Source organism: Grus americana, chromosome 1 (assembly GCF_028858705.1).
Source record: "Grus americana isolate bGruAme1 chromosome 1, bGruAme1.mat, whole genome shotgun sequence".
NCBI classification, from domain to species: Eukaryota; Metazoa; Chordata; class Aves; order Gruiformes; family Gruidae; genus Grus; species Grus americana.
The window spans coordinates 59103702-59225597 of NC_072852.1; the positions used below are offsets into that span (position 1 = coordinate 59103702).

General features: G+C 44.9%; 3 protein-coding genes and 1 long non-coding RNA gene across 7 annotated transcripts in view; 3 read left to right on the forward strand and 1 right to left on the reverse strand.

The window, feature by feature from the left end:
- FOXRED2 (FAD dependent oxidoreductase domain containing 2) overlaps positions 1-7135 on the forward strand; it is a 9269-nt gene extending 2134 nt beyond the window's left edge. For 2 of the 3 annotated variants that reach the window (XM_054813164.1, XM_054813165.1), the window contains exons 3-9: positions 780-1031; positions 1552-1821; positions 2554-2720; positions 3378-3543; positions 4057-4298; positions 5154-5324; positions 6055-7135. In XM_054813164.1, coding sequence (XP_054669139.1) covers positions 780-1031; positions 1552-1821; positions 2554-2720; positions 3378-3543; positions 4057-4298; positions 5154-5324; positions 6055-6320 — 1534 coding nt within the window. In that variant the 3' untranslated portion in view covers positions 6321-7135. The remainder of the gene's footprint in view (positions 1-779; positions 1032-1551; positions 1822-2553; positions 2721-3377; positions 3544-4056; positions 4299-5153; positions 5325-6054) is intronic. The other variant, XR_008575454.1, reaches the window with a different exon arrangement.
- A 1015-nt stretch (positions 7136-8150) lies between these two features.
- Positions 8151-16627, forward strand: TXN2 (thioredoxin 2). Of its 2 annotated transcripts, none has more exons than XM_054805723.1 (4): positions 8151-8307; positions 9024-9259; positions 10868-10991; positions 15880-16627. In XM_054805723.1, the coding sequence occupies exons 2-4, from the start codon at positions 9024-9026 to the stop codon at positions 15994-15996; spliced, it is 477 nt and encodes a 158-aa protein (XP_054661698.1). In that variant the 5' UTR covers positions 8151-8307; the 3' UTR covers positions 15997-16627. The 2 variants fall into 2 exon arrangements, with proteins under 2 accessions (XP_054661698.1, XP_054661689.1); XM_054805714.1 differs by lacking the exon at positions 8151-8307 and adding an exon at positions 8524-8652.
- Positions 16628-35455: 18828 nt separating this feature from the next.
- On the reverse strand, positions 35456-39132 carry LOC129201900 (uncharacterized). The gene is made up of 3 exons (XR_008575528.1): positions 39088-39132; positions 38123-38341; positions 35456-36742 (listed from the first exon to the last, which is right to left on the reverse strand). It is a non-coding gene; the product is annotated as an uncharacterized LOC129201900 (long non-coding RNA).
- A 91-nt stretch (positions 39133-39223) lies between these two features.
- MYH9 (myosin heavy chain 9) lies at positions 39224-110866 on the forward strand. The gene is made up of 41 exons (XM_054813829.1): positions 39224-39413; positions 55208-55560; positions 60610-60766; positions 71069-71096; positions 71900-71993; positions 77108-77200; positions 77894-77957; positions 78522-78620; positions 79479-79622; positions 81834-81929; positions 83028-83146; positions 84252-84404; positions 86092-86265; positions 87076-87249; positions 87814-87928; positions 90305-90498; positions 90838-90959; positions 91337-91406; positions 92361-92521; positions 93245-93353; positions 94319-94450; positions 95124-95330; positions 95816-95953; positions 96455-96578; positions 97400-97571; positions 98135-98347; positions 98776-98920; positions 99443-99649; positions 100599-100703; positions 101908-102060; positions 102435-102683; positions 103180-103392; positions 104613-104825; positions 105177-105338; positions 105994-106122; positions 106467-106555; positions 106758-106881; positions 107965-108173; positions 108587-108695; positions 109012-109184; positions 109357-110866. Exons 2-41 carry the CDS (start codon positions 55228-55230, stop codon positions 109472-109474), a joined length of 5883 nt encoding a protein of 1960 aa, XP_054669804.1. The 5' UTR covers positions 39224-39413; positions 55208-55227; the 3' UTR covers positions 109475-110866.
- Positions 110867-121896: the final 11030 nt, after the last annotated feature.

The following is a 121896-nucleotide window of genomic DNA, read 5'->3' on the forward strand; positions in this document are numbered from 1 at the left end:
AGGTCACGCTGGCTGTCACTTGGAGGTGTGCTGGCTGGCAAGCTTGGAGGGGACAGAAGGCAATCCTGGACACCCACGCACTGCGAGCAAGTTGCTCTCGGGAGCTGTATGAGCAAGGCTGGGACAGCAGACAGTGCTGCGAGTCTCAGCTGCCTGGTGTTTCCATCTATGTGGCAAAAATTTCCCTAAGATTCAAGTAAAGGCTCTTAGGGAGAGATATAAAAAGATTACTGTACTTACAGTAATTCTTAACACTAAAAGTATTTGCTAACATGTTTTTATGACTAGGAGTTACATTTTAAAATATTGAAAACATTTTCTATCCCTTTTAAAATGACTCTTTTCCTGCTGTATTAAAAGGCAACACAAATTTTAAATCAAAGTAATTTTTATATGCAGGATATAATCAACTTGTGAAACACTTTGGTATTATAATATGCGAGTACATATGAGCAGCACTCGCACACTCACAAAAAACTGAGGGAGACTTAGGAAATAAGCGGAGCTTATGTGTACAGCACCCGCATTGACCTTTTGCTATATATGACGATGTTCCTAGTCTTCGTTGGCCTGAGGATAGGGAGGAGAGGAGCAGGTCATTAGATGAAGCTGGGGAGAGTTTTCTCTTGAAACCATGACCTGTGCAGCTGCTCCAGCATGGCTGGAGGGAGCACGTCACAGCTGTCTTCCACAGCAGGAGGAGGGAGGAGTGATGAGATGGAGCAATATCCTCATACCCATAATTCCTGTATTCCCTAGCGCTATCCTTGTTTTTGCAGCTCTTTGTTGGTCGCTACTGGCACATGGGTCCCCAATGTGGTAAACTTTCCTGGCTCAGAATACGTTGAGGGTTACGAGACTGTGTCCATCAACCCAGAGGATTTTGCTGGCCAAACTGTGTTGATCTTGGGCCGAGGGAACTCGGCCTTTGAGACGGCGGAGAACATTCTGGGTGTCACGAATTTCATTCACATGGTGAGCCGGTCCCGTGTGCGCCTCTCGTGGGCCACCCACTACGTCGGGGATCTGAGGTAGGAAACTCCTCTTCTTCCTCTTCCTAACACAGCCAGAGTACAAACAAGGAGAAGCGCTTCTTGCCCAGGCGACGAACTGGGCTGGCACAGGAGGTGCTGTGGTTCTGGGGGTCGCAGAGGAAACATGGGGCCTTCCGTCTTGAGGTCCTTGGTTTAAAGCTGTCCAGGTTGAAGTTGCTGAAGGCAGGAGCTTGATGAGAACTCTTCAGGGCTTGTGTGAAATAGGAAAATGTCCCCTTGGAAACTGTATCATTAAAAAAGGCTGACTCCCAAGCTGTTCCCTTGCTTGCAGTCAAGGAGGAGAGCTGAGAGGTTGATTACATCCTGCAAGGGCAGCGAGGCTGTGCTACCTGTGCTGTTCCTGTGAACCCTGAGGCTCTGGGGATAACCTTTGCACTGAAGGGGAGTGTGGGATGCCTGGTAAAAGCATCCCATTTGCAGAAGCTGAGACTGAACTGTGGATCCTACCTCTCCTCCCTTCTTTTAGCCCTTCTTACGTTTCCCTTTTTTTTTGTAGAGCAATTAACAACGGTCTGCTGGACACCTACCAGCTGAAATCTCTGGATGGGCTTCTGGAGGGTGACCTGGAAGATCTGGCTATCGTCAAGGACGAGAAGGGGAAGCTGCACATCACGCTGCGGTTCTACCTGGAGAACAGAAACACCAGTGCAGGCATCAACTCTATCACCCTCCCGCAGGATGAACTGGATAACTTTGCCACCCGTGCACCTTATGACCGTGTCATCCGCTGCCTGGGCTGGAAGTTTGACTTCTCTATCTACAACAGGTGAGGGGGAACCAGGATCTCCAGGGAAGCAGGTATTTAGAGTGAGAGACTGTGATGGGCCTGACTAGGGAGGAAAGGGAAGGGCAGGTCCTCTCCTGGCAGCATTGCCCGGACCTCCACGTGCTTTGAGCTACCTGGTTCTGCACAGTCCTTTGTTTATCCTGCAGCTATAGCCGCATCCCAGTGGGAACGTGTGTGCCACAAGCTGCAGGGCTGAGCAAATGGAAATGTTGGGACTTGGGTGACAGGAAAAGCTTGTGCCTTTAGAACTTAACATCCTGACCTGCTAGATCACGTGGAAAAGGCTAGCAATGTTTTTTTGTTTAGGAGGGTTTTTTTGAATGAGGATGGTACAGGTACAGATCACTACAGAAAGGTTTTGTCTGCTTTTTTTTCTCTGAGGATGCAACCTTCACTCCACCTTAGTTTGTCTCCTAGTACATCCTGCAGTTGAAAATGATACTGCTAACTTCACTGTCTTCCAAAATTTGCTGTTAGTGGCTCAGGCTGGAATTTGATCTTGAGCAGAGCTACCTTGAGATGAGCACCTTTGTCTTCTGGAAGATCCTCGTTGACTTCATGCTCTTGGGAAAGTAGTAAATCCCACTGAAGGCAGTGGGGGCATGAAGCAGTGTCTTGCAGTGGCTGCAATATAATGTGTGCCTTATCAGAAACACTTTATTTTCCACCCCTGCCCTTCCTGACAGCCTGCTCTTCTCTTTTGCACATCAGATCCCTTAGAATGATGCCAGGAAAAGGGAATAAAAAGAAGTATCCTCAGATCAAACCTAGTTACGAGTCCAGAGGCACTCGGGGGCTTTTTGTTCTCGGCACTGCTAGCCACTCTGTTGACTTCAGGAAATCTGCTGGGGGCTTTATCCATGGATTCCGGTATACAAGTGAGTACTGGGGTGTACAGAAAGGGCAGAGGTGAGAATTGTTCCTCCCTTTGAAGGAACAATTTATAGCTTACTGCTGGAATGAGATCGCCCTTAGTCTTGTGCCGGCAGTAAGAATGACAAAACACAGCCGAGCTGCAGCTGTGTCGTCTGAAGTGGAGGAGAAGTGACTTGGGGTCATATCTGAAGTTTTTGGTTGTCTGTCTTTGTTTTGTCTTCTGTTTCTCTTGCCCATTGTCTCTTATTTATGTAACACAATAGATTTCTGCCTGCCAGATGCTCTGCCTCGTGACAGGCTGTGGGTGAGAGGTCTGTGCTGTGGAGTTAAAACCCAGCGGCTTTGGGCAGCAGAGAGAATTTCCGTCTTTGTGTGTGTGTGCCCATCCTTATCATTAAAGGACTGCTCAGAAGTAATGAAATATCCCTGAGGACCCCCTGCCCCCTCACCAACCACTTAGCATCACATCAGCTTTCAGAGGGCATCTCCACTGCAGTTACCAGTGATTGGGGTGGGAGATCCTGAGCATGGATGAGCCGTAAAGCTTATTTATTGTGTCCTGCCAATATCTGTGTGTGCCGCAGCACAGCAACAGGATTTCTTAAAAGGGTAAGCTTGGGTTTTTAAATAAGCTGTCTTTGTTTCTCTTGATGCCTTAGCTCGTGCAGTCCACCGCCTATTGGAAAACCGTCACCATGGTGTCCCCTGGCCATTCACAGTCTACCCTATTACACAGCTGACCAATTCCATCATCAAGCGGGTGAATGAGGCCTCGGGCCTCTACCAGATGTTCAGTGTCCTGGCTGACATCATACTGCTGAGAGAGTGAGTGAGTAATTATTCCCAGCACTGCACTCCATCCTTTCATTCCTTTTTCTTTACCACTGCTTTCCGTGGTGCCACCTCACAAATTGCTCCTCTGCTGCCTAAGGACATCACCGTCATGTAGGCAGTCACCTCGAAACCTGTACCACTGCCGCGAATGGTGCCACTACGCCCAATTCTGCCGATTACCTCTCTCTTAAAGGGCTGAAATGGTCCAAACCTTCCCTCTAGGCTCAGAGGTGTAGTACCCTTGTGCTGTCCCCAGGGAAAAGCTTTCCTTGAGCAGTGCTCTTGTAGAGAGGACTCCCACAATCTGGGAGAATAACGGAGTCTTGTATCAGTATCTGCAGCCTTCATAAGCTCTGCATCAAGTCCAGCTCAGATCTGTAATGACCAAAAATAATTACTATCTGATGGCTCTTTAGCCTTAGCCTTGACCAGCCGAGAGCGTGTTGAATGCCAGCTGGCTTTTATCTGGTGGAAGAGTCTGACGGTTGTGGTTGCAATTCACAGGAATGCCACAGCATTTGAATACCTGGAAGAGTACCCGGTTGGAGTCCTGGCTGAGCTGGAAGTGCACACAGGGAGAAAGGCTCCCAGTGGGCTGTTTGTCATCATCATGGAGTATGGGAGGAATTTCTCTGGGGCTGACAAGGATGTCTTCTACTACAACCGAGCCGTGGGAGAGGCGCAGCATGCTTGGCAGTCCAACTTTTTGCACCCTGTTATTTACTATTACAAACGCCTCCCAACAGGTAAGCTTTCTTGTCTCTCCCTGCTAATTATCTGATATGAGCAAAATGGAGAGGGATGAAGATAGTGAAGGCATTGCGCAGCCTTCTCCATTTCCTTCGTGTCCGTCTTCTGGGGGGCCTGCCACCACTGTGAGCTGAAGAGAAAGCTGGGAGTTGGCAAGAATTTTCCATTGGTCAGACCGATACAGCATGGGGAGGGTGGTACCAGAGACCTTGCATTTGAGAATAAGAACAAACAGGTGTGCTGAGAACTTCACCATTCCTAAAAAGAGCAGCATTGCTTCCCTTTGGCTGGCACCCTGCGTGTATTTTGCAGAGTCCCTGCAGATGAGGCTGGCCTGTTCAGTGTTACTGCCAAAAGAAAGCTGCGCTCTGTGGCCGGCCCAGGTCCGAGGGGTCATTCAGTGATAGAAGCAGCCAAAGGCAAGAGTTTGAAGATGAGTGCTACATGCAACAAACAAACACGCTCAGAATAGATTTCCTTGGGAAATGAGTGCGCTGAATCTTCATCTCTAGAAACCTAAGGTCAGGGTCCGGCCTGCCTTGCACGGAAAGAAGCGTGATGGGTAGCAGCATTAAAGCTTGGAATGCAGCTCAGCCTGTCTGGCAGTCCCTGCCCAGGGGGAATGGGAGTGAAATGACACGGAAATACTGCGGGCAGGGAGAAGGGGCAGCTGTGCAGTGGCAGGGCTGTTTGAGGACAGAGGTAGCATAGGGGATTGCAAATGAAAGTAAGGTAGAGATTAAAAAGGTCAGGACAAAAGCTGGAACAGCTGTCGTAGCTGCTTTCCACTCCCCAAGCTCTTTTTAATGCCATTTTGATTCTGAGAGATTCCCTTAATGTTCTCTTTGCAGAGCATGAGATGAGACTTCGGCCCCCAGATTGGCCTCTCCCCCGCCCAGATGCCATCCATCACATTGTGGAGGACTTTCTGACAGACTGGACAGCCCCAAACGCTCACATCCTGCCGCTGAGGAGGTTTTTGGAGAACTGCCTCAGCACTGACCTGCGCAACTTCTTTGCTGGTAACTTCAGCACAGGGTGGAGGTGGCAGGAGGAGGAGGGATGTGAGGGACACGTGACAGGAGCGATCTCTTCTGCAAATAGCTGAGATCTCCCTGTGGCCAGCTGGTGGTCTCACCGTCAGTCACACCTCTTCCATGCATTACCCCAGAGGGTAAAAAGTGCCAGTGCTGAGTGTATGTTCCCAAATAGCCTTTGCTCTTGCTCACTGCCAGACAGAGACTGCCCCAGGCATGCACGGATTTAGGGAAGGGTGTATGAGGTTTGGTTCGATCCTTTTTCTAGCTGCAGCTTTCCTTCCTCCTCCATTATCTAAATGTTTCTTTGTGAAGAGATCTCTTTTCATGTACTGATGATGGGATTGCTTTCCCATGGGAAATGGGAGTGCTGGGATATGAGAGTTGATCTCTGACTGGTCTGGGAACCTCCTGCAGGAACCCCACGTGGCACACAGAGGGAAGCAATCCTGTGGTAGGAAGAAGATGCCAGAGGACTGCAAGCTGAAATCCAGCTCCTTTTCCTCTCAGAGTGCAGACTGGAGATGCCACCCTGCATCTCCTCAGCTCTGCAGTATTGAGTCGATTACTCTGCTGCCATCCAGGGCAGGGTGCTGGGTGGGAAACTCCAGTCATCTTCCCTCATCCTCTCTACATTTCATTCCAAATGAGTCCTCAAGAGTTTATGGGAGTTATTCTCTGCAGAGTCTGATTTTTTCGATCCTTTCCCCCGCAGAGTCGTGTTTCCTGTTTGCCTTCACCCGTCAGAAGCTGCCTCCGTTCTGTCAGCAGGGCTACGCCAGAATGCAAGGGCTCGTGGGGAGCGAGGGGCTCCGGCGTCACGCAGCAGAAGCTGGCCTGCTAGAGGATTACGCTCTCACAGACTTTTCGGGCAACGGACCCCCTGACAGTCATGACGGGTCACAGGACCAGCTGCTGACAGATCATGCAATACCGGTTCGTCCGCTACAGCATCTTGTTAATGCCAAGGATGAACTTTAACCTTTCTCGCTCCACACTGAAATCCATAGGTGCTGTTGTGACAATACTGTAACAGAGATCCACAGCAGGATTCTGCCCTTTCCCGTGCACCTGTTCCATCCCCACGCCTTCCACTGATTGTGAGTTGCCAAAGACCTGCTCAGATCTTGCTGTTACAAAGAGGACCAACGTGCTCTGAAGGATAAGCGAGAGGCGAAAACCCAGTGAGGCTCCTGCGTTGTCCTTGCAGAGTTCAAAGTTGCCTGAAGATGATGTTTGTGTTTATCTTGCAGACCAATATCCGCGGTGACATCCGGGGTCAAAGAAGAGAGAGCACAGGAATGCCTGGGGAACTTAAAATGTCACATCCCTCTTCTGAGGTGACCTGCTTGCACCCTGTGGCAGCCCAGTGCAGGCTCTCTGGTCCCTGGACACTGTACGCTGCGTATACTCACAGATTTGTTTGTGTGCTGAATCCCAACGCGGTACTCCAGGCAAACATCGTGGTATTTCTCCTGCACTTGACTTAGCGCAGTTGTGAAGCCTGAGTGGAGAGGGGTGGTCTTTTGGTTTGGTTTGGTTTGGTTTGTTACCATGTAGGTTGGATAACTTGTTTCCCAGAGGGCACTACAAGAGACCCTTCCCTCTAGGGAAGATGAGTAGCTTGCCTGGAATGCCTGGGACATGGACACTTACCCTTTGAGTTCGGCTCTGCTGTCCTCAACGTTTCTCTTGTCCTGCACCAAGCAGCCTGAAAGGTTAGCCCCGTCTTTTATAAAGCATGACCAATGTTTCTCCTATTTGCACTATGTCCCATCAAGAAAGTTTTGGGTGGACTTTGATGTTGTTAAAATGCTTGTCCTCTATTTCTTTTATTCCCCTCCGGTCACCTTGAGATCTTACTGGCATTGACCGGGAGGCTGTCTGCACTTTATTGCTCCTTCTGTCACCCACCCCGTGTTTGTCACCCCTCCCCGTGGGTGCCTTCCACAGCTCCGGAGTTGCAAAGCAAGAGCAGTTTTGAGCTCGACCTTTCGATGTCCCTGTGATTTCTAGGAAATAGAGAAGGGGGGGAACTGGCTTTTCCCTCCACGCACGTTCTCCAACCCCTTAGCGTCTGAAAGAATGTATACCCTGTTCCTTCAGTCCCTGTACGCGCTGCCATCGCAGGTGTTTCCCCTTCCATCCGTGGATGCCCACAAGAGAGCCGCAGACTGTACGTTCACAGCATACGTGTTGCCTGGAAGTGTGATTCCCCTTAGAAAAGCAACGATCTAAAAAACCGGCACCCCCTGACCCTTCTCGGCTGGATCCCGTGACGTGCCGCTGGCCTCCAGCGGGTGCCGGGGATCCCCGTCCCCACACTTCGTGTCCAGCCTCGCTCCTGCTGGCAGGGGCGGGGAACGCCGGCTCCGAATCATTTTCTGTCGGGCGTCGCGGTTACAAACGCCGCGGGGGGAAGCGATGAGCCCCGCTGGTTCGTAGTCACCCGTGGGCGCAGGGTGGCAGGTTGGACCCGGTGCCCTGCCCCGTTGCGTTGCGTGGAAGGGAGTTAACTGCTGGCCGCAGGGCCGGGGGGTGGCCGGGCTGCGTCCCTCCGGCACAGCTCACGGAGGCGGCAGCGGCAGCGCCCCGATCCGATCCGATCCGGGGGAGCCGCCGGCTGCGGCCGGGCGGGACGGGACGCGGCCCACGCCCCGTGCGGAAGGTGCGCCACGCCCCTGGCAGCGCTCGCAGCGCCCATTGGAGGGCGCCGCTGCCAATCAGCACCCAGGGCTCGCCCCCGCGTGACACAGCCGGCCCGCCCCTACAGGGCGGTGGGAAGGGGCTTAAAGGACGGCCGCGACGGCCAGTCAGAGATCGAAGCTTGGGGCGGCGGCCAATCGTCTGGGAGAGTGCCCGTTCCGTTGTTCGCGGCCTTCCTGCGGCGGTGACCAATCAGCGCGCGAGTGGGCGGGGCGCTAAGCGGAAGTTTGGTTGGGCGTGGGTCACCTCCGGGCCCGGGAAGGTGCGGGGTGGGGGCTGCGGTTTGGGGCGGGGGGAGGAAAGTGCGGTGTGTGTGTCCCCCCGTGGGTTTGGGGGGAACCTTCCCCGTGGCGCCGGGGGAGTGGGAGCCCCATGTCTGGGGGGCTCTGCCCTGTGGGGCCCCTATGGCTGGGGGGTCCTGACCTGTGGGGCCCCTATGGCTGGGGGGTCCTGGCCTGTGGGGCTGGAGGAGCAGTAGTGGGGCCCCCGTGGGCTGTGGGGCGGTGTCCTTCCCCGCGGGGTTGGGAGGGGGCTGACGGGGCTGTGGGGCCCTGTCCCACTGGTGGGGCCTGCTGGGATCCTGTGGCTGAAGGAGCCGTGCGCCATGGTATGAGGGAAGCGTGGCTGGGGGGGCCTGCCCCGTGGGTGGGAAGGAGCGGGCCGAGGCGGGGCGGGGCGGGCTGTGCTCCGTAGAGCCGGAGAAAACGGGCACCCTGCGCTTGGGGCGGGGGCACTGCCCCGCGGAGATGGGGAGAAGGCTGGGGTCTGTAGCTGGGGGGGTGGAGCCCCATGGCTGTGGGGCTGGAGCTGCAGTGGCATGGCAAGGGCTGGGCGTAGGGGTGGTAAGCGCTCCAGTGCGGTGCCCCATACGTTTCTGTCTGGGGCACCTGCTGGCTTGGGGGCTGCCCTGCTGAGGAGGCTTTGAGCAGAGAGCACTGTGGATGCACCCATCCCAAATACTTTCTCCTCTCCCCACAGATGGCCCAGAGGCTGGTGCTCCAGCGGCTGCTGTCCCTTACCCCCAGGACATTGCCCCCACAGGGGCAACGGATGCTCCCTGGCCCCCTGACACTGCGTGTCCCCCCGGCACCCCACAGCAGGGCCTTCGGCACCTCAGCAGGCTGCGGGAGCACCTTCAACGTGCAAGACGGCAGTGACTTTCAGGACCGAGTGGTGAACAACCCAAAACCAGTTGTGGTGGACTTCCATGCACAGTAAGTTGCCCCCCATGGCTCTTGCGCCCCTCACTGCAGTCAGATACGCAGGTGTGTCCCTGCTGCTCTCCTGATGCAGCGGCACTCTGGGCGCACCGGGGATGTGAGTGTGCCTGAGGGCTTCCTGAGCTGCGGAGCTGCTGACCGCCCAGTGCTCCTATGGTGCAATCCATAGAGGTTTCACCCACTGGGCTGAACCGCTGTGGATGTAGCTACACCCTGCAGGAGCATAAAACTAAAATGCCAGGAAGGCATTCCCTGGGGGAACTGCACCTCCCAAGTGCTTGGGTGTCACCCTGGCCCTGGTGTTGCATCATCCTGTAAAAGACACGTTAAGAAAAAGCTCTGATATCGCCCTTTCTTTAGCTTCATGGATTAAATGTCCTCTTAAAAACACTAAATTATATTAACAGCCATATAAGAACGCTGCGCTTGGTATACTCCTGCACCATCATGTTCTGTCTTTCCAATTTTCTTATGCTGCATGCTCTTAAGGCAGGGCTTTTGACAACAAATGCCTTTATGTATTAATAACAGCCACATGATACCAACAGCAGCATTTGTCATCGTTAAAAGTGTTGTCATCCTCTTGCCAGTAAAAATATTCCTAGATGTTATCTATCTGCTGGATTAATGATACTGATTATTTTTGTTTTCTCAAGTATTTTCATAGTCCTGCAGTGCTGTCATGTGAGCCTGTTGTGGCTGATTCTGGGCAAACAGAGTATGAAACAGCCTGAAAACTTCTGCTCTAAATAGACCAAAGTGACAGCCCAAAATGAATGCTAATTGGGATCATCCAGGGAGGAGAAGACAAATAATTGCAAGTCTGAAACTTGATATGGAGGGAGGCTGACGAGGAACAAAGTTTACTAGAGCTTCGATTTTAAAACAAAAGGGCACGTAGAGCTTTAACTCCTGTTTTTCTTGAACCGAGTTAACAGCATCCTAACTGGTGCAGACAGAGGATGCAGGGAGTGGTTTCTGTGTACAGGACCTCACAAACTCTGCTGCTGCTGCACTTGGGTTTGGAATAGGTGGTCTCTTTTTGAAGAGATGCGACATCTCTGGGAGTTCTGCAGCTAAAGGGGGATTTCTGTAAACCCCACGGTGAGTGCGGAGGGGAAGTCTATGGTCTGATAATTGTCATAAACCAATTTGAGTTTGGGCTGTGACCCCCTGCACCTGGCAGCAACGCCTGCTTTAGGGCAGCTTTGTCTCAGCAGGGTCACAGCTCTGCACATATGCACCAGCGAGGCAGGGTAGGGATGAACAGCTGTGAAGAGGGGGCAGGAAGACCACCAAGGCTGGCAGAGCAGACTGTGGTGTGAGAGAAATGATGTCAAAAGCACCATGAATGCTGAATGGTGACTTCTTCTTTCCCCACTCCCCGCAACACACACACCCCCAAACCCACCCAACCTCCCTCCTTTGACAGCTCCTTTGTGAGAGAAATGTTTTTCTAAGCCGTGGTTTGGGAATGGTGTTTCCAGGCTGGCTCTTGAATGGAATGGCAATGGTGGTAAAGGCACTAGCGTACCAGCAAGCCTTCCACAGCCACTGCTGCGCTTGCCTCCTCTAATGTCTCCTCTCCCCTTTCTCCATCAGGTGGTGCGGCCCCTGCAAGATCCTAGGCCCCAGGTTAGAGAAGGTGGTGGCCAAGCAGGAGGGGAAGGTGCTGATGGCCAAAGTGGACATTGACGATCACACAGACCTTGCTATTGAGTATGAGGTAGGAGCTGGAAGAGCATGGGCTTTCCTTTGCTGTTGGTGCCAAGAAGGTCCCTCCCTGGGGAGAGGCGTGCCTGCATGGCGGTGGTGTTGGCGGGGAGGGGAAACCCAGTGCCTACAGGTTCCTGATCCTTTGGTGGATTTTGCTGCTTGATTCCCCTCCAGCTCTTCTGCTTATGCTCAGCATCCCCACCTCTAACTCTGCAGAAGTGTGTCCTCTAAGCCTTGCAGGCGTTTGTCAATGTAAATGCTTGCCTGCCCTTGAGGAGCCTCGCAGCATATGCGGTGTTTTACTGCATGCATGCTCAGGTGCAGGGCAGGAACGTGAAGTAACAAGCCCAAGTCCGTTCCGGTCTTGAACACGGTTCTTTGTGCAGCCAGCCTGTCCTCTTTCCCTTCCTTGTTCAGGATTTCTTGCTGGGTGATAATGTCCCTCCCTCAAGCTGCAGCACAAGGAGAAACCGTGAGTTTTGTTTGGACAGGTGGAAGCCAGGTCGGAGAACACACAGAGGCAACAGGAGCGTGCATCCCACTCTGGAGAAGCACAGACCTTGGTGCTTACACTTGTGTTTCACGTGCCTGTTGTGTATGTTCCCTGAGCTGCCTTGCTCCCAGCAAGGAGCAGAGTGACTGGAGAAAGCCATGGCCTTGGCTTATGTGATTTATTTATCTTTTCCCTTTGTCAGTGATTAGGTAGCTTAAGAAATGCAGAAATCCCTCTGACAACTGTGCTCGCCCCCCCGTTGTCTCTCCTTGTAAACAACAACACAGTCTGCGGAGACAGGGCATCTTGCTGCTGTGTTTTACAAGGAAGAAAGTGCTTAATTTTCACTTGCATATCACGAAATGCAGCTGCTCCCCCTCCGCAGGTGAAGTCCCGCTCCCAGGGCCAAGGCTAGCACAGGAAGCTCCTCAAGTTGCCCAGCAAAGTGTGAACCATCTCCTGAGCAAGCTGTCATCTCGTTGCGCCCGGAGGAGACACTCTGTGCTGTTCCCACACCCTGCTGAGTCGGAAGGAGAAGGAAGTGGAAGCAGCTTGTTCCCTCCCACTCTTTCCCAAGGAGACCTTTCTGCATGTGCTGTGGTGGCGCGTCCGCCCAGCTGGTGCCCACAAATGTGACTTGCAGCTTCCACAAGCTGAGCACGAGAGCCTCCAGTGCTCTCCTCTGCGCTGATGGGCTGGCAGATAGGCTCCGGGCCAAGGAGGGTGCCTGCTGGCTCGTGAGCAGGGCTGTGTGTCACAAGGCTGAAGGCTGCATGGCTCGAGGGTGCTGGTGAGAAGTTGAAGAGGGCGAGGTTGTTTCAGCGGTGGTCAGAAAGTGCATAAATCCTAATCAATGCAGACAAGGCTCTGGTAGTAACCACCCTAAGGAGAAAAGGAGAATAGAGATTATTAGCTTAACTCTTGTATTGTTCCAAGCCTTCCAGTAGATGAAATTAGGTGGGATTACAAGAGGATAATCTCAGATGACTGGAAAATGGCAAACAGAGTGTGTGCGTGTGAAGAAAGGTCTGTAAAAAGAGGCTGAAAATTCCTGAGTTGTGCAGGTTTGATGACACGCTGCCTGTGCTCTCCCACCGGATGGTGAGTGAGCAGCTGCACAGCCCACGGCGTACACGCATTTGTCTGCAGGGTCTGCCTGTCTTGCAGCCGTGGTGGCATAGGTGCAGGCAGGATTTGGGCTGCAGGCAAGGGCTGGCTGCCAGCAATTCCTTCTGGAGCCTTTATATATAAACACAATGAAGTTTTTGTTTTGCAGGAGGGCCTGTGGGTTGTTGCTGCGTCCTCTAATCTGAGTGATGCATGTTATGTGGCCATTATCCCTGTGGCTGAGACCCCCATGCCTAGGCAGTGTCTATGAGTAGGATAGCTGCAGACAGGTAGGGGTAAAGGAGATGTTTTTGCTTTGGTCTTCATAGTTTGGGGCATCCTCTTCAAGGCAGAAGTTTTGTTCATGTGCTGAGCACATGCTTGGTTAAGGTGATGTGAGCATCAGGGCTGATGAGAAGACACCAAGTTGAGATTAAAGAGGGACCAAAGGTAGTGTTTGGGAGAGATCAGGAGAACCAGAGGTGGAATGTGGGAGGGATCAGGAAAGATTTACTTGTTTTAAAGCCATTACATTGGGGATCAGATGTCTGCAGGCTGAGAGAGTTCTTGTTTCAGGGTCTCTGCTACCCCCACAACTCATCCAGTAGCTGCCAGGAAGTCTCCATCCATGTTTATTCCCGTGCCCACGCGTGCAGCCCCCAGCTTGCCACCCGATTGCACAACATCCTCTTCAGCAGCCCCTTTGGCGTGGGGGGAGGCAGGGCGAGGGGGAGAGACCCCCTGGAAGACCTGAGGAATGCTGGCGCATTCCTTCACACGCGCTGCTGTCTGCCCTTGGCTCCCAGCCGTCCTGGCTTAGCACGAAGCAGGGACACATTTCCTGTGACTAGAGACATCCTCGATGCCCTTCCTCGCCTGGTTATGCCCAGCACAAAAGTTCTTTCTCTAGGGATTCCTCCTTTTATCTTACACCTTTCATGTCTGGTTGTGGCCTTTCTCTGCTCCTCCAGCCTGCTCCTGACCTCTCACCCTGAGAGCAGAAAGGGAGAAGGAATACTTTTGTTTAATCTGCCGTCTCTTAAAATTCTTTAGATTCATCTCTTGCCTTGGCCCGTTGCCCGCGCATGTGGCCACTGGGAAAGGGCAGCCCCTTCTCCGGCTGCTGCGGGTGGGCAGCCCTGGAGAGCTGCTGGATACAGGGATGGTCGTTCATCAGCGGAGCTCGGTCCTGTGTTACACCTCATTCTGAAGCCTGGGTGAAATCCTTCCCCCTGCTCATTGCGTGGCACCTGAGCTTGTATAAAAGCTCCAGTTTCAGATGGGAGAGAATTCCCTTGGTATGGATGCTGCCAGGAATAGCCTGGATGGCTGTGCTTATTTATTTATCTGTTTGGTCAGTGCTGATCAAAAGCAGCCTGACTTTTCCTCTAGAAATGCTTTTGAGGGAGGAGGAGGGGGTTTTTTAGGGTCAGTGTGGATGAGACCCAAAAGAAAGAAGAAAAAAGGGAAGAGGGAAAAAAAAAAAGCCCCAACTTTCCCTTCTAGAAATTCCCATGGCTTCTCAAGCAGCAAAACAAAGTACATGCTCCATTACTGGGCCGCCCTTGCTGCAGCTAGCAGGAAGGAAGCTGTTAAAAGCCTCATGTTTTCTGGGCAGAGACAAGTTCCTCGGTGCCCCTGGTTCTCACCCAGCTCTGCAGCACTAGCCCTGGACCTGCCAGCCATTCTTTGAGGTTTGCTGAGTGCCATGAAAAGGGAGGAGATGAAAGGATTGAGGCTGCATGAAGCTAGTGGGTGTGCTGGTCAGCATGTGGAGCCCTGGAATTTGGTTTTATCTGCTCCTCTGTAGTGCTTCGAAGAGTCACCCGGCCCCTAATGGCCTGACATTCGTTGTTGCTGGTTGGGCACACTGGGTTTTTTGGATTGAGCTGGGGTAACTGTGCTTGTTATTAACACACTTTGCAAACCAGAGGGAGGCTCAGCAGAGCTTTGCCCTTCTCGAAGGGCAGAGAGGGAAAGACCAGTTGAGTGCAGTGCTGGTACCTCCTTTCTTGCCCCAAAATCACAGGGGAGCACGTTGGTAGCACTGTTGCCAGTGCTGAGGCCCTAGCCCTCCGGATCAGCTCCTGCCAGTCACTAGGAGGAGCTGAAGATCGCACGTTGCAGCAGCCCTTCAGATGAGGCTGTTCAAGCCCTGGGAGACAGACAGACTGCTGGGAGCCGTGCTGGACCGGCCGGCTGGGTGGGAAGGAAGGGAAGCACAAGATGTCCCTTTCATCTCAGGCTCCCGATGGGAGAAAAGCCAGCCCTCTGGCATGTTTCCTGAAGAAGGATTTGCAGATCCTTGCTGGCAGTGGGGCTGGCAGCGCACGTGGGAAGGCCCCACAGGCGGGGAGGCAGCAGGCGAGATAAGGACAGGACGTGTTTTGGGGGGGAGGCTTTGCAGAGATAAGGGCACCAAAGAAACATGACTGGATCTCTCCGTTGCCGCAGCTCTCCGAGCTCTGGTTGCTCCTTCTCCGAATCGTGTCCCCAGGGTCTCTTCTGTCGCTGGTCAGCTGGCAAGTCCCTGGGGAGTGTTGTGATTTCCACTGCTGTTCTCTTGGATAATTCTCAGAAAACTTTGTTCTGGGCTAAAAAAGCGGTGCCTGGAGCAGTGCAGCTGCCTGCTGGCTCTGGTCAGAGGGACATTTTCACTTCTTACCTAATCGTCAGAGATCCGCAGTGGACAGCCACTAATGTGTGACCAGCTAAAGCACTGAAAACAGGAGCAGAAAAGGAAGGATGGGTTGGAGGGGGTTGTCATTACCAGGGTAGGATGGAGCAGGAAATCTGCCTGTGCAGTGATGGGTGGGGAACCCTCAACCAGCTCCAGTCCTGTCTGGAGAACACAGGTTCAGTCTGATACCACCCTGGCCCTACACTGGCCAAAGGTCATCATGTCTGAGAGGTGTCCTGGTAAAAGACCGGGTTTGTTTGCTTATGGTAGGACAAGAGGGAAGGAGAAGAGGAATTTGTACTGGGTGGGGGGGAAAGCTTTACCTGTTTGTTTTTATATGAGCTTTGGGTTTGTCTTTAAAATTTTGGGTCTTATTTAAACTCAAAAAGCTGCTCAGCCTTGACTTAACCAGTGCAATGTAAGTCAGTGCAGAGATGAGGCCACAGGGAGAGGAGGAACTTGGCTGGCCTGTATTTTGCGAGCGGACGTGTTACCCTTGAGCAGTGTACACTCAGCTCCCTTGTAGCCATTTCTGCAGAGCTCCATTTGGGGCCTGGGTGCAGCTGGGCTCCCTGCAGCCTCTGCTCACCTCTGTCTCCCCATTTCTGTTGCCCCCAGGTGTCAGCAGTGCCAACTGTGCTGGCTATGAAGAACGGAGACGTGGTGGATAAGTTTGTGGGGATAAAGGATGAGGATCAGCTGGAGGCATTCCTCAAGAAACTCATCGGAGCCTGAAGTAAAAGGGTGGCTGTACCTCTGCCTCTGGACACATCCATGTTGTGCATTCCTTGCCAGGGAGAGCTGAGGGGCACATGAACTGCCTGCCTTCTACCACCTGGGGTTTTCTTCTGGTTTGGGGTTTTTTGGAGATGCACCATGTTGTAACCCTTCCCTCCCACTCCCCCTTCTCTTGCGCAGCAGTAGTTGTAAAAGATGCTGAGGAGTGGAGCTGCTTATTCTCAAAATGGGGAATGCGGCTGGAATTAGGAGCCTGTGTTTATCAGCAAAGAGCTGACGTGCAGAGCTGCTGCTGAGTTAAGAGGAGGAATGTTTTTCTCTTTGCCTAGCATTTAATAGCCCAGAGCAGAGGGCAGCTGCTCCCTGCAAAATGTGGGTACATACCTGTCCTGGGTGGGTTTGTTTAAAGCTGAGGACGCCTCTGCTTTGTCTGTGAAACCTGTCTGTCTGTCCCTGTGTCCTCATGTCTTTGGGACAGGTACAACTCCTCAACAAACCCATCGGCTCCCGTCATAATTTTATAAGATAAAATAGAAGTATTTTATGGATCTTCTTTTGTAGGTCTGTAATAAAGAGAACTTTATTGGTCACTGCTGTCTAGCTGGAGAATAAAACTTGATTTTCAGAAGTCACAGGGAAGTCCCTTGTCTGTCCAGAGAGATGACAGGGAGCATCAGCAGCACAGTGGCTGGTTCCTAACAATGAGTTGAGAAAGCGCAGGTTACAACTTGATCCCTACTGAAAGGTAATGTGCTGAAAAACAAACAAGTGGATTAGTTTCACAGGGCTTTCAGTGCTGCTTCTAGGACCCCCTGTGGGTGCTGCTGGGTCTGGGATGCCAGAAGGAGGACTCACCTCCTGCACGCAGAGGAGCAGCAGCTTGTTGTGCACAAGGAATCAGCTGTGCTTGCTCCCCCGCCCCCCGCCACCATGCTTTTCTCCTTTCCTGCCCGAGGAGCCTGAGAGTGTCCCTCTCCCTTGCGTGAATGATTAAATCTGTTCATGCAGGTGAGCCTTGCCAGAAGGCAGTCTTTTGTCTTTAATTGCCCTGACCTTTAGACTAAGGGAGGCAGTTGTGCGTTCCTATCGCAAGCAGCCTTCAGCCCTTCCCATCTCTTCCTCCTCCTCCTCCTCCCCACAGACACCTGTTCCCAGCTAACCTGGCTTCCAAGTGCTGCCAGTCTCCCTCTGTAGCGCCCGCTCCCAGCCTCCTCATGTGCTTGTCGGCAGAGTACAGCACCAGGGCTGATGCCCATGTAATGCTTAATTCCTGTTTGCTTATCTAAGCTGCATGAGAACATTGTAAGTGCTTAATAACCATGTACAAGCTGCTTTTTTTTTTTTTTGTTGCCTTCCCAGCTTCTGTTTCCTTCAATCACTCTTAACTCTGCTTTGGCTCTGCTCCATTTTGCCTCCCTGGCATAGGTTGTTATGAGCAGCGGGGCAATTTTCTTCTGCACGTGTGCAATAACGATTTATGACCTTTTGAAGCAGGGGAGTGGAGAACAAAGTCCTGCACATCCTGTTGCAACTGCAGCGCTGCAGGCATCGCTGCTGCTACCTGCTTCCATCAATCACCCCAGGGCAACAGCGTGAGGTGGTGCTGGTCCCCTGAGATGGGTACCTCCCCATCCATGCTGGGCTGATCTCACCCCCGGCGTGCTGCTAGAGGTGATGTCACTTGGATGTAATTTGGTAAAGAGCTGTTGGTCAGTTACAATGAGTAAAAACTTATATTTTATTTTATTTGGGAGACCACAGAAGCTATGCTGCTTGTGTCCTGCTCATGTTTCAGGCCGGGCAATTTGCCCTCCAGTTTCAGTGTTCCTGCTCTGTAAACACTTCTAGTAACGACCATCTCCATTTTCCTGCATGAGCAGGAAAAATAGGGGAACAGCGTCATGTACCCGACAATAGTCAATGTTCATGCTTCACCGTCCTACAGAACAGGAAAAAACACAGTGACTTTGCATTGTGTAATTAAGGGGCAGTATAAATTAGCTATTTTATCACTTCCTTCTAAGGAAAAGTGGAGCTAAGGTGCCATTCAGCTGTTAAAGTGCCAGCACGCTTTAGGGCGCATTATGTGAAAGCCACAACTGTTTCTTTTAGATAAATGCTGAAGGCCCGCATGCAGGGTGCCCTGTGGAAATCCTTCAGAAACAGCATCGCGGGCAGAGAGGAGGAGGGGTTTGGGGGCACCTTGAGATTCCCCCAGCACTTTGCACAGTTTTTGCCACAGGACAGGACTTGAAGCACTTGAAGCACAAGGATGTTTTCTGTGGCAGGAACTTAATTCAGCTCCCCGTTTGCTGACTGCTGGGGGAGGCTTCAGGGATTCCCACAGCTGCTGCTGTTAATAACGGAGGTGCAAGCGGGAAGCACTACCAGCAGTGTATTTATGTAGCGGTTAAAAGAGGGGTTGCACAGAAAATTTTCATGCCACCCAAAAGTGATGTTGGTCTTTCGCTGAGAAGAGAGCCGAAGTAATAGGTGATTCCTCAGCAGCAGGTGCTTTTTCCATGTCAGCTGGGAAGAGGATGCAGTCGGTCTTCCCTTTTGGAGTTAAATACATCAAATGCTCCTCTGATCTGTTGAGCATTTTGCTCTCTTCTGCCCCAGCCTGCCCACATTACAGCAGCTTTCTCAGCTTCTAATGTTCCTGGTGGTTGTTTTAAGAGGACATGGTGGTTGCTGCCTTCTCAATGGGAGCAAAGCCAAGCTAAACCTGCTTCTGCCTCTCCAGGTACATTCTGAACCCAGCACTGAGATCCCTCCTCAAAAGTGAGGCGCCGTGCTTCTTGTCCTCGTGGTCCTGTCCAAGGCAAGCAGAGGTTTTGCATTCATTTCTGTTGGCTTTACGCTTGCATCAAGCCCTAACACAGCTGCTCCTTTCCCTGAGATGTTTGTGTCTGCCTGCTAAACTCCATGTTAACCTCCACCTGCTCCGGGCCATGGAGAATGCCTGCGAGGAGGGAGGGCTGTGTAACCTACTCTGCTAAGGGTGCTACACTGAGAGCAGCTTGAAGCACTTGTAGAAGATGGAAAATTCAGGTTGCTGGTTTGCAGCAGGCAGGGGGCTGTGTATGTGGGGTCCCTTGCAGCTCTGAGGGGGACAGTTTTGGCCACGTTTGGCTCCAATGAGGTCTGGCCTCAGCAGGCCAGCCACCCAGCATTGACAGTACATCCTTTGCTTTATCAACATTTTATGATTCCTCCTGCACAAAGAACAAAACAAAGACCAGCTCCATGTCAACAGGGAAACAGCCGCCACTAACGCTGCCCCAGGCAGGGCCTTTCACTAGCCTGGCCGGGCTCTTTGCCCTAACTGTTTGTTCATCACTTTGAGCTTTTACTCCCCCCCCCCCCCCAGTTTTTTTCAACTAAGTACTCACAGGATTCAGACAGAATTGGCAATTAAAATCTCCAGCCCTGCAAGGCTGTTAGCAGCAATGTTTTAAACTCAGTGTTGTTCAAAACTGTTGCTGAACCATGTCAAGCGCTTGCAGTGAGTTTCTGCTTCCTGCAAGTTAAAGAGTAACAATTGCACAGCTGCAATATCCTAAGCAATAAAAAGATAAGATAGAACTAATCAAAGTCTTGACTTCCAGACCAAAACCAAACTAGATCACCTGTTACACAGTCCTGCCCCTGTATCCCACCCAGGCTCAAGTCCATCGTGGCACAGGACTCATTCCTGCCCCTCTTCTCAAGGACACGGGGCGCGCCTGTGAGCTTGGTGGTTTCTCTGCCTCTGCAGCTTTTAATTTCAGCAACACTTTCCCTCTTAAAACCTTTCTCAGGCAAAAACCAGATGCTGCAACTCACGGTGAGAGTGGTAACTGTGGGCTGGGCGTGAAGCTGGAGGGGGCTGCTGTGCTGAGCCATGCCTGGTTGCTTTTTTCCCCTGAGGTACGTCCTACCATCGAGGGAAGGGTGGAGGCAGGAGCAGCAGAGGAAATCCGTGCAATGGCAAAGGGTAGGAGGGAAATTTCTTACACCCAGAGGAGCCAAATGGGAGGAAACTGGAGACCTCCAGGGAGAGCTTGAAAATGTGGCACCCCACATCCTCATGGGGGTGGAGCGAGGATGAACCCTGTGTCTCCCTTCCTGGTGGCAACAGGTCCCCACTGGCAGTGAAACAGGGAGACCAGTCCTGTGAGGAGAGGCCAGAGGGGGACGCCAGGGCTGCTCATCCCCTGTGGGCAGAGGAGAGCTGGCAGCTGCGGGCAGCAGGGCAGCACCCAACCTCCTTCCAGCCCACATTGACTTCCTAGGCACTTGTAATCCAAACAGTTGTGGTAAAAGTGCACTAAAATCGACTGTTTTTTCCCCATGGCCTGCAGCTACTGTGGAGTAGCGTCGCTGTACATATATGTAGGTGTTTATCCACTCACACACTCTTGTTCTCTGTTGTGGAGGCTGCCAGGAGCTTCTGGGGCTCACAGATGTCTCCAGGAGCTGTAGCTGCTGACAGAAGAGGACAGGAGCCAGCCTGCTTGCTCTCCCGCTTAGGAGAAGGCTGAGCTCCTGGTACCCTTCTTGGCACACACCACTCATCCCTCTGCTGCTGAAGGCACCCCGGCTCCATCTCTCCCATGAGCAGAGTAGTGGTTGAGCAATAGTGAAAAACAGGAAATTTTTGCAGTGAGAGTCCTCAGAAACATACACTTCAAGCTGTCCAGAGGGTACAAAATGCACCAGAGATTTCGGTGTTTTCCAGAGACGATGGTGACCTCCAGCCACCCGCGCGGCTGCAGCTCCTCCATGCCGGTCCCACACAGCTGGCAGCGAGAGGGTGTTTGTCCCAGCCGGCTCTGCACGCGTAGCTTCACAGCCTCGGGACACAGAGGAGCTGCATCCCCTGAGGTTGCTTTCTTGCTCCATCATGAGGCAATAACGCTTTGCCGCAGGGCCCGTAGCTGCGGGCGCAGGGACTGCAGGGCTCCTTTCCTTGCGGGTGGCTTTAACCACAGGGCCATGCCACACTGCAGCAGGTAACAAACGCCCTGGGCCTGGCTAGCACAGCAGCTGCGATGGAGACGGAGCGCCGCACTGCATGCAAGCTCCGGCACGCCCGCCAGTATTTATATAACCTCGTTTTGCTTTAATCTGGCTTTTTAAGTAAATTGTCAAAGCCCTTTCTGTTCACTAGGAGCCTTTTTTTTCTTTTTCTTTTTTTTTTTTTTTTTTGACTGCAAGTTTCATGTTTCAAAGCTTGGCTAGTTTTGAGTGATGCTGAAAAAGCCCATTTGCAGTGGCTTTTTGTTCCGTGCCTGTATTGTTCAGGCAAAAGTGGTTGTTTTCTTTTCGTCCTGGCATAGCTCAGGAGTGACTGCAAAGTCTGAGCTCAAACTTTCTAAAAATATTCACCCGTGAAGAGAGATCCAGCATGGCAGCGTTCAGACCCAGAGATTAACGCCTTAGAAAGGCACGGTGGTCTGAAAAGAAGCCGGTGGCAGCACCGTGCCAACTCTTTGGGCACCGTAAGCCCTGGAGCTGCGATGCGTGGCAGGCAGAGAGGACCTGCGGAGTGCTGCGGGTCTCTCTAGGCCACACAGACCCAGGTACGGGGGAAATCCATGCAGTGCCTGCAGAACCAGCCCAGGGGAAAATCTGTCTGTGGGAAGGCTATCGGGTGACTCAGAAGGCATAAAGAAAAGCACTTCTTGCTGCTTGGAAAAGCAAGGCTGAACGATGAGCTTGCTCCTCACCAGAAGTTGGTCTTCGTAACCACATCCTCTTCTCAGAGCATGAGACAGGCGGCTCTGGGGGAAGGGAGGATGGTAGGGACTGAACAGAGCAGAGATCTGGCATATGACAAATTGCAGGAAAGCATGGGGGAGCTCCTTTTTGTCCTTCCACTGGCTGGCTGCAGGAAGCTCCCCAGGTGACAGCTTTAGCAGCTGCTGGGACAGGAGATCTTATTGTTCTGCGCTCGTGTTTACAGCCGTGCCAGTTTTTGGCAGGAAGCTACAAGACAAAACCCTCATGTTCTTCTTTCTCGCTCGCCGGGTTTGCTCTCAAGGGGCTGATCCTTCAGCTTAGCTCTTTCAGCTTAGCTCGCCACCTGAGGAGTGCAGCTTCCCCTTCCCAGCCAGGTCGGGTCCCATGCGCTTTGCCCTAAGATCCTGGCAGGAGCATGGAGACTTTTCATAGAGCTCGGGCAATATTAAAGGTTGCTGCTGTCATGCCTGCCACTGCATTTCTAATGCTAAACTATGCGGTCACCCAGCACACCAACCCCCTTGTACCTGTGTGGGCCCTGTATAGTTCCCGTTCCCCTTTCCCTGGCCTTGGGCTCAAGTTCTGTTCTCAGTTTGGGTTTTCTTGGTGACATTCAGAGGAAGCATGTTTGGGGTTTTCTTAAGCTGTCTGGCATTGCACAGGAAGGCAGAAGCTGGCAGCACCCTTGAGATTAAGGGATGCAGGAACATGAGTGACCCGTCACTGCTGGTCTCACTGGAGCCTGCAGCACAGAAACTGGCAGCATGTGGCTGTGTCCACAAGCAAACTCCTTAGGTTGCTGTCATCTCCCTGTTCTGCTGCTCCCCTCAATGCTGTGCCTCCCCGTGACGCCGTGCCCGGCCTGTGGCAGCTGGTGGTACGTGGCTGACCCAAGGACACGATTTCCAGCCTCGTCCTCTGCAGCCAGGGCACGGTGTGGCTGAGCTCTGCTGGTGTTAAATCCCAGGCCTTGTTCCTCTGCCTCCTCTTTCCTTCCCTCTGTGGGGCTTTATTCCAAGACCAGCAATGAAGGTGACGTCCCCTCCAAGTAATCAATGGGCTGCGGCATTTCTGGCGAGGATGGCTGTGCGCTGGAGGCTGCTGGCAGCAAATCCCCCCGCCACGGGGCTGACAGGGCAGGCAGGTTGGTGTGTCACCCGCTCTGCTAAGGGGTGTCAGCTGGGGTTTTGCATGGAGCGGATGTGCCCGGTGTTGTAATCTCACCTGGAGAACACCTGGCTGCGGTTCAGCTCCCGCCATGCTTGCCTTCGCCCGTGATCTCATGGGGTTTTGCAAGTGCTGGCTGGGCACAGCCAGCCCACGGTGGGGGAGCTGCAGGGAAGGCGCAGAGCACAGGGTGATTCAGCCAGGGAGCTTCTCTCCCAGCTGAGTCAGGCTTTATTCCAGTGTCTCTGTGCCCTGCTGCGGGGAGGATATGTCTACAAATTGCAGGACCCCCCACAAACTGTGTCTCCCCCAGCCCAGCATCCTGGCCAAAGCCAGCTCCTGCCATGGCTGCTTCCTCTTTGTGGTGCTGCTGCTCTCGTGTTGGCCCGGCGGGTTGCGCCGCCCTGATAAATCACTCGATTCCTGAGAGCGGGGACAGAGCTGCCAACGTACGGCTCCCTAGACTGAGGGGAGGGCAGCGGATGGACCAGCCACACCGGGGGGGACCCCACCGCGCATCTCATCTGTCTCCCACCAGCTTCATGTGTCCCGGTGTTTTCTCCTGCCACGCATACAGCAGTATGGGTAGCGCCCAGGGTGTTTAAATCCCTAACGTCTGCATCGCAGAAAGGGTGAATGGGCTGTCCCCTGGCAATAGGATCCGGTGGTGACTGGCAGCACTGTCGGCACTTCGGAAAGCTGTGGCCAAACACCTGGAAAAAGGGGTCATAGAGGCCGGGCGACTGCACAACAGTGTCCACGCGGAGATGAAGGAGGGGCAGCTTCTGGCCATCACCCGTGGGCGCCTCTCGGCAGCCCCTCAAGCTTGGTCTGGGGGCACTGGGAAACAAAATGCCGACTAATGGGGCTGTTCTCCTGCCCGGTTTGTGTCCTGGCCTCCGGTGGCTCTGCCCTCTCCCGCGCCAGGACAGGGGGATGGGACAGGAAGGCCCTCGTTATTCAGGACTTGCTAATTAGACGGGAATGTTATCTCCAGCCCAGATGTCAGCTCTGACCTCCCTCTAACCTTCTTCTGGAAATCAAAACAGATGCAACTCTGTTTGTTTTAAAATAATAAAAATAAGCATTTGGGATGAAGCAGGAAAACCTGGCCCTGGGGGTACGGCTGGGAAGGGAGGAGGGCACGCGACCAGATAAGCCTGGTGAGACACGCCAGGCTGCAGAGCTGAGAGGGACGGGCCACCCTGGGCAGCGAACAAAGTCCCATGGCTTATGGTGGCATTTTGGGCCCTCTGACATATATCCAGCGGTGGTGGTGGCACAGCCATGACTTCCCAGCCCAGCCCAGCTGAGCCCCATTGGTCCAGAGGTGGAACTGATGGGGAAGGTGAGCGGAGTATGTATTTTACCTCCTTGCCTTGCTTTGGGATTGACCAAAAGGTCTCAAAAGGAGATGTTGATCCCTGGAATGAGCTCTGCGTTTCAAACCTGCTCATGCCACCTAAGGCAGTCCTCAAATTGTATCAGACTAAAGGGAGCTGGGTGACATGAACAGCTGGTGATTCCTGTCCTTGGTTTGTAGTAAAAACTTGTTTTATTGCATTTCTGTAATAATTTATTATAGCTGGGGAGCAAACTTTGCCCAGCTCAGAACTAGGCCAGACCTTTGGGTGCCTCAACCTACGTTAACCCAGGTTTACGTCTCCCCCTTGTAAGCCCACAGCTCCAGCCTGGAGCTGAACACCATGGAGGTCTTTACCCAACACCCCTTGCCCTTCTGTGTCAGACATCCAGGCGCCCTGGGCTGCAGCACCAAAGCTCCTTATGAGAGAGGCCTGATGGCAGTTCTTGCTGCAAAATGAGGAGTGGATGTGACCAGCTGAGAACCAGCGCTCTCAGGCTTTCTCATTCTGCTGCAGCCTCTGTATCTTGCAGCAGCCGCTAGTCCAGCCTTGTCCACCCACATACCCTGAACTGCCCCAAGCCCCCTCTCCAGGGACTCCTCCTGATGAGGCTTCCAGCTGTGTAAGGTGGCCTGGGGAGAGCTCAGCTGCACACGCAGCTGGCAGTGCAGAGATGTCCTGTCCCTGCCTCCCTCTTCCCTCCCTGCCTGCAGATCATGTCCATGACCTATTTGTCAGCCTCATACCTGACATCTCATATCCTCATAGTGCATTTCCCCCATCCACAGCCTGGAACTCATCTCAGCTTTCCCCATTTCCCACCTTTTATGAAGACTTCAGAGGGATCGCTCATCACGCCACAATCCTGATATTGCAAAAGGCACTGCTGATTTGCAGTTACGCATCATTTTTGCCTACCATTATCCCCAAGACAGCAAAAAGGTAAAAGTTTTGAGGTCTTCCTGCTTGCTTGCCTCCTTTCATATCACCAGCTGGCCCACTGAGTAATGGGTGCTCTTTTTTACACTCTGAAGGTTGTGCCTCACAGTTATGACATCATGGCAGTGATGCATCGCCCTCAGGCAACATCACCAGGGCAGAACATGATTTCTGTTGTCTTCCAGTCCCGGCTACTGCCTGGTACACCCTGTCTCCCCAAGCTCCAGGGTTACTGAAGCAGAGTAATGACTGAGATGTGAGTAATCGAGAAGCTACCTGACCAGATTTAGATATGACTGTAAACATCTTCTCCGATAACAACAGGAAGGAGGATCCGTGCCTGCTAAGGTGCAGCGCCACTGAAGGAGAAGGGCAGTGCACAGACATCCCTGGGTACGCATATGGACACAGCATATGTGCAGTACAGCTCTGCTCACAGAAACCAGCAGAGCTTCCCGGACTTGAGTGAATTTGCACCCATTTTTATGACCTAAACTTGTGAGCCAATATTTACATGATAGGTGGATGCACTGACTCCCTGTGTGACACAGTGTACGTGCCCTAACACAGACTGGTACTGTGCATGCACACCCCAACAAACACACTCGCAGACTCGTCCTTTTACAAGTAGGCGGAGACACCTGTTCTTCTCCAGGAGGTGAGACGGACAACTCCTCAGGATGCTTCAGGATAGTCCTTTGCATTTGGCAAGAGGGACATTAACAAATGGGAGTGACTCCACTGGAGGAGCATGAAGCTGGCCATGGAGCTGGAGCATCTGACACATAAGCAGGGGCTGAAGGAGCTGGGTTGTTTTGCAAAGAGAGGAGATGGCTTCTAAGGGGGGTTATCTAACTGCTGTCTTCTACTACTCAAATGGAGGTTATGCAGAAGGTAGAGTCAAATTGTCAGATGACAAGAAGCAAGAATGGAGATTGTGGATTTGCCACCCTCAGAGGTTTTCAAACCCCATCTGGATATGGCCCTGAGCACCTTGATCTAACCTTAAGGCTGGTCCTACTCCAAGCAGGTGGTTGGACTGGAGACCTCCAAAGTTACCTCCTGCGCTACATGATGCTGTGATTTGGGTAATCCTACATGTTTGGCAATAGATGTTCCTTAATTCAGATGCTGATTGCAACCACTTGCATGTGGGATGCTATAACAACCCCTGTGACTAGCCACGCAGCTGCAGTAAATTCATTCACAGTACCACTGGAAAGGAGGCTTTCTGGCCTCTCCCGGGCTGCAATTCCCTCATAGTTTCTGACCAGCTTATGTCTGGCTGCCCACGACCGTGCATTTCCAGTGCCTCTCTAGCACCCAGGTAGTCAAATGAACCAAGAAAATTATCAAACTGGAAACATCTTTCTTTTGGTTCAGGTTTGTTTCCAGTTGGATCAGCCGGCTGTGTCATCTGGGACTGGCAGTGTGTGATGATCAGAGGAGAGAGGGGAACAGGACTTCTTCCTTTGGGGGCTGCTCAGACTTGGGTTGGCTTTGTGCAGTCGTCAAGACCCAACCCTGACCCTTGTGAGGCTGAGGAGGAACCTAATGTTCCACCCTTGCAGGTTAACATAACCCACGTCACTCATCCCAGGGCAAAGGGTGCACAGCTATTCTTTCTTGAGCCACGGATAGTCTGCAAGCAGTTAAGGGGTGATTGTTGTGGTAAGCTCAGGAGAGGGGGGGATCACCTGAAATCACTCCTACCTGTGAACCACTCCCACCCCCATCTCTTAAAATATGTGGCTTGAGAACTATAAAAACTCAGTACGTGGTAGAGAAGGTAATTACATCTGGCAGCTCAGGTGCCTCTGCAAACCTAGGTGTCAGAACTGGTAAGCCCGTGTGGTAGCGCCTCCCCCACTCAACCCTGCACTTCTGCAACTTGAACATCGCCACAGCTACAAGAAGTGTATTACAGAGGAAGCTCTTGGTGCCTGTTTCCTCCCTTATAAAACAGACATAACTGCCTCCTGGAGTGCTAAACATGACTGGTTTTGGTAAAGATGGCAGAGGGCTGGTGGTCAGCATGTGCTTTGTCCTCCGAAAAGCCATCCTTCCGCAGCTCACAAGTGGTGTGGCTAATCCCTGCCTCCTGCCTGTTGCTCCTTCCCAAAACATATCGGTATTCGCAAAAGGAAGTGGGTGCTGTAAGGTTTGGGTTTTTTTCTTTTTTTTTTTTTTCCCCATGGGGAGAAATTGAGTCATACCGGGGTGATGTCCTGCAGGCTGGCAGCAGGCCCAAAACCAGAGTTACAGCCTGAATACCTGCCCACCATACCCCTCTCCCCATCCCAGCCACTATATGCATGTTGCTTAACTTTTCATGTCCTTGGTTTAATGAACTTGTGTCAGGAATTTTATGTGCATAGCAACCTTATCTGATGACAGTGACATTTTTAGCATGTTTATGTTCGGTTTTATTTGTAACCAGTTTCCAGTGTAGTTCAGCTGGGTGGACTGGACAGGGTTGAAATGTGTAGGAACACTGTGCACACTGGCAGCTCAGCCAGAGGTACTGGGGGGCTCTGAAGCACATCCAGAGGCAAAAGGTTCTGCAACGGAGTTTGTGCATCAGATTTGCCGGCTGCAGCCTTTCACACACTCGCTAGTGTCTGACAAGCCACGCTGGGGGAGGGGGGGGGAGCGAGGGGAGGGTTGTTTGTTTTTCCTCTTTTTTTTCTTCCGGTTCTCAGTACTATCACAACCAGATGGGAATAGGTTTCCCACGTCGGTTGCAGGGGACTCTCCAACCTAGTGCTCCCAGATACTCACAACATTAGAAATGCAGACGCTTCTGCTTCACCACAGCTCTGGCTAGTAGGAGGTGTGGGGGAGAAAGGGAGGGGAGCCGGGTCATTTTGTAGTTTGAAATTTAAATTCAGCGAGGGTTCCCAGGGTTTTTCCCGGGAAGGAGGTCAGCTTGCTTGTGCAAGCAGATAGCCTGGGAGAAGCATGAGGAGTGCCCCTTGAGGCTCCACCTCCGCAGCTCTGCTGCGAGTGGAGTGCTCTTGCCCATATATGGCTGTAGTTGTCCCAACGAAAGAGCCATAAATAGTTGTATGATCATTACCTGCCTTGCTCTGTGCAAGATTGGGCATCTTCCCAAGTCACTCTTCCTGCCTGAGGCTTCCCGGGCTCCCCCCGCCAACTCCAGCTCCGGGAAGGCAGCATTTCTCATGTCTCTGCTCACAGATGTGCAAGCCCAGGCCACGAGGTCCAGTTTCTTCAGGTGCTTTGCCCTGCACAACTCCTTGCCTTGGACTGTTCTGTGTGTAGAAAGCCTCTTGCCTGAGACTACTCACTTGCTTTACAAAGTGCTGCAGGAGGGGGGCTGCGGCTCACGTGTCTATGCGCCTTTCTTCAGCTGCTCATGGGCCAAAAGTTTCCTTAGTTTGAAGGGTGACACTTTCATTCTTCAACTGAGAGCGTATATGCAGAGGAAGGTGTAGGCGGAGAAAGAAAAACAGTACAGCAGAGCAAAACAAGGCACTAGCAGAGAGCGTAAGCAGCCCTATGCGAGATGTATCTGCTTGCTTCTTTTCCAGGGTGTGAGATCCCACAGGAGAGGACGCTCACAGGCGAGGGGCTGCATGACAGGGAAGGTGCTCTGGTGACCAGCATGTAGGCAGGGATTGCACCAGCTTGCTGAGCTTGGCATCGCGTGGCTGTGGCACTTCTCTTGTGGGGTCCCCTGCACCCTGCGCAGCCACTGAGGATCTGGGGCACATGGGGGCATGCAGTGGGGGAGGCTTAGCTGTGCCGTGCAGCCCCTGCTGCTGGTCTTGAGGGAGGAGGCTGTCCTCAGGGTCTTAGGCTCAGCATGTGAGCCTTCAAATGGCCACTCTCCCCCCCATCTTTTCTCTCTAGGAAAATCTTCTGAGAGCACACTGCCCTTTCTGAGATGCAGTGTGTTCCCATGGGGAATATCTAAATGCAGAGAAGACCTTGCTGTCTCCTGGAAGGAGAAGCTTATCATGATGAGGAAGACGCTGTGGGCTGAGCAGCAGTCTTAGACCAGCAATCAGCAGACCTGGTTTATCCGTCAGACAATTATTTGCCTGTTTCCTGATGTGGCTGAGTTTTACTCCTCCCCTCCTTCTCAATTTTTCTCTAAGTAATGAAGCAATTCATTGTCAGTGCATATTTTAAACACTGACTCTCTTGGTTCCTGTCTTAGACCCAGCACACACTTCCCAAAAGTTTCCTGTGGGCCCCATCTACAGCAGTTTAAACATTTTCCATCATACGTGAAGCAGCTCTGCGCTGGCATGGGATCCTCAGTTCCCTGACTTGCCTGGTCAGTCAGGATAGGATCCTGTACCCAGTCCCTGCCTGGGACCTGCTGCAGGCATTGGGGCCATTCTCAGCCTTTCCTTACTTCTGATTGCTCTCTCACGCTGAGTTTGTCTGGTTCGTTTGAACTTGAAGGCTCTTTGGGGAAAGCAACAGGAGCTGATCTTGGCTTGAGAATCAGTCTGTGCTACTGCAATGCAGTGAGAAAGGAGGACTGTGGTTTGAGATGCAGCAATAAAGGGGGGAATGCCTATCATCACCAGATACCTTCACTAGACTATCCTCAGTCTGTTCCAGAGAGGAGAGGCAAGGTTGTTCCCAATGAGAACTACTGTTCTTGGGAAGCTGCCACCAAGAATTATGAGTTTTCCTCTAAATGGTCTTTTCCAGGTCTGCTGGCAGGCCAGGAGACACAGACCCTGTTGGGAACATAGCTTGAGCTACTCTCTTCCGCAGTCTGACATAAATGCTGCTCACCTGCCTTCTGGGCAGCTCCTTGGATACGAAGGCAACCTTCAGGGAACACAGATGATGCCCCTCATCTACGCTTGAATATCTGGGTGTCTTCTACATTATAAAGGTCTTTGCTAAACAGCACTATCCCAGGCAGCAAAAGGAGTGTGACGCTGGAGACTGAATCATAACGTGCTTCTCCTGATACTGTGGGTTAAAGTGCCTCACTCGACCTTTCTCCAGAAACAGAGAACAAGATTAGAGAGCAGTGCCGTGAAAGGTTTCATGCCAATGCAGGGTGTAAAACATTTAGCATTAAGATGGCAGTTGTCCTTACAGTACACTTTTCCATCGTTGGGATTGCCTCTTTTTGAGGCAGAAGTTCTGCCCCAAGCTCCTGGGTTTCTTCCTTCCCTTGCTGGGAGGCGGGGGGGGGGGGAGCAGACATACCAGTGCCAGGGTGGCTGGTGCTCCCCTGCAAGACAGCTGGGTGCCAAGAGGTGAGGTCATTGCCATCAGGAGGAAGCAGTGTTGGCAGGGAGGAGGGCAGAGGCCTCTCCCTTCCCAGCTGTTGTATTTCTGGGTCTGAGCACATGCTGAGCAGCTAGCCAGGACACTGGCAGGCAGAAAGATGTCCAAGGCCAAGCAGAGCCCTCTTTTTAAAGCAATCTTTGCTTTGCAGATGGAATGGATGGAGAGGGACTGGAGGAATTGCAGCTCACAGCTTCTCTGGCTTTCCTACATTTCCTCCTCCTGCAGGGGTGAGGGTAGCACTTATTTCAGGGCACACAAACCCAGATCACATTCTTTCCCATCCCCAGGCATTTATACCCAGAGTCATTTCCAGGAGACCATAATCTAGATTTTCAGTTTTAAAGGAGACTTTACAGTGATCTGAAAAGACCTTGGACTCCTGTATCCTGAAGAAGCACAAAAAAGGCATCTTTAAGTACTTCTACTTATACCTTTTTTTTTTTCCTCCTCCTGCTTTACATATTTTCCTGCTTGGTTTTGGTTTTTTTTTTTCTTTTCTTTGCTAATTAGAAGACTAATTTTAGAAATTAGTCTTGTCCACTCTGGAAAACTAATAGAAAATTAGTAAAAATGCGGTAGCATGAAAATGGAAGTAAGCCTGGGGAAAGGTAATTGTTTATAACTGAGGGGTTTTGTTAACTCCTGTGCCTAATTAACACACTACAAAGGGGAGCTTTTGTTGAAACTTCCACACCCTGCTTTCTCAATTAAGGTACAAGAGAGATCATAATAAAACGAGCTTGGAGACAGCTGGTATGTCCCCTAGCAAAGCCAAACCTGATTTAGCATTCCTTAAGTAAAAAAAACCCTACATGCACAACCTTCTTTTCCTGTATATGATTCTTTTTTCTCCATGTAATGCAAAGGTCTTTCTCATGGATTCCTAGTGGGAACAAAAACCTTAAAATTACGATCCTCATTGCTGATGTGTTTTTAGCCCACAGGAAAAAGGGGCTGGGATGATTATTTTCAGAGTTATGATGGCTGCTAGAAGAAACTTTGCAGGAAAGCTGAATCATGGGGTGAGCATCTTGTTTTCATTTTTCTGTGTTTTGTTATGCCACATCTAAGGGGCAGCTTATGAAAATTCAAAAGGCTTTTATACATGTACATTCCTCTGTAAAGAGTCAAAGAATTATAGGCTTCTATGCTGTCTCGCAATTAGCCACAAACTTATGTACAGGTGTGTATTTCAAGCTCAGTGTTAGATGCTGCTGTAATCAGGAGAATGATAGAGTAGCAAGAGGTTTAAGGATGCTTTTACTCCATGTGTAAACAGAAAAGACAAGGAAGGAGCGGACAGGATTTACCATGGGTTGAATGCCTTGACCCACTAGGTAGACGAGAGCAGAGCTATCTTCTTCTTTCATGCTTTAGATTTGTATCATGCTTGGATCTGTGAAAAGTTCAAATGTTCTCTTCCACAAAAAAAAACTTTTAACTTTTTTTTTTTTCTCTGAGCTGGTGCAGAAGGCAGCAGTGCCTACAGGACTCCTTCCACCCCAGCCTAACACAAGCTGCTACCTCACGTAAGGAATTTCACAAGAAGCCCCCGAGCACCTCTGTCCTGTGGGTTTGGTTCCTCTAACACTTTCCTGTCTTGAGGTAGCTAAGAAATATTGCAGAGCAGGTGCTAGCCTGCAATTGGACAGCCCAGTAGCCTGCTACTCCTCAGTGAGGTACTGATTTTTGACAAGAATTGTGTGTTATGCAAACACACAGGATGCCCAGTGAGTTGCTTTCTTTGTTCCAGACTAATCCCAGGAAACGATGCTCTGATAAATGGGAAAGAAGATGGCTGTGTTAAATGGAGCTCTTGTCTGCACCTCTGCTAACAGCTGGTTTCCCACAGTGATGGCACCTCATGTATCTGTTGGTATTTTCTCACATCCTACAAAGCTAACGCCTCAGTAAGTCCCAGCTAGTTTTCTGCCTTCTGTGCCAGTGCTCAGTTCAGTTTTCTGATCCATCCACCTGACCCAAACAGGGGGCTGAGAGTAAGGGCAACGCACAGATCTTCTTTGTGCCCAGCTTCCTGCACTGGCCCATATGTTTCCGAAGGCAGAGCAGACCGGCAAAGCCATACAGAACAGTCCACGCTGACAGTGGGAGGCCAGAGGAGCTGGGAGAATTGAGGAGGCTCTCAAGGGAGCAGGAAAAAAGTCCCAAATGTGGGAGGGAATCTTGGCAGAAATGAAAGGGGGGTTGTTGAGCAAAGTATGCACTGGCTCCAGACGCACAGAGCTTGCAATATGTTACACTGAGAATCCGTGGGTGTGTTTATAAGACCTGCTGCTGACTTGCAAGCACAAAGGATGTAGCCTCCTCTTATCAGAAAAATGTGGGCTTCATTCTTGCAGAAGAGGGAGAACGAATGCTTGTGTAATTTCACATTGAGTCTTCTTTCTGGCTGTAGCCTGAAAGAATGGTCTCAAAGTTTGGCTTTCACCGGACTGTCTTTGGTTTCTGGCAGACAAAAGTGGTGTCTTTAATTGTGGCAGGCTATAAACGAGTTAGTTCCCCTGCAGTTCCCACAACAAAGCTACAGTGAGAATCTGGATGACTTTCTACAACACTGGAAAAATCCCTTGTTCCTAGTATCTCTTGGGCATACTAGAATATTTCAAGCTAGTTTCACTTTGTCCTCAGCCAGCTCCCTGGAATGAGAACCACAGAACCACTTCATTTGAGCAAATATTTGGCCTTGATTACAATTGCAGGCTGAGCCCAAAACCAAACAGCAAACATGAAGTAAGCTGAGAGGCACCATTGGTGGAGCAAAAGCTCACACAGTAACCTCAGGAAAGGAAGCAAGCTGAAAGTAGGGGCGCTCTCATGTTTTTGTAGGGAGGAAAAAAATAAGGGGAGACTAAATTCCTGCTATAGGAAGATGTTTGGGGAGAGGAAGAGGGAAGTGAACATCCAGTTAGATGCGTTTTGTTTAGAGGTCCATAAAGGTGACTGATGCTGAAAAGCAATTTAAATCCATGGGGGAAAAAAAAAAAAGTGAAGTAAACACCATCACCTTTATGTATTCTCTGAACTTAGTCCTGTTTTCCACATAACGTAGTCACCTTGCTACTGAATTCTTGGTTCTGTGAAAACATGGCCCAGCCTGAGATGTAGGGAAGGGAGAGAGAAGCAAAGGTGGCGTAAAGCTCTCCGCAGCCCTACCTTATCAGGACAAATTAAACAGTGTTTAGATGGATTTGTCAACCTCTTTAAAGTATTTTTTCCTTATCAATATCTGACCCAAACCTGGCAAGTATGTTTGCTACCTGAGCATTATACACATGATAGCTGCAGGGTGACAGAGGGGCTAGGGAGGGATGTTACTCTCCTGTGGGCTTATCCTCTGCTGAGTAAGAAGAATGCCCCCAAGCCCTTCTAAACTCAGGAATCTGAAGCATTTCTTACCCTCTTTGAGAAAGGGAGAAGGAAAAGGAGGTATTTGAGATGTTAATAAAGGATCCTTGGCAACTGTTGAACCAAAGGAGCTGTGAGGCCAGGACAGACAAGCCTAAAATTACATGCATCGTACTTGCTGAATTATCACTGAAGGAGCTAAGCCGTAACAGATTGCGTGAAAATGCTCAGTTTGTTTTCTGCAGCAAAAACTTGCTGTGCTTATTTAAGGCAGGTAACAGGATGTGTTCTGCTGGCATTTTGGACAAGTCTGGGTAGGTCCAAGGCAGAAAATTCAGATTCTAAATGTCGGTTTTGGGGCAAAGATACTTTTTCTGGATGGTTGTGTTACTGTTGGCTCTTTTGTATAATGCTGAATGCCAGCTTTCTCCAAATTTAAAGCTGAATAGAAAATAGTGAGCACCAAGAGAACAAGGCCAGAAGAAACAAGGTTAGGAAGGGGATATACTGAACTAAAAAATGCCTGTTGCTTAGCATTGTGCTTATATCCAGATGGCAGAGATGATTATATTGGAATTCCTTGGAGGTAAAGAGCTCTGGGCCATTATTCTTAGTATGTCAGATCAGGAATATGGTGTCTCTAACCATGCATAATGGAGTTGTAATCTCATATCAGGGTTTGGAGGAACTCACAAGCTCCAAGAATGGAGTTTTCCTCTGCCTAAGACACAAGTTTTCATTTAGGTGTGTTTCTGAGGACACTTCCATGACTTCAGTCACAGCACAACTGTTTGATAACCTACTTCCCCAACAAAGGTCCCTTCTACAAGATGGTGTCACTCCCATTTTATTGAAAGGAGGGACTCTGGCACAAGATAAATATACTTACTGCTCTACGTAAGTGATGGGTAGAGACTTATGCCTCTGAACGGTATGCCAAATGAACAGAGATGCTGTGTGTAAGCACTGTTTTTCAGCCGCAGATCTTGTCACTAATGTGTTAAGAAAGTAAAAACATATTCCTTTTTTTACTAAAGCTGAAGCAAGAACCACAATGAGGGAGCAGGAGTTCAGCAGGTTGTTCACACGGGACTGTGTGGGTGGAGGGTTGTGGAGAGGTGAAAAGTAGAATAACTGTTTTAAATGCTAGAGTATGCCAGGTACGGCTCCTCCCCAGTCTTGGGGTGCAGGTATAGTTCCCTCTTAAATTTTCTCCATCAGCAAAGTCAATTTGAAACACTCCTGTCACGGTGCCTCAGTTTAATCCTGTCAGTTGTGCTGATGCATCTCTCTGTGGGCCTGTAAACTAGATCAGTGAACTGATCTTTTTTCTTAACCTTCTTTTTCAGCTCTATTTCAGTGATCCAGTTTACAATATGGCTTTTGAAACATCTGCATCAGCACCGCTGGAGCAGTGGTAAACTATGACACAGCACTAGGAATGACTGACTAGTGGGAGGACAGACAACATCTTAAACCAGCTTTGCTGATGAAGAGGGCATGATGGAATCACACCCTGACATATGAAAATGAGCCAATTAAGCTGTACCTTTTCCACAGCCATGCCAGAAGTTGGGTAGTCTTGCTAAGGGTAACATCATTCTGTAAGAAAAGGGATACCCTCCTCCTAACATCTGCTACTGGCTGCTTCTGAGACAGGTTACTGGGCCACGTTTCCCTTAGTGTGGTGCAGTGCAGCTCCTTTATGTCAGCTGTTCCTGGTAGAATTTGGATGAACGGAGCTAGAACTTGGGCTTAAATGGTTAGTTGCTAAATTTGGAAGCTCTGACCCCCCAGTGGAAACATCACTTGCTTTCACTCCTTCCATATCTTAAGTTCATGGTTTTCCACCTTCTGCACTCTCACAATTTGGATTTGGCATTTGTTATGGGAGCAGAACAATAAAGAATTGATGTAAGGGGAAAAAGAAGTTATGTGCTAAGACATGGTGCCTAAATTGCAGACAAATTTCAGGCTGTTAAGAAGATGTAGGCGTGAAGTCCAGAGACATGTGTGTGTGTGGCTTTCTTCTTCTACAGACCCACCTCAAAAAAGCCATTTCCTTTTGTTATGGTACATGAAAACCCTTCAAGTTCTCACCTGCATTTATAGCTGCTGCTTTGTATGATTGTACATATTAAAGCTACTCCATAACTGCCTTTTTTGAGAAATTCTAATTATGAATCTGCAGTGAAACTACTGGTGTTTCAGGTTTTTGCAAAAACAGAGCTCAGGGTTCTTAGCAATACCAGATTGTGACATTCTCCAGATCCGTACACATGCGGTTTCTGTCTACAGCCACTGTGGTTAGCATTTAGCAATGTGACTTCTGTGATAAAGTAAACACCTTTTGTCTCTGTTACTCTTCTTGTTTCACTCTCCTGAGCTCATCAGTAAGCAACTAGTTTTGGAAGGGATTTCTTCTGCCTCGCAAAGCATTGGAAATTATTCACCAAAATGAATTTAGCCACTTTACCTGTTTGTCAGATATAGAAAACAAATGTCCCTCCATTTATTGTTGATCACAGAACTGCAGGCTTCTCCCAGGGATTGTTGTTTGCCAACAAACCTCAGCCCAATTGTCTTGGATTAGACCAGTGTAGGGGAAAACACTGTAGTTCAAAGCAGGCATTTGTTTGGTCTGCAGTTAAGGCTGGCAAATTCAAGAGGCATCTCTGGTTGCTCACTGCTTAATACATTTTTTTTTCCCCTCTAGAAATAGTACAGTACCATTGATTTACTCCCACCAAACTGGTAAATCTGTCTGCTGTTGAGATGATGTTTTCCAGAATTCAATGACCATTATACCTTTGCTCTTCCAAAGGATGCTGGCTTGCAAACATCGATGGAAAATGTGAGTGAAGTTGATCAGAAGGATCCAAATTAACATCCTGTAAATCTGTAGAAAGTAACAGATGTATAAAATTAACAATAGCTTTTTTAGTCATACTTGTTTCTCTGTGAGGTGTGTCTCCTTTCCTGGGTAACTTCCTGCAACCAGATCAACACAAAAACCTGTTGCACTTATTTTCAAAGTAATCAAGCTATGGAAAACAGACATTCTGAATCTGACTTGCCTCAACTACCACGCATCTACAAATCTGACCACTATGGAAATAGAGAGTGCTCAAAAGAGGTGGGATGATACACTTTTTGTTAAGGGGAAGGATGATGTAAACCTGCAGCAGTCTTTGTTCTGAGCTCAGTTTTGATGCTTTACTGCTGAAGTCTTCAAGAAAGTTTTGATATTGATTAAACAGGAGTGGGATCAAGTTCTCAAATTTAAAAAAAAAAAAAAGGCAAAAAAAAGTGCCAAACCTTAAGAAGACAGTCCAGACTGACCTTAGACTTAAATCTTAGCATCAGGAAGAGCAGAGTACATATGAAACGTATGAGAGTCAGAAAAGAATAAAAACATTTAAAATGCCCAGTATCATATGCTCTTCAAAAATAACTTTGTGGCAGCCTCTTTATGCCTGTGTTTCATGCTTGCAGTCATTATTTTTTATTTCCCACATTACTACTGCTGTCAGTTTGTTCTGCCTCTTGTTATTTGTTTTTGCAGCTAAGACCTGCTATTTTTCTCCTTTAAAAGCTTTATTTAGACTCGATACTGACTTCTTTCCTTTGCTTACCTCTCCTTTCTCAGCCCCTTGGCTGTAGAGGTCGCCTCTCCTGTTCTTAAAAAGCTTTTGATATATGTAGTCACCTCCACTATTTTCATTCTGCTTCATTTTCATGGCAGAATGTAAAACTCTGTTGTTCAACCAGTAAATATCCTTTCCATCTGTTGGTCACTTTTTTTCATGGATCAAAATGAGTCACTGGATACTGAAGACTTTCACCATCTAAAGTATCTGGTTATGTAGGTACCTGTGGTTGTCACAATTCCAGCTTCCTTTCATTTTCTACTTTGATGTACTAGTGAAGACCTATCCTGTATGTTCCCTCCTCACTGCCAAATTAAATTCTCTTTTTGTACCTGCATTTACATTTCTCATCTCTGCCTTCAACAATGACACCTCTGTATGTCTGGTACTCATGTGCACAAACCTTTCAGTGATTTCTCCCACTGCCTTTTGTGTCTTAAGATACAAAGGTCTAGCATTGTTTCCAAACTGCTGCAGTGAATCCTTCTAAGCCTGAAGTGTTTCACTTAGACAAGAGATGCTTACTCGAGACACTTCTCTGCTAACTTCCCTCTTTATTCCTCTTTCACTTGGTTTGACTCTTCCACATGTAACTTTGATATTGTCAGCAGTAAACTTCACCTTGTGTTTTCGGTCCTCTGCCCTCCTCGCAGAAAGCAGGAAGCCCCAAAGGAAGGGAGCCTTGTATCTCTGCATGCTTGTTAAAATGCACAATAAATCTCATCTGCAGAGCTGGATCTGATATAGGGACTTGTATATGCTGTACTCTTTTCAGGACGTTTGTCTTGCATCTTGGCTACTGCTTCCTTTACTTGTCCTGAAGTTCAGCCTTGAAGAGTGCTGTAGTAAACGCAAAGAGGCAGAATTACATCAATTCTACCTTTTCACACCTCTACTCTTTTGGCATGCCTTTTTTAATACACTGTGAGCCTCCTCTGACACACAGACTGCCTGTTCGAACCCCTCAGCAGCATCAGGGGCTGCTTATGCCGATGCTTCTGCTTCAGTTCTGTTCCTTTATCGGATGAAACGAAATTCTGACTTGCATGTCCTTATCGCGGTTATCTTACACTGTAAGACAACAGGGTTGGGTGGGGACTTTTTGACCGGGTGGAGATCCCCCCTCGTCCCATTTCCGAGTGCTTCTGGCACGGCCTCCGGAGGACGGGGCTGCAGCCCATCGCCCTGCTACGGGAGGCTGACCCCGAGTTCCCTTCTCCCAGGCCTGGGGGCACGCTGGGGCCGGCGCACCCGAGGCCCTCCGGAGTGCCAGCGAGGCAGCGCTTCCGGAAGGGCAGAGGCTGGCGCGGGCCGCCGGTGCCCGCCCGGCGCGGGGCATTGTGGGGCCGGCGGGGCTGGCCTGGCACGGGGGGTTGTGGGAGCAGCTTGGCACGGCTCAACCTCGTGGGGGGAAGGGGAGCGGGGAGCTTGGGCAGGGCCCCGTAGCCGGCGGCGGGGGGGAGGCCGGGGCGCGCCGCCTACCCCTCCCGAGCCCCTCGGCGGCCGCTGCCGGCCTGCGCTGCGCCAGAGGGGTTGCGCTGGCGCGCCAAGGGGCAGGGCTCCGCGCGCGCCCGAGCGTTGCTAACCTCCCCCTTCCTCAACGGCTCGCCGCTTCCTTAACGGCTCGCCTCCGCTCTGCCCCCGGCTCCTATTGGCGGCAGCGTCCGTCAGCTCTAGGCAGCCAGCTATGTCATTGGCTGCCGGGGCCGCGGGGAGGGGGGTGGCGGGGGTGGGGCGGCGGCGTTGCTGGGCCGCGGCGGCTCCTCCCGGCCGGCGCTTCTCAGTGCCGGTGAGCGAGAGGCGGTCGCGGTGCCTGCGGGAGGAGCCGGCAGCGTGAGGATACCACTGTCTCGCTGCGAGGAGCGCAGCCGCCGTCGCGGCGTTTCCCTCCCTCCGCCGTAGCCGGGCTCAGGTGAAGCCGATCGGGTGGGGCGGTGGGCGCGGGTGGTCCTGGTTTGTCCCCCCTGGCGCCGCGCTTCTCCTCTCGCGGGTTTCGCGCCTCTTTGTCCGACCGGGCGAGAGGGTGCCGCTTTCCCGCTGCTCTCCTCCTCCTTCTCCGCGGAGTCGGGTGGGAGGCAGCCCGGCTGGGCGCCCATCTACCGTGCCCGGGGTGCTACCCCTTTCATTTGGGGGCGTGTGTGCCGCCGCGTCGTGCGCTGCACGGTTGCATTATGCCCAGGGAGTTGCCTCTCCTCCCTCCACGCCCTGCTAACTGGCCTTCACCGAGGTGGGGTGGCGTTATTCGCGCTCTTTTTCACCGGATCGTCCTCTCTCCCCTCCCTCCGGTGCGTGTCCCTGCTTCCCCCCCACCTCGCGTTTTAAGTGTCCGTCCTTTGGAAGTAACGGGCAGGAGAAAATAGGACCGTTTGGCAGCTGTCAGGGCTGTAGCCTGAGTCACAGGCTGACAGTCCTCCTGCAGACATTGCAATGGGCTTGGCTTCCGCCCTCAGATCTCGACTTCCTCGTTCGGTTTGGTCTGTACAGTGAAGCCAGGAAAGAGGGAGTGACAGGACAAGATGAAGCTTGCAGTAAAAACTCTTGCAGATAGCTTGTGCTTTCAGGCATCATCTCTAACCGAGTAGGAAAAGTTTTCCGGCTTTTAGTGATATCGTTACCGACCTGTCTCCAGTAGGTGTGAAAAGTAACAAGTATCATAGCCCCCGAGGGTGGCGTGTACCCAGTGGGTTTAATAAGGGTTGCTCCTAATTTGCCTAAACACAGGGTGAAATGAGTTTTAAAGCAATATCATGCTTCTGGTAATAAAGTGGAATTCTTCAGAAGTAAACTGCATTGGTTGGGAAGCTCTTCATACAGTGGCTGTTAAATTCCTTTTTCTTTCTTACAGTTCCTTTCCTTCCTCCTTTTTTTCTCTTGGAACACCATTTGTGCTCTTCATTTTTCTTTTTCCATAGGTTTTTCTTCTGTATGCTATGTTATGGTGTCCTGAGCCACACTCTATCAGAGTGGACTAGGAACCTAAGCTTTTTTCTAAGTGAGCAGCTCTGCCCTAAACAGGGTAATCTCTTAAGTACTGTATAAGAAATTTGTGCTTCACGCTTGCAGAGATACTGTAGTAGATGGACTTCCTGCAGACTATGATATCTGTGCCTCTGCCCTACACTATAAAGAAATATAGGTTAATTTGCATGGACACTGTTGAACCGTGGCTTGAAAGATTAAATTACACATCCTCAACATCCTTACATCTCCTCTCTGTAAGCCTAGATATGGTAAAGTTTTAACTCCAGAGTAACAGTGCTCTAATCAGTTATTGCTTGTGTAAAGATGCTTTTGACATTAGTCACTAGGTAACAATGTGACTAAGTTCACTTATCCGTAGCATTCCAGTAAAAATGGCAAATCGTGGTGCAGATATGTATTGACTCATAGATGCACTGTCTGCAACTGTAGCGCTCTCTCCCAAAGTTTAAATGAGATAAGCAAATATTTTTGTTAACTGGAAAGTTGTAATGAGGGGGAAGCAATTGATAAATGTAAGTGGAGCTGCCTTTAGCACAAAAGAGTTTAGAAGTTGCTAATCACAATTGCCAAAACTGTATAAACACAAGATTGTGCTGCTAATCTGACCTTGTAAAAATAACTAGAGTGAAATCACACAACAGTTCTGTGAAGCTCCATGTCAGGTGGAACTGTTTAAATTGACGTGTTCTCCTTCTTGATAGCTTTATTTGTTCCACTTATTCATAGTGTGTGCACTGTCTTTCTGGAGGTGAACAGGCAAATTTTTCATTAACTCTAAGCTAGCTGCAAAATTGCTACTAGTGGATAGAAACGGGGATCTGAACTTCTACTGTTTACTGACCTGGAACCTCAGAGTGAGTAAGTATGACCAGCACCAAGCTGGTGAGTTATGAGATTCTTTTTGTAATATGGTGTAATCTCTTAGATACTTGACTTGTATAGCCAAGATCTGATTTTGGAAGTTCTCTGGAGAACGGACTTTGACCTCAAAGTTTGCTCTGCCAGGTAACATGTGGCTGCTTCTGTATAAACAGGAAGACTAAATAGTCAGGTTCTGGCTGTCCAAGAATGAGTGTAGAAGCTGAAGGCCTTCTATTGGACTTTGTTTGCATAGATTGTTAGGATATTCCTACCATGATTCTGAAATTATTTCTTTTTCTTTCAAGTTATTCTCCTAAGAAGAAAAAATGCTAGGGTGATATTTTCATCTGAAGAGAAAAAGAAAGAATAAGCTTTTTTTCTTTTCATTATTTCCTCTAGGTGGATTTTTATATGCTTCAGAACGTTTTAAGAAGACAAATAGGTTGTGAGAGCTACACCATAATCTTTTAAGTGAATCAGTAACGAATGAGTAGTAGTAATAATAAAAGAATAAAATTACTTGTCCAGTAAAATTGTAAGAAAGGGATTAGAAGACTTTCTCACTTAGGAGGCTGAAATAATTTGTGTTGTCCAGCACATTAGTTTGGTATTATGAAAAATGTTGGAGAGTGTTTAAACTGTGTAGTGGATGGTAGCTCTAATACTCATGTTTGAGTTGAAAACTGTCTGGTGGTCAGATGCCACAGGTGCTTAAATCTTTTTGCAATGCTACTTGGCACCGCAAATATTTCTACTACAAATGCTGAGACTGACATTTACCACTGCAACAAGCTATCTTGAACACTTGAAACATTATTACCTCCCTAGATCTTTAAACATTCAGTATATTATTTTAAAATAACTAATAATTCACAGGCTAGTCCTCTGTCAGAGTATTCACATGCAGGTACAAGGCAGTGTGTGTGTATGTATAGTGGCGTGGCTGCTAACTACATGAAAATATACTTCATTTGTACTGGGAGCTTAAAGTAGTCTGACTATACCAAAAAATTCAGGTTTTGTTCTGTTAATCTCCAGGATACTGAACAGATGGGACAGGATGCATGTTATAAGTATTGTGACTTCTGAGCTGATTCTACTGAATCTTCTGCTTCTACCCCCATCCCTAGGCCCATGTCTTTCCCAGATTTATGTCACTTATGAATTGGTCTGACTCTAATAGGGTAAGATTATAAGTGGAACCACTGGACGTACAGGAACCCATCTTGTTAATGCAAGGTTTACCAAAAGGGGAATTCAAAGTTAAGGTTGTCTTATCCCCCACCCCTGTGTACTACATCTGCTTTTTTGCATGGCAACTTCAAGTTATTGGGTAACGTGCTGAACCTAACCGATGACTAAAGTATATTTTAGAGGCCCAGAGTTAGTGTGCACGTCTACTAAAAGGTGTCCAGAACTTTAATCCTGAGTGTATGATGTAATAAGGTTTTGATTGTTTGAGTCAATAATGCACTCAGTGCCCTCTAACATCCATTTTTATCATTGATTTTTCATGTAAATGTCTTATTAGTCTTTGTTTTCTTAGTTTATAATTGAGGCGCAGCTGTTTGCATGTTAAGCAGAGAAATTGTGTGCCTGATGTTAAGTCTTCTGTGGGTTGGAACAAAACTGTAATAGCTTAGGATTGCCTACAGCAGCATTGTTTTTGCTGGCAATTGCTCTAGCCTAATGGTGGCTTGGTGACCTTGTACCTTAAATTTCTTTTCAGTTTAAGCACACCATGGTTCTAATTGAGTTTCCTAGTGTAGAAAGAGATGGAAACTAGCAACCTGATTTAAATAGAGTATGACGAGACAAAAACACAAATGCAGCTTCTGCCCTGGAAGCTAATGCAAATGGGTGTTGTCCAACTAAATGAAATGCATCAGTTTACAAGTTCATCTTAATTATGGTTTATCCGCTTCACTTTTTCCTTTAGCGGCTGTGAGAACTTGTTCTGAGTGCTTGAAGTAATAATCTCAACGCTGATTTGTCTTGCAATCCTAGGCTACTGCAGTGGCTTAACATCTCCTGACCTCACTCCAGCCCAGTCATGTTCAGCATAATGGACTAGTCCCTCTTTTCAGTTAATGGCCCCTTGGCCTGTTACTGTTCTTCACAATATGTTACCTTTCTGAGCATCCTAAAAAGTCTGAAGAAATATTAGTGTCTACAATTTTCCAGTGATGGAACTGGGATTGATTTCATTGTATGATACTTCGGGAGCTAGTACTGCTATGTCATGTCCTTTTTAAACACGGCAAAGTGGTAACTGTAAAATTGATCTAGCATACTTGTCTACTGCAAATTATTTCTTAGAGAAGTATTACAAATGTATTGCTGTTGGATGCAGAGAAGTATAATGAAATATAACTCTGCGTACTGTGGTTTGACTCCATGACCTCTTAATGAAATTTATTCCTCTGGAGTTTTATACATAGAGTTTGGATTCTGCTTGTCTTCACAACTAGAAATTTAAATTTCTCCTAATGCATGTATGCTGACTTTACTGAGATTAGTAAATAAAACCACATGGATGAGTGATTTCAGTAAACTCAAGCTAATAATTAATATATGTTGAGGGAAACTTAACTTGGAAATCTGTATCATAAAGCCTCTTTAATTGATGAATGCTTGTATTCATCAAAAACTACCATTTTAATGAGTCTTGGCAGGAAATCCATTGTGATATATGCCTCAACACAGAACTGGAGTTTTGATTTGAATGAAAGTAAAGTGGGCATTCAAACTTGTAAGAAAAGAGGTTTAGAGAAATTTTACAGTTCAACTTTGACAGTCCTGTGCAGTCAGATAGGTTTTTTGGTTTTTTGGTTTGTTTTTTTTTCCTGTTGAGCAGCTTCCTGTTTAAAATCTAATATTTCAAGTGTGGTCTTGTAATAGTTTACTTCCCTTTTTATTGTTTGTAGTGATGAGAGTACATTCATCTGGGTTTTTTTTTTTTAAGGTAGAGACTTAACCAGTTCCCTTGAATTTAGGCTCTTTTAATCGAACTTGGAGGTGCAGTAGATTTGACTTTGGTTGGTTGTGGCCAGCACTCAATCCAGCTAGTTTTGCCAACGTACTCAGAGTTGATTTAAATACCCAAGGGGAAAAAAAATAAATAAAAAAGGAAACACTTAATTGAGCCTACAGCAAAATTTCAATAAATAAGTTTAATTTTGATTGCTTCTTTTTTTTCAAATGTGACTTACCTACAAACTGATAGAAGAGATGTTTTAAATTTTTAGTCAGTAAGCTCTTTTTGGCAGTAACTGTTAAACTGTAGGTCTGCTTGCCATTTAGTGCAAGATATTCCAGTCTTGCTGTGCTCTGAATCAGTAAAATCAATTATTTTGAGAAAAGTTGAGTGTACAAATTAATTTTCATTCATGGACTATCAATTTAAGAAAAAGAAACACTATCTTAGGACTTAGGCATATATGAACAAATGTAAGATGCTTAAGAAGTTGACAACAAATACTGAATGTAAATCTGAAGTCAAACCAGTGAACTGGATGAGAAAGCTCCTGGCTAAACACTTGGAACTAGTTGGTTGTTGAGGTAAGTTGACTTTTGACAGTTTTTTTTTTTTTATGTTGACAAAGAAAACTACTGTCTGGCTTCTGTTTTGGTCATGTCATTCATAGTTTAAAATGTAGAGGAAGGTATTACCATTTTTCTTTGGTCTTTTTTTCTTATACCCCCTTCACCCACCAAAAAAACGAGTGGCTGTGTTTTTCACTGTGTTCAATTAGTGGAACAGATCAGAAGGGGTGGATTTGAGATTAAGGTATCCAGAAGCAGGCAATTTAATTCATAAATTGCTGACTGCAGATAACTATCTGGAAAACAATTTTAGTTACTTTTTTTCTTGTAAATGCATCTGAAGTAGTCCAAGAAAAACTTTTTTTTTTATTAATGGGATTTTTGGTTTTTTTAGCAGAATCCCACTTAATATATTTTATTATTCATAGATGTTGTTCAGATGTCTTTATTTTTGTTGTTCAGAGATAGAGATGCTTTTATCTCTTTTTGACATCAAGTAAAATGTATTCAGACTTTAGAGAATTGTTTAAATAAATGGATATGGGGATATGGATACAGGTATATTGTAGACTATTTGCAATAATTAAGTAATTAGATACTTGAAACTCTTGTGTCTGCTTACTGACAAAGAATTTTCTTTCTTAGAGGAGTGTAAGTAGAAAATAAGATTTCTCCACAGGCACAAAAACGCTTTAAACTGTGACTTAAGATTTGTGACTTAAACCAGTTCACTTAGCTTTTATCGTCTGGGTTACATTGCAGTATGAATGTTTATAGCAGACACTAAAGTCTTTGACCTTTCCTTATGCAGTAAATTAGTCTGAATTGTTTTAATGGCCCTCCCCAAGTCAAAGTTTTGTGTAGATGAACTTGAGTTTGCAGTTTAATGCAGTATATGATGGGAAATGTAAAATGAGAATACACAAATGTGATGAGGAAGATGTATTAGTCATAATTTTGATTTAAAAAAAGGGATTGCCAATTCATTAGACAAACTGGTGTAACTCTAAAAAATAAGTATCTACGTATATGCCAGTGCTATGCAGACAATATGTGTGCATAGCCAATGTATCTTCTTCCTCCACATAGTGGGAGTTAGAACTTGCCATGTAAAAAGATTAAGTTTTTTCCTAATGGGCAGGAATTAGGATTAATTAGATTTTAGGAGATTTTAGTTCTTTAATGCTCTAAAAACTTAATGTAGATTTAACTGATGAATATTACCACACTGTATTATACCAATTCTGTCAGGAAAAAGTACAACTGCAGTAATGGTTCAGCTCTTGCTCGTGTGGATAAGGAGAAGCATATCATAGAATCATAGAATGGTTTGGGTTGGAAGGGACCTTAAAGATCATCTAGTTCCAACCCCCCTGCTACGGGCAGGGACACCCTCCACTAGACCACGTTGCCCAAAGTCTCATCCAACCTGGTCTTAAACGCTTCCAGGGAGGGGGCCTCCACAACCTCTCTGGGCAACCTGTTCCAGTGCCTCACCACCACAGCACTGTAGTGTATATGGTTTTGGATAATGTTGTTAACTGTGGTGGAAACACATGGAACAGTTCTGCTACTCTATGGTCAGTATTTCCTCATGTTGTTTTTTATCCTGCTGTGTCAGAAAGCAAAACTTTGTTGGAAACTTTCAAATTGTATTTGCCTTCTCTTACTGGGACAATGGAATGTCATGCTACAGCAGTCTCCTGTCAGAAGGGGATAATTTTCTCTTTTTTTTTTTTTTCCAAAAAGGTATTTTCCTGTAATGCCAGAACAGAGAAAATTTTATATGCTATATAGCCATGACTGTAACAGTTCAGACTTGGTTCCTACTTCAAGTGCCCTTGATTTTACTCATTTCAGATGGACAGATGAGTCCTTTCTTCTCCTTTAATATAAAAATCAGTGCTTCCAGATCCAGACAGGAGGGCATGGTTGGGTGAATTCTAAAATAAGAGATGCTTAATGCTGTTCCTTTTTAAAGATTGATATATTTGACATTTAGGGGAGAAAGCATAGGTCAGAAAAGGAACAAGCTAACCAGAAAAGGAGGTGAGGCTGAGGTATACAGACCAGGCAAGTGTTCCTTGTGTGCTCTGCTGCACCAGGGGCATTCTCTCGAACATTGGTTATAATGGATAGCTAAGTAAGGACCCACGAAACTGTGCAAGACCTTGAATGCAATAGGGAAATGTTGCAATCGGAATGTTTCAAAGGTTTTCAGACCATCTTGAGCTTGATATTTATGCTCTGTGAGGTGGTTTTCAACCTGGCCTCCTTGTACATCCTGGAGCTTAAGGCTATGTAGCTTTTCTTTCAGTTCATGAGTTGCTGTTGTTCTCATGTCCAGAAAGAGTCACTCTCCTCCTGCCCTCCACCTCCGAGATCACCTTCGTAAACAGACATAGGTCCTCTTAATGAATCCCTATGTATAGCTAGAAGAGTTGAGAATTCAACTTGGACCATGTAAAGGTCTTCTCTGTGCCAGGGTTTTTGCCTGCTGTCCCCATAGCTGCTGTTAATGGTGGAGCAGAACTATTTGAAACAGGAGTAAAAATATGAGATATAGCAGAAGGCTGTTTGTACACAGTCATAGTTTGGCCCAGTAGTTTAGGCTCTAAGTGTCTAGAGAAACTTGGTTCCCTGCTGCAATGTAAAAATAATACTTTTTAAAATGATTTGCCAGACATATTTGCACTGATTCTTGGTTCTTTCCAATATGAGCTGGAAGAAAATTAGTATTACTGATGCTGAGATCAAAGCAAGTTCTCAGTTAATGTGAGCAAGAATAATTGCTCCTGTAAAGATGACTTTATCTTAGCCACATACATGCTAAATATTTGTCTCTAAAAGAGTGAACCAGAACCATATTTTTCTTCTCTGTAGTTGGATATAATTGTTTTATTCCTTGTTCCCTCTTGTGATGAAATGAAACCCGGAGTTGACAAAGATGATACGGAGTGCTAATTGATATAGAAGTGTGTATTGGAAGAGCTGCCTTATGCTTCAGTGCCCCAGAGAGTTCTTGGCAGATATCTTTTTTGCCTTAAATCAGAATATTAAGGAAGAGATGAAAAGTGACCCTGAGATAACAAGGACAGGCTGAAACTTTCCACGCTACTTCCTCCCTCCCTCATGCAATGTCCCTAGGGAATTCTGCATGCCTGATCAGAACTTTTGCAGTCCATTATGCCTCCTGAAAACAAGTATTCCAGCAAAACAGCTTGAACAGCAGGGATGGGCTGCAGTTTTCTGAACTACAGCTGTCTCCTTAAGTGGGATTACTTTGCTGAGTGGTCACGAAGAATGTGTTCTCCCCCTGGAATGTTTTCCTTGTGGGCACACTGTCTCTGGAAGAGGAATTCTCTCCTCTGCTGAGAAGGCATGTACTGTACGTGCGCTAATGAGAAACAACAGTTTCAGAAAGTGTATTATGCAGGATTGTAAACTTTGAATATTTATTCAAAGTGAATGGGGTTGGGTGGCAGCCAGCCTAGCTTTGTCATGCTAAAGACTGGACTTGAAATCAACAGAAGGCTACCCTCCCCCTCCCTAAACCAGTGTTTAGTGTGTTTAAACAATGTGTCCAGGCTTCATAGAACTGATTAACTTTATGGGTGCCATGTACATGGTAATGTGTCTTTGTGTCTCACTGAACTGAGAAGGTTCAATTAAAACAGGGGTAAGCATCCCTTCCCTGGTATTAACTCAGGGAAGCTATGCCTGGCCATATTTGCCCATAACCTACAGTGGTTAATTTCTTTATGGTATGCAGTGCAGTTGCCCAAGAGCGTTTTTGTGCTTGTATAGCCCATGGTGAAGCCTGCACTATCCTGTTTTCACTCTTTGGTACCTAAAAGTAGCCTCTTCAGATTGACATTAATTTATGTTACACCTACATGTGCTGTGCTTGTAGCTTCTGTTCTCCCAGTCTTGCCATTCCTTTGAACCCAGTAGAGAGAAAAGGTGACTGCTAAGTGGCAGGTAAGGACAGTGTCTTACTTGTATGTGGCTTTGTGGCCTTTGCAATTTGCCATAGAAAGTCCTGGCTTCACAGAGCAAACCTCCTGTGTCAGCTCTTACAGTAGAATATGCAAGTGCTGCTTCACACGTACCAGAAATGGGGGCTTGACAGCTGATAAAGGGAGCTGGATGTGCAGAAACTGAGAAACTTACTTCATGTTCATTGTCCTGAGGATACATGCCAGATACTTTTAGGCCACCTGAAAGATACAGAAGTCCCCTCAACTACTTTCTTGTGTCTTTTGTGTAGTCTGGTCAATAGATCACTTTTGTGTAATATAGGTATCTTTTATATATTAGATAATTAGATTCCTCCTTCTTGATTCTTGGAGCCCTGTGCAAAAAGAGAAGGTACTTTAGTACTCTACCTTGAGTTTAACTTAGAGTAATAAACATGATAGCTGGCAAGTCTGGGCAGCACTGCAGTCAAACTGAATATGCAACAATAATTGCCAGCAATCTGCATTCCAGTTGTGAAATAAATCTTTCAACAATGTATTGTGTGCGTCAGACTCTTGACTAGAGAGGAAAGCAGTGAACTACAGCAAGTCTAATAGCCCTAATAGCAATCATTATGAATGCCAAATCTGAACTAGAATAAATGAGTCTGCATGGCAGTACAGTCCCTGAACAAAAAGGTTAAGTGTAGCTGAATGCCTTCAGCTCAGGGGGCTATCTGTGAGGGAGTATTAATTGCAAACTGTGTACTTGCCTGATGTTGTATTCTCTAGTGGGATATAATTCTGGAGTTCAGTCTGAAGCATCAGGCACTGGTGTGTCACAATATACTGAACTTGAGAAACAAGCAGATAAAACCAATCCATCAGTTCAGCTTCCTGCCAGCTTTTCTCCTTCCCTTCCTCTCCCCTTCCCCCCTGTGATATGTTTCTCAGCCTTAGTCATTCAGACTTCAGTTTTTATATAGATGTCACTTACAAATTGGAGCTGTTTGTGCTAACAAACTTTGCAGTTTTCTTTCCCATAAGCATCCTGGCACATGGAGCTGTAAAGTGTCAGCCTAGTATGTCCTAAACAGATGAGATCTGAACAGTTTTTCAGTGAATACAAGGGAATTATAGGGAGGTTTTTTTGATGGATTAGGTTTTGGGTTTTAATATTGTCAGCTCATGGTCACTGTAGACAGCCTGGCTACTAAAGTCTACTTACTGTGCTTTCTAGCTGCACTTAATGCAACTGTTTCTGTTGATTTGATGAACTGTATTCAAGCTGGTTGGGGAAAGTGAAATAGTTGAGTTTGCAAAAATAATGCAAGTATTAGCTGTTCAGATTGTACACTTAACAAGGATTCCCATCACATGAATGTTACTGACCAAACTTAGTTTGGATCATTAGCTTCTTCTCAAAGTCAGATTATTTTTAAATGTTGTGTATTAACAAAGAATCAAGTCTCTTCACTGAGGACAACTTAGTCATAACTGAAATGGGACTCTAAGTGACCAGTAATGCTGTAATTTTCTAGTGTTAAAGTCCTGTCTTGCCTGTAGAAATGGTGCATATTCTTTTTGCTCTGTGAAAAGGCTTTTTGTCTTGTATGCCATTCTCTCACAACCTGCTAAAGGTAAAAGAGTTTTGACAATGGCATGAGAACTGCGTCCCTGAAATAGTTTTAAAATGTGAACTGTATAAACAAAGTGAATTAACTTGTTTTAGTCTAAATGTGTTTGCTATTTGTTGTCACCCTCATCTCTAGGGTAGTTCCTCTTGCACTTCTGGTTTAAAGACCACTAGACAAACCATGTGGGGGGATCATTTAATTTGAAATCACAGAAAGTTTTTATAACAGTGCCTTACTGGTGGATATGAAGCAGAAGAAAACTTCTAGTAATTACCCACATATGTTCCTTTTCATGCAGGCTCAGTCTTATAGCAAAGTTCTCAAATGATGATCTGAATTAGCAAGTATAAGGTACATGTATTGGACTATTTTATGTTCTCTGTAGCTCAGTATTTCACAAACTTCTCATAATTCATTAAAGTAGGGAAATGGTTTGCGATTAAAGCTGTCTATTCCAATGTAGTGATGAATCTTTGCTAATAATGAGGCTGAAGCCTAAAAAGAACAGTGTGGCAATCCCTACTTTAATGGCAGTTCAGATAACTCAAACTGCTCTTCTGAATATATTAATTCTATTTCTACTTCAGCCGTTACCTCGATAGTTTAGCATAGCCCAAGCTCATCTTATTGAGCAGTGGCTCTGTCCCAGAAAGAGATCTGTGGCTGCTGACAGAGTAAACATTGGGGGGGGGGGGGGGCAGGATAATACAAATAGTTCTGGAAAATTAAATTGCAAACAGATAATGTTTTATGCTTTCAGCAGTTGCAAAACACTGTAATCCAAAGGGAGGAAACTTGTAGCAGAGGCAGTTTTTAAATCTTTCCAAGCCAGACAAGGTGTTTGTTTCCAGGGTTTTGGGAAGCACTTGATACTTTGAGTAGGGAGAAGAGTGTGTGAAGTGTCTCATGATTTAAGCCTGAAGGCTATGAAATTGTAGGAGGCTAAGGCTAACTTCTGTCCATATGATTGTATTCAAATGAGGGGTTTGGGTAATTCAGCCTAGTTCAAAGGGAACGCATGGCATCTTAACTTAAAGCCAGCATTTAATTCATCTCAAAAGAATCTGCAGAGGAATATGTATGTAAAGGGTTCTTGATTTTTTTTTTTTTTTTTTTTTTAGGTTGGACTACATATTATTAATATTTTGGCCCCATCCTGTTCATGGTTGTAGAGACTGCCTTCCCTCTATCTGTAACTGTATGGCATCTTTGTGGCAACTATGTAGTTAGTTAAATGGCAAAAGAATGTCTTTTGGCACCTCAAATAATGAAAAACAAGCTACTTCTGACCAGTATGTTCCTCAGACTGCTACGAACCACAGTAAGGGAACATACTGAGTTAACAGGGAAGTGACTGTAGTATTCATTTTTGGAAACAATACTAGGAAGGAGGCATTTAAACTCAAAACAAGGATGGTCTGTCTTCCTTCTGTATTTTTTGGTGGTCTTACTTATAGACTGGTGTTGCATCAAAAATAATATTGTTAACAGTATTCTCATCTGACAGTTGCACAATAGCCATGTAAAGATAAATGTCCTTGCCCCACATAATTATCTACACCCAAAATGCAAACTACTAGGCAAACAAATTGCTTCCTAATTTGTTCCTAAAATGGTAATGACTTGCATTCGTTGTGAGTTGCTGTAAGGCTCCAAGAGCTTACTGAGCTTACTTCCTTGACCACTTTAAGGGGTTTTTAGAAATGCCCAGTGAAATAGAGCAGTTTTGGAGCCCATGAGATGGAACTTGCTGAATTTGATTCCTCTGGTACTGTTCTTGTGGAGAAGGCAAATTAATGGTTGGTTTGTGGTATTGCTACTTTAGAGGCCCTGTGGGTTAGAAGTCAGCCTCGAGAATAGCACTAATACCATGTTATCTTAGTATGGTCCTCCAGTTTTTTAGTTCTAGTACCTGATGATTCTGTCTGGAGGATATGATAACTAGTCTGAGATGGTGATAATAAGACTCTTTGCTGCTGCCATGCAATAGGACAATTTTCAAGTCTGTTTAAAGTTTGAGGTGCAGACCATCTTTGAATCTCCTCACTATTTGGTAGTACTGGCATAAAAACCTTAGTGTTTGGTGAGATTTTAGAATAGCCCTGTTAGGCTATTTCTCTTCTTACTGTGAAAGTTGTTTTCAGTCCTGGCAATAAAAAGGGATAGATGCTGTAGAATGATCCCTTACTGGCTGAAGAATGCAGTCTTACTGTATGCTAGATAATTCGGGGTTCTCCTCCTGTGAGGAATTTGATTAACCTCTCTGTAGCTATCTTCTTTCCTTAGTTCTCTTCAGATCTAGAACTGACTGGGGATACCCCATGAAAGATTTCTTGTGGTCTAATGTATTTCTTATCCAAAAAGAATTAGTCTTTATCCCAGAATAAATCTCCAAGGTGTATTGAATGCATGTACTCTAACAGTAAGGGAGGAATATGTTTCAGTGTAATGTAGGACACTTCAGATGGCTGTTTACTTAGGATTCCTCAGGAAATGATGAAACTGAATTTAGCTGAAGCATACTGCCTCTGTGTCCTGCCTGATTATAGCCAAAAAAGGCAACTGGTTAGATTCTGGGAGTTGCATAGGCAGGAAACTGTGTAATGGAGGGTAGAACACAGCTGTTGCCTTGCCAAACCTGATACAACTCTGAACACAATTGAATATTGCTTTCTTTCCTTTTTCTTTTTCTTTTTTTTCCCTTTTCCCCTCTTCCCTCCACTCCCTTTTCTCAAGCCTTTGACCACAACCTGGAGACGATACCCTGCAGTGTCATGGAGTCTCAATATCCTTTGTTGAATTCTTAGTTTTCTCTATTTCCTATGTACTCTGTCAGGCTAGCTGTTTCAGTGTGTTCTTGTAGTTCTCTTGACAGCTCGAATTTTTCACAGCAGCCTCCTGATTGTTCCATCTTATCTCTGCAACAAATATCTTCATTGTGTGTGCTCATTAAAATCTGGATTTTCAATACAACTATGAAAAGCCAAGAAGGAGGAGTTGCTCTGAGAATCACATTGATTGAGGTGGAAGTGTCACTGACCCTGTGGGGAAGGAAAGATGAAGTAAAGTGTGGGATGGCTGCTTGGCATATCCTGTAAGGCTTAAGACAAAGATTTTTAAACTCAAGCTAAAGGAAATGATTATTTATAGAGTAATTTTCTCTTTGTTTGCTAAAGAATTTTTGACTGTGACTATACAGCTATCCATACAGTCTCTGGCACAAAGTTGCATACCACCTACAGTGACACATTTGTTGAAAGGAATTTCCCTACATGCTTACAAATGACTGGTGTGGGCATTTGTGCCCATCATTATTATAGCTGCTGTTTTTCTGGCTTCATTCACTGCCTGCTAATGCTGGGACTCAACATCTACTGGTGCTGTCATGCATATTTTGGGACTTGAACTGCTTCTGTCCTGCTCTCAATACCTTTTTGTCTGCTGTACCTATAGTTAGACTTCACCTATTTCATTTTCAGGCTAGTTTGTAAATATGGGTATGTTCTGCAGAAACGTTATCCCTGTAGACCCTGACAGCCTTCCATGACATGAATATTGATATTTTCATTTCCTGTTCTTTTGGTGGTAAAGAGCTCTAGCTTCTATCCAAGTTATGAAAAAACATATATTGAGGACACTGGTATCTTTGTGAGGAAGGATCCAAGCGGTAATGTTTATGGGACCTTGTAAAGAGGCTGCTGTTACATGGTTAATGAGCCTTGACGCATGCAGTCCTTTCTTCTGATTGAAAGGATTTCTAAATGGCACCAATAAAATTGCTGCCTTATAAACTGGAAAATCCCTGGCGGTAGTGTTCTAGTTTTGATGAAACATCAAATCTAGGGTGCCATTTTCTGAGCATGCTGCCTAAATCTCCTTCTCGTAGGGATATTACTCTCTCCTCTGCCTGACCACAGCTTCATAGAAGGATCACAGTGAAGGTTTTTTGGTTGTAAAATTTTCCAACCACAGGTTTATTCTGTCATTGTCCTGGAGGTATTTTGCTACTGAATATTATCTAGAAAAAAAGATACAAACTGGTGGGCTGGGTGTTGCTCCTAAGCTGGCGATGGAAAGTATCTAATGTCAGCCTTAAGTGGTGTCCTCAAATTATTGATTATGTCTTTTAGAAGCAAAGTGCATCTCATGTGTTGTATAGACTGGTATATGGAATTTCTAAGAAGTTGTGGTATTTGATTCATAGCTTATCAGAACAAGGAGATAGGAAGTAAAAGTGTTGATTAAACATTTATGGTTATATTTCTGAGCTAATGTCTCTACCAAGTAGAGCAATTAAGGGCTAATCTTGACCTGAACCTTACTGACATAGTATCTGTTGCGATTAGTATTGGCACATCTTACAAATTGTTTGATGCTTGCCACTTTAATGTGCTTTATCTTTTCTGCCAAGGAATGGCTTCCAAATGCTTAATGGTCAGTGTTTTGTTGTAGGGTTTGGTTTTTTTGTTGGTTTTTTTTTTTAGCTGCTTGCTAGTTCGGTTTTTTTTTTTTTTCATCCTCTTGGCAAGCAAAACCTTGACCTTATTGGAAGTTTGACAACTTACCAGTGCTTACTAACATGAAACTAAAGGAGGGGGAGGCATGCTGTGATAACCAGGGATGTGGAGTACTTAGCATGTGCCTGTCTGCCTCTAAGAATTTCCAAAACAACTTGAGGCTTTAAAAATACCTTCTTTCCCCTCTCCCTTCTCTTTTTGCAGGTCCCCAATTCTAAAACACAATGTCGCAAAGAGATGCAGATAAGTACCTTTATGTGGACAAAAACATCATTAATAACCCCCTGACTCAGGCTGACTGGGCAGCTAAGAAGCTGGTATGGGTTCCCTCAGAGAAGAATGGGTTTGAGGCAGCAAGCCTGAAGGAAGAAGTAGGAGATGAGGCCATCGTGGAACTGGCAGAGAATGGGAAGAAAGTGAAAGTAAATAAGGATGACATCCAGAAGATGAACCCCCCCAAATTCTCTAAAGTGGAAGATATGGCAGAGCTGACATGCCTGAACGAGGCTTCTGTGCTTCACAACTTGAAGGAGAGATACTACTCAGGACTGATCTATGTAAGTAATCTTGTCTATTGAGGTAGGAGTTATTGATTACATAGTATGTGAACTTACTGTAATCACTCTGCTTCTAAAATGTGTATGTTAACCTTTCATTGCCCCTATACACAACTCTCATGTGACTTAGCTTCTTCCCTCTACTTAAAATTGTTTCACTAAACTATGCCAATCCCCCTCTAGTTAATGTTGAAGCTTTCAAGGAATGCTGTGGTAAATCTGTCCTTAACATTTTAATGTCTTCATTTGCAGGATGTTTTGAATGCCATTTAACTTTCTTTTAGCAAGAAGTGAGAGCAGTTAGAAAGTGGTAAACAGGGAGTCTGATCTGAACTGAACCAAATAATAATAAAACCACAGTCCTAATATCCCTAACATCTGAATTGCTTTTTTTGCACGTCTGGAGCTTCAGTGGGAAAGAATGCTAATGCCAAGCTTTTTGTGTTACAAAAATTATGGATCTTGGAGTGTCTTACTAGAGAAGGCATATATGTCCCTGCATGTGCTTACAGATAGTAAATATTTCCTTTTCTTTCCACCCCAAAATGGACAAGAATAGAGATTCCTGCTTCTTACTGCCGTGGAAATGACAAAGATACCATTTACGGTACCAATGGTCATATCCAATAAAGCATGCAGTAACTGCTTCACTAAATACCAAAAGCAATAAATAGGAAAAGGTGGAGAAGGAAAATTTGGAACCTTGACCTGGTTCTTCAGTTCCCTTCTGATTTTCCTCTTCATGTGGCCTCTGTTTAGCCAGCAGATGTTGGTCACGATAGCCTCTACTTTATTAACACAAGCTAGAAACTCTGACTCTGACTAGTGCTGTGACCACTGCTCTTCTGGAGTGGCACGAAGGCATATAGACAACTGTTGCAGAAATCATCCTTCAGAGAACATCTGAAGGATGCAAAGCTGATATAAATTTAGTCTGACCCCCACTGTCTGATCTCAAAATTTCGAGAGCTGATGTAGTTCGAGGTTGATGCAGTTATTTATTCTCTGTGGTCCATAACTCACTTCGAGTATTGGTCAAAATCTATTCTCAGAGGGAAGAATCTTTGTATTGAGATGAAATAGGATGTGCAAGATCTTGTGTAACATTTTTAGAACAGGAAACATTGCTAGCGTGTGTAATAAGTTGTTGAAAATAATTCAATAGCATCACAAAGTCTGTTGCACGCTATGCAATGGGCTGTTTCACATATCTTGCAAGATATCCTCTGAAATTTCAGACACAGTCTGTGACTGTAATAAATTGACTTCTTCTAATTGGATTGTAAAAGAAGTACTAAAAAATCCCCACACCCTTCACCCAAGTAAGCATAGCATAGTAATTCTCTATTACAGAATCTTAGTCTTGCCAAAACTGTGTTTCTGTGCACTTGTGAAATGGACTGATCTCACCTGTCAGCAGTTCTCAGCAAGTCAGGAGATTAATGCGAAGGCTTAAAATACTTTCATTGGAGTGGCTGTTAGTTGATCATTAATCCTCTTGAAGAAAGAGAGTACACGCAATGTATCTCTAGCATAAATGTCTCTGGAAAGATCATGAGCATAATTTACTTCTGCTCTTGTCCTTTCTCTCTTCTTTGCCAGCAGGGCTGTGTGGTTTTGTGCCTTTTTTCTTTTGGTTTTTTTTTTCCTTTTCTTTTCCTTTTTTTTTTTAAACTTTATTTTTCTGTCTGCCCATTCTATGGCTGGTACAGACAAATTTTGAGTAGGGACCATCACACATTTCAAGAACTAAGAGCCTGAATCTGAGACCAGTTTACTGTTTCCATGTGCTGATTGGTTCTGCACTGAGGTGACTTGCTAATAGACTGGCTTTCATATTGACCCTTTCTATTTGGAATGCTTTATCAGAAGATCATTTGCAGCTTCTGTGTTGCTTACCTGAACTGCCTTGTTTGTATTCAGTGTGAAACTCAAAACTCAACCTTGCATGTTCCAGTTATTTCATTAAAGTTAACAGTTGCTGGAAAATAAACTTTCTGATGCTGTCAGCTTTGTGCCATGCTGCAGACAGTCCTTTCAGCTCTTCAGAGCAAGTTTAGCAGTTAGAAAAATAAAACTAGTTCCAGTTTGGCCCATGTGTCACTTGAAACAGTTAGCGAAAGGTAATGCCAGAATTCTATTTTGAGATAGTAATGTCTGAAACAAAGTACAGATTTCCAAGCCAGCTATGATTATAATAGATTAGCCTTTCAACTGGAGTGTTGGGTTCAATTCAGGGATTTATGCATATAAATCTTTACTTGTACTTCAATAAGATGAAGATGACTCTTTGTCCTCTCTGTGGTAGGGCTGGCAGCTTCTGTTCACTGTAATTCAACTTGCTTCCTATATAAAACTCTGTCAGCGTGCTTGACCAGCAGTCGTCACATAGTGGTCTTGCTCAGTTGCCTATCCCAGCTGTGATTAGTTGCCTCTTTTCATTAGACAAAAATATCACCTCACACATCTGTCTGAGATCATTATACTGCAAAGAAACTTCCCTTAGGTATTTCTCCTGGGAACCAGAATGCTGGAAGAAGGCGATGACTTCTTCCTGCATACCTACTTCATGGCTTCATCACTCTAATTGAAATTCATGTTTTCTGTTTTCTAAACTGCTGCTGTCATCTGTAAGTGCTTCAGTCCAGCTTCAGACCTTCACACTATTCTTACTTGAAAAACAACAATTCTGATTTGTCATGGCCGTAAAAAGTCACACAAATACAGACAGGAAAACTTTACATTCTTTGTGGAATATTACCATAGTACTTGCTACCATTTTTCTTTTGCTTTCACTTCAAATCCCCCAAAAGCAGCAAACAGGCATTTAGCTTTCTTAAGATCTTCAAAAGAGAAGAAGGTCTGTGGCATGAGTTACAGTTTTGTTGCAGAGGGGAACAGGGACTATATAGGGCATCTTCTTTTCTTTACTATGTGCATGTTGCTGCTGCTGTGGGATTTGAGGCAAGATGGTTGCTAATGCAGACAGCTGGGACTGGCGGCCTAAAGGGTTTTTCTTTACTGGTTTTCCAGAACTCAGATAAAATTACAGCTCTTCTTCTAACAGTTCAGTTGACTCCAATGTCAATTATTTCCATGCCAGTATAAGGAAAAGGTGTATTGCATGTACTGTGAACATGCTGCTCTTGAGTTGACTCCTTTCTACCTGTTGGTCCTACTCTGTCTTTCACTAGTGTAGTCAAAGGTCAGGAAAGCATGACCCAGTCTTTCTGGTGCTGTTCTGTGCTGTACAAGTACTGTCTGATGAGATGGAGAACTAAGGCTGAGGCAAAAGAAACTAGCATTGCCAAGCTGGTTTCTGCAAACTCCTTAAGCTGTTCCTTTCAAGCACTACCTCACACCTAACCTGACTAGAATGTCTTACTGAAACTTAGCTCCCTGGAATTTTAGAAGTGCTACGCTAAAAGGCTTTTAACCAACTTTGGAAAGAGATTTAGTGTTTTCTGTAAGCTATTCAAATATCCCTCAAATATTTAAAAAAAAAAGTTTGTTTTTTTTTGAAAAAAAAGTAGGTCTGGAAACATATCCTGATAGTTTATACTGGGGTATGGAAAAGCAACCATAAATACCTGTAAAATTTTTGTTTTCTGGGGGACATGGGGTGAAAGCTGTATCTGAATCTGCTGCATGTAAGAATGGGCTAATGACTTAATGTTAAGACAGTGTGTAGAAAATTTGGATATAAGAGTGTAAACTGTGTAGTATATGCTATTTTTCACCCCTCTGATCACTGTAGTCTAATCCTTACCTTTATCTAGCTAAGGAGGCTAAATCTGATTTAAGTACTCTCTGTGCTCATTATGGAGAACTCTTTACCACTCCAAAGCACTCTTCATTGAGCAAACAATAGAAGAGATGGTAGCAATAGAAATAAAAAGGTGCCAAATGTACTCTTTTCTGGTAGCACTGCAAGTTGCTGTAGAAAGCTACTCCTCTGCAGATGTTCCAAACAGCTGCCTCTAAAATTGTTCGGGAACTAGGGTAGCTCTAAACCCCAGGAGCAAGGCTTGGAATGCTATTCTTAGAATATCTAGGAAATATCTAAGAAGCCTCTGCTCTTCCTATTCCCTTTGCAAGCAAAATGTTTGTTAGGGGTTTTTTTTAAGTTATTCAGATCTCAGATTTTTTTTTTTTTTAAGAAGCTTAATATTTTCACTGGAAGTACTTTGACAGTTGTCTTCTAATAGAACTGTAGAATTTAAGCCAGAGGAAACCAGTTGAGAAATCGAGGTTTGCTGTCACAAAACAATGAATTACCCATTTGAGATGAATTAGAAGTAAACTTTGGCAAATGTTGCTGACTCTTTGAGCATGAAATACTTTGGAATTGTTTTCTGTATTGACTGGTTCAGAATTATACTACATTAATGACCTTACAGTTTTGAATCTAGTTCTAATTATACTCATTACATTATTTATAATTAGAGTGTTCAGGCTGGAAGGGTCTTTAGGAGGCCATCTGATCCAACTTCCTGTTCAGAGCAGGGTCAACGCTGAATTCAGCCTAGTCAGGTGGTTTTGAAAACCTTAGAGTACACTGGTCTTATTTTTCTTTTAGTAAGTAGTTTGGATTGAAGTTTTATTACGTTGTAGTTGGTCAATTAGTGGATAAATCCCTAGCAAATGTGAGGTGGAACATAGTAAAATGCATGTTTGTAGGATCTAAGCACCTATCTTATATAATGAAATGGACACTTGAATATAGGAACTTTGAAAAGAAGAAAAGCCAGTCCTAGTGGACTGTTAATTAGCCAGGGAGCAGGCCAGTTTGATATCAGTGTGACTAATGTGTCAGGTGATGTTCTGTGCATGCTTGGAAAGGCTGAGTACTAGTCAAGTTGCTATGACTTTAGCTGTTGTTCAGATTCTAATATTGCTTAGTGGGAAGCATCCCACATGGCATCATTGGAAGAAGCACTTAAAAAAGGACTGGTTTGTTTGTTTTTCCAAGTAATATACTGTTAAGATGTGCAAGCATTACAGCATTTTTAATTCCTGTCTTTATTTGCTGGGATGTTTTCTTTCCAGACCTACTCAGGCCTGTTCTGCGTGGTAATCAATCCTTACAAGAATCTGCCCATATACTCGGAAGAAATAGTGGAGATGTACAAAGGCAAAAAAAGACATGAGATGCCTCCTCATATCTATGCCATCACAGACACAGCCTACAGAAGTATGATGCAAGGTGAGTGCTGACTGAGATAATGACTTGTTAAAATCACAAATCAAGGTTGCAGTCAAAACACTGTATGAGAACACCACCTCACTGCTATCAAAAGGCATTGTTGCCCACTCTGTCCTTGCTTACAGACACCTGACACCTACTTGCTACCAGCTTTTGTGTTCAGGTGAATAGCTTCCTCCTGCTCAAGTGGATTGAAGAACTAAGCTAAACTTGACATAAAGAACAGACTGGTGAGAATGCAGGGGGTTCAGAGAAGTAGGCAAGGAGAACTGCCTATGGAATGATAGCTGTAGGTGGGCAAGTATGTGTATTCGTTGATAGAGGCTTTTAACAAAAGTATTTAAAATCCAGTCATACAGTTTGGTTGGGTGAAACAAGCTTAGTATAACCTGTATTTTGAAATGTGATGGTCAGTGGTAGTCTTACTGATCAGGAGTTGTTTGGTTACATTTTTATTATGTTAAGAATAAAACTTACTATCAGACAATATTAAATACATCTGTTGGCTTTTCATAGAATAAAAGAAAGCAAGCAGATTGACCTATTTCCCCCCCTCCCGCCCCATGTATATAAATGAGAAGTAAATAACCATATATATTATCTGCTGCTTGCTTGTCACTTGAGGACTTTTAAATATGGAGCTCTGAATGTCCTGTGCATATCCCCCCTTCTGAGATGAGGTCTTTCACAGAGTCAGTGCTTGTGTTTGGGATGCTTGGAGAGTATTCGAGTATGGAGATATTTTGTGCTTTTCTTCCTGTTTGTAGCTGGGTTATATGAAGAGGCATGCATGTAAGTTTTATAGGATATAATGGACAGTTTGATTTGGCATGGCTTGTATGAATTTGATTACTCCTTTATTTTCTGATGACTAGCAACGATTAAGATGTCTGTGTCTCCTAGGTCTTGTCATTAGCCTCACTTTTTTGAACAAAGGCCAAATATAATAAAATCATGCTTTAAAATTCAAGTTAGACTCAGTTTTAAAGAGTTCTGCTTTTCCCCTGCCCTCACTACCACTTGCACCTCCAAGCATAGGAGGACTACAACAACATGGTTGCCCAGAGTGGAAAGGGAGCAAGAAAAACTCTTTCCACTTACGTGCATTAGTGGCTTTAAACAAACTGTATGTGTGGAGAATGCTGAGAAGGGTTGCTGAAGTGTGGTGCCGAGCAGAGCACATAAGAGAGCTAACATGGTGGATTGATTAAGCTATATTTGTAAAAGCCTTGGGTGGGGAGAGGTGAGCCATACAGACGTGCTGCAGTGGACTGATGGCGGGTTACTGATGGCAATTTGTTGAAGACATGGCAGCTCTTGAAGAAATACAGCTACACTACTGATGTGTTACTCTGAAAGGAATGCTGTATCCAGAGGAAAAAACTTGTTAACCTGGACCTATATAGCACCTCAATTCCCTCAGACAAAGACTGGATCTGCCATGAAGGACAAGGACAGATACACCACCTATACTATACGTGGTAGCATGGTTGTCCACAAACCTCTTATCACTGTTTCGCTTCCTTTATTACTTCTTTGTCTCCCTTGCCCACTCCTTGTCAGCTCAAGTACCAACATACATTTTTCTTAAACAAGCTATTGACTTAACCCTACTGGAGTTACTGTTCCCTAGAAAGAAATTGTTTCTGCGTAGAGCCAAAATAGTTTCTTTGGCATTGTTGTAAGGAAACTGAAGTCCTTTTACCTCTATAGACAACAGTTAAACCGTATGGAACTGCACGTGCATGCATCTTGTCCTTCATCCCTGCCAGATATATCAGTATGTGGCAGTGGATATCCAGACATCTGCAATTCTGCAACAAGAGACAGGTGACATTCCCTGGTCTGATAGCGGTACAGATATTTTCTTTCCTTTTCAAAAGAGAAGGTGTCTCTGTCAAACCACTGCTTTAGCGATGCCTAAAACTCAGAAATTCCAGACTTGAATTGTTAAAGAATGGCAGCCCTGCCTCTTTTCCTAGCACGGCAAAGTTGCTGTGAGCTCTGCTGGAGTGTTTACCTTTCCCAGAACAATTCTAGCTATGCAATATTCTCAGCAGTATTGACAGGTTTACCCCAGCTCTTCTTTGCCTGGTTTGAGATACCTTGTCACTGACTTTTTGGAACGGTTCTTGGATGTGAATATCATTCCCAGTTAGCTTTTGAACTAGCCTGCTTTGACCTTTTTAACTAGGTTTGGAAAGATTTTTGTCTATCTGCTGCTTCACATGCACGTATATTAAGAACTCTAGAGATCATGTTAAGGTTATTTGCTCTCTTATTTCCTTATTGCAAAGGGTAACAGCATTCCGATATCTGCTACTGGGAGTGAGGGCAAGTAGATTGTTGCAGTATCTCTGGTCCTGGCTAGCCTCTAGGGCAATGGAAAGCAACATTCCTATTGCACTTTCTCAGTTTTGCTTAGCGGTGGGGGAGGCTCGGTGCAGCAGGCAGTGGTATGGCAGGAATCTGTACAGAGAATAGAAGATGAAAGGGTCCGGTGCTCTACATGAGCTGGAGGCATTTAGGATTAGGCTGCCTTCCCTAGGCTACTTTCAGAGCCCTGAGGACTGGGAATCCTTCATGGTCTGGAGAAGTATGGCAAGCTGTTGACTCTGACTTCTGTCAGCATGGGGTATGATTATCTCTTAAGCTGACAGAGTGAAAATGCCTTGCATGCTATTTGATTTGGACTCTGATTTTTTTTTGTTGTTTGTTTGTTTTGTTTTCAGTCAATTTATGGTATTCTAATAAGCAGGCCATTCAAAGGCACATTCATCAGGAAAGGAATTGGGAAGGGAGAGGAAAATGAGAGATTTATTCCAACCTCTGCTAAGCCAAAAACTATTTAACCCTTTTCAGGCATCTATGCTGATGCACTATGGGTGAGCTCGGTGCTCTTTTTGTGTCTACCCTGATTACTCCATTCACAAAAGTGTCACGTGGCATTTATAAATTCCAAGAGGTTAAATTGTTTTTTGTTAAATTTCACCAGAAGTACTTCTTTGAAGCAATAATATGATGGAGAACGTGTTCAAAGTGATTTTTTTTTTCTTTCTATTTTCCTCCTTTCTCTGACCCAAGACATTAAGACTCAGAAATGAGACTAAAACATTATTTTGCTGCATGGTACTTGGAGAGACTTCCTGTGCTTCAAGAGCAGAACTCTGAAAAAAGTGTAACATGTTTGTTTTCGGAGAAAACAACCATTTATCTTAATGCTTCTGTTCCCTGGGTAACCTGGATCCCAGAAGCCTCAGATCTGACTGCTTTCAGAAGAATTACTCTTCTGGTGCTGATGATTGAAGAACAGTGCCGGCAAGTGGAGTGGTGTCTTGAGCAAACAAATCATTATTCTAATGCAGCAAACGTACAGTGAAGGAGTACGTTCTTTACCTCAATTCATAGTCTCCAGGGGATCTATTTAGAAAAACATATTTTAAAGCTGTTAAACAGCACCTGCTTGTCTATTTGGAATACATATAGGGAATTTTCTATGTCAAATACTGATAGAAGCTATAAATTTCATTGGTGTCTGGAGCATGATGCTGTTTTAATGCCAGTGTCTGAAACTTCTGTAATAGGTTAGATCAGTATGATTATTCTGGTCTCCAAAGCTCAACCTGCTCAGCTAAGAGATAGGTAGGAGAGGGAATAGACAGCACATTGCTAATGAATGTACTCCATCTCCTTTCTCATCCAGTTTCTCCACATATTAGTGTAGGGCTCCTAATGGTTCACTGAACAAAACTTAAAATAATTGTGCAGTGATTAAACCCTCCTTGACCTTGATGGATTAGCCTGGAAAAGGAGCCTGTGCAGCCAGCACCTTGCTGCTATTCACTTGAGTTCGGTAGTCTCTGGGTTTGGTGTTTAAAAGAAAAAATCTGAAGCATAGTAACTTCATGAATTTTATTGGCCTTGTTAACATTAAGGGAAGAAACTGTTGACTATTGTAGTTATGACAAATCACTTGCTGTTGTAGATCTTCACATGCACCTCAGGCTCAGTTGTCATTTTCACAAGAAACAGTCCCCTAGATCTGCTTCTATAGAACATGACCTTGAAGTATTTTATTTGTAATTCTTAAATGTTTACATATTTCTTAAGTTTCTGAGCTAGTGGAACACTTCTGGTTTAACTTCCTTGGTCTCCAGTTTTCTTTCTCAGCTTGTTTCTTAGCAGTGGTCTGCTATGCTGCACTGTATATTGTACTGTCCCAAAGTGCATCTTTATTTTATATACAATATTCTGCGTGTGCTTACCAATTCAGGGATACTTGATTGACAGAGCTGTTCAGATTATGTAGAGGCACAGATGTCTCTCTCAAGTCGCATGTAAAGGTCAAGTTCTGTTTCCACTAAACCCAAAAGAATATAGCCTGTGGTTTCACTAGTTTGTTTCCAAGATTTGTCCAAATTTCTGATGCAAAGGGCAATGTTAAGTTTGGATGCTAATTATGGAGGATGGTTTTTTTGATGGTGTTTGTATACAAATGGCAAGAAAAGATGTACATAGCTTCTGATTTTCTTAAGAAATGTTTTACATGCTTTGAATTACTTGAGATTTCTAAATGCAGCTCTCAAAATCTGTGTCTCGAAATGTGGTTTTCAGTAGAACAACGAGCTAAAAAAGAGTCCATTGCCCATTTGTTTTTTAGTAGTTACCACACCCTTTTTTCTTCATTCCTGTAAACCAGAGCAGGAGCTGTCTGGCAGTCACTTATGCAATGGTTCAGCCCTTGCTGTCAGTCTCCCTGCAGTTCACTGTTTTAGTATCATGAGCTGCCTGAGCTTTTGCAGGCTGTATACCAGTTTTTCTTTCCTGTCAGAACTTCATAAACATTTGTCTAACCTAAAATTACAGCTTAACTTGTTTTCCTATTTTGCTATCTCCAGATTCAGTTAAGGAATGCCAGAGAAAGGGGTATGGGCTCTAGTCCAAAAATGGCTTGGGGAAATAAATATTTGCATTTGACCCAGTAGGATATATTTCATTTTTTGAAATGAAACTTACTTTTCTCCATGTGACTGTCCTCAAACTTCAGATAATGCTAAGCTGAATCTTGGCACTGCACTGTTCCTGCCAACTCAAGTGATTTTTCTCCTTTGTTACATCTTGAAGTTTTGTTGTTGAAAGCAGTCTTGGATATGCTATGTTTGTCCTTCATTTGATTTCTTTCTCTTTGTTTTTTTGGTACGTGATGATAGATTATTAGCATTTTGAAACTTCTCTGTAGTACATTCCTTAAATGATAATGCAAAAGCAGGCTCTTGGGCTCTGTTCTGGTGTTCCCCTGGAGTGTTTTTGATCTGCTCAACTAGCATGTAGGTTAGAGCACCACAGTGAACATATTTGATTAGACTTTTATGCCAGTGGGGTTGTTCCAAGTAGCAGAGTGTGTCAAGGACCTGGGGCTCCTCCTGTTTAGGGCCCTGAGGGAAGGACATTGGTTGTAAGATTATGTTGAGGTCAGAAGACAAGTTTGAAGAGGGACTGAGGAACTGAAACTACTGCATGGTTGAAACACTTATATGCATTTATTCTTGCTTTAGGTCAACTCTCTAACTTGGTCAGGCAGGCAGTCGGGTTACAGGCATTCACCATGATGTGAGGGGAGAAGTACAGTAACGGAAACATAGAGGGCCAGGCTGCTCAGTTCAGTCAGACACTAGGTGGTTAGGAGGTGGGTGGTACCATCTCGCTATGGTTAAGCTTTTAGCCTTAATGAGTCAGCTATAGGCAGGGGGACTGCAAGCCAAGCCTTTGCCTTTCAGCTACACTTCCTCTTAGCTGGAGAGATGATGTCACCATTGTGTGAATGCTATATTACTTCTCCTTTTATGGAGATGAACAGGCTTGAAACTGGAGTCACTCATGCAGAGGAAGTGGGTGATAAAGGCCTGCTAGGATGTAACTGAGATGTGGAGCTTAAATTGCACATTCTCTTCTAGCTTCCCAAACTTTTTCTTCTCCCATCCCAAAACATCTATCTAAAAACAAAATTCAAGAGTTTAGAGCTCTATTAATTTATCAATTATGCCAATATATTCAACCACAGCAGTTCAGCATTCATTCAGATTTGTTGTTTTGTAGTAGAATATTTGGCTGAGGACTTTCAATGTACAAGATGTCTCTCTTATGAAAACAAATTTTTGTTTAATTAAGTTTTTAATGTATACTGAAGGTCCTGGAAGCAGTCTAAAATGCAGTCTTTTATTTTTGGACTGAAGAAAGTCAAGAATGAATTGGATATTATGGTTTTTTTAATACAGTAAAATTAGTCTACTGATCTTATTATACCATACTGCTGTATAGTTTAAATTTGAAGGATGTTTTACTTCCTGAATTTCTGGATGCTTGAGGCTGCTGCTTCTTATGCTCACTTGAGTACTATGGTGATGAGAACTAAAGAAGAGCCTAGATAAAAAGCTTTCCTTGCCAGCTGCTCTGAAATACAGAACTGTTGCTATAATTAACTAATGAGTTGTTATTCTGGATTGTTTTTAATAAGTGACTCTGTTTAGGATTGAAAAGCAGATGCAGATTTCTTTTAATCAGGCGTTTCTTGATTGCGTTATTATAAGCAACTGAGTTTTTGGTACCCAGCACATTCTCTTTTGCTGAGTAGGTCGCTTGCACAACTGACAACGGAGTAAAGGCAAGTGCTGACTGAAGTTGTACAGTACATCCATGTTGAATGATCCTTTAAAAAAAAAAAAAAAAAAACAAGGGGTGGAGGTGGCCTATTGTCTGGGCAACCAAATTCTGATTCGTGATGGCGCAAGTCAGTATTGTATGGAGAATGAATATTGGCACTCAAAGCAATTCTTAATTAGAAGTGTGTTGAAGAGTTACGCTTTTGTATGCGTTAGCTCTTTGGCCTTCTGGTCGGCTCCAGTTTCCTGTTGCTCAACACATTATTTGAGTTGTCTGTCTGTACACAATTAGAAGAATTCCAGCTATCCCAATGACTGCTGCTTTGCAGTCCTGGGAAAGAATTTCCCCCGGATTGCAAACAGGAATGTTGCCTTTTATGGCAGTGTCTGAACCCCGCCGGTGACTTGCCTGCACTCGCAGGTACGTTCCTGCTGGCTTAAAGCAGAGGTGACTGACACAGCTGCAGCAGGCCACCAGGAAAGTATGTTGGGGGAGGAAAATGTAGTGCCAAGAGGGCTTTGAACGCTGTCTGTGACTTTTCCTGCCTGAGCGCCTTTCAACACCTTGCTTTGCATTAAGGCATGGAAAAATCCTGTGCCTTGCCCCTTTGGGACTTCCTCGGGTCACTCCAGGCTACTGTTGCTACCTTGCCTCGTTGGAATGAGGTTTGAAAAGAGTTTCTCAACTAAGTGCAGCAAAACTTGTCATGATCAAAAGTGTTCAGTGCCAAAGAGCTTCTGAGTATTATCTGATTTTGGTCATCTTTTTTTGTTGGGCAATTGGTTTATCTGTCTGCTTACCAATGTTGGGGGATTTTTCTGGAATAAGGATCCTCTCCCAGAGAAGAGGGAAGGCATACACTTTTCAAGTGCTTAGGGCTCCATTATGAGGAGCTCCAGCTCGTAATTCCAACACTAGAGTTGGCTACTGGGAGTAAGGAGCACCTTCCTTAGGGTTATCTCCCCCTCCTGCCCCCCCCCCCGCTTTTTTTTTTTTTAAACTCTCTCTCAAATTGGTTTCTTAGAAGAGCCTCTGTAACACCTGAATGCGAGTATAACCTTTCCTCGGACAAGTAGGCTGCTTGTTTATAGTCAAGCTTTCAAAAGTTAGATGTTATTCAGAGGCACAATCTTTTCCTTTCACATAGCTGCTTTGTGATTGAGAATTGCACCCAGGTGTCGCACTACTGAAGAATACATTTCCTTAGGCAATCCATAAATGAGTCATTAGTTATTCCCCTGATCCACCCTCAAAGTGCCCAGTCACGCAGAGGGCTGGCGTGTGCCTGCTGAGCTCTTGACCCACTGGGAACCTTGAATGGGTAGTGCCTTCAGAGCTGGCTAACACCTACACTGCCTGTCCCTCAGCAAAAGGGTGCATATCTTTAAGGCGGTGAATAAAATTCAGCACTTGAAAAAATGAATATGCAGTGCTAGTAAAGCCGCAGTATCTGGTTTTGAATGCTTAAGAATTTGCTAGGCCAAAACCGTTTGAGTGATGATTTTCTTCTGCTTGCTTTCTTCCAGTCTTAGGGCTGATCAGCTCTTTTTGAGAATAGTATTAACAAGGATAAAGCAGATATTATTTTCCTCTAAATTTTTGTGCTCATTTGCATACAATCGGTTTCCAGTAAAGAAGCTTAAGAGTAGGAGTTGCCTGTCTGTTGGGTGTGAACCTAATGTTTCCATTATTGGTTTCAGAATAATTTAAAAAGAGATAGAATCTCAAATTCGGTTAGTTTACCTGCTTTCCTTATTCCATGAAAATGTGTCCAAAAACTAGATATACTTCTCTCTTTTTATAAAATGAGTTTATAGGAGCTTTCTCTTGATGAATATGGGATTCATGACGTTAGGACTGAAATGCTAAATTCACTTGCAGTAGCAGTGTTTAAGGGTATAGAAAGTGTTTTCAGGTACTTGAACTCAGTATCTGACTATAAAGCCTTCCCTAATTACAGCTCAATCTGTTTATCTTGCATGAAACAACTCAGCTTGAATGGTGACTCAATTATGTTGTCTAAGTATTCTCTGGTGGGGAGAATACTGAAAGCACTTGGGTTCTCTAAGCTACTGGAGAAAGGAATAGAAAGAACCAGTAACTTAAAATATGGAGACAGTCACATCCATGAACGTACTGATGAAAGTTACCAATTGCTGAAATGAATTATTAGAGCAATCCAGTGAATTTTATACTTGCATGAATGTTTGAGGTTTGCTTTCTTTCTCTTTAGAGATTAGACTTCAGTCTAATACAAAATTGGGGCTCAGCATGGTGGAAAAAGAAAAGAATGATAATAACTGGATGAAATCTAACTGCTGTGTTACTGAGGTTCACAGACTGGCTGATCTGATTGTCCTCTGGTCTTGATCTTAAGAAAAAAAACCAAACACCACAACAAAAATCACACAAACCAAAAAAGAACCCACAGCCAAATGGATAACTTCCAAACTAATGGGGATTTTGAGTTTGGTGGCACAGTCTGTTTTGTGAGTGCCCCGATAGCTCTTGTGGATTGTCTGCAAATGACTTGCTGTGTCTAAGTCTGTTCCATGTCTGAACAGGTCTCGCTGCCCCTGTGATGACTACAACAAGCTACTAAGGCTGTTGTGGTGTAGGCACAGGCACTCTCCAGTCTGCCTAGTGCTCCCAACTGGTTCCTGGTGGCATGGGGGAGGAATGGGATACAGACTGGGCGGAGGGGAAGTGGGGGGGGCCACGCATGACACAGACACGATGCACAGGGTGGAGGAGTGGATGAAAGGTGAAACCAAGGCAGAAGCAGGGGAGTGTGTTCACACAGAAGTGGTAGAGGAGCAGCGGGATGAAGGTGGAAGGACTAGTCGGAAGTGTAATCATAGGTGAAAGCTGAAAGGAGGTTAAAGATGTGGGAGAAGATAGTGGTGGATAGGCTGGGTGAAGTAAGCCCTGTAACTGGAAAGATGTTATCATCCGCAGCTGGGAATTGAACACAGGAATTGGTATGTCCACTAGTATGTCAACATGAAAAAGTTTTCTGTTACCAGCTGCTCTATTAATACAATAGATGATGGTGCCATAAATAAATCAGCTGTAGAGGACTTAGGCTGCTGCTCAGCATTGTAGTTTTCAAGTCCATTCTCTACAAAATAAGTAACAAAAATTTATCACTGAGCTTCCAGTGGTTTTTTTGGAGGTGAAAGCCTCTGTTTGATTTGACCTTTTGGGGACTTTAGGATTTGTAACGGTTTCTGTCCCACTTCCCCTTTCCATTTCCACTGTTCTGCTGATAACTTTTGTAAATCAGTATGAGCCCAGTACAATGGGGGAGAGGCGGCTGAAGAACAAGTAGATGTACATGCAGCTGTTGCTCTGTGGTAAAGAAACATTCAGAGAGAGAGCTCTGTATTGTTTGTAGAAAAATTGTAATGCAAAAAATATTCTTTCTGGATGAAGAAAACTAAATTGCGATGGTGCCATTATACTTTGGCAGGTGGTGGGAGATTGGCATCTATTGCCAAAAAAGGGGTTACCTGGCCGTATTTCTGAAGACGCTTGGCAGAGTTTGCTAGTTCCTTTTTTTGTCTTTGCTGATTTCATTCTGTCACAGAAATTTAATTTTAGAGTCTCAGTCTAACTACTTTTTTTAAAATTTTATTCTAGATCGAGAGGATCAGTCCATCCTTTGCACGTGAGTATTACAGTTGTCAGCTCGTCTGGATGTCAAAGTCTGTGTGAAAAATCTTGTTTGGAGGGCTCTCTTAATTATAAATGCTGGGAGTGGGCTCAATAAATCAGGTAATAGTGGAGAGTCAAGGAAGGTCCCACTACAGTTCTTACAATGTATATCCAGTCCTTTCTGCAGAATAATTTTCTTAAGAATTGGAGGAAGAAGGGAGGTTTTGAAACAGCTCCTGTGCTCAAACTCCTAAAGAAATACAGCTTTGGCAATGGAAAAGGCTTGGAGAAGTCCTTCAGATTTGATGCAGCTGTTGTGTTCAAGTACACTCATACTGATGAGGCTGATACAGTAACAAATACTCTTGATACAGCAGTTTCTCTTCTAGACACAGCAAAATTTGTTGGCCCTCAGTTCTGCTTCAGGAATTGGTATGTTTCTTGCAGTCAGGAGGCTTCTTTTCGAAAGATTCCTTCATTACCTTTCACCCCTAGCTCTACAGCAGCCTCCGGATTATTCCTCAGCCACTTGGCAATCTTCGTATCCAAGTGACTAGAAAGCATAGTTCTTTATTGCCTTCTCTCCTCTGCGCACATGTACAGAACCTGCACCCCGCAGTAAACTGGGTGAGGGCTAGCCTGCAGTCCAGCTACGCTACTACCACTTGCCAGTACAACTTGTTTTTTCTTGGTTTTGAGAGAGGTTTCCTAATAGTTAGAATGCAGTTAAGGAGCTCTGTAGCCCTTTTGGGGTTAGAAATAAGAATATGTCCCTCTGCATCTTCTTTGTGAATAAATTGCAGATTTTCCTTACAGAGGTGAATCAGGAGCTGGTAAGACGGAGAACACCAAGAAGGTCATTCAGTATCTGGCTCATGTCGCTTCCTCACACAAGTCTAAAAAAGACCAGGTAAGTCCTGGGTTTAATGAAGCTTTATTGATGTACTGACTTCGCACAAAAAATACATATCGGCTGATGGTGGTAAAAGCCGTATTGCTCAATAAAAGCCTAGATACTGACACTTACCAGGGGACTGAGGAGGACAGTGAACTACAAAACAATAGAAGTTTGTCAAAAATTGCAAGCCAGGGAACATTGTTCTAAGTCATAACTCCTTTGAATTCAGTGGGGATAAACTCATCCACAACCTTTTGGATTCGTGGGCAAGTGCATGGGCAAGAGACGCTGTAAATGAAGCATCACCCATACTGATCTTTTTACACAGATGTATTGCTTATAACCAGTCCAGGCAGTGTAAAACCTTTGTAGATTAGGTCTGGCTATTATATCTACTATCTCAAAACTGGAGAATACAGTGATAGGCTAGTGGACATCAGCTGAAAACTTTAAAATTGTAGAAAACATTAAAAGGGTGGAAAACAGCCAAATGTTAGCAGCATATGAAAAGAGGGTGGTGGTGATGGTGGGAGGACTTTAAAGATGTCTCACTTATATTTTTTTCCCCCTCCCTCTCCCCCGATGGACTATTGCCGAATTCGTCAGTTGTATCCTCGTAGGTGAGCTGCACGTTTACTGCACGTTCTGCACCAGGAATGCGTTTTCTGTCCCATTGTGTGATTTTTTTGAGCAGCTTTTCACTCCACACCAATATCACTTTCTGCAGCTAAAACAAATCCATAGACAATTCACAATTTTTTTTTTTTTTTTGTGTGGTGCACAGTAATCTTTTTGTGAGGATGTTCAATTGGACACTAAAGTAATATCAAGAATACTTGTGTTCTGTGCTCAATACTAGTTTGCATTTAAGGTTTTTCTTGCAGAATTTTTCCAGATATACCATTCAGGAAGTATTCCTCCAGGGCAATAGGGCTGGACCAGGCTTTCCTAGAACCATAAGCATCTAGTGTGCGTGGTGTTCCTAGTAAGACAAATGTAGTTAGATGTTCAGCTTTCTGTTCCCTGCAGTGAGATGTGGCTGCAGGTTGCAAAGAAATGTTGGATGAAAGGCTGACCTGCAGACAGGGTGTTCCGGGAGTGTGAGCTTGTTAGAACTTAACATGTTGGAAATGTTCATTGGTGAGCTGTGTAATGAAAGCCAGACGCCAAGTGTGTCCACTGTATCTCTGTATAAGAGTTTTCCCATAGTAGCTTAATGTGTAGGCATGTCTTATGTGTGTAGAGTATATAAATAAGAAGGCATCTCTGCACGCAGGCATAGTATGTGTGTGTACACACATAGTAATAAGTAACTTCTGGAATTCAACCCAAAAAATACTTTCTATGTGCCAGACTTTCAGACATACGAAGGCTTTTTCCATGCTCTGTCAGTAGCTGTATTTAGAAACATGCTCCTCGTTTCTTTTTTTAAGTGTGGAAAATGGAATCATGGGGTTGAGTTAAGTATTCTTCCACTGCTTATCCTTGAGCAAAATTTCAACCACCGAAGCAGGACAGGCAGTCTGCTTAGGAGAATAAAACAGTCCTAAGTTGGACTGGTTGGTGATTTGCCCAAGTTTGGTTATTTATTCCCTGGGCCCCCCCCCCCCCCCCCCCCCCAAGTTTTGATTCTTCTGAAAAGTCCTGCAGCTCACCTTTTGCTCCGCTTTTGTGACTAAATGGTGGCACTGGCCTTACCGGGGAGGATTTAGGACTGGAGTCTTTGAATGGTAATTGGTAAGGAGTGCTCTATGCAACAACTCTTTATAAACCTTAAACTTGGAAGCAGATTATAAGGGTTTATGAAGATGAATGCATTAATTTTTTTGAGGATCTCAGGTATACTGGTCACAGCAGATTTATTCCGTAGGGTTCAATATGATAGTGTCAAACCTTTGTACTGCAAGACGAGGCCCGGAACTTAACCAATGGTAATATAGAAAGTAGCGGTGCTTTATCTACCAGAAAGGTTTCTTGACTGTCTCCTATTAGAAGTTTTGGATATAAACCCCTGTTTTTCCAAGTATCAGAGCAAAATCAGTTTTATAAAGCATATTCTTCAACTCTTGCTCTCTTGTTTTGGAGACAGTGGCAGCTTCCACTGATCCCAGTGCATTAGTATATTCAGCTAAATAGCTTCTAGCTGCATGGTGTGACTACTAAGCACATTGAGGCCGCTTTTGGGGTGTACTGAATCTAATTATATAAACACTTTTTTCATTTGATGAAACTTTATTTATGGAAGTTGAGATTTTATGTTTTCCCATGTTTAGTCTCTGCTTCTCTACTGACTTCTTAAATCATTAAATTGGTTTTTCAAGATGAGAATGTTCACAGCTAATCAGAAATTCATGGGTAATAGTTGCTAATGCTTAAATAATTGTAATGAAGTTTAGGTTACTGATGATTTTTCTCCCTTCCCCATCCAACCCACTGTTGTTGGGACTCCGTTATTTGAGAATCTCTCACATGACTGCAGAGAAGAATACAAAAGCAAATCCCTAAAGTGTAAAAACCAAACCAAACAAAAAACCCCAAACACCATCCCCCATATTTTAGTTTTTTTAAACTGCATGCTGTTAAAACCAGCTGTGATTTCTAGATGCCTTTCTCCATACTTCTGAAGAATAAATGGCTGGCAAAACTTCTACTTTGCATAGAAATCATTCCAAAAAGTGTATAAGATGCAAAATATTCAGAGGGCAAGATAGATGTCAAGGATTCTAGTTGCTTTAAATTCGTGTTGTAACTTCAGAGCAGTAGAGAGTGTACTGAAGTGTGTGTGCTGCCCAACCATGGGCTGACAGAGCCAGTTATTGCTTCTGTTTTCATGAGGAGTGATGTACGTCAAATGCATACCAAGTATTAAACAAACTTGTTTCAGCTCAAGCAATGGCAGTTACAGGTGTCAGAAAATTGGCAGCGTCTTAATGATAGGATCCATAGAATTTCTAGAAGGCTTGTGACAGACAGCTCTGTGTTGTACTCTTTTTGCTTTGCAAAATCACCCATTATATAATAAAGTGAAAGGTAACAGTCAAAATTTAAGGTAAAAAAACCCCCAACAAACCCCACCCAAAAACTTGTTTAAAATTTTAAAGATAAAAGGATTGTCTTTTTAAACAAAGCCAGTGTACAGTGCATGCCAGTGAGGAATGGATACATTGCAGTACTTGCAGCCACTTAATCTGACGTGCCATTGCCATGGCATGCTGAGAACTTGCTCTTTCCACTGTATCATGGTACTAAGGCATGTCATGATTGCTAACTGACTTGACCAACTCTAGCGTTTTCCTTTCCCCACAGCTCTATATTGCCACCTTGGTGGTTCAAGAGAGCTAATCACCTCTAAACTACAGTTTACCAACACCTACTTGATGTTAATGACACTTTCTTCCTGAGGTACTAAATAACAGGAGAGTCTGTAGTATGGATTTCTATGAACTTTTGATCTTTGTTTAGCTAAGCATGATCTTAGTTTTATTTTTAGCCAAATACGTAAAATAGATTTGATGTCAAAGCCTAACTTATGTTTAGAGGAAAAAACGGGCTTTCTCTTCCCTCCTTGTTCCATAGTTGGGTTGAAATGCTATGTTGCTGGCATCTCTTACTTGCATATTAACAGATGGCATTTACAAACAAAGGCCTAGGACTTCCCTGCAGGTTGGGGAGGAGGAATGGGGTGACGAAAGAGTGTTCCAACTTCAGTACATGTGCCAGAATAGGAGGGCAAATGTGACTGCCACACAGTTTCAAGGACTGAACCCCAGTTTCAAGGTTTTCTCCTTACAAAGCCGAATGCTGACTCTGTTGTGAAAGAACAGATGTCCCAGCTCAGGTTCCCTTTCCAGGGCTAACTCCCTGTTATATACACTTGACAGTGAATAAAAGTGTTCGCAGCAGCTGGCCCTTCTGTATATGTGTGGTTCTACAGGGACTGAAGGTCCTGTTTGGCCTTGCACTTTGCAAGCATGAAGTGATGTGATTGTGGAAGTAAGAAATAAAGACTTGTAGTTCTTTGTATAGTTTCTCATGTATCTTCCTCTTTTCTTTTTTTTTTCTTTTTTTTTTTTTTAAATTGCATGTATTTTTAGAGGGATTGTGTCAGGACTAATCTGTTTTATAATGCACTTTGAAATGAATGGGAACAATTTTCCTTTAGAAATACCCTTAATTAATTTGCCCATAAATTCCAGTTCTCATGAATCAAACTTCATTTCCATCCGTTATGCACAGGAAGTCTTGAGTACTTATTGATAACTGCTAAAAAGAGAAGCATTCTTCTAAACTGTCATTTTCTGTCTCTAGAAGCTTTTTAGGTAATCTTGAAATAGATAGAACTCCATGCATTTAGCACAGAGGACAAGTAATTTTTAAAAACAGCCAGGGATATATCTAGAGCCTGCAGGGAAAGGTGTATATGCTTCAGTGGTCTAGTACTTGGCAGGGATGAAGGTTCTGAATTTTCTTTTTCTACAGCTCCAGCATTTTGTGTTCCTTGAGGGGAGGAGTGTGTGAATTTGGCAGCAGAATGCAAGCGATCATGCAGTTTGTGGGATACTACTAATTCTCTTTTTTGTGTGTCTCCTTACAAAGGAGGTTTTTGCTTGTTTGTATTTTGGAAGATGTAGACTCCTAGTGCAAGTTTTTTGTATTGTTGCTCTTTTTTTAAAGATCATGAGACCTTTTTAGATTAGCATCTTAAACTACTACTAGCAGAGTTCAAGGCTGTCTTACAGTAGCAAGACAGGACTTTTCTCACTCTTCCAGCCTAGATGCCAAGACACTTCTGGGATGATCTCGGATGGTACGGTGTTTCGCTTTGATCATGGGAAGTCTGTGGGATGTTACAGCAAGTGGCATTCAAGTGCTTCTTGTTAACAGAAAGACAGCACTGGGATGCCCGTGTTGAGGAAGGGAATAAGGCATATTTGTGAATGTTTCTGTTTTACCTAGATAACTAATGAGTCTCCTTTGAAGGTTTAAGGGATCGTCTCCTAAGGTTTAATATGGCTTCTCTACAACAGATGCCAAGCTAGTGTGAATTGAAACTTCAGCGCTGGTTTGACCCAAGGTTTAATGCAGTAAACTGCTACCTACTTTATTAATTTCTGATTTCTCTCTAGGGAGAACTGGAGAGACAGTTGCTCCAGGCTAATCCCATCCTGGAGGCCTTTGGAAATGCCAAGACAGTAAAGAATGACAACTCTTCAAGATTTGTGAGTATCCAGTGTGGATGCCAGTGTTCTATGCTTTCCAGAGGGATGACTTGGTCTGCTTTTGGATCAATTGCTGTCAGGGATAGGACAGGGATAGGCCAACTGTCTGTGAGTGACTTCCCTCAAATTAATCTGGGAAGTGAGTTTAATTCAGTGAATTATCCTGAATAGACCTGATAGGTCTCTGGAATGAAGAAACCTGACCCTGTGCCAGGATGATCCGTGCCCATTTTTATTGTAAGTTTATTATAGTCAGTTTTATCCTGGAGAGCAAATACTGGTCCTTATTTTACTTGCTCTGGAGAGCAGTGGACAGCCTCTGAGAGGCAGATGGGGGAGCTAGAACTGGAACTAAATGAAAATGGTTGAAGCTAACGTTGAGGGAGGTGGAACTGTCCAGATCATATAGCACATGAAACTAAACAGACCCTGGTTGTGGGAAATCTAGGCTGAAACATAATGATTTGAATTGTAGGCTATCTGAATGTCAGAAGTGTCTGAGAGTGTTTGGTGTCTTGTTTGTAGAATTGTAGTTGCAATCAGCAGGAATTGCATATTAGCTGACCTTATGTTTTGCCTAAAACCTGCCTGACCTGTTCTGAATTTCCTTTCCTGGATTAAAAAGGAATTACTGTTTACTGCTGTTTCTAGATAGAATGAATACTAATTTTAATGCTATTATCTTCCTCTTAGGGCAAGTTCATCAGAATCAACTTTGATGTCAATGGCTACATTGTTGGAGCCAACATCGAGACCTGTATCCTTCCTGTAACCACTTAAAAGGAGAAGTTAAAGGCTATAGAGGTGGCAGTAATGGTACCTAGCAATCTCTTCACAACTGGCTTTCTGTTTGTCAGGTCAAGAAAGTGGTAGGAAGCACTTAAATTTATGCTAGCAACATTACTGTTGTAGTCTCCCGTTTCTTCATATAGTATTTTGTGACCTTTGTGATCATGGTGGAAATCTTTTCTGAATGAATGAATTCTCATCTTAGGAGGCTGAAATGGAAGCATAAACTGTGGTAAGATGAATAGCTTTGGAATTTCATAAGCCTTTCCCACTTTAGTCTAAGGCAAGTAGGGATGGATAGCCACTGTATTTCTGGTTTTTATCAGTTAAGTCTCTCATGTCATAGCCATCATTCAGAGGCTGGCAGAACTGAGACCAGAAGCTCAGTGGGTTGTTGACTGATAATGATTGCTAAATCAATACCCTTGTTAATTGGCATGAGGAGGACATCAGGTAGTACGAGGTTTTTTTTCTCTTGCCATAGAATAGGAAGTGATTTGTGTGTCCTGCCATGTGCCTTGACTCTCTGAAGATCTGCTGGAGAAGTCACGTGCAATTCGTCAAGCCAAAGAGGAGAGAACCTTCCACATCTTTTACTACCTGCTCTCTGGGGCAGGCGAGCATTTGAAGAGTAAGTATGATTTTGTTGTAGTTATGGGGTTCCCTCGTCACGATGACAAAGGATCCAAAACACTTGTAGGCTAGGACCTGTTCCTTCATAGTTTCTTGGCTCTGCCTTTTAGGTATGGTCACCCCTCCTCCACTTCTTCCGTACGCTCACCCATCCCTCTGCCCTCCCCCTGCACTTCTCGGTTCCTGAAAACTTGCTTCTCTGGTTCCTTCCTGCACTTGTCTCCTTGCCAGCAATGACTCTACGCCCTTCCTTATCTAAATCACTGTTCCATGTTTAGTCTCGTCTTGCATGATGTAAACCCTTCTAGTGCAGGAATGGTCCTACCACGATGTGCTCAGCGTTTAATTGAATGGAGCAAAGCTGCTGGCACCTAAGCAGCTCTAGAACTGTAGGATTGTAGTTCACCTAGCTCAGCCTAGTAATCAGGGTACATGCTGTGTGAAAGCTGCAAATTGATCTGGGGGAAGGACAAGAGAGGACTTTTCTCATAGTTGCTACTGTTTCAAGACCTATAGATTAACTTTCACCTCACTTGAAACAAATGAGGTGTCTGAAATTAAAGGCAAATTTACTTTCAAGTTAATCCCTGCTTCATATAGACTTAGATCATAATGATGATTGACACTGCTTTGGTGGAGTAGTCCAGGGGAGGGAATAGAAAGAAGTAAGGCAGAAAAACTCTAATTTTATCTAAAATACGTTAAATGTTCAGCCTTCATTAAAACTGGGCTTAATCCCAGATTCATCCAGCACCTGCTAGCATATGCAAGTCAGAAATTTGATCTCAGTGGTAGCTCGTTGTCTATTTAAAAAAAAAAAAAGCCATACTAACTTTTTTCTCAATTCTTTCCTAAGCTGATCTGCTGCTGGAGCCTTACAACAAATATCGCTTCCTTTCCAATGGGCATGTTACGATCCCGGGTCAGCAAGATAAAGATATGTTTCAGGAGACCATGGAGGCAATGAAGATCATGGGCATCCCAGATGAGGAGCAGATAGGTATGAATCCTCTGAAGGGCTTGAAAATGCAAGAAAATGAAAGGGGGAGCAGATCATATCTCTCTAGAGATTCTTTGTTCTGAGGTTCTTTTTTTGTTTGTTTTGGGGGCGGGGTGTTGTTGGTTGGTTTTGTCTGGTGTCCATCTTCCCCCTCCAAGTGAACAGTGTGCAAGTAATAAACTTAGTGGCTTTGCAGTGACCCACCTCAGGACCTACCAGCACAGTTTCAGTTTATACAGTTAACTAATGAAAACATGCTTCTGCTTGCTGTTTTTGTTCCCAATCTGAGAGCTGTATATCCAGTTCATGAATAACGTATCCAAGATATAAGAATCCCCTCACTCTCTTGTGCAGTGCGCAGCTTGTGTGCTCCCCCTATCCCTAAGCAGTGGCTTTAAAGTATCTAATCCAGCCACTGCTGGATTAGTCCTTTGAGAATGGCTTGGTCATAGTGCCTTTCTTTCCAGCTTAACAGTGAACTGCTGATCAGAAATTAATATTGTCTGATTCTGGGAGCACAGTACCATGACAGTGAGGCTAGAATTGCATGCAGCCAGCACAAAGTGCGGTGATACGTATTCACCAGAGCTCTGTGCTATCTCATTCATGATCTGCCTCACTGGTTGGTAACCAGTGTTCTGCAAAATTTCAGTTTCTAAATGTATAAGGTCTTCTAAAACTAGGCGTATTTTTTCTCTACACAGAAGCAAGCATCTGTGGTGGTTTGAGGTCACCACTGCTTCTGCTGGAGGCAGCAGCTCTTGTGCCTTTAGGGAATATTTGCCTGTGCCTTAACTATTGCTCTTCACAGTCCAGCCTGCTATAAATGCACACTGTCGTTATCCACTGTTTAATACACTTCTTAATATCCTGAATCATCGGAGACTGAAAGTGCTGTATGGAGGTGAAGAGAAATTTGCCTAAACAAACAAACAAACAAACAAAGAAAAAGATTTGGCAGCCTAATTTATTGTCAGGATGTCCTGTTATGCTCAGTTTTCTGAGTTGGGTTTTTAATGTACGCTCTAGGGCATCTCTTTGCTGTCACATAGATGAGCTATTGGTTCCAGCCACTACAGCAAAGATAGCTTTAGTGTTTTGCACTTGCTGTTCAAAGAGTGAAGTGCATTAATGTTACTTATCAGCTTAGAAGAGTAATATATATGGTAGCTGGCTGGATGGTACCTTTACTTAGTTTTGATGTAAAGTCTAAGCACTCACTATCTTCATTTATGAGCCAACATCAAAATAAGCTCTCTGTCCAAGTGCCAGGACTACAGATTCAGCTGTCAAACCACTGAATTTCATAACATGCCACTAGGAACATACATGTTCCCTTTCCATTACTCCTGATGTAGCATATATAGAGCCTTTGTTAGCTCTGCTATCAAAAGGATATTGTTTTAAAACAAATGTTCTATTACAGGTAGAAATTAGGGAATGAAAAATCTTTGGTACAAGATCCCCTTTGCAAGTGACTGGCAGTTTATTTTGCTCAAGGCAACTAGAAGCTATTATGCAACAAGCTTTGATTGATACACGGTGAAAACTGAATTGATGCTATGGCATTGAAAAATGTCTTTCCTGTCCTGGCATCTGATGCTGATTTTGTCGTGCACCATTCAAAGAGTAGGAATATATCATTAGCAATGGGTGGGGTGCTTCAGCATGTAATTAGTAATAGTTATGGTACAGGCACTTTGCCCGCATCCTGCTGGCCTTCATACGTTATAATGTATGTCTCTATGGACTGCAGACCTTGGTCAGGGAGCTGAAAGTGATACAGGGTTAAAGGAACAAAATCTTCCATGTCTTAATTGGTTTGTACTCTTAATAACTGTCTCTTTCCTGTGATTAACAGTAGGCATTGAGGAAAATAGTGAATTTTGGCCCTTTAACAGAGATCAAATGTTTTATTAAAAAATATAGATGTTGTAGAGCGGTGCATTACCTTCAATCCTGTCTCCCACTTTACTATAGTGATGTTGAGAACGGGTAAATTTCCAGGCTGTGTAGTCTTGCATAGGAGGGACAGGGAAAGTCCTGTGTCCTGAATGGGAGTCATGTAGAGGAATTACCTGTGGGTTTTTTTCCTAAATTCCAGAAGGATCTTTGAAATGTGGAGAAGGGCATCTTAACCATGTCAGGAAAGGTAACTGGGTCATATCGGGCTTTTTTCCTGATACTAAGTTTCTATTATTATTTTAAAAGGTCTGCTGAAAGTTATCTCAGGTGTTCTTCAACTTGGCAACATAGTCTTCAAGAAGGAGCGTAATACAGACCAAGCCTCTATGCCAGACAATACAGGTAACCAATCTCCTTCCCCCTGCAAAGAAAAAAATGGAGAAAAAAGCCTACAGGAAGTTCTTGCAAGTAAAATAGTATATTATAGTATGTAGGAATGCTGGAGTCTTGTTTTTCTATAAGGTGAATTAATTGTCAAAGGAGCTGACATGCTACTTCATACAAATACACGCTGTTTTGCCAAGGGTGTGTTTGTAGCAACCCATGGGCAGGAATGCGGCACTGTTCTTGTGAGAGGGCTAGGCGGGAAGTGCACATGATGACCAGATGAAAAGGATTACTCTACTGGAATATGTAGTGTGTGTGTGTGTGTGTGTGTGTTTTAACCAAGCTAGGAATGATTGCTCCTACAAACCTATATTATCAGACCTTAAGGAATGTTCTTTGCTGGCCTTGTAGGTAGACTTGTAACTGTATGAGTAAGGTGGGTAGTTTTCTGGTGGGTATAAAGTATGTGTATATATTTTAATTGCACTGCCCATTGTTGCATGTGTAAGTAGTACCATGTTTCACATGACAGAAGGCCATCTGTTGGAAGACTTAGCTCTTAGATCTTCATTATAGATGTACTGCAGAAATACAAGAGGTTGCTGATTTATCTTTCAGTGTTTATATTTTGAGCTATTATTATGGAAAATATGCTTTAAATGGCATTTTGGGGAGGAGAGGAAACCATTTAGGTTTTAGATCTTGAATCTGAAATACAGAGTTGCCTCAAAGACTAAACAGTTAATGAAAACAGAACAATTAGCTAAGAAATATGTTACTTGACGTATCCTTAAATCGATTACAGACTACAAATGTTCTAAAGCTTCCATGCTATGACTTAGTGGTATGAGAGTATTGCTTCAAATTTACTCTTGTGGCTTCTGGAGAAACTCAATAGCCTGTAGTATGGGTTGCAAGAGTTTTGGGGGGATTTTTTTGTTTTTTAAGATACCTTTCTTTGTCTCATCAACGTGTTCTTCACTTAACGTTTTTTATAAACTGTTGCATGACTCTCTTGGGAAGGCAGTTGCAGGGATTTTTTTTCTCTTGCTTTCTGTGAGAAAAGCAAAAGAACATTAATCTCTTTGTTGTTTCCTCTTTTACTGTCTTTAGCTGCTCAGAAAGTGTCTCACCTTTTGGGTATCAATGTGACGGATTTCACTAGAGGTATCCTGACTCCTCGCATCAAAGTTGGGCGAGATTATGTCCAGAAAGCTCAGACCAAAGAGCAGGTATGCATTCTCTAAAAATGAACAAGTACTTTAGTCTTTAATCTTGCCGCCACAAAGCTAACAAATATATTAGAGGTTTCTGTAGTGTTTAATAACCATCTTTATGACTGCAATGTGTGGCAACCACACTTGAATAATGTAGCGTACATATTACTTCTAGTATTTGCTCACTTGATCTGTATAAAGATAGAAATCACTCTGCCCCTGTAGCACTTTTTCTCATCTGGGAAGGAAAAAAAAAAAAAAAACCCAACTCTGCTAATTTTGGTGACTGTCTGTCCCAAGGGAGTAAGTTCCTTCAGTGCTGTATGCAAGGAAGACATTTTCAAGTTGCTGTAATACAGAAAGCACCATTTTTGAGTAGGTCATCTACTAGGGTGGAAGAATTTGCTGCTCACCCTTGAAACTGATTGTAAATTTTGTAACGTTCTTGAATCAGGTTGTGCTGTAAATGAAACCTGACCTAGGAGATAATGGCCTCCTGAACGGAGCAAGGCCCTGTGCTTACTCACTGCATGGCTTCTTTATGAACACAACCTTATTCTCAGTGTAAACAAACATTCCCCCATTACACGGAAGGGATTAAGAAGAGAGTAAAGTCTAGAAAAATTCACAGGCTGTCTTTCTATGCTGCCTTTCCCTTTTGATATTTAATTTCCTACTATACCTAGTGTTTTTGTGTCAATCACAGATAGGGTGCTGGTGTGGGAGGGAGGGATTTGGCTTCACAAATCCTAAATTACAAAAGAATTTAAATGCTTTTCTTTGGGCCTATGAAACACACTACGTTACTATAGTCTTTGGAGATGATTGGGCATAATTTTTCTTTCTTGAATACCAGACATTTGTTTCTCCAACAGGTAGAATCCTGAAATTTGCCTTTGACATGTTAATTTAGTAAGACAAAATCTTTGCTCTTGTTTATAGAGTATCACTGTGCCATCTACTTTTCATTGGGAATAACCTCTGAAATGAGCCTTGTTCAGTGAGTTTGGTGGTTTAGACAAAAATCTCAGACAACAGTTGACCATTAGATGCCGAAACTGTAATGTGTCTTCCTTTGGATTATAATGTAACTCCTGATCTTTGTCTTTTTTTTATTTAGGCTGACTTTGCCATTGAAGCGCTGGCTAAAGCCACTTATGAACGTATGTTCCGGTGGCTGGTTATGCGTATCAACAAGGCGTTGGATAAGACCAAACGACAGGGTGCATCCTTCATTGGAATCCTTGACATTGCTGGCTTTGAGATTTTCGAGGTAAGGAGAGGTCATGTCCCTACATTCAACACAGTTTAGCATGGAGCAAAGACAGCTAAAGGAAATCACTTTAAAACTGGAAAAGAATAGTATAGTTTTGGAAAGGATGTGTATTCCACATTTGTTACTTGAGATCCCTGCAGACATGAACTGTCAGACATAATAACCTAAGTGGTTAATTCTTTAGTATTTTATGTATTCTGAAAATGTTTTATCTTATTGCTCTATATTCTGGTGCTTGCATCTTTTTTGGCATGTGCATCAGAATTATGTTAATTTCACAGTTCCAGGTGTTCTTGATTCTTTATAGCTCACAACTTAAGAGTTTGCTAACCTACAAAAAGGTCTTTAATAATGTCATCTAGAGTTATGGATCACCACTGGACTTAAAATTTTATGTCCCATTAATCTGTCCCAAAACATTTAAAGGATGGTCCACTGAAACCTGTTAGCATCATTAAAAATTGTTAGAAATGGTTTCTTCTTCTTCCTGATGAGTTTTGGAAAAGGCAAAAACAGAGTAGGCCAAATCAGAACCAACATATATTCTGACCTATGTATGCTCCTTTTTTCTAGAAGCATGAAAATCAGGGATCAGAGTGTGGTTTCACATACAGCTAAGCCGATTTAACAGCTCCTTGATACATAAAAGGGGTGAACTTGCTCCTTTTCCCCTCTACTGCTCCTGGCTGCCATTGCTTGTACTGTTCACCTCTAGCCCTGCAGAAAATATTTTCTTAGGGTGTTTTACAATTGAATCAGTCTGCAGTGGGGAATCTGGGCTTAAAAACTGATGCAAGGTAAATGTAGGAGTGGAAGAGCTGAAGGAAAGTTGAGGGAGTGATGGAAAAGAGGGGAAGTGGGAGCTCCCTCTATAGGTGGCAGTGAACTAGTAGGCCAAAGCATTATGTCTATGAAACAACAATTTTAGAATGTGGTTTTGCATTATACTTAGTCTGAAGCAACCACATGCTGCCATCAGAAAAGAACTATCCTGCCATCCCCATTATCCCAGCCAGGCAGCTCCTCTCAACCTGTCTTATGCTGGATCTAGCTCACGTGCAGCTGCAGGGTGAAATGGACCAATTTATTAATGAAATGGAAAACTAAGCCACAGAAAAGTTCTCTTCAGCAGCTGCATTATATTTAGTGTGGTCTAACATGAAAATGTGCCTTTGGTTATTAACCTTGTCCTTACAGTTTGAAGAAATCTAGAGATGTTGAAGAAATTTCCCTCACTTTCCTTGCTCTGATTTTTGTGTATTTTTGAGGATTAAAAAGGGACTTTCCAGTCCATGTGCTTTTAAGAATTTGTCTTCAAGCTTCTGTTGCTTCCTCTTCCTGTGAAGAAGACCTGCCAGCTCTGAGTTTGTGAGAAACATTGAATCTTTTCTGTTCCCAGGTTAAGTAGCTGCAGTAATTCTTCTGTTTACAACTAAAGATTCTTTCGCGAAGTCTGAGAAACAGCATGTATGAACTTCCCTAGGGATTGCAGCAGCAATATAGTGGCACATGACAAGGAAGGCAGTTCATAAGCAAATGGGATTATTGACAAAGGGATGTCCACCCCGCACAGAACAATAACTTAAATTCATGAATGACAGATGTGATCTTTCGTGCTAAGAGAATAGTAGGTGTGTCTTCAAAAACAACTGTTCAAACATATTTCTACTTTTCTCTTCATTAGCTGAACTCATTTGAGCAGTTGTGTATTAACTACACAAATGAAAAGCTGCAGCAGCTCTTTAACCACACCATGTTCATTCTGGAGCAAGAGGAGTACCAGAGGGAGGGCATAGAGTGGAATTTCATTGACTTTGGCCTGGATCTACAGCCCTGCATTGACCTCATAGAGAAGCCGGTAAGCTTGTTCTGCTGTCAAGCAGCAAGAAATGGCTGCATTAATTTTGTCATTGAGCACATAACCTCTACCTTTAGACTGGAAACTAGCTTTCTAGCTTTTGTAATCCTCTGCTGACACTGTGGTATGCTTAGAAGCAGAAGGGAACAATTTCCTCTTTGTCTGAAAGTATGTCACCGATAAATCTGTTGGTATCAGTTCTGTAGGAAATAGTGCATGAAAATAGATCGTCAGCCACTTTTTCCTCTCACAAAATTGTCTTCATTTGTGTAGATTTGCATGGTGTTAGATGTATGTGTGGCTTACCATAAGTAGTGTGAACTTTCTTACTTAACTATAAGTGTGATGAGAAGCTGTGAATCTCTGTTGCTTTCATTCTGCTCTAATGAAACTTGGAAATTTATAAATTTCATAGTACATGTTCCAATAGTAAGGAGTAGTTTGTAAAATATTCTACTATGGTCTTCTGCATTTAGACACCTGGATATTTGCAGAACAGTGTCATAGTGTTCCTTCTATTAAAAAGATATTTTTTTTCCATGTAAAACAACCTAGACAAATGTCATGGAAGAGACCTTTGCATAAAAATGGTAGAATTCAGATGAGAGTTTTGAAGAATTATTAACAATTTCTATTAGTATGGAAGTAGTTGAACTGATGCCCCACAACAGGTGAATGTGATGGGGATCAGGCTTAAGTTTGTTTTGTTTTGGGGTTTTTTTTTGGGGGTGTGGTGTCCTCTAGCCATCTAAAGGTGTTAATTATTGGTGTAGTCATGTATTTAATGATGTTTTGATGTTTCCTCTCAAGGCTGGGCCTCCTGGTATACTGGCTTTGTTGGATGAAGAGTGCTGGTTCCCAAAAGCAACAGACAAAAGCTTTGTGGAAAAAGTTGTACAAGAACAAGGCACCCACCCCAAATTTCAGAAGCCAAAACAGCTAAAAGACAAAGCTGACTTCTGTATCATACATTATGCTGGCAAGGTAAAAAATTAGTAGCTAAAATGTAAACATTGGAATGTCTGCTATATTTTCTAATGCATAACAACTGCTTCTTAAAAATGGCTACTTACCAAAATGGCTGTCTATGGGGAAACCAGTGGAAGATTTCATGAAGTTGTTCCATTCCTGTGGACCTTACAAGGGCCTAAGGGGATTTGCCTGCAAGTTATATATGTATAGTTGATAACACATCAAACTGACACCAGTTTAAATTTTTTTCTTTGTGACTTGGTGAAATTGGAGGTACTGCATTGAGACTTCATCACCAAAAATGATGATGATGATGGTTTTTGTGTCACACTCTGGGTGGTGCAAACTAGCATTGCAAATCCTTTTCCTTTACCGACAGAACAGAACATGCAGCTGTTTATTAGGGTTTGAAATTTGTAGGTATGCTTGCTTAGATGGCAAATCCAAGAATGATTAGGTAATCTGTTGTTGATTGTGCAAACCTTAGTGTTACTTTTATAGACTTTGCAGGATCTTGTTGCATCTTGTGCTGCAGAAAATTCCCCCCAAGTTTCTTGATGTGTTTATCTCCTCCAGGTGGATTATAAAGCAGATGAATGGCTGATGAAGAACATGGATCCACTGAATGACAATATTGCTACTCTTCTCCACCAATCGTCGGATAAGTTTGTGTCTGAGCTGTGGAAAGATGGTATGTAATTAAGTTTAATCTCACTTGTTTTCTCTTGTTTTATGTGGAAGAGTTTGTTTGATCATCAAAAGTTTGTGATGAGTTGTGTTGCTTTTCTCCCAGAAGACTAAGCCACCAAGATGAGCATTATCTGGAACATCCTTTGCTTAGATCACGGTATTGCATTAAAAGTTCACTGTAACTCATGAGAAAGGTTCGCTTGCATCAACTTATGTTAAGCTTGCTGCCTATATAGCAATCGTGTCTTAAAACCAATAATGCCAAGATAAAATATGAATGCACCATTATGTCTCAGCAGCTTGCATAGCTGTAACACTCAAACACAAGATCTGAGGTTGAATCTATGTTTTCAGTCCTGCAACTAGTGTGTTCTTTCTGCAGTGTCGGTCAGTATTTTACACTTATCTTCTCTGGGTTTATCTGCTTTTGAGTCTTACTGTTGCTGTCACTTTCTGTGGTGGGTTTTCTTTGACGTCTCTGTCTGTTGCAGAGATGCAGAACGTTCAGAGAGCCTATTTCTATCAACACTTTCCTATTCTTCATCTAGAACCAGGTGACTGAGAAACCCAGCTGTTGTGTCATGTGTATAATGCATCCTAGAGCCATGCAAGAAATGCTTCCGTTAACTTCTCTTTGTCCCTTTGTCATACCTGCTTGTCTTTCTTGTTCATTTCCTCTGCTTTGTGCTAGTAGCTCCTCACGGATGTTAAAACAAAAGCAAAACTCTCACCTTGCAAGTGGACACAAGAAAAATATGGACGTACTCGGGTGCTGAAGGTTGCTCTTGCATAGGAACAGCTAAAAGCAAATCCCTGTCAACTGTTTGAATGTAGAGCTAGCAAGGCTGTATTTCTTGCAAGATTTGGAAGGAAGATTTCTGAGACTGCATTTAAACTGACATCCAGTTTAACTTTGATCTAGTATTGGGATTTGACTTCAGCTGCTGATCATTTAAAAGACAGTTTGACAAAGGAACTGCATGAAAAATGTCTGTCAGCAACTTGTGCCTAACAAGGCCTTTGCTGTGTGAGACTCCTTTTGGCCTTGAAATGTCAACTGAACTACAGCTAATCAGTTCTCATTTATTGTTCTTAGCTGGATCTTCTGCTGCAAGTGACTGTCCTTTTTGCTATCTTGATGTAGATTGCAAGGCTCAAGATTTTTAAGAGGATTGTTCCAGCCGCAATCTGGGACACTCTTCTGTGGATTTTCCTGTGATGTCATCTAGTAACATAACCTTCTTTTCTTGCTGATAAGACAACCTTGACCCTATTCTAACAGCCGCTCTAGAAGCGAGCAGTTCTAAACTAGTATTAGCTGTAAATCAGAGTTTCCTTTCTTGCTCTTTTGTAGAGGTTTCTCCTAGCAGGTTTGGTTTTTTTTTTTAATCAGAAGCCAGTTGAGCACAAGTTGATGTATTTTCTGAAGTGAAGATTGGGAGCCTGAGTCTAGGCATCAGCCAGCCACTAAAAATAAAAAGTGAAGTAGTTGCCTGAAGCCCTTAATAAAAATGTACTGGGGTGTGGAAATTTATAGTGATACAGTTGGTTTTGGTTGGATGGGTGAATTTTTATCTCCATGTAGAAGAGCAATAGGAAAAAGTAATGCTTTAGTTTCTTCTTGACCCTGCTACTCTCAGATCTATCTGGCTTCTGTTGGGGAAAAAACCAGGGTCTGTGAAGTCCACCCATCAAGGTGATAGCTTCATCAGTGCTTGGATGTCACTATGGCATAGTGGAAAAACTGTTGGGGCAGGGAGTTCTGACTTTCTCCTCGTGATATTGTTCATGTCTCTGTCATAGAATGCTTGTACTCCAAAAATAACTCAAACAGTGGTATCTTGAGGTTTGGTTTCTATCATGCCTTTTACCATGTTTGCACAGTTTACAAGTAGATATGGCTTTTCTGATCACCCGTCATGGCAGGTCTGCCTGTAATGCAAGAGTGAAGCTGGGCTTTTTCTCTAACTGTGGCCCCTTCTGGGTCAGAGTTAACTTACAGTTGACTCTGCTGGGCTAGCAGCTAGAACTCTTGGTTTGGTGTTTTTCATTATAACCTAAGCAAGTAGAAGCATCTGAAACTCACTTCTAGATTGCTCTTCCAGAGCTGCCATCCAGAGCATCAGTAGAATATATGTTTGGGAGTAAGTTTGACTCCATCACTCAAACTTCATGTAGTGAGCTGTTGCTTCTTTTTTCCTTCCTGCTCCTATCCCTGCACAAATTCTGTACAGGAGTCAACATCTGTGTAGAGATGAAGCAAAAAGGATCCTGCAGCTCCTCTCATTTATCCTGTTCTACCCAGATGTTCTTTGTAATTCCAGTGTTTCCTTGGTTTGTGGCAGAATTTTAACACTCTGTCTTGTGTTCTCTCTAGTTGACCGTATTGTTGGGCTGGATCAGGTAGCTGGTATGTCAGACACAGCATTGCCAGGGGCCTTTAAAACCAGGAAGGGTATGTTCCGAACAGTGGGACAGCTCTATAAAGAACAACTGGCTAAACTTATGGCTACCTTGAGGAACACCAACCCCAACTTCGTCCGTTGCATTATTCCTAACCATGAGAAAAAGGTAAAGACAGTTATAACAGTACAGCCCGTGCAGTCTTACATGGGCTTCCTGGGGCATGTGGCTGGGTTGCTATCTTTTGTTGGGTTTTGCAAGAGATCTTAAAGAGGTCCTGTTTTCTCAGGATATCTTTTTAAGGTCATGCTAAATAACTGTATAGTTATGAAAATTTTGAAGACTGATCTTTGTGGTTCTTCTTAAGGTGGCATAAAAGCTTTCAATTGCTTCTAACTGGAAGAGAAAGAACTGCCTGCTTTACAAAAAAGATGGGGAGGCAAGGGAGGGTAAGCCCCTTTTGCAAAAGCTTTGTGGTATTTATAAAATATGCTTTTTCCTCACTAGGCTGGAAAACTAGATCCCCACTTGGTTCTTGACCAGCTTCGCTGTAATGGAGTGCTGGAGGGAATCCGTATTTGTCGTCAAGGTTTCCCCAACAGAGTTGTATTCCAGGAATTCAGACAGAGGTGAGTTCTAGAAAAGAATCTGAAGCAGTCTTTACCCTGGCAAAGTTAAGACATAAGTGCAAAACTTGCAGTATTTTATTGCAACTAGATTGCTGCTGTTTTCAAAGGCAGTGCATCTGTCCCTTGGTATTCCCTGGCACAAAGCCTCCCAAAAACATCTTTGACTTCTGTAGTGTGTGTAGTTAAGGTGAGGCATAGAAGACCCATCTAAGACTGCTGTGTCATACTTTTTGTCTAGAGATGAAATTTTTATCTTCTAACAAGACCATAAACTGTCAAACTCATAATGGCATAGAAATGCATTACTGATTTTTTTTGTTGTTGTTGTTGTTTTCAAATATACTTGTGTAACTAGTCTAATGCTTTCTTCTTTTCAGATATGAAATCTTAACTCCAAATGCAATTCCCAAAGGATTTATGGATGGAAAGCAGGCTTGTGTGCTGATGGTAAGACTTCCCAGAAGCTCTACTTGAATAGAATAAACTTTATGCATGTGGTTTGGAAATCGGAGTCGTGCATGTTAAATATATCTTGTGCTCGCAGACAAAAATTCCAGTCAAATATTTTTTCTGAGAGAAGGGTGAAAAAGCTTTCTCTTGGCTTCGCAGATGAAGGCTTTTGACTAGCATGAGGTTCAATAATCCTAGGCAAAGAGGATCTTTCTGTTCCACAGAAGCATGCACTTTGAGATGCCAGCAGTATTCATGGAATCAAAATGCTTAGAAGCATTAATGTTATCTTTAGCACATGCTTAAAGTATGAGCTTCAACAAACTTTTTGTAATGGCCTGCTGATGACAAATGCTTTTGGTGAAGGCTCCAATTAATTTCTGCAGAATTGCCTGCTTCAAAGGGAAAGCTTTGGTTCTGTAGCTTGAAGACTAGAGGAGATTGAATTGAATTTGGCTGTAAGGGATTCCCTTTTTTCTGTCTTAAAGGAGTATACCTTATTCCTCTTAACTAGTATAAGTGTTGACAGCAAATCCTTTAAAGGACAGGAAAGTTGGTTGGGGTGCCTTTTTCTGACAAAGATTAGGACTGCAAAAAAATAAATGGGGAAGGATCAACAGATGTGTTTCCTTTAGGAAGGGAAGAGGGCTCTTGGGACTAGGCATATGTTCCTCACAGCATCCTTGTAGTTCTGGGTACTTGATGTGGTGTTGTATTAAACAATGCTTTCTATACTATTTTCTGTCTCTAGTTACCTCCATTTCATGCTGTGCTTGGCTGAGCTCCAACTCCTCTGGGACAGGACTTTATTGGGAGCTAGCAACTTTGGTTGGCCTGAGTGGCTCATTGTAGGGAAGGGGTATCTTACAGCCATGAGACACAAACATGTTTTGTGATGTTTCACATGAAGCATTCTTTGCAGGAGATGAATTCTTCTCTCTCTCATTTTAGATCAAAGCATTGGAGCTGGATTCCAACCTTTATCGAATTGGACAGAGTAAAGTTTTTTTTAGAGCTGGAGTCCTTGCTCATCTTGAAGAAGAGAGAGACCTGAAGATCACAGATGTCATTATTGGCTTCCAAGCATGCTGCAGAGGCTACCTGGCCAGAAAGTAAGGACCGTGTTTTGTGAAGTACATTATAAATGTGTATTTCTCCCATTCAGGTACAAGTTTCTCCAAAAGGAGCTGATTAGAAATTATTTTTGTCAGAAAGGCCGTGATTTATTTGTTGTATATAACAGCTGATGGTTGTTTTAGGGTTTTCTGATCTCTGTAATGCCAGACTTCTGGCATCTGCAAGAAACCTAACTCTGTGCTGCTATCCCACATACTACCAGAGCAGTAAAGTTTATTCCTCTCTATAGGAATACCATACAGAGGGCAAAGTTTTTGACAGAAGAGCTGCAGATGTGCAAATGAAAAGGTCTTAGTATAGTACTGATCCAGGAGTTGCAGGATTTCTCTTAAGCTATTAGGTGGGAATGCAAATTGTACAGTTCTAAAAACAAAAGCAGTATCTGTCAGATTGGCAGGGAAACACACTTTTGTTTCAGATCTCCCTTTTTTGAAGTAAAATAGTCAGGCTTTTCAGATTAGAAGACATTAGGGAAAAACTTTATTAAATAGGAAGTTGAATAAAGGAAAGGATAACCACTCTTACCTGAGCAAAAAACCAAACACTTGGAAAGAGAGAGGAAGCTAACTGGAAATTTTGCTGTTTTTTTAGGAGGGAACCTTCTAAAGTAAAATTGTAGAAGTATCTAAGAAAGGGTTTGGTGGAGAAAATTGCATCCTGCTGTGGGTTCCTTTGTCTGACCTCCACTTACCTTGCAGAGCCTTTGCCAAGCGCCAGCAGCAATTGACAGCCATGAAAGTGCTTCAGAGGAACTGTGCTGCTTATTTGAAACTGCGGAACTGGCAGTGGTGGAGGTTGTTCACCAAGGTATTGTTTTTCCCTTTGCAATTTTGACAGTTTGGTTGCAATTTCAGCTTCTCAGGTTGAACCAGAGCACAAAACCCACTTCCTGTACCATTAGGCTGGCTTTCCACTGTACCTTGATTCATTTAGGCAGAGAATATCGTAACATATTTTATAGCTCTGCAGTATGTGGGCATAAACCAAGTGCAAGGCTATATCCAAGTAATGTTGTGGAAAAGCAGAAGTCATCTTTTAATGCCTTATGCCTAAGAAGAGTAAGATCGCTTGCTTTGGTGGTACGGCACATCAGAGAATTACTTACTACATGGCTAGTCGATTTAGCTAGACAAAAATTGTTAATGTGGGGATGGCTTGCCATCTCTTTCCCCAGGGTCGTAAGAGCAAGGGAAAAGCACTGAAGTCTGTTCTTGTTGTTAGACTTATAGATATTTTACCTTTATAAAGACAATGAACATATAAAGAAATGGTCTCTTTTCTAAATGTATGGCATTTCTTGCTTTTTAGCAATGAGACTTTGCAGCAAATGAGAGTTGAGAGCAGATCTTAAACTTTTCCTCTTTTTCGTATGAAATGACTTCTGAGGGTTTTTGATGGGGGAGCACAGAGATGGGTAGTGTTTGGTTTTTGTTTACATTGACCTACCTGTGAACATCCCCACTGTATGGCAATTTTTTTATTCTCCTGCTATTACTTCTTAGCCCTTGAGAGTCTGGAATTTACCCAACCCTTTCCTGATGCATCCCATCCTGAAGGAGAGTTGGGCAGGTAGAAAGTGTGTTATTGGCAGAGTAGATGATGCCTAGTCATCTATGATCCTCCCAGTGTTCACAATGAAACAATTGGTCAGCCCTTCAAATATGACACTTATCTAAAATGTTGTTTTATTCAATGCTTATCAAGTATGAGAGCATTTCTTCATGTTTTCCTTGTTCCTTATAAACATCTCATTCCCTCGGTTTCCCTTTCAGGTGAAGCCCCTTCTGCAAGTAAGCAGGCAGGAAGAGGAGATGATGGCCAAGGAAGAAGAACTAATAAAGGTCAAGGAGAAGCAGTTAGCTGCAGAAAATAGACTGAGTGAGATGGAGACCTTCCAGGCCCAGGTGAGTTTGCAAACCTCATGTGTAAAAGTCCTTCTCTCTCTACCTGGCCTACTACTTGAGAGCTCCTCCTTTGCTTTATTGGTCTGATGTACAAATTGCAGGACTCCAAGTTGTTGAAAAATGTGACTTGGCTGCCATCTTGTTCAAGTTCCTTTGCCCTTCTTCCCCGCTCAGTTCCTCTAGCAGGTCGTTTTGTACAGTGACCACTTATTGCCCTTCTATAGCCATTATGTGAAGAAAAGTCTCCTTTGGCTGAGTATTATAGCAACCTGGTTGAATCCAACCTCGTCATTAATGTAATCCTTTTTTTTTTTGGGGGGGGGGGGGGGGGGGCGGGAACTCAAAAGGTGGCAGCAGGATTGTTTTTCTGTAGGGCTGATAATTACTTGTATTACTTTTGCAGGGGAAAACTAGACAGTCTTATTTCAAATGGATATGGTCTTGAGAAATTTAAGGCAAACGTAATATGTGGTTGCAGTGCATGGTTTCTGAAGGAGAACAAACACTTAAAAACTATGTTTTGATATTTAGCTTTTTCATTAGCAGCAGGAGACTGCTGCAATGAATAAGACTGTAAGCGTGGAACACAGGAGCACATAACTTCACTTAACACAGATTGTTAAGTGCTTTGGTAAACTGGAGCTTCTCTTATTTCTGGCTTTGTCCAATGTAGCTAATGGCAGAGAAGATGCAGCTGCAGGAACAGTTGCAAGCAGAAACTGAACTCTGTGCTGAAGCTGAGGAGATAAGAGCTCGCCTGACAGCCAAGAAACAAGAATTGGAGGAGATATGTCATGACTTGGAAGCAAGGGTGGAGGAAGAGGAAGAACGGTGTCAACATCTGCAGGCTGAAAAGAAGAAAATGCAGCAGAACATTCAGGTAATGCCTTAGGAATGCCGTCTCTTGTCAGTAAAGAAGATGGTAAGGGTTAGAGTGGTTCTTTTGTCTCAGCTTGGGGGGAAACGGGAGAGAGAACAACAAAAAAAAAAGGCATAGAAAAATCTATCTGTGGAAATAGCAATAGAACACAGTGATTCTGGTGCTAAGCCTGAGGCGTTCAGCCAGTCATCTGGAATGAGCTGTTCCATTCTTGAAAATGAAGATGATGGCCACTTGTCAAATAATTAGACAAGCCTTTGCTTAAGCCAGATGTTTTAGGAATGGTAGCATTGTTTATTCTGCTAGAAAACTTGTTCGTTAGAATGCAGTATGTTACATTAAGTCATGACAGAGATGTCACTTCTGGAAAGTACCTTGAAAGAAGGGTAAAGAAACCTTCCAAGTTCTAGTATTGCTGCTATGCTCTTACATTGGTTAGTGAGCAGCACTGACAAATGCCTTGCTTTTCTGTGGGTGTTGTGAAGGAACTAGAGGAGCAGCTTGAAGAAGAAGAAAGCGCAAGGCAGAAGTTGCAGCTAGAAAAAGTGACCACAGAGGCCAAACTGAAGAAACTGGAAGAAGATGTGATAGTTCTGGAAGATCAGAATCTCAAATTGGCTAAGGTAAGATTCCTGCAGCTTCTTACACAGGCTAAAGATGCACAGGTGTTTCTCCTGGAGCCACCAACCAGAGGTTGACCTTTCCCATAATATGGGGAAACTTATAAATTAATTCAGTCTTGTCTTTGACACCTCTGACCTGAATTTTTGAAATTAGCTACCTGCCTGTATTCTTTACAAGTTAGTATTGTATGATATTTAAATAGCCTTGACTAAATAATGATCCATGAGCAAACGTTTTCTGATACATTGTTATGCCAAACAGAATCAAATGATTTCATAGACAGACTTCTCTTCCAGCTTTGAAAGGGCTATCAAATACAAATCTTTAAGGAACCATTTATTTGAATACTATCTGTAATCCTGAAAGGATTTATTTTGTTCCAAGATTCCTTGTAGCAGGAGTAGGCACTTAGGACATGGACATCTTTAAGCACAGTCAACTCTGGAAAAATCTCCTGTAATTCCAGCAACTGCTTTGACACTGCCTTCTCAATTCTGCAGGAAAAGAAACTGTTGGAAGACAGAATGTCTGAATTTACAACGAACCTGACAGAGGAAGAGGAGAAATCTAAGAGTTTAGCCAAACTCAAGAATAAGCATGAGGCCATGATCACAGACCTTGAAGGTGGTTTTGGTTTTGTTTTTTTAAAGGCAGATCCTGCAAAGGACTTGTCTGTTTAGTTTTAGGTGGTTTCTTGTTAAAATTTGTTGAACTTGACAGTTTAGTTTCTAGAGTTTTAGTCCTCCCCAGTTTCTGAGGGGTTAAAAATTAGTCTATAGTGTGTATGCCATTGATCGGTTTGATGGAGCTGTTCAGTGGCTGGTTGAAGGTTATGTGCCTTGTCATCTGAGCCCTTGATCTAAATAAAAATCCTCTCCAAAGCAGCAGGCCAATGGAGAAGAGAGGCTGGTTCTCTTTCTTCTCCTGCTGTGGAAGTGTTTCCACTTTTCTACTTCCAGCAGCATCAATCTGTCAGGGTTAGTCCTGTTTCTGATATCCTGTTTGCACAAGTTCTTCAGAGTTCAAGCTAGAGGCACTTCATCTGGAAACTGCCCAGGTTAACGCAGCAGGAGCCAGCCTATTTCATGTCAGTAAAGGGAGAGCAGACCTTGCGTTCAGCATCACTTAATGAGTGCTTCTGCGTGTGTGGTGTGGGTGTTGGGAGAGACTGGCATTTTGCTGGCATTGTTTATTACAGTGAAAGGGGGAAGGAGGTTTGGCTGTAAGATGAGGGAAAGGGAAATTGCCCAGATATGTTTTGAGGGCAAAATATGGGGGCAGTTACATGTATAGGTCCTGACAGAATAATGCAGTCCAGCTATGGTTTGGACAGTTGTATAATTAGGAAGGAAACTATTGCTTAAATAACTTTATTTTCTGTGCTCATACAATATTCTTTGAGTATGTGTCATCCGTGTAACTTAATGTGTCCCCATCTCCATCAGAACGTCTGCGACGTGAAGAAAAGCAGAGGCAAGAATTGGAAAAGACTCGTCGAAAGCTTGAAGGAGACTCCAGTGATCTGCATGACCAGATTGCTGAGCTGCAGGCTCAGATTGCAGAACTCAAAATGCAGCTGGCCAAAAAGGAAGAGGAACTGCAGGCAGCCTTAGCTAGGTGAGAACCTGGCCTGTGGGGTTCAGGGACCACCAGGTTGGGAAGTATTTCTTGTCTTGTGTCACTTTGGAATAGGGACTAAATAGAATCTGTGGCTGTTGTATTTCAGCCCATGGACTGTTAAGATCCATGTCCTTGGCATCAGAGTTCTTTGGCTGCTGCTCACTGCCACATGCTCTGTACAGAGCTAAACTATGAATGTAATGTGCACTGCACACGTTTTACTGGAGCAGTAAGATTTCAGAGGGGGTTAAATAGTGGCAACACATTGTCTCTCTGGTAGTTGCTATTATTCATCTATTCAGTAAAGTGTCCAATTTCCAATGTAAAATGGTGCTTTCTCTTCTGCTTTCTTCTGTTGTCAGTCTTTCTCTGTCCCCTTCTTTAAGGTAAGTAATCGTGCTCTCTCAAGTATTGGGAAATAGAACTTAGAATTTGTAGATGATATATGGATCAAAGTTTGAATGTAATATTGTAGAGCTGATCATTCTTGGTAGGACAGGTGGTTTTATTTTACATATGGTTTAAATCTGACTCTGATCAGAACCCTATGTTGAACACAGGGTGGAAGAAGAGGCAGCTCAGAAGAACATGGCCCTGAAAAAGATCAGGGAACTCGAATCCCAGATTACTGAACTGCAGGAAGACCTGGAGTCAGAGAGAGCATTCAGGAATAAAGCTGAAAAGCAAAAACGGGATCTGGGAGAAGAGCTGGAAGCATTGAAAACAGAGCTAGAGGACACACTAGATTCTACAGCTGCTCAGCAAGAGCTCAGGTAACTCAAACATGTAGCTATGTTGTCTTACTTGGTTTTGACTTTCTTAATAAATGCTGTCACATCTAGTCTCTGACCAAAGCAAGTCTTTGCCTCAGTGATTACAGAAGGAGGTAGTGTGCAAGCTGTAGTCAAGACTGCATTACCTCACCTGATGTAAGAAGGTTAACTTGCTCCCTTACCATAGTGTATGAAAGTTTCAGGGGTATCGCTAACTTTCAGGCTATTACTTTTTAGGCTGGAAGTAATGCTGCCAACTTGCGCTTAAGAAGGGTGCAATGCTGAGTTCTAACTTTGAAAAGTGTCTTTATAGCTTGTAGGGCTAAACAGACCTTGGCATTTTTCTTGCCTTAGGGATGCTGTCGGTGGATATATCTATCTGTTTGATTCTCTCCTTGGCATCTAAATGGAATTTGTGAATTTCGCAGGTCAAAGAGAGAACAAGAAGTAACGGTTTTGAAGAAGACCCTTGAAGATGAGGCAAAGACTCATGAGGCTCAAATCCAAGAGATGAGACAGAAACATTCTCAAGCTATTGAAGAGCTGGCAGAGCAGTTAGAACAAACCAAACGGGTATGTGGAACAGAAAACACAAGGCCAGAGCAGTCAGCCTCCCTGAAATGATAGCTGCTCTGTGACCGTGTCTTAAAGCTGCAGAAGAACATGAAGTGTTCGTGATACTAGGCTTCTGATACATGTGCTCTTCTTCCCTTGGTAGATAATTTTTCACTATGAAGCATATATGAAGTTGTTTTAAATAGTTGCATTCATTCTTTTTTTCCCATCAGGCATGTTACACTGCATAGCCAAGACATTCTTCTCACTGCTAGCACTTGCTGACTTCTACAACCTTTCATTTGAAAATCTGATGGTGCAAGACTATCTCCTGTATTGTTGTCTTGTCTGATTGTTAGATTGTCTCCTGCTTATCAGTGGCAGGCTGTTAAATTGTTTTTTCTGAGTAAGGAGTCTACAACTTAGCTGCTAAACATGCAACATTAGCTTGCTTGTTAGAAAAAAAAATACTCAGTGGAAGGATCCTGCCATATCTAAAGTCTGAGGGGTTTTTCTGTTGGTTTTTTTTTTTCTCTTCAGGTGAAAGCAAATCTTGAAAAAGCAAAACAAGCTCTGGAAAGTGAGAGGGCTGAACTGTCCAATGAGGTGAAGGTTCTTCTGCAGGGCAAAGGGGATGCTGAGCACAAACGGAAAAAAGTAGATGCTCAGCTCCAGGAATTGCAGGTGAAATTTACAGAAGGTGAAAGAGTGAAGACTGAACTGGCAGAGAGGGTTAACAAATTGCAGGTGAGTGGCATGGGTTTTTCTTAGCTTCTGCTTCAGCTGAGGACTAGAGAGAAAAGGTTGTAGGATGGTACCTCCCCATAGCTAGTTCAAAAATCTTGTTCCTCCTGAGGATAAAGTTCCTACAGAAAGCAAATTCACAGTTTGCTTCTCAAGGACTATGCAAACTCCTTAACTCATTGCCAGGGCAGAACATTTGGATTGATGTTGCATATCATGAGCAGCCCTGAGAAGGTGAAGTAACCAGTTGCCATTTGAATTTTGTAAGCCTTAAAGTATCAGCATGTCTGCTCCCCTTCAGCATGCAGCGGTTTGTACAGTACAGTTCTGTAAACATTCAGCTGCTTCTGAACCTAGAGTGGCACAGACTGATGATTGTGTAACCAATTTGGAACACAGTGTCTTGAAGCTTTGTAATGTGGTTGATGGTGATGAGGGGTGGCTCAAGGGTGATGTGGAAATTTAGGAACAACGAATCCCTTTGATTCACACAGAGCATTGTCTTCTGCCTTCTCCTTTATGGAGGGTTGTTGTTAAAAATTGAGCATTACCAGTGCATGTACTATCTTTTGGAGTGTGAAAATGTAATTTGGAGACTCTAGATACAGTCCTGATGCAGATAATATAAAATAGAAGAGAGTTAGTTTAATAGAAGCTCTTAGAATTCTTGCCAGGCTGCCTAAAATCTCATACAGGCCTTAAAGAAACCAAACCAACCAAAACAGAAGGCGGCTGCAACAGAGTGATCCCAAATAGAAATCTCTTGTTGACTTCTCATATTTCATCCCTGGGACTTTGGAAGTGATGCATTCATTCCCCTGAGAGATCATACACATGCCTTACTGTTGAGAGGTGCCTCAGTTTTCACTTTTGGGTCTTGTAGCTGCTCACCTGTTCCTGGCTTTGTTTTTGCTGATGCATTTAATAACTGATACTCTCATCTCTCCTTCAGGTTGAGTTGGACAATGTCACAGGTCTTTTGAACCAGTCTGACAGCAAATCAATCAAATTAGCAAAGGACTTTTCTGCTTTGGAATCACAGCTTCAGGATACACAGGTGAGAGCTTTGGAAGCCAAGGCATCTATGTGGTGCAGCCAGTGTCTGTTACAAAATCTTGAAGTGAGAAATCACTCTGGGCACCGTTAAATACTGGATATACAACACTTCAGAGGATTGAGTCTGGCTTTTTTTTGCTAAGGGCTTATATGGCATTGTATTGAGAGCATTTCTACAGAAACAAACTCTTTATATTCCTTTGGCTTTCTCAGTATGTGGAACGTATGCAACTTTCCCTGTCTTAGATTTAGAAGTCCTCCTTTATTACCTTTCCACGTGAGAGCTCTTTAATGCTAAAACTGCACTGGAATGCTAGGTTCTTGCTTGAGATGTTCATAGTCAGCATGTGACAGAGGTTTTGTGTGTGTGATTTCTGGTAAATTTGTTAAGCAGAAAGTTTTATTTCCCAGTGGATGTTGGGAAAGTGATAGATTCAAATAATTTGGTACTTTTTCAGGAAAAAAAAAATCATGCTTAGTCTTATACTTTGAGATAAAACCACTATTTACAGTTAATAAAATATGACTCTTTTGGTAAGATACCAAACAGAATGTTGGAAGGGACAGGAAGAGTGCACCAAACCTAAGATAGTACGTAACCTTGAACAGTCATTGAGGTTCTGTCTGCTTATTACTCTTTTTGAAAAACAGACTAGTGCCCAATACAAAAAATTATGCACTAGTTTGAAGACTGGTGTTATTAGTCTCTACAGATCCTTCAGCTCAAGCACTGGCAGCGTAAGTCAATAAATGTTGTTGCTAAATGACCAGTGTCTTACAATTCTAAGACCAACGTTGTTTTTAACCATGCTAAATCACTTCAGCGTGTTGTCTGTTTCTTTGATACTTGAATATGAGAAAGTCGCATAGCAAAGTACAGACACGCTGTTGTTGGGAAAGGTTTTCATGCTTTGTGTGCTACTCTGAGGACTCCAGAAAGGACTGTGGACGGCTCGTGTAATGAAGTAATATCCTTTAATCATTAGCGTGTACAAGAGAGTAGGACCCTTCTGAATATTTTGTTTCTATACAGACTCACTGGAAGACAATTATTAAAATTCCGTCTTTGGTTGTCTTATCTGTGAAACAAGTTGCATACTTAAACTCAGCTTCAGAAGTACTCATTCTGGAGAGAGTGGGTGAGGACTGTGAGCCTTTAAAGCCAAGGAGCAGTGCTGAATTCCACTGGGGTGTTTGCTTTATAGGAGCTGCTGCAGGAGGAGACTCGCCTCAAACTGAGTCTCAGCACTAAGCTGAAGCAAATGGAGGATGAGAAGAACAGTTTCAAAGAGCAGCTGGAAGAAGAAGAGGAGGCAAAGAGAAACCTGGAGAAACAGATCTCTGTTCTTCAGCAACAGGTACAGTCTCAGCATCCCGTAAACCAATGACTTTTGAGAGGAAGCATAAGCGCAGGCCTGTCTTGAAGGAAGTAAAACATAAATGCAGAATTGACTTCTAGTAGCAGAACCTTTCCTGGGAAAGGGTGATCCTGCTGATTTGGGTGAGAGAGGAAATGAAGAGGTCTCCGATGATAATCGTACAAACCGCTTGTAGGTTTCTACCCAGGAATTCCTTTGGGAATTCAGTCATATAGTATTTTTTTTTTTTTGGGGGGTGGGGGGTGTAAAAACTTCAAAATGAGCAGACATATTTCCTCAACTTCTGGTGTCAGTAAACTACATATAGCATTATCTGTAGCGAGGCTTCACATGCGATCTTTTCTGTCCTTCAGGCAATAGATGCAAAGAAGAAGATGGATGATGGTCTGGGCTGCCTTGAGTTAGCAGAGGAAGCCAGGAAGAAGCTGCAGAAGGACTTGGAGGGCTTGAGCCAGCGTTACGAAGAGAAGACAGCTGCGTATGACAAGCTGGAAAAAACAAAGACCCGCCTGCAGCAAGAGCTGGATGACCTCACTGTGGACCTGGATCATCAGCGGCAGATCGTTTCCAACTTAGAGAAGAAGCAGAAGAAGTTTGATCAGGTATGACTTCAGTCACTGGGCATTCAGTAGGTGTGTCTTATTGACAGGTCTGCCTTAAGAATATCTAAGCAATGCTGCTTGGAGAATGTATATTTATTTCTGAACTACAACATAGCATATGGAGTGGAGAAACAAACTTTCGTAGAAGTAAATTAATTCTGTTCCATGCATAAGAAGTGTAGTGATGCTCCTTTTCCCAAAGGGATAACATTTATATCAAGACTAAGATCAAGTTTGAAGTGTTGTTTGCAGATCATCTTTAAGAGAAAGTTGGAAGTAATAGGTTGGAGGCCCAAGGGAATCAGAGGTTTGTTCATTTGGGGTCAGCACAGTTATTAAAGGTGGGATGGCACGCTTCATTCTTGAAGCTGCATTTTCTTGGTTCCTTCTATCCATGGCAGAACATTATTAGGAAGGCACTAATGAAAAGATGCGTGTTTACCTTGTTAGAAAATTGTCAGTAATTTCTCAGAATACTGATGCTGTGCTCTTGTAGCTATTGGCAGAGGAGAAGAACATCTCTGCCAAGTATGCAGAAGAACGGGACCGTGCTGAGGCAGAAGCCCGTGAGAAGGAGACTAAGGCACTCTCCCTGGCCAGAAACCTGGAAGAAGCCATAGAGCAGAAAGCTGAGCTGGAACGAATCAATAAGCAGTTCCGCGCAGAGATGGAAGACCTTATGAGTTCAAAGGATGATGTTGGGAAAAGTGTAAGTATGAAGTTAAAGTATCTGGGCAGGAAATGTCACAGAGGTGATACTCTTAGTTTAATACTGAAAAAAGCTTTACGCTAGTGTGAACACAGAGGAATGTAGTAGGGAATACTGGACACATTGTAAGTTTGTGAATGTTATGTTTCTATTACATTAGTAAGTGAGAAAGATGGAAGAGCCTGGAAATTACCCAAATGAGATAGTCATGAACTGAAAATTAGCTGGTATCATTGTGGCAGAGATGAAGGTATGATGTGAGCCTGATATGTAAAATACCAGGATTAGGTAGGCAATGGAAGACAGTACCCCCAGTATTTCAAGATAAAAAATGTTGTTATAAGCAGGAAGGAAAAGAAAAAATTCAGAGGCTAAAAAGCTGTTGTGGTTTAACTCAGCAGGCAGCTGAAACAACCACACAGCTGTTCGCTTACTCCCCCCACCCAGTGGGATGGGGGAGAGAATAGGAAAAAATTAAACTTGTGGGTTGAGATAAAGACAGTTTAATAGGACAGAAAAGGCAGAAAATAATGATGATGATGATGATGATGATAAAAGAATGTACAAAACAAGTGATGCACAGCACAATTGCTTGCCACTCAGAGCTGATGCTCAGCTTGTTCCTGAGCCGTGCCACCTGCCGGCCCACTCCCCAGTTACATACTGAGCATGACGTCATGTGGTATAGAATATCCCTTTGGCCAGTCTGGGTCAGCTGTCCTGGCTGCGCCCCCTCCCAGCTTCTTGGGCACCCGCTGCCTTCTCATTGGCAGGGCAGTATGAGAAGCTGAAAAGTCCTTGACTGCTTGGAAACAACTAAAACATCAGTGTGTTATCATCAACATTATCCTCTTCCTAAATCCAAATCACAGCACTACACCAGCTGCTAGGAAGAAAATTAACTCCATCCCAGCCAAAACTAGGACAAAATTGTTTTCTTGAATTCTGTCGGAACCAGAGGTGTCCAGCTCTGCTAAGTCTGAGTAGGTCAGGACTGGGCTAACAAATGCTTTTCTGTTTCTCCCCACCACCACACATGCATGACCAGAACTAATAGGTAATGGTGATTCACACTGGCAGCTTACGAGCAGCTGGCTTTGAGGAATGTCTCTGCCCTAATACAAGGGACAGATGCAGTGTTCTTGGACTACTTTGCTGTTAGCATAGGTGAAATTGTCTGCACTCTTTGAGGAAACCTCACATGTGGTACTGTGCTGTAGGTCCATGAGCTGGAGAAGGCTAAGCGAGCCCTGGAGCAGCAGGTGGAGGAGATGAAGACACAGCTGGAAGAGCTGGAGGATGAACTGCAGGCCACAGAGGATGCTAAACTGCGGCTAGAAGTGAACCAACAGGCCATGAAGGCACAGTTTGACCGGGACCTCCAGGGACGTGATGAACAGAATGAAGAGAAGAAGAAACAGCTGATTAGACAAGTAAGAATTGCTCTGTAAATCCTGAAAGTGTTCCATACACAAAGGCACTTGTGTCCAAAGATAGACAGACAGTGCCAATCCACAGATTCTTGTTAATGGTAACTCTCCAGGCAGCGCTGCAAAGCTGTGAAAGACTTTCCCCTTTGCGTGCATGATTGTTCAAACAGCCTTTGTATATCAAAGGAACCCATGTAGCTTTATTAGTGAGGAATGTTAGCCCCATCCCCCTGCCAGGAGGGATGAAAGTAAGTCACATGCTTGCACTTAGGTACAGTTTGAAAGGGGGATGCAAAGAGTAGCTGTGAGGAAATCAAGGACCTGAAACACTGATGCCTGTATTTATCCTAACAGGTGCGGGAGATGGAGGTGGAATTGGAAGATGAACGAAAACAGCGCTCCATTGCTGTGGCTGCCAGGAAGAAGCTAGAGATGGACCTGAAGGATTTGGAAAGCCATATAGACACTGCTAACAAGAATCGGGAAGAAGCCATCAAGCAGCTCCGCAAACTGCAGGTGAGAAGCTGCAATCGTTTTAGCTGTCAGTGTAGAGCATTTACCCAGGGAAATGGGATACAAGATTTCACCTCATGAGAACCATGCATCAGTGTCACAAGAGCAGCAAAGCCTTGTAGCAATTTACCACAACAGATTTATTGGCATTTCAAACATCCTTCTAACCCTGATCTGCCTGTTTAACTCCCTGGGAGATAAGCTGTAGGGAAAGTCCACTCTAATGCTTGCCTCATGTCAGTGTTTTTGCAAAGGATTATGGAGCTGCAAAGCTAGAAGGACTTAAATATCATTTAGGCCTTCTTCTGCCCCAAGAAAGTTCTGTTAGGAAAAACTCCAAATCCTCCCCACACTGTCCATTCCATTGCTTCATTAGAAAGCTTCCTGTACCCTCCCTTCCCCCGTCCTTATATCTGACAAGATTTTATTTTTTTTTCTGCAATTCAAGCAGTCCTGTTTGCTTCCATTGCTGATACTCCTCATTAGCTGTGAAATGGTAAAAGGATGATTCCTTTTGTTTTTACAGCAACCTTTTTGGCAGCTGAAGGTGAATGAATCCCTGTTTCGGTTTTCCCTCCATGTTTCCCGTAAGACAAACAAACCCAATTTGTTAATGTGGATGCTCTGAAATTCATCCTTTTTTGTTCTCCTTTTTCAGGCACAGATGAAGGATTACATGCGGGAACTGGAGGACACGCGTACTTCCAGAGAAGAGATCTTGGCACAGGCCAAAGAAAATGAGAAGAAGTTGAAGAGCATGGAGGCAGAGATGATCCAGTTGCAGGAGGTAATGGAATGTGCATGCAAGTCAAGGGTTTGTTCATTTTCTTTGGCCAAGAACTAAGTGTAGCAGTCTAAGCTCGAGTAGTTATTTCCTTTCTTTTGTACTTTTAGCTCTGCTCAAATATGAGGTCCCCTTCAAAATGCAGAATTTGGCCCTTTCTTGACAGCTGTGATAGGAGTGTGCAAAACAAGGGAAGCCGTGGGGTGGGTGGGGAACAGACCACGTCTTATAATTAAGTCTGGATCTAGCTAGAGACCATACCACCCATTACCAGTAACTACTTTTTCCTATGCTGCATTAATTGGTAGCTTCCCATTGGATCACTGACCGTCTCCTTTTCATTCCAGGAACTTGCAGCTGCTGAGCGTGCCAAGCGCCAGGCCCAGCAAGAAAGGGATGAGCTGGCTGATGAGATTGCCAACAACAGTGGTAAAGGGTGAGTAATGTTCCCTGTTTAAGGGTGGAGGAGCTGGTTTGAGAAAATACATTGCAGGCTGTTATTTTTAGGTAGACTGCAGCACGCACTCTATCCCCTCTGCTCTTGAAAGACTGAACTTATTTTGTAAAAATTAGAAGTGGTGAATTATTCCCAAGGTGTTAATGCCACCAACACTGCTTTAATGATTGTGTCCTTGTAGAGCACTGGCCATGGAGGAAAAGAGACGCCTGGAGGCCCGGATAGCTCAGCTGGAGGAGGAGTTAGAAGAAGAACAGGGCAACACAGAGATAATCAATGACCGGCTCAAGAAGGCAAATCTTCAGGTACCTGTTCAGGCTGTGTGTGCCAGTAGGGGTTCTCCAGTCCGTGTAAAATGTCACACTGCACTCTGAGTAATGCCAGCCACTGCTTTGTGTACGGTTCAGGCCCTCAGAAATCCATAGGTGCAAGCAAGACAAAACACCTGAATACCGCAATACAGAAAATAGGGTGGGCAGTCAGAGCTGATGTTAACTCACAGGTTTTGATCGTTTAAATCGTTGGGTAGCTGGAACAGTCTCCCAAGTTTATTAGAAAAAAAAAACCTCCACAACTCCCAGTCCCTTTTTTCTGCATTAAGGGATTATGAGAAAGATGATCTGTAGCACGCAGCTCCAACTTGGCATGCTGAACAGTGCCACAATGTGTTTGGAAAATTACTTTTCTGCCAGTTCTATGCTTCTTGAAATGGACTAACCATATGGAATTTGTTAGGCTGCTATAGAAACCATGATCTTAATCTGCCTGTTCTCTTGCCATATTTTATCTGCCCAACTTTGAGAGTCAAACATTTTGTTTTCTTAGCACTCCAAAGCCAAGGAGCTATGCTGATGGTTTTCCAAATGGCTTGTTTGCTCTGGTGGATGACAGCACAGTTGTCTACTTGGTTGACTGTCACCCAGAGTCCTGGCTTGGAAGTGGACTGAGTTCTTACCCTTTCACCTGTGAAAGTCAGCATTTTTAAGCTGCTGCTTTGTAGTGGAAGTAGGCAGACGGCAAATAAATGATAAATTAGTAAAGCACATGGATTGGATCCACTTGCCTCAGGATTTTTGTAATTCACTGAGACTGATAATTACTGCGTTAAGTGCCAAACCATGGCCTTTGTCACAGAGAGCAGTGTATGTGATTGGCAAATTTAGCCCTAAGAGGAGGTTGATAAACCTGTTATTCAAGGAATTACTTTGAAAAATCTGGGTAAACTAAGATATTTTAAGTGCCTGCCTACAGACAGCTCCCTCTGCATCAGAGTTATTCCAGGTATTCAGCTCACCCTGAGGGTCCTTTTTCTTTGCATGTCAGCATGTGTCTGAGAAATAAATCAGCCTTTCAGGCTGGAGCGCTTGATATGCTACTTCTCTCTGCAGATTGATCAGATGAATGCCGACCTGAATGCTGAGCGTAGCAACGCACAGAAGAATGAGAACGCTCGCCAGCAGATGGAGCGCCAGAACAAGGAGCTTAAGCTTAAACTGCAGGAGATGGAGAGTGCTGTAAAGTCCAAGTACAAGGCTACCATCACAGCCTTGGAAGCAAAGATAGCGCAGCTGGAAGAGCAGTTGGACATGGAGACAAAGTATGTCCTAGCAGAAACTCTGTCTGCCTTACAAGCCTCCACCCACTCTGGGGTTTTAAGGTCTTCTGATTTGTCCAAGTGAGGGCTTCATCCTAGATATACTGGGTAGTACAGAAGTAAGATCCTGGCAAACCTTCCTTGTTTTTCACTGTAGAGACTTCTAGCTTCTTTCAGATATAACCACTCCTAACACTGCAGCTGTGATACTCTTGCTGCCCCTCTGTAGCTTCGTATCTGTGTGACATCACTGCCTTTTAGTAATTTCTGGGAAACATTGCGTCCCATCCCCTTTTTTTCTAAGTTAGGAGGATTTCTGCTATCTCTTCTTGTTTCTAACTTGCCCATGTCAAGTCGTCTTGTTGGGGACAACAAGAGATAAGTTCTTGCCTGATCATCACTGTATTTCTGTGTAGGGAGCGCCAGGCTGCCAGCAAGCAGGTGCGCCGTGCCGAGAAGAAGCTGAAAGATATCTTGCTGCAGGTGGATGACGAGAGGCGTAACGCTGAGCAATTCAAAGATCAGGTGTGTATAGTTACCTGTGGCATTAGTGAGTTTTCTGGTGGGAGGACTTTCCTTCTATGACCAAGGCATTGTCTGCATCTAAGAGGGCTCTAGCATTAACCTTCCTATGGATTTCTCTTCTTTTCCCTCATGGTGATAATTACAAGATAATACAGATGAAAATGTACTGCTTTTAAGGAAAAGCTTGGAGCTGTCAAGTCCTAGGCAGCTCCCTTCAGGAAGGGAAGAGAGGGCTTTGGGAGCTGGTCTTTGCTTCTCTAATTACCATGCTGTAACCCTGGGGAAACACTGATCTCTCTCTCCCATACACGCTCAGGCGGACAAGGCAAACATGCGCTTGAAGCAGCTGAAACGCCAGCTTGAGGAGGCAGAAGAGGAGGCCCAGCGAGCCAATGCATCCCGTAGGAAGCTCCAGCGTGAGCTGGAGGATGCCACTGAAACAGCTGATGCAATGAATAGAGAAGTCAGCTCCCTGAAGAGCAAACTCAGGTAAGGCGAGCATTTTGTGCAATACCTCGGCAGCCAGTCCAGCGTAGTCTTGTTGTAACTGCCCACAGCAAACAGTGCGGCCAGGTACTTCCTTGCCTCTTTCTAGAGCCTGCCTTGTCTAGTGAGTTCAGTGAAACCTTGTGTTGCTGACATACTGTCTGTCCTTCCCTAGGCGTGGGGACCTGCCGTTTGTCGTGACACGTCGAATTGTCAGGAAGGGTACAGGAGAGTGCTCCGATGAAGAAGTGGATGGCAAGGCTGATGCTGGTGATGCCAAAGCTACTGAATAAGTCCTCCCATTTGACCCAGGTTACACGCGATGGAGTGACCCATCCACCCTCCCCTCTTCCATTGGACTTTCAGCAAACCCTCTCCTCCTAAATTGGCTGGGGATCTGCAGAGCAAGCCCAGCTCTGTGTATCTGGAGCCATAGGGCATCTGTGTTCCTAGTTTCCTCCTCTTTCCAGTTTCCTAATCCTCTTTGTATTTAATGCCAAAGAGTCGGGGCTCTGAAATCTGACCAGCAGTTTGGCCGCTACAAAGGCCTGTAGAACTGTCTGTGCCACATCTGCTGGTGAATCCTTAACACAGTTTGGAGGGAGTGGGGTTAGGAAAAGATTATTTTTGCTGTAAATCTCCTTTTGTCTTTGATTCTAGCTGCAGGGAAGCTCCTTCCTGTATTCTTTCCCCTCCCTCTTCGTTTGCTTTCGGCAATCATGTTCAGTGACCTCAGACTTCTGCCTCTTTTAATCTGCCCACCCATGTGGTTTGGGAGCAGTTTCAGGAAAAACGGTGTGCTTTGGCCATGGCAATTTGCTCTTTCTTCTTTCACATGTTTCCAGGGAGGGGTGAAGAGGGAAGCTCCTCTCGGGACCAGTTACCTGGAGGACTTGCCAAAGTTGTCTTTTTTTTTTTCTTCTTTTTACTGTCTGGACAGATCTCTGAAGTGCAATGATGTCCTGTTAGTGTCTCTGCCTCTGAGCGGTTTCATCTAAGGTAGCGTGGACCAGTAGTTAATGACAGGCTGGGGAAGCAGAACAATGTCCTTGTGCTTGTCTGAGAATCTCTGGGGGACCAAATATATTTAATGGCAATAGACAGAATCTGGGGGAATTTCATAGGGTAGTGGGCACAGGGTGGGAATAAGGGGAGGGAAATCCCTTCTATTGACATGTCCAAGCCTCTTGCACCTGCTCTGTAACCAGGGGTTGGGATTAGTTATTGTGCACCATTGACTAAGAGTATATTAAAAACCCTTTAATCTGCACAGATATATGTAAGGCCTTTGTATCTCTCATAATAAGTAATTAAGAAAAAAATAAAGGTCTTTATCACTGCCTTTCTATTGGGACCATGGTTATATATAGATAGTCTTTACTTTTCTACACCGTACACTGGTTGCTGGATTTACCTGTATTCTTAACCATATTGTATATGCTGCATTTAGACCTACTTATGAGCGAAGTAAAAATAATTAAATATGAAGCGCCATACTGTATGCCTGAAGCGCTCTAAATGCAGGAGCCTCATGTCCCAATTGCTGTCACAAAAAAAAAAAAAATTTTTTTTTTATATAATAAAAGTGCCTTAGCATGTGCCTCAGCTGTGTGTCACCACTACAGTCAGTAATGGTTTACTGGTGCTCCACTGATGTTACCAATAAAGATTATCCATGTGCTGCAGTCCATGTGCGTGTGTTGCCATTCCCTCCTTCCCTACGCGTAGTGAAGACCGTACGCGTCATCTCTGAAGGTAACGGCTGTGGCATCGGAGCATCGACCTGGCCTGTCCGCAGTGCTGCCGAGTAACTCTCCGTAGCTGAAATCGGGTGTTGCAGTACCCGCGGTCTATCACTGGGGCAGCTGGCAGTGGCCAACACCAGGGATTTCGGAGGAAGGTAATTGCACCTTGTCTGCGTGCTTTCAGAGAGTTACCTATCCAAAACATGAGGCTGTGAGTTTGAGCCGAGCTAGTTCTGTTCTTCGCTTGAAGATGGTGTTTCGGAGTCTGTAACTAACAACTGCTGCAAACAAGCTCTCTTCTTCGCTTGTATTTCCAATCTCTGCAGTCACTGGAAAGTGAGGTTAGTAGAGGAGCTGAATAGATAAGTCTAGCAGTCTATTTCATCAATGGATTGGCAAAAATGCCTCTCACTCATCTTCCAGCTTGTCCCCAGAAAATCTACTTTTTGTAACATTTTTGCTAAAAATTGAATAAGGAACTTGTGGCCGTATTCATCTTCTTGTCCATGGCCCCTCAAACTGCCCCAGGTTCTCCTGTATTCCGGTGCCACAGCCACGGCATAAAAAGCCAGCAGCACCGGCATCTGATAACTATAACCTCACCCCTCTCATCCTGTGTTGGCAAAGATTTAAACCTTGATGAGAAAGTCTGAGTAAGAAGTTGCGGTCGCGGCTAGGCCCGACCCTGGGTGGGGGTGATGGGGAAGTAAGCGCTGGCGTGCACCGCGAGGGGTATGGCGCAGCCAGCAACTCCGGCTGCCCAGGCCAGTGCTGGCAAACCAGGAGCAGGGAGGGTGCAACTTAGAGTAAACTTCTTCTCGGGGGAGAACGTGTGTCTGACCAAAGGGTGGGATTTCTGTCTGAGCAAATGCTGAGAGGGGAAAAAGTCTTCTCATTAAGAAACTTAAGTGTAGGTAGTTTAATTAAAAATAAAAGAGGAGGGAGGGAAGCGCAGAAGGAGGAGACTTGAAGATTGACCATGCACGAGTGGGTGTAGTCACGCTAAGGGGTCAGCGTGAGCATGAACAACTACTGATGTGTGGCACAGGCTGCAGCTTTTGAAAGCCTGGCTAGGGACTAATGCATGAAGGGACAGAGGTGCGATCCTGACACGTGGAATACAGGCCCTGCTGTGCTGATGTCTTGTGTACACAGTTAAAAATGGGACTGGAGTTACTCTCGTCTGGGAGTTTACTGGGTTCAGATACTTCAATCTTCTTCCAAAGTGTTTTGCAGAAACATGCAGGGTATCTCTGTGAACAGCATGCCCTTTAAATTACATTAAAATGGCTTTCCCAGCATAGGAGCATCTTGAGCTAAGGCCAGCTGGCCAGGTGCTGCTGAGGTACAGAGCAGAACTACCCGAACACCTGTGTGCTGACAGGTGCTGACCCTTTTAAGCTGAGGCTGGTTTTTGTGCCCTTGGTGTTGCTGCATGTGAGCCAGTGTACAGCTTGGATGCTGCGCTGCCCTGTGCAAGATGGGAAGAGACTTGTCTTTTTTTTTTTTTTCTCCACTGGCACAGTACTTTCCTTCAACTTTTCACCTCTGTGCATCCCCATGGAAGGGCCGAAATTAGTCTCCCACAACATTTTCCACTTTGCAGAGTGCAACCTTGAGCTAGCAAGTTCTCGTGGCTCCAGGTTGGTTGCTCTGTGGATCTCCAGAGCTGCTCAATGCCTCACAGGTTTTCCCAAGATCTGAGGGACAGTCTGAGTAGGTAAGCGGTTACAAATGCTGTAATAAGCAACAGTGGGTAAGAGACTGAACTGGGACCTGACCCATGGGCCCTACAAGAGTGTTGCTCCTGGAAGGTGGTGCTAGAGTTCTGTCTGTTCCTTGCAAGATCCAACCTCAGAGCAGATCGCAGCGGGCATCAGAAGGGTCTGAATGAGAGGGAGCACGTGGATGTGGTTTCAGAAGATGCAAGAGCTGGTAGTAAAATTGATTTCAAACATTTCCACCCTTGCACCAGACCATTGTGCGGGCACAAAGGATCTGTAAACCAGATCATTAAATATAATAACTCTGGCTAAAAAAAAAATGGTAGTGGTGCAGGTTACGGTGTGGCACTTGCAGGCTCTTTTAAGATCAGAACCAAGGGGCAGAGCAATCGGCCCTCACAGCCTTAGGAAGGTGGAGGCAAATCGCTAAACCCACAGCATCGAGTCCTGCACCTAGAGCAGCGGAGCCCTCACCTGTTCCCTACAGCTTCTCCCAGGGCAGAGTGAAGACAGTGGCCATTAGAGCCAGTTCCAGCAGGGCTCCCAGCACAGCAGCCCTGACCTGCCAGGTTTAGGCAGAAGATTTAGCCCTCTTCTATTTCCTTCCCAAATTGTCTCAAGTACCACTTAATGTAAATGAAGAATCACTTTGTCAAAGCCGAGGGTGAAGATGAAATGCCTGTGGAGCTGGGATGCCTCAGTGCTGTGCACTGGAGGAAAACTGCAGCCTTCCCTGCCTGGGGGGTGAGAGAGGCCTCAGAGCAGGGGTTTGAGTGATCTGAAACTAACGTGCAGGCTGCTGCAGCCCAACTAGAGACCAGTGAGCAACAGGCCCCAGGGGCATTTAAAGCATTAATTGTTGTCCCGCGCTGTCCAGGAGCACCCGTTTGTGTGGATGCACAGCGTGCTGTGTGGCGCTTGCTGCGGGGAGGAATCTCTGGAGCTGGTGTGGGTCCCCCATCCTGGCCTGCTATGGGGCTTGTCTGGAAGCCCAGCCCTGAGAGCTGCTCATCCTGCTCGGGAGAGGCTTTGCCCCAGCCCTGCAAGTGAGATCCCAGCTGCCTGGCCTTCCTTGAAGGGCCTGGATCTGAGCTTTGCTGGGGGCATGTCCTTTTGAACCTTGCCTCTGAGCACAGCTGGAGACAGTATTCCCAGTTCCAGATAGCTAATACTAGTAGATGACTCTCTGCTGTTGGTCTGGACCTAGTTTTTCCTTCCCCTAATGTTCCAGCAGTGGGAGCGAAAGCAGAAGGAAAAAGAGAAAAGAAAAAAAAAACCCCACAACAAAAACCCCTGTAGTCCTAAATTTGTGACTCTCCCATCCTTGCTACTGTTTTGAGCCAGCGAGGCTGAGCAAAACAAACAGCTGAGCAGCAGTGCAGCAAGAGGAAAAGAAAACCACGAAACATCTCGAGCGATGATGGTCTGACACATCAGAGGTGCTGGAGTCCCTTCTCAAGCCAGATCCCTGCAGTGTAGCAGCCTCCCTCACGGAGGCTGGGGAGTGCTGCCCTATGGTGCTTTCAGTTTGGGTAAAATGTGCAGAGAAGGACTCTTTAAAGTCAATTAGGTAAAAGCATGGTCACCCTCTGGACTTGGGCACAAGGAGCATTTCAGGCAGGCTGCCTTCTCCTCTCACCTACGGTGGCTGAGGATGCATGCAGGCAGCAGAAGCGTGCGGGACGCGGTGCTGCCCGGGTGCACGTGTGCCCCGCGGGAGGGATCTGCCCTGGAGGTTTCGCTATTGCTCAGCACCCCCGCCCTAAGGAAGAACGAGGGAGGAAATGGAGAACTGATGATGATGGAGTGGCTGGCCTCGCAACGTCATGTTACTTGTAATGTGGTTGCATGCTGCTAATTAATATGGAATTATACTGTGGATGGCTTCATTCACTACAGTCTTAATTGACTTTTGATGGAAATTGTGCAGAGCCTCATGGAAAGGGGTTATGGCAGGGTGTATCACTCAGGATAAATGGATTGCTTCCTTAGGCACCTCTTTAGGAGCGGAGCCATCACTCAAATCCCTGACCTTGTGTAAGGCTGAGGCTGAAGTGGGGCTCTGTGGCCAGAAGAAGTCTCACTGGAGAGAGAGTGCTAGAGGAGGGGACTGGTGGTGGTCAGCTGAGAGATTTGCCTAGAAGCAGCGAGATGAACTGTGTGGCCGAGAGATGTGCTGACCAGCTGGCCCCGTAGGGCAGCCTACACCAGCTCTGTGGGTGAAGTGATGGCTCGAGGGAGGGGAAAAAAAAGAAAAAACAAGCCTTGGAGCTGTGATTGAAGAAATTTGCTTCCTGCTCTTCATTCCCACTGTATCCAGGGAAACATCTCCCTGTGTTGCCTTATAAAGAAATAGCATTGCACCAGAACCGAGCCCACCTTTCACTTTTCCTCCCCCAAACTCCTGGCATTGAGCGCTCCTGGTGCGGTGGCAAGGGAAGCATCCTTCCTTCTAACCCGAGTGCAAGAGCACTGAGCCAGCTTTGGCTGCCTCTTCCCTCCCAGACCACCCTTCCCAATCCTTGGCTGTCCCTGGGAAGAGAGAGGACCCTGGCAAAACCTCCCAGCCCTGCAGGCTGCTGGATGGATGCAGCCTCCCCAGGCTGCCCCACGGCCAGCGGGCATGTGTCGAAAGCTTGTTGTTTCATTTCCTTCTCAACACTTCCCCCCCAGGGGCTGAGAGGGGCATGGGCGCTGCGTGCTCTGTGCCAAATTCATCCTGGGTTGGAGCTGGCTCTTTCAGACCCTGTCTCTGCCTCCCAAAGCCTCCCCTGCAGCCGGTGCAGGTGCAAGGAGCTCATCCCCAGAGAAGATAGCGGCTCCGGTCTCAGGCAAGGCTCTCGGCTTGCGTAAGAAGTGCTAATGTTGTCGCTAGGAACTGCAGCAGGCTTTGAAGCAGAGGTATTGGCACAGCTAAAACAGGTTTTAACGAGGTAACACGCAGCCCAATTTGTTGTGTAGGCTTTTGATCCTTTCTGCTGTCGATGTAATTGCGTGCCATGCAGCTTGCAGCGAGCCGGCTCATCGTTTTCGGAAGCACGAGGCACCCAGCTGTCTCACCCTGATGTGTCCTTGTGGGTAAGGCACAGATAAAGCTCTTGATCAGCTTTTGCTTGAAGCCCAGCTCACCATTTCCCTCTCACCTGGGAAGTTTCTGGGAGGCGACTTCGAGGACATGGCTTATGCTCCAGCGAGGATCTGCAGTTCAGAACCCGTGGTGGGACCCACACGAGGAGAGGTGCCAGGTTTGTGCTGTCTGTGTTTACTCACGCCCTTGCTGTGAAGCTGAAGGGAGTTTATCTGCACCACATTTGCTCTCCTTTGCCAAGGGAAGTGCTCACTTCTCTGCTGCAGCCAGAGAGGTTGGTTCAGAGGAGCGATGGCCAGCACAGCTGGAAGGCCTGTTCCACTGGAGACCAATGTACAGCATCTCTACAGTGTAGGAGGAAACCTACACCAAGAGTAACAAACACCTCACCTATCCCCAGAGGCCGTTTGCCTGCACTGCTTCCCTGGGCAGAAGGTGAGGAAACCAGAGCTGTTGGAATAGAAAAGCTGGCGGGGTGGCTGGGCACGAGCACCTGCATTCGCAGGGCTGACTCGTGCGGGGCGTGCGTCCCCGCTGCCACTGACAGAAGTGTCGGGACACGGATGGGACGAGCGCAGGTGCTCCAGCCGCCGAGGATGCGGCGCCATGTGCAGTGTGGCCTGCAGGGCTGGTCCTCCCCTCGCAGGGTGTAGCACGGCCCTGGCGTAGCTCTGGGGGACACTGAGGATGAGCAGAGCCTGGTACTGTGTCCCCAAGAAGGAACCCAACTTGTTTGCTTTGTGCAGCGGATGAATGAGGGTTAGGGAGAAAATCACGGAGGGAGACCGGATCGCAGCTTCTCTGTGGCTCCTCTCATAACCCAGGAGCAGAGGTGTGTGATGGAAAGAGGAGGTGGGCACCCACGGCATGGACATGGGGCATGGCACGGGCGGAGCTGCATCCAGGATTATCGTGCAGGATCATCTGGAAATATTCTCTCTCCAAAGCCAGATTTCAAGGTCTTGGTCCCCTGGGCAGATAGAGCAGCCATTCCCTGCTCTGCTACCCGGGCTCTGACAGAGCAGTCCCCCAAATCCTCCCTCAGCATCCCCCCAGCACCTCTATTAGCTGTGCTATGGGAGGCCTGCTCTCCGTAGGGCTGCAGTACCTACAGCTCGCCCAGCAGGGAAGCTGCCTCATGACACCACCACGATCTATTAAAAGCTGCAAGATGATCAAAATAAACTGTCACGGGACATTCATACCAAACAAAAAGCACGAGCTGGACGACTTCATCTCCTAGGAAGGATAATCTATATTTGCAGGCAAGGGAGATGCCCTGAAGCCGGGGGGCGGTTGGGTGATGCTGGCGGGAGGCTCCCCAGACCCACTTCTCCATCCACAAGCAGTGTGTGGGCAGAAGTGTTGCTGCAGGCAGCTGACTCTGATTTCCCCATCGAGGAAAACCACTGGGGTGGAGGAAGGAAACATCCCGCAGCAGGCGCTGTGGTGGGAAGAGCTGGGGCTGGAAAAGCCGGTGCTCTCCTGGCCATGGAGAGGGGCCTGGGTGGGAGCCCGCGGGGCACCTCTCGGCCGCAGTCCAGCTTGCCGGGGCACGGGGTTGAGCCCTGTGCTGGTGTCTGTGGGGCAGGTGTATTTCGGAGGCCGGAAACTGCCCTGCCTGGCTCTTGCAGGCTTTTTTCTTTTTTTCCCTTTTTTTCCTCCTTTCCTCTCTTCTCTGAAGGCATCAAATGCTTTGATGCCAGAACCAGTCATAGCACAACATTTCACAGAAAATAAGAAAGAGGTGCTCGTGGCAATTCCTGCTCTGCAATTTGAACTTCTCTCCTCTTAAAAAAAAAAAAAAAAGAAAGAAAAAAGACAAACATTGATGGGAGAGTGAAAAATATAAAACCTGCCTTTAGCAAATGCTCACACTCATGACTGCAGCTGGGCACAGGCTTATGGAGAAGCTGTCAGGTAAAATTTGGGGACGTGTGGATCTGGTAAGGCCCTACTCCTAAGTTCCAGCCTTAGAGGATGGTGTGGAAATTGTGGATGGAGAATACTGGCCGTGACCGATGGACTGGGATACGTTTAACAAGTAAGTATCTCAGAGAACTAATAAAGAATAGTTTCAGCTGAAGAAATTCCTCGTGGGTTGAAAACTGGAGGAAGGGGATGAATTATCAATGATATAGCAGGTGAAAAGGGGTCGCTTTATTTATTTCCAAATCACAGCAAGACGCGATGTGTACTTACCTATGTTGATTATGAGCCCCGCTGAGCTTGATTATAATCTGCTCTCCTGGGCAGGCATGCTGTGCTCGGCGGCACGGAGGAAGTGCAAAAGCAATTTGTCTGTGCCAGGATGAAATGTGATTGCCGGCTGCACGCTGCAGCAGAGGCTTGTTTCCAAGGATCAGGGATCCCACACCTCTCGGCCAGGCTATGAGTGCTAAAGCACATGGGGGAAGTTTGTTTCAGCCGGTAATATTTTTGGGCCAGTTTCTGACTGTTTTGATGCTGTGACACCTAAACTGGTGTTTCGTCACAGCACAGAGCTGATAGTGTTAGGTGATCTTCTTCAAACGCAAGCTACGGCTTGATAACAGCTTTATATTAAATGGAGAGCTTTGCTATAAACTAATTCTAAAGCAGCAGCCCCGCAGAAGTAGATGAGCTGAAAACCACTTTAACAGTGGTTTTAGTTGGAGCTCAAGCAATTTATGAAAGGGATTACCTGGCGTGATGTCAGTGCTAGCAGAGGTCTGGGCTCAGTGACAGAGGATGGCCACGGGCAGCACGAGCAGGGATTCTGGGTATGCTGCGGAGGATTTTGGGTACGCCGCAGAGACCTCAGTGGGTGCTGGGGAAGAAGAGGGCTGAGCAGAGGCAGGGCAGCAAGCCCTCGGCTTGTGGGCTCACGGTCTTGGTGGCTCTGGAGCCTTCAACAAGGTTTTGGCAGTGGGGTTTGTGAGTTTGTGCCTGTTCACGATCTGAACCTCTGGCTCTCGTTTCTCCTCGTGTCCCTTCCCCTCCTAATGGCTCCCAATGGTTCCTGCTGCAGGAAAGGGGAGGAAAAGAAAACCCACAGAAGCTGAAGGATGCGGAGGGGGCTGCACCCTCCGAGGGGCCGGCTGGCTGGAGCAGACGCAGGGATGTTGGTGAGGGAGTCGCAGTGGGGGTGGGCACCCCCCACGCTTGGGTTCCCATCGGTCCAGGCCAGCAGGGAGCTGCGGAGGAGGGTGCAAGTCGAGGACATGACCCCAAATCCCCAGTGACCTTCAAACAGCAGGAGCCCAGAGGGTCCCTTGGGACCCAGTGTCTGGCACTGTGTATGGGGGGGGTGCAGAGCATCCCCCTCCAGGCGGGACAGGCAGCTGAGGAGGTGGAGGCCCTGGGAGAGGCACCGGTGAGGGGCGAGCAGCCTGCGTGCACAAAGCATCCCCCTGAAGGAGTAGAAAAGAGCAGTGCCGAGGCTTTCTTAAACCCTTACACGTATGTGCACGCATGTGGGTGTGCATACACGTACATATAACATATATGGGTGTAAACAGATGCATGTACGTAAGTTTGCATTAAGTAGAATGTGGACGTTGTTCAGGGTAATGTCCATCACATGAATATTGCAATTAACGTCTAAACACATACTGCAAAGTGAGGAAACTCAGTGTTGAGGTCAAATACAAAGTGTATTTGGTAAGGGTATTAGGGTAAGAGACAGACAGCTGAGGCACCCCCACAGGCTGATGGCTGGAGAATGGGAATCAAGGAGAGAAAAAGATACTGTGTCTTTAAGAATCACTGCAAGCGAGTCCAGGAGATAAAACCAAAGTGAATCCTCCAGAATGACATGGCTATAGCCTCGTACCACAATTAAATTTATTTAGGTGCCCTACCTGTGCATTCCCACTGCTCAGATTGCTTCCAGCTTTCCCCTCCGCCCTAAATTGCCTGAATTTATAGCACGTACTTGGGAGACTACAGCAGTTGCCCCATTCCACATTTAACCCATGTTACCCAAACCTCCTTAACTCCATCTCAGCACAACTCATGTGAAGGTAAGTGGTATTAATAAAATCTGAGGCGAGCCTCTGGAAGGAGTGGGCGATGGTAATCCTGAGTCATATAGCCGATTTGGCTGGCCCTTACAGCACAGGGCTGGTGTCCCCGGCCAGCTCCAGTGTCACTCAGGCAGGGATTTCCACCACGATTTTATCATTTGCTTTGCAGGGCTGTGGATATCCCCTTTTGAATTTTGCATGGGCTGGTAACGTTTTATTTTGGTTTGAATTTGTAGCCCCGCTCGCCTTCCAAACGGCTGTGCAGCAGGCAGGAATAGGAGAAGGGGCTGGAAAACATGACTAAATATGGCTGTGTTTCTGATTGCTACAGACTGCGGGATTAGCGGCCCCTTCTTGCCAGCAGCCACAGCTGAAGTTCCCAAGGTTTGAGGAGCACTGGGAAGAGCTCGGAACACCCTCCTTCACCCCCCCCCCCCCTTTTTTTTTTTTGTTTTCCACAGAGAAATCTGCAACCTATTGTCTGGGCGAGCAAACTTGGCACCCTCCAGCCGCCTATAAAATTGCATTAGGCGTTTATATTTCCTGTAGTGGATTATGTGTTGTCTGGATTTTGGATGATTCCGGGAGAGAGGGTTAGCTTTTATTTTTTTTTCTTTTTTTTCAGCGGGGGCTACAAATTGCATTTGAAATAATTTCATTTTCTTGGAGATAAGAGAGCGCTGGCAACTGGCAGAGCAGACGGACATATTCCAAGACAGATGTAGGCAGCTTCCCCTGCCTGCAACTTGCACAGGCGCTCTGGCCGTGCACACAAGGCACAGCCCTGATTCAGCCCGGCACCAGAGTACTCGCCTTGTCCAGAAGCGTGTCAATAACCTCATTGATTGCAATGATATTTCTCATGCTTAAAGTTAAGCGAGCGCTTAAATGTCACGCTGAATCACAAGAAAAGGATTTCGTCGCGCTGTCGTGGAGTCAGTTCTCTTGACCCAGCTGGCTCTGTGTTCGTGCACGCATCGGGTTTTTATGTGAACTCTTAGTATTTATCAGATGTAGCGTGTACAGGGGATTTTCTTTATAAACTAGGGTTTGCCTAACTTTGAAAATATCCTCTTGGCTTGTATGAAGAGTATGTATTGTGCTTTATCGACGTTTTCTAATTTGGATCTGAAGCCAAAGAGGCAGTAACTATTTCTAGAGTAGAGAAATCACATTTAAAAAAAAAGAAGTATGTTTTCAAACCTGATTTGAAATGTATGCCATATCAGCACCAAATAGCATGGTGAAAGGGTAAAATCAGACTGCAAGTGCTTACTGGTACAATGTTATCATAAATTCATGTAGCGCTTTTCTCTGCAAAGGAAAACACACAATCTAAGCGCTCAATTTTCTGATCATATTTATATGAGTAAGTAGTACGCATCTCATAGTCCCTCTGATGTGAATGCTGGACTACTGAATAGCCAGCAGGTGGAGTCATCTGTAATGTCTGTGTTGTGATCTGGAAAGTTGAATAAGTACGACTGGACACGTGGAAATTTCAGTTGAAAGTTGAGACCAAGGAAAATATGAGGAATGGAACTGGAAAACTCTGCAAAGAGGACACAAAGAGCTAAAACGTTAGCAGCAGAAGAGGAGGGGCCTGCAAAATGTTTGGAATAGCGAAAAGCTGGAGCAATCCTGGAAACACTCCTGTGGCTTGGATCCCGGGGCGTAATTCATGCTGTTGTAATTCGCACAGACGGCTGCCATCCCAAGGGAAGGCTCGAACAGCTGGGAAACATCAGGGTGTGGGCCTGCTTCAACCACACACCCTTTCTTTATCCCTGCATCAGTCACAGAAGTGAAAGGTGATACAGGGATTGCTGTAGAAAATATCTGCAAGCTATTCTCTGCCCTGGGAGATGGCTCCTCTTGCTAGTTGAGTCGTGTTAAAGACCAGCTGAGTTTGGCATTTTGTATATAACAATGCACTTTTAGATGCTTTTCAATAAACCGATTACGGAGAAAGAATCAGCCTTGACTCTAGAGATCAGCCATGTAGTAAATTGAATTGTAGCTAAAGGGCCCTAATAAACAGGGTGCTTCACTGAAAATGAACAGGAGTTACACGCTAACACCCGTTCTGTTTGCATGATGTCCCCAGCCACCACAGCGGGTGTTTTGCTTTGTCCTTCGCTCGGTCCCCGT

What these genes read in the sequence shown, in the direction of transcription:
- TXN2 (XM_054805714.1), top strand. An exon ending in GTGGTGGACTTCCATGCACA is followed by an intron (nt 9,260 to 10,867) that starts GTAAGTTGCCCC and finishes TTTCTCCATCAG; the next exon opens with GTGGTGCGGCCCCTGCAAGA. An exon ending in ACCTTGCTATTGAGTATGAG is followed by an intron (nt 10,992 to 15,879) that starts GTAGGAGCTGGA and finishes TGTTGCCCCCAG; the next exon opens with GTGTCAGCAGTGCCAACTGT.
- MYH9 (XM_054813829.1), top strand. Translation starts at nt 55,228, where the DNA reads ATGTCGCAAAGAGATGCAGATAAGTACCTTTATGTGGACAAAAACATC. An exon ending in TCATACATTATGCTGGCAAG is followed by an intron (nt 87,250 to 87,813) that starts GTAAAAAATTAG and finishes TATCTCCTCCAG; the next exon opens with GTGGATTATAAAGCAGATGA. An exon ending in GCCAACAACAGTGGTAAAGG is followed by an intron (nt 106,556 to 106,757) that starts GTGAGTAATGTT and finishes GTGTCCTTGTAG; the next exon opens with AGCACTGGCCATGGAGGAAA.